Source organism: Dendrobium catenatum, unplaced genomic scaffold (assembly GCF_001605985.2).
Source record: "Dendrobium catenatum unplaced genomic scaffold, ASM160598v2 fragScaff_scaffold_1117, whole genome shotgun sequence".
Classification (NCBI taxonomy): Eukaryota; Viridiplantae; Streptophyta; class Magnoliopsida; order Asparagales; family Orchidaceae; genus Dendrobium; species Dendrobium catenatum.
The window spans coordinates 695,607-831,516 of record NW_021319579.1 but is presented as its reverse complement, the minus strand read 5'-3'; the positions used below and the strand labels follow the sequence as shown (position 1 = coordinate 831,516).

The following is a 135,910-nucleotide window of genomic DNA, read 5'->3' as shown; positions in this document are numbered from 1 at the left end:
GATATCATGTTTTAGTGCACTCCGATATTGATCGAGGATTCGCCCACTATTACTAAAATCACTTTCAGAGGCAACAATTGATATGAGAATACACAAAATATCACGTGCAATTGCAGAAACCTCAGGAAATCTATATTGGTTGGCTTTCCAAAAATGTAAGATATATAGCTCAATTTTTCTATCTATTTTTTGTTCATCAAGATACATCTCCAATTCGGATTTTTTTGGCATTTTTACCTCCTCCTCAAAAGAATCAAAATCCTGTTTTGGAAAGTAAGAATTGAGCATTGGTACAAATAAGTTAAGCCTCAAAGGAATTACACATTGTTAATTAAAAAAAGTTATATCTACAGAAATTGAGAGTTTTTATCGGGCAAGTCATGCATATTATGCAAGCAGTAAATAAATCATGAAATTCAGCATTGTCAAACTTTTGATCAATCATAGAAATAGATGCACTAGAACCAGTTTGCAATATGAGCTGTCCTATATCACGTAAATCTCTTTTCTTACAATTTTGCAAGTATCTCCTTAAGTTACCAGTGCCATTTTTACTATCACATAAGTATTGAGCACCACATCTTTTACATTTACACCTTTGTTTACCATCTGTAGGATTAGGTAACATCTCAAAATGACCCCAAACCTTAAAAGTCATCATTCTACACTTCTTAATTACGACTGAACCATCATCACGTGCATCATCAGATGCATCTAAACCCTCTACCACATTGTCTTCAATGCGAACTTCATCATTTTCTTGAATATAATTTTTAGGAAGAGTGTTTGAATCCTCCATCTATTGCAAAAATAATATCTAATTATACAAATGAAAAATGATAATTTACCTTAAAAAAATATCCAACACACAAATACAAAATCAGTAAAATTTAGAATGGGTTGTAATAGCATATAACACTTCCAACAGTCAACAGGCAACAACCAACAGGAAACAAAGAATTCCAAATTTCCAATAGTCAATACTCAATACACTGAGTCACTGATATACTAATAAAGTAAATAAGTAATAAGTGAAAACAGCCACAACTCACAAGGCCGATAACAGCCACAAGGCAGACAACCCACAGGCAGTAGCCAACTGCTAACAAAAAAGTCAAGCCAATTGCTAATAGATATTGCCAATTTCAAAAACCCACAGGCAGCATGCCATTTTTAAAAACCTAAGCCGAATTTCAACAAAAATCTGTTTGTCTTTATGATTTCACAATAAAGTAATAAACTAATTGAACTAAACAGTTAAAACTTAAAAGCACAAAATGTGAAGCCCTAATCGGTATTTCAAAGCCACAGGCCCACAACAACTTCAAATTGGAAAGAAGAATCGAAGAAGCAAATAACTAAAAAAAAATCACTATAGTCTCTTCTCTAGCAGTGGTAGTACCTCCGTAACAAAAAATCAAAAATAAATTGCAACACTCATGAGAAGATAAGTATATAACCGAAAGAAAGAAGAAAGTTAACCAAAAAATCAAACCAATGAGTCGATGAGTGATGAGTCGATGACGATTGACGAAGAATCAAAGAGCCGCAAAGGCGCAGAGGAGGAAATCTCAGCAAAATCGACCAGCTCACCAGCCCTAGCTTAGGGTTTTCTCGCTCGAAGAGAGGGTAACTCTAATTACCAATCATACAAGAAAGCTAAATCTTACACATCTCTCAAAATTAATTAATAATTCTCATGTTATTCCCTCCCATAAACAACTCAAATTAACTCTTGTTATATGATTTACAATAATGAGGATATTGTATGTCATATTAAGAGAACTCTAAATTTATCTTCATATCATCTGACAATCTCCCATTTGGAGAGATTAGTTTTTCATGAACTTGATTACTTGTCAATGGCTAAATATATATCCATGCGGCACCCCAAAAATATTGTTATAATAACGGGCAAGCATTATTCAATTTCAACTAGTTTGAATTGTATCTCATCTAAAAGCTATGAAAGACCTCCTCCGAACACTTATTGTACACCAAAATGGTCCATCAATAACAAATGTGCACCTGCTACCAAATTTCATACCTATATTAAAAAATTTCATACATCAAAAGTTATTGTCTATTCTCTCTAATTGATTCACTTGTATGATTTGGCACCAGGGTTGACTGCGCAATAACTAGCATTATTCACTTGATCATCGTCAAAGTATCTTTTCTTAACCTGTGCCTCCTTTTATTCTAAAAATCTATAATCTAGAAGGTAACTCTCCTATGCTGCCATTATTTGAGCCCTTTAATGAAGTTCCCCTCCAGCACAGTCTCCGACAGCCGATTTAGTTGAGTTGCTAGGTACTCAAATCTCTTGCGATATTTTGCCACCGAGCCTTCTTGGGTCAGGGCAAAGAACTGCTCATAGAAGTCCCCTACCTTGCTGGTTTGAAAATGTTCCTCTTAGCACTCCTTGAACTGCCTCCAACTCCGTACAGGCCATCTCATGTCTTTCCATTGGTGCCACGCCAATGAATTCTCTTTCAAACTTAGGCCAATTATCGTCAATCTCTCATCCTCCGTCAACCCATCGACGGTAAAATATCTCTTTACCTTGCAAATCTACTTTTGTGCATCCTCCCACTCAAAGATTGAGATCTTCACCTTCTTTAACTTCTGATCTCCTTCATTTTTCCTAATTCCTCTGTAATTTTCCATTCCCCTAGTGGGTGTGTAATAACCTATATGTTGACTCTGTTAAATTTTTTTTCTAGAGTCAATATAAGTCTAAATCACAAACCGTCTTCGCCATAACATTGTTATTGTAATATTTTACTTGCAATAATTTTTTCATAATTTGGCTACGATAAAAATCCTTAAGAAATTGTTACCTTTCGGTACAAGTGAGGATTTTGTATCCATTTTACAAATTGATTTCACCAATATTTTTTAAATAGAATGATTTATTTTATGAATATTTTTCTATAATTTTTAAAGCCTAAAATGATTTATATGAATTTCATATTGAAATATTGATTAAATTAATTATATAATATTAAATTATTATTTTATTCAAAATATCTCAATGTATTATCTTTTTAAATCATTAAATACTTTTTTTTCTCTTCTTACATTCGGCAATATAGAATGAATAAGAGAATATGAGAAATAAGTGAGGAGAGAGAAAATAGAAGTCCGGATTTGGAGGTTGCAAAATGATTTTCGTTAGTCGACTTAGTTGGGAGAATCACTTGTCTCCCTGTAAGGAATCTTTACTCTATTTCTGATTTAAAAAATTTTATGTTTTTAATATTTTTTTTCGATCAAATTTGTGTTTTGTTAAAAAAAATGAGAATAATTTCGTATTAGTAAAATTTTTACCGCGTAATTTTTATATTTTATATAGATTGAAATTAAGAACGTTTTGAGTATTTATTTTAGATTTTTTACCCGGTGATTTTAAAACTACAATGATTTTTGTTTACTCATAAATTTATTTTGATGTTTAAAAATAGTGATTTAGTTCAACTAAAAATTTAGAATATTATTTTATACAATATTTAATAATTTGGTTAAATTCTAAAAATGTAAATTTTTGCTCAGTATGATTTTTGTTGTCTATCGTTAGGACATTTTTGACATTTTTTGAATTATGCTTAATTATGTATTATTTTGCTGCAATATATTAGAAATGAATGTGGATATGTGATTAAGATTACTGTTATAACTGTGATTATAATGTGTGTGTAAAAGACAAGTAAATACTGGTTGATCCGTTGGTTGGAACTAATTGACATGTACATGATGATCTTTATACCCTTTTTTTATTCTATTCTTTTAAAATATTTCTTTGCCTTTATAATCTTTTGTACCTTTAAACTCCACAAACATTTCTCTTTATTTATGTACATATTATTGTAAACTTTCTAAAATTTTAATGAAAATCTTATTAAGACATAAAATCATTTTATTTTACATAAAATTTGGTTTAATTTTATTTTGTTCTATTCATCTCTCTTAAGAATCTATCTTGAAAGATTTGTAATTTTTCATCTTTCATGTTTCATCATCTATCTCAGTTTATTGTTTTCTTTTTAACTTAATATACATCTACAACTATTAATCTGAAGTATGTGATTTAATTATCTTTTGGAATCACCTCATGTTCATAGCTCAAAATTTCCTTGATGTTGGTAAAAAGGACTTCAATGTAGCAAGCAAGAATATCATATTCATAAAATTAGCAAACTATGACAGTTAGCTTGTTTTGCATCTGAAGAAAATACAAATGAGAAGATGAACTATACCTCAGGGATAAAAAATTTTCCTGTTAGAAGACAGAAGGCAGGCAAAATGCAGTAAGTAATCAAGGGAAGAGCAGTCCAAGCATGTATAGTCAAACTTATGTAGGATAATCGCTGCAGACACTTCATACCACCTCCATAGCTATACCAAATAGGACAATGCTTGCTGAGAAAAATCTCAACTGATCCCTGCGCCTGCTGAAGAACTAGATGAAGATAATCTGAAAGATCTGTTGGAATAGAACTCTTAAATGCTGTTCTTCTTGGCATGCAGTAAACAGATCGCCAACCATGGCAATGCATCTTGAAGACAGTGACCACATCCTCGGCTGCTGATCCATAAATCCAGCCCACCTGCACAAAAAAAAAAAGGTATAACTAGTAAAAGAAGCAAGAAATTGATTTTAATCATTTATCTAACTCATTTTAGAAATTGACGATTTTTTTCCTCGATCATCTTCTATGTGAAAATGAAATCATTATATTTGAAGGTTTTATGTAGTTTAAGGCTTTGATTGGTATAGTTGTGCTGACAATATGCTTTTGTTTTGTTTTATGTAATAAAATTATTATATTCGCACGTAGATATACAAGTTGTTTTATAAGTTCATATGCTTATGACCATAGAAAAAGTGTACATGCAATTCAATGCATACTGTTTGCAACAACAACATCATCAAGTTTTTATCCCACCATGTGATGTGGGCTACATGAATCCTTTTTCTCTATTGTGTTCTATTAAGAGTCAAATTCTCATTTAAATCTAATAAATAAAGATCATAATAAAGTTCTTTTAGGTCTACCTCAAACCTCTCTTAACATAGGCCGGATCTAAAATATCTACTCTCCTAATTGGGTCATCGGAAGGTTGACGCTTTAAAACTTTTTTCACAAAATTTAGTGGGAGGACACTGGACCAAATTAAGCATAAAACCATCCATGTTGATTTGTGAAGTATATCTTACTAAATGTTGGATTATAAAAAATTCCGTCATTTTCTAATTAGAATTTTCTATCTACAAAGAATCAAATGGGCCACAAGTTGAAAAATTAGCTCAACATACCTCCTTTCCCCATGCGGTCTTGTCCTCATAACCACAACTTACAACTTGCAATGCCTCCTCCAAAGCTGAAGCATAACTATTGAACATTGAAATCCTAGCATTTTCTGTAAGTGTGGAAGCTACAAATGCAGGTGAACGGCCAAATTTCTTCTCAAGCCTGTCTAAAGGCACTAAGGAAGACATCTCTAGATCTTCACCTGCAAGTAAATTAAACTTAGTATAATACTTTTCAAACTAATTAAAACAAGCTTTAAGTAATAGTCAGCAATCAAGCCTTCAACATCCTCTAGGATCAAGCCTTCAACATCCTCTAGGATGGTCTCAAGTGAATGAACTTGCGCAGATATCTCCCTATTCTGCTTCAGAAATTTCTTATTTTCCTTATTTTTATGTCTTCTTTTACCTGTTATTTTAGCTGGATTGCAAAGAAAGCACCATTTTGGCCAACAATTACATGAATTTCTCGGGTGCTTTTCTTTCATTGGAGCTTCAATTCCATAAATAGCTTGCCTTCTGAAAACACATCCAGTGCCTAAATAGATTGGTCCTTGGATCCCATCAAGACCTTTCATGTTAATCTGTTCGTGAATGGAAGTGCAACATAGTAAAGTATCAGCATATATATGATACTGAACTATCTAAAATCGTTTGCAAATATTTAATAACTTAGTGTCATACATTGAAGAAAACTACACGATCCGAATAGTTGTCATTTTGATTATTCCCATCAAATTTGTATGGAAACTGCACGAAGCAAACCTTTCTTCCTGATGTGGGATCCATCATAAAGCACATGGCTTCTCTTAATGCTTTACTGTTGTTTATATAATGTGTGCAATCCAGGTTCAAAATGAAAGGAGCATTTGATAATACTCCTGAAACACGTATCTGGAATTGGATTTATCAAAAAATAATCAGAAAGACTAACTCAGTCGCTGTAAAATTTTCTTGCAGAAACCTTAAAGAGACGGGGGACTTGGAAAATACATCACCAGAGCATTCATGGCACCAGCCTTTTTATGGTGATTAAATCCTGGTCTTTTTTCACGAGATACATAAACTAAACGTGGTAGCTTATCTCCATTTGCATCCAATGAATCGCCATGACCCAGAAATACCTGCTCAAGCATATGCATTACGAACATAAAAAAAACAACTTTTGAAGGTAAGATTCAAATATGGTATTTATTAAAGTTATTTCATGGGAGAAAGTCTAATTTATTACTACCCCTCCAAGAACATGACATTAATGTTGTTAGTTTAGTGTGGAATATGATTGTGTCGATCAATTGTGTTGTACTGCTGTTTTGGGCCTCAATTCTATCGGTTGAGCTCGCTGGGTCCTCCCCTTGTTTGAGTTTGGGTGCTTGGACCAAAGAATTTTTTCCCTGTACAACCGTACAACACTATGGCGTTGTGTACCTGAGTGTTGTGGCGATGTATAGTTTGCTTTTTAGACAGATAGAGAGATGAGCACTATGGTGCTCCAAATGTTGGCGCTGCGGCGTTATCAGGCAAACTGGAGAAGGAGAGTTGAGCGCTGTAGCGCTCCAAACGTGGAGCCGTGGCTCTGGGAGACGGGCTGATAGTTTTCTTTCTCGATTTTATTAAGGATTGCATCCCTTGGTGGTTTTTATATGTTTATCTTTGTTTGTTTGTAAAAGAATGGTACAGGGGTAAAGAGAAATATGGAGAGATCTATTCTATTTCTCCTAAATTTTCATAGTGAATTTTTGGGTGTAGTGTGACGCTATGATTTTTTTTCCGGTTTTAGGTTTTTCCACGTTAAATCTTGGTATACTTTCTTTTCGTTGCATTTTCTCTTTCTTGTTTGTGTTCATTGCGTGGTTTACTTCCCAAACAAAAGTTAGTAACCACGGATACTATTACATGCATTATACTTTTGGACTTTATTTATTTATCACATTTATATAAAATATCTAATAACATTACGACTTAGATGCTTCCGTTTATGTAATAAATGTAATGTTGTTGGATGTTTTATATAGATATTCAAATAATGTACAATATCATATGTTAAAGAAGATAAATGTTATGTTTATTTATCTGACATTTTACAATACTGATAAGGGGTATTGTTGGGTGTTACAATAAATATATTGCGCACTAGCCACATTAGATTATCGAAAGAACAGGATTCTGTTACGCCGGCCCATCCTGGGCCAGCTGGACCGGTCCACCCTGGACCGGTCTTGGCTTACAGCCGGCGAAAGAAGCCCAGCCAGAGGGGGGCAGAAACATCAAGGGGGGCCCACTTGATGTAACTTTGCCTCTATCTTGGACTGATCTGCAGCAACTCCCTCCTGGGATATCACATGCCCCAGGTACTCCACCCGTGGCCTAAATAGATTGGTCCTTGGATCCCATCAAGACCTTTCATGTTAATCTGTTCGTGAATGGAAGTGCAACATAGTAAAGTATCAGCATATATATGATACTGAACTATCTAAAATCGTTTGCAAATATTTAATAACTTAGTGTCATACATTGAAGAAAACTACACGATCCGAATAGTTGTCATTTTGATTATTCCCATCAAATTTGTATGGAAACTGCACGAAGCAAACCTTTCTTCCTGATGTGGGATCCATCATAAAGCACATGGCTTCTCTTAAAGCTTTACTGTTGTTTATATAATGTGTGCAATCCAGGTTCAAAATGAAAGGAGCATTTGATAATACTCCTGAAACACGTATCTGGAATTGGATTTATCGAAAAATAATCAGAAAGACTAACTCAGTCGCTGTAAAATTTTCTTGCAGAAACCTTAAAGAGACGGGGGACTTGGAAAATACATCACCAGAGCATTCATGGCACCAGCCTTTTTATGGTGATTAAATCCTGGTCTTTTTTCTCGAGATACATAAACTAAACGTGGTAGCTTATCTCCATTTGCATCCAATGAATCGCCATGACCCAGAAATACCTGCTCAAGCATATGCATTACGAACATAAAAAAACAACTTTTGAAGGTAAGATTCAAATATGGTATTTATTAAAGTTATTTCATGGGAGAGTCTAATTTATCACTACCCCTTCGAGAGCATGACATTAATGTTGTTAGTTTAGTGTGGAATCTGACTGTATCGATCAATCGTGTTGTACTGCTATTTTGGGCCTCAATTCTATCAGTTGAGCTCGTTGGGTCCTCCCCTTTCTTGAGTTTGGGTGCTTGGACCAAAGAATTTTTTTCCCGTACAACCGTACAACGCTATGGCGTTGTGTACCTGAGTGTTGTGGCACTGTATAGTTTGCTTTTTAGACATACAGAGAGAGGAACACTATGGTGCTCCAAATGTTGGCGCTGCGGCGTTATCAGGCAGACTGGAGAAGGAGAGTTGAGCGCTGTAGCGCTCCAAACGTGGCTCCGGGAGACGGGCTGATGGTTTTCTTTCTCCTTTTTATTAAGGATTGCATACCTTGGTGGTTTTTATATGTTTATCTTTGTTTGTTTGTAAAAGAATGGTACAGGGGTAAAGAGAAATAAGGAGAGATCTATACTATTTCTCCTAAATTTTCATAGTGAATTTTTGGGTGTAGTGTGGCGCTATGTTTTTTTTTTTCCGGTTTCAGGTGTTTCCACGTTAAATCTTGGTATACTTTCTTTTCGTTGCATTTTCTCTTTCTTGTTTGTGTTCATTGCGTGGTTTACTTCCCCAACAAAAGTTTGTAACCATGGATACTATTACATGCATTATACTTTTGGACTTTATTTATTTATCACATTTAGATAAAATTTGCTAATCTTTCACTTGATATTTCTTAATTAGAAGCTATGATATTTATTGAAGATGATATAGAATTTTAAAGACAAACCACTGAAGAAGCTAATCATATCATTCCTTCAATTGAATTGTTGAAACTTCATGTGTTAGACAATATATGTTTATGCTTTTGTTGTTGTACTAGACATTTAATGCTTACTTTTATTTTGATATTATAAGCTACAAGGCTACAAATGATGTTACTTTTTTTTTTTTTGTAATTTCAAATATTATGCGTTGATTGCTTTCTTAATTTTTATGTCAGATTTATAAATGATAATGCAGTGTCAGCGCTGTACCCGTATCCTATATTTTTAAGAATTGACATGTCCCGTATTCGTATCATGTCGTATCAATGTCGCCGTATCCGTATCGGTGCAACATAGCTTACAAAAAATATCATCGAGTATATCTATACTTTGGGCAACACAGCTACCAGTCGTATAACATAATAAGATAGTCATGCTATTAACTATGGTAGTGAAATATATATGTGCATTGATTTCCGTAAGGAGATTTTCTAGCTAAATGTTTTTTTACGAAAAATTAAACTAATCTTAAGAAGGCATAACTCCTTTTTGTGAGAGACAAAATGTTATTCAATTGACAAAGAACACAGCTTCTAGTCTTGAACATAGCACATATAACCCATGCACCACTTTTTATGCAAATTGCTTGAAATTAATGTCTTACAACTCATCAAAATTAAAAGAGTTGAAATCCTGATGATATTCTCATAGAAGTGGTACCTGCTAGAAATCGGAGGCTTTATAACATCTCAATTGTTCTCTAAGAATGATGATATATAGGTTTTACATGGAAAATCATTCATAAACGACCACTAAGTTGCTACATCATAAATTTAAACTCAAAGTAGGAGATTTCTAAGTTTGGAGCTTAAACTCTTCATCCATTCTGGATAAGATTTTGTTTTGATTTTCAAGATTGATGACTACAAAGTTCAAGATTTATTTATACTCGATTTTTTAAGATTGATGGCTACCAACTCAAGATTTATTATCACTTGATTTCAAGTTAGTGACTACCTAAATAAGTTTCATTCATATATAATCCTTTACACCTACCACTCATGTTGCAGCTGTAAAAGAAAATAAATCAATGGTTATATGCATCCTACAAGAATAGAGAAAAAATAAAAGAAAATGGAAAAGTGTGAAGCTTTTGACTATAGTAGAGAGAAGCAAAGAGAGGGAGATGCTTTCAACATTCAATCCTCATTTTTGTAGTATGCTCCCTCTCAATCATTTACCCAGACAAATTAAGAGTGAAAAAAAAAGAAAAAAAAAAGAAGGGGTGAAGCTTTCTGCCATAGGAGAGAGAAGTTCTCGCAATAGAGAAGTGAAGAGAGGAGAAGCTTTCGCACTAGAGAAGAGATTAGAGAAAATAGATGTAACATCAATATCTTATTCTTCATGTTCAACCTCACCTTTGTAGCATGTTCCCTCTCAATTATCAATACAAATAAAATGACATCTTTTTCATTTTGCATTTGAAGTGTAATTTTTTCATATATATGTTTTGAAGCTTAATGAAATATTTAATCTACTTGTGACTTTGGATATAGGAGAATCTCACCAAATCTTGTGAATTTGCTTGTCTTGTATTTAAGATCTTTGGTGTGTTTGTTCTAGTTTTTATTTGATTTTGCCTGAAATTTAATCATTCCTAACAACTTTTTGACATTCAATTAGCTTTTCAATACTGAAGTACTAAAGCGCACTTGGTAGTTACCCATTGTTGAACCATAGGTCAATTGTTTTAAAGGCTGTGAGTACAAATCACTTGAAATTAGGAATTCAACCCTTATTTTACTTATGATGTGCCCACATTGAAATACATCTAAATAACGGTAACATTGTCATATTTTTTGTTTTATGAAGAATTTAAGCATCTGGTGATTTGTTGGACACGTATAAAATAGCTTTCTTCCCCCTCTTTGTGTTTTGGACAAAAAACTATAAAAACACTTGATTTACAATCACCTGAACCATTCCTGGATGATCCTGGGCATCATTTCCCGGCCAAGGAACTCCGTGTTGCATTGTCCAACCTCCTTCAGGAACTTTTTGCGACATGGAAATTAATCCATTAATCCGAATCTTGAACTCCTCATATTCTCTCTGCATTTGCAATAACAGAGTCAAATTTAACATAGGAGCATTCTTTTGTGTATATTTGCCCATCCAGCACTATAATTTAAAAATTATTTCTGACCTAATTCAAAAGGTTGAAGGTTCAGAAAAATTACAATAAATATAAGGGGATTTACATACATACCATTTTATTTCCTGCTATTTACATATCCAACACCCAAAATATTAATATTACAAACTTACCACCCATATACAATTTTAATATCAAATATATCACTCATATATTTCATTCCTACTACTCATACAACTCTACAAACTTTAATATTTCATTTAATGCACTCATATTTGTTCTATGGATGATAGGCATGTAATATTAATATTTTGAATGTCAAATATGTGAATAGCATGAACTAAAGTGGTATGTATGTATGTAAATCTCCCTAAATTCAATTTACGTGACTTGAAATTGAATGTAACGAGACCTTCATTGCGCGGCGCTCCCCAACAAATGCTGGATCAATTTTGCTTTTTAGGTAATTTATTTTCTGATTGAAATAGGATTCTGGAGCGCGAGGTTCAATGTTAAATTTTTTGCAGAATGGAACCCATTTTTTGGCAAATAGTGATGTTTCAGAGAGTGCCTCAAATGTGAGCATTGCAGCTCCATCATCAGATACATAGCATGAAACTTTATGAGCCGGATAATCAACAGCTAGTATAGACAAAACTGCATTGGCAGTTATTAGAGGATGTTCTTTCTTAGGATCTTCTGTGTTGATAAAAACATCAATATCTGCTAACTGAGATTGTTCTTCTTCTTTCTCGTACCTTAATGAAAGGCGATCTAAGAAAGTTTCTCGCTCTATTGGGTACCATTTTGGGAACTGATCCAATAGCCATGATACTGTAAAGCATACTTCACATATGACTGATATTAGCCATAATGCATAGGCATTTTCCACTGGATTTAGAAGTCTGTAATGGAGAAAGAAGCCAATAATGATGAGCCGAAGAATTATTACGATTCTGTATGGGTTGATCTTCTTTGATGCTATTGGTAATTTTCTTGACAGTGGTTTTCTTGCTTCATCCATTCTGCAAAAGCAATAAGATTATTGTTAAAGCATGAAGATTATTAGATTTTTTTTCCAGATCCGCTGTTTGGAAAAAATGTTGATATAGATATATTGATAGATACAGCTTTTTGGCTTAAATTTCCTTTCCGATTAAAAATGCCGGTCATTTTCGGGTTAGCATGTTGACTCGGACATGATCCGAATTTTCAAACGGGTTTGTAATTAGAACCCAAATTCGACCCGTTTGTTAAACGGGTCTACTTGAAACCAAATTTTTCGTGTATCGCGCATTGCTGTCTCATACTCTCAAGTCTCATCAACCCACCTCCTTGCCACTTCTTCCTCGCAGCCTCTCTTCCTCATGGATTAGTTCAAACGCTGCTTCTCTCACATTAAAGCACGCTCACTCCCTCATCGGCTAGCTTAATCACTAACTCTCACAAACTAGTTTACCTTCTTAATTAATCTCCCTCATTAATTTCGCACCCTTGCTGACTCAATGGGATTGCTTTGTCTCTATAGACTCGCCAACCTGTTCTTTTCATCTTGATCACAAGTACACTCGATGATGCCACTGTAATATCTCTTTCATTGACGAAGCCTAAAGTCCTGACTCTTCGCCGATACATTTGTGGACCTCTAAGGGTTAAATCCATGAGATATTTAGCAATTATTTTGATATTTCTAGGTTAGATGACTTAGTCTTTGTGTTTAAGAGATCCTTGGAATTTGGATGAAGTGTGATTTTTGAGAAAAAAATAAAAAATGATTCCGTGACTTTTTATGAATGTTTAAATGATCTCTAATCAGTGGCGGAGCCAGAAATTTTTATTAATGGGAGCATAAATTAATAATTTGTAAAATACACTTAATTTTTTAGGTTGACTTCTATTGTCTTTTATTTTAATAGTTTATAGTGAAATAATATTTTTAACTTTAAAAAATATCAATATTTATTTTTAAAAAACTATTAATTCCATATTCTATTAGTTGTATTTAGGGGTGTAAGTGAGCCGAGCCGGCTCGTGAGCCGGCTCGAACTTGACTCGTTAACGAGCTCGCGAGTCGAGCTTATCGAGCTTCGAGCTCGAGCTCGAGCCTATAATCGAGCTCGAGTTCGAGCTTGAGCCGGTTTGGCTCGTGGGCCGGCTCCCCGGGCGTAAAAATTCCCTCCCCCGGCTCGCGAGCCGGCTCGAGCTTGTTAACAGTGACACGAGCTCGAGTTCGAGCTCGCTTTCTATCTAACGAGCCGAACTCGATAAGGGCTAAAACTCGACTCGACTCGACTCGTTTACACCACTAGTTGTATTACATAAAATTCTATTATTTCCATTTTTTTACTTTAAATATTTAAGAATTTAAATGGTAGTTTTAAATTCGAACTTTCTATAAATATAATTTCAAGATTGCGAACTTTCTATGAAAAAAATTATTCAGACTTATTAATAAATATATTATTATGCACTAAAAGGAGTTATTAAATAACTATTTTATTTATTATAAAATTGTTATCAAATACAATTAAGTTGGACTATTTTAAAATTACTACTCATAATGAATTAACTTAGTATTTGTATATAAAAATAGATAATAATAATTAGTCTCTATCCAAAAAGTTTGTAAAAACAATTTAAAATTATATTTTAAGAAAAAAGTTTATAGCAAAAGGCGTAAAAAATATCTCAAGGAAAAATTTATGTAAAAACAGAAATAATTTGAGAAGATAAATATGTGATAAAAATATTATTTTTAATTTATCAAAGTAACAAGAAAATAAGAGCATTTATTTTATGTAACTAAATCCCAAATTTTTTTAGAGAACTATTTCAAAGAAAAAAAATTATTTTAATGAAAATTCTTCAAATCAGTTGAGGGGATTTTTTTTTTCTTCTAATGGCTGAATGTGCCATCCCCACTCAACCACTCCACAGCCATCTTAATTATGAAAGCTGGAGAGAGAGAGAGAGAGAGAGTATTTACTATTTACGGTGCCTGATTGATGCCTAGACGCTAGGGGCCTGCGGTCAGGAGGGATAAACTTATAAAAGTGACTCCCGCCTGCAGTTCTTCCTCATCGATGGCTCCATAGTTGCTCCACTTTTCCTCTCCATGCAATCCTTCTTCATCACCACCAACCGCATCTACAGCAAAATATTTAGTCACTGTGGCCCCAGCGCCCCCATTGTGACTCCGCCACTGTCTCAAAATAATTTTATGATGGGATTATTTTTATTTCTCTTTAAGGAGTTGAGAGATCAAAATTATCATTTAATTTATTTGGAGACTATTTTGATTTTTCATATAAAGAGTCAAATGATCAATTTGATACTTTTCTCAATGATTTATATATAAAGATTTTGAATTTTTGTTTAAGTAGTATGATTTTTATATATAGTTTTCTGTATCTTTTAATTTTGTTTAACTGGCCCACTCAATTGAAAACTTGGTTGTTACATTTCTCATCATTATTTTATGCATGCATTATTAGATTTTTTGAACTAAAATATGAATGAACTGAATATGAAATTTAAATTTTAAAATTTATCAAAAAATTCTAAATTTTAATTTTATTTTTATTCATATTTTTATTTATAAAACATTTAATATACAAAATTTATAACACTTAGACCTCACCCCACAACAATTAAAATGCTCCATTTTATGCCTACATACATAATTTAGAACATTGCTAGCAACTTGTACGATAGTTAAAATTTGGTTGTGCTTGAGTGGTAAAAAACATGGCTGCTGTGATCCATGGCGTGCATATTGGTGGTTGAGTAATTTGAACAACTATATAATTCACAATCAATATACTGATGAAACACAACTTATTTTGATCTGTTGGTTCAGAGTTTTGATTATCAACTAAGAAGTTTTGGATTCGAGTCAGCAGTACCATACAGTAATTAGAATGCAAAGTGTTTATCTACCCAAATAAGAACTCATGGATTGGAAACTCACATTAGTGTATCAGAATCACCTTCTTCATAATCCATATAATCTTCTTGGAAAGCACAGCCACCTGCTCCAGTCTTTTGCTGCATATGAAGCTGCTTTCTCTTCCAATTTTCTACTGTATTCTTCCCTGCAATACTTCCATAACCATATAATGACATGTCTCTACTTTTGTTCATTGGTCTTGGCTGAACTGAAGCAAATAAATAAATAACAGTGTATGAAACTACCCTTGAAATATATATTTATATATACATATATGGACAACTTCATAAACTTACGAGCTGTGCTTGATTCTGCTTGACAGAGCACCTGATCCAGAGAGTCCCGGGAGTTTACAGATGAAGGAACTATTAGAGCTTGAGGATCATGACCATCAACCTAAATACAGACAAAAACATGAGTGATTGAAGAAATTACTTAGCATTGTTGCTTATAAGAGGTTTTAGTTAAGTTTTGTACCTCTCCATAAGTAATACAAGGGAAACCAGTATTATTCTTTGAATTAGAATGATAGATATCAGAGGTGCCAGCCCCAATGTTACTGTGAGAGCTCCACCAATCCGATTTGTTTTGGATGTCAAACTTTGAACCAGAGCTGATCCAATTAGCATTGCATAAACTAAATTCATGATCCAAGTCATCAGCTTCGTCTTCTTCCTCATCGCCGTCTACCCGTCGACTACCTGTTAGACATAATACCATCCTTACATATATGAAGTTTTAGGCTTCATTTGTGACGGCTTTCTTACTGCTTCTTAAAGCAGATTTTTAGGAAAGCCGTCCTATAAGAAAGACGTCCCAAACGAAGCCTTAGTTTTATGTTTACATGCATGGAAATAGTTTTTCTATGTTCTGTAGATATTAGACGTTACAATAAGAAATTTCACCCCATAAGAGAACCTTTTTGCCGCTTATATCGAGTCTTGCATTGAGGACAGACTTGATCACCCTCTCTTCTCTCATACTCATAGCAGGGTCTACATACAGGAAACGCACATTCATTGCAAGCAACAAAGAACTCTTTGATATTGTTGAATTCCAATATCTCAATATGTTCTCCACAAATCTGGCAAACCCCGCTTCCTAATACTTGTAAAGGTTTCTCCTGATCAGAAGCCAAGAACTTGCATAAGCAACTTCACAGTAAGGGAGAGAAGCTATAAGAAAAAGAGGCAACGGAAGAATATGCAAAATACAGTAACAGAAGTTCAAGAGCTGGCTTCAATGGCGCACTCACCCTCCAAGAATCCTCGGCATTGATGACCACAAACTCTTTCCCTGAACCAGCAACGAGGCCTCTTCCTGCTCCCATCTCCTCCTCCTTCTTCTCCTCCTTCTTCTTCTTCTTCTTCTTCTTCTTCGTCTTCTTCTTCTTCTCTCTCTCTCAGAAAGATAAACAGAGAGCTGTAAGGAGGAAGGAAAGAACCGGAAACTTTCCTTGCGGTGCTAAAAGAAAAAGGAATCCTTTTGCGAGCGCTGATACCTTGTGAAACGGAGAACAGGGCAAACAGAGGAGATGGAGGGAAAAAAAGCAGGGCGCTTTGGGGAGGATCCGTGCCTCCGTGGGAATAGAGAAGAATAGCAGAGTTTTTTTTTAAAAAGTTGCAGACGAGCGAGGGAAGACAAGAAGGTTAAGGAGCTTTTTAAGTAAGCTCTAATGACGAGTTACCATGTTTTTTTTTTTATAAATTATAAATTCACTGAATCTGATTATTACTAATTGTTAAAATAATTTTGATTTTCTGATCATTATTATTTTGAATTTAGTTTCAAAAAGTCTAAAATACTGAATTTAGTGATTCAAATAACCGTTGTTTATCTTCAAATTAAAATAATTAGTTCTATTATTTTAATAATTAAAATCAACTATTACTTTAATAATAATATTTGATAGATTTTTTTTTTTTTTGGAACGGGGGATCTATAATATTTGATAGATTAAAAAATATTTAATTGGCAGATATCTTGATAAACTATTTATGTACGAAATTTTGTATTTAAATTAGAATCATTTAAACTTCTATTTAAAAAAATTTACAGTCAAATTAAACTCTTTCATATCTACGATACTAAAAAATTATCTTATTTGAGTTTAGATGGGCCCAAATTATACTAGAGAAGGTCAAACTATAATACTAATTGCAATTATAAATGTCATAGCATGTAAGCTATCATTCACTTTGGTCTAATCTTTCATATACCAAGTTAAATTAAACCACATGATTTTATCTTTTTTTTTTTTTTAATTTAATTTCCCTCAAAATCACCTATTCCATAAATTTGCTATCACAAAAAGCTTAACTATGAAATTCAAAATAAAACCAACCATTATATAGGTGTGTCATTATTTGACACGACCTGAAAATCCGACTCGAATCTGATCAGAAAATTTTGGGTTAGGTTTATCCCGTTTGTGAAAAAGGTCGTGTTCAGGATCAACAAACCGACTTGTTTCAAAAATCGGGTAGGATTCGAGTTGACTCGAAAACCCGAAAATGATCCAAAAAATCGGCATGTTCACGTCTGCTTCCCACCCAGCCTGTGTTGCCCAACGCGTTGAGTCGCGTCACTTCGGACTTCACGTGCACGTCACCATCGCGTCTTTTTGCGAGAGTCAAGATGTTGTTGTTACGCCGCGCCACCATGCCATTGCCGAAACAGGTAGTAACGACAGGAGGCGGGAGCTCGCTATCTTCCTCATGAATCGGAGGTCGGGACAGTTCGCCTCCTTCGACGACGTTCCTTCCTGCCGAATCGATGGTCGAGACAGTTCACCGGAACTAGAAGTAGCGATAAGAGTTTGTTATCTTCCTCACTTTCGTGTGTTTCTTCAACCAAATCCTATAAATCCATGTTGGGTTGGGTCAACCCAAAAACCAGACGGGTCTAGTACGGGTTGAACAAACTGACCCGTTTGTAAAAAATTGGGTGTGGTTATGATCAACCTAAATAAGATCGGGTCAGTTTCAGGTTCCACCCGAATCCGACCCTTAACCCGAAATTGACATCACAAAGTGTATTTCATATTATACAATAATCATGTAATATACATTTCAATGGATTTTTTCCTCTTTCAATGTGTGTTATTTTGTTCATTTATAAAGATGCAATTCACCAAGTTCAAACAAATATTATTATACTAAAAGCTAAATAAATAAGTTCATATAAAATAAATAATACAATAAATATAATTTAAATCATTATATTAAAGTTCTCACTTTTTTTCAAACTCAACAACAGCCATTTAATTCCAAACACTAATGTCTAAACAAAGAACTTTTATTTGGTCCGGTGAACGTACGTAGAAGAACGTCCGGTCGGCACTAAAATCCCACAAAAAAACTCAGTATTTGCTCGGTATTGCTAGGTATTATTTGGTAATAACGAGGAATACCATCACATGAAGACCAATACCGAGTTATACCGAGCTATACCGAGCAATACCGAGTTATACAAAAAAATACCGATTTTTCTAGGAAAAACTCGGTATTGCTCGGTATAGCTCGGTATAACTCGGTATTGAGTCTTCACATGATGATATTCCTCGTTATTGTTTGGTATTGCTCGGTATTTCTCGTTTTTTGACGCGATCGGATGACATAATAAAGTATGAGCTTTTTGCCGACCTAAACCGTCGCATATAATACTTAGGTCAAACAGCCAAATATCTATATCTTAAAACTTTGTAACTCCTAAAGTAGGCCGAAGAACATAATCTATTACCGAAGCCATCCTCTTCTAGTCTTCTTATTACTTTTATTATGCATTTATTCATTTATAACTATATATATAAAAAAAAAGATATATTTGCACACACTGAGTGATATACAAGACTTGAATATATTATAATTTTATCTAACTTTTGTAGATTATGAGTTCTTTGATGAAATTCTTATTCAAAATAAAATGTATGGAAAGATTCTTTAATGATTATTATATGATTTTTTTTAAGATTGAAATCACAAAATGATGATTAGACTTTTAATAGAACGTACAACAACAACGACGACAACAACAACATCAAGCCTTTGTCCTACTAAGTGGGGTCGGCTACATGAATTATTTTTTTCCATTGCGTCATGTTAAAAATCAAATTCTCATTTAAATCTAATAAAGAAAGACAATTTTTAATATTTCATAACCATGTTTTTTAGGCCTACCTCTATCTTTTTTAATATAAGTCAAATCTAATACATCTACTTTTCTAACTAGGTCATCAGAAGTCTGTCGTTTTATGTGATCAAACCATCTAAGGCGAGTCTCTCTAATCTTATCTTCCACTGGAGCTATTCCAACCTTTTCACTTATATGCTCATTTCGTATCATGTCTCTAAGGGAAAATCCACTCATCGGCCTGAGCATCCTCATATATGCAACACTTTACTTAATATTATACTTCTAAATCCACCCTAAACATTATGCACCATAAAACATTGTTGATCTCACCACCATCTTATAGAATTTTCCCTTAAGTTTGAGGACTTTTCTATCACATAAAAAGTCCGATGCATTCCTCCAGTTCAACCATCTAATTTGAATTCTACTGATAAGATGAGTCTCACCATCATCTTAACACTACCATTGCCATGTCTCAAATCCTAGATGAGAAAAATGGAAGATTGCGTTAGGTAGTCGACAGTCAGCGTAAAATTTATCGAATAATTATGATATAAATTCTTTAATACTTTTAATATAACATAATAGAGAAAAAAAATTATGAAGCCAACTCCACATAGTTGGATCAAGACGTGATGTTATTTTTATTATTGTTTTTTTTAATATATCTCAAAACAAATCTAACACCTTTCAAGCTGATTATATATATATATATATATATATATATATAATCTAAAAACCTCTACAACTTACAAAAGAATGAGGTTTTGAAAATATTAACTCCAAGTAATCATGACATAATAACAAAATTAATTTAAATGGCCAAATAATTTGATCTCGATCAATAATTTATATATTTCTATAATTTGAATTGACCTTAGACTTGTTTATCCACATTTGTCCAATCTAATTAATTTTCAAAATAAAAAAAATCCAAAAATTTAACTTTATTTTTCTTAGTGGGGTCCTAAATCTGAAGGATTAGCGTCTAAGCCATCTTGAAAGGCTCAATCAAAAGAATAAAAGAAATAAATAATGTTGAAAATTTTATAGTGATAAATCATAAACAAATTTTTTGGCTTATTACATGTCTTTGATGAATAGAATAGGCCAAAACATTATTAATAGAGCCGTCCATAGCATTCTTAAGCTATCATTTTTATTGAGATAATATATATTTTATTTTTCAAGTATTTATGCTATGAGTCCTTTTGGTAGTTTGTAGATAGAAACTAAAATTTGGAAGTTTGGTAATAATATAATTTCTCTTAATTTTATGCTTGAAAATAAAAAAATCATATTAGCATGAGAAAGTTTGAGGATGAGAAAGCCAGAGGAGAAAATCAATTGGATTCGAGTAGACCTACAAACTCATTTTTATAAAAAAAACTACCCATTTAATATATATATATTCAGTAGTGAGGTATAATCTTCTTATTTTTGATAAAAAATATTATATTTTATAGTTTATAAGTTATACAAAATTCTTTAACAAAAATGAATTTACGGGTCAGGTTCAAGCCATTCGGATTTCTAACGGTTTGAATTAAGGTTGATGTTTTTGACCCATTTATTAAACGGGTTAGCTTCGCATTGACAATATTCGAGTCAAGCCAATTTCAGATGAAAATCAAACCTGATCCGTCAACCCGTTTTGAAACCCTTATTAGAACATCATAATGTGACGGGAAACTTTACTGTTGTAGTAAATATTCTCACTCATCTTCTTATCATTACTGCATAAATTTTCAAAGATTACCAAATCACAAAGAAAATTAAACAACTCAACATAGAAACTGAGCATAATAACAAGCATGATGCCAAAGTAGCCGAAATAAAATGGAAATTTATCTGTTCCGCATAAAAAAATTTCTCTTTTGTAAGACAACTATTGCTCACCAGCAAAGCACCAAATTCAGGCTGAAATGGATTTGGGCTAAGCTTTCCAAATGCGGATAGTGCCATCTACAGAGGATGTAATCATGCAACAATCCTTCGGGTGGTAGTTCACGCTCGTCACCTGACCAAGAAACAATCAGAGTTCTTTTAAGAGAAAAATAATAGATATAAGAGAGACAAGATTTATAGTAAAGAAATGGCTCAATTATTGGGCCTAAAATAGAAAGAATTCTAAGAGATCAAAACAGTCCCCATAAAGAGGGAAAAACCTGAACACATAACTGACATTAATCAAATCAACTGTCCTCAAGTATACAATTAATTCAATATTTATAGGACATAAAATAGACCAATTAGTGGGCCTAAAATAAAACGAAAAATAAGAGAAGAAAACAGGCCAAAACTGGCCCCATAAAGAGGAAACAAAATATAAATAAAATTAACCTAATCTATCATGAATTCACTATTAATCGATTGACTTGTTTAGCACACCAAATCATGCTTCCTTAAGGAGTTGAAGGCAGGAGGGCCGTAGCAAGAGAGAGATTATTACGTGCGGACTCTGGATCAAAGTTGCGTCCGGATTTTGTGACGCAGTGTGTATAATAATTGCACAGTAAAAATGCAGTGTGAACATGGAAGGAGCTAACATAGGAGTAGAATCAACAGTTGAATGACTGTCCAGCATGTTCGTGTAAATAGATAAACTAATCTAGTAATATAGAAAAATAAAAAAAAAATCTAGTAATATAAACTTACAACAGAGGAATGTGCCCGGAAACTTGAAACCACGGATGCATCAACTAAATCCCAGAAATAAATAAAACCGTCTTCAGATCCACCAGTTACGTGGGCATCAGTATTTGTAAGGCAGCAATCCATTTTGTAAGACTACAAACCAATAGAAAAAATTCTCATAAACAACAAAAAACTTGTAAAGAACTCCTCATATTCTACTTTGGAATTACCTACAGAAAGGGTCAAAAGAAGAACCTATAGAGCTTTAATACCTTACAGATGTGACCCTTATATTGTTGTAGGAGTTCTCCTGTGGTCCTGCCATTACGAATAAATTATTTGGTAACAAACATTAGAGTTAATATGAATGAATTACTATTTACTATTAGACTTTTTTTATTACCTGTCTAGAAGGCGCAGGGTAGAATCTAAGCAATTAGCAAGAGTACAGTTAGTATCATTTGACAAGGAGATACAATTGACCGGTTGCTTCAAGTCATCGACAAGCTCTCTAATTCGTGACAATGCAAGGAAATGTTAAAGAGCTTATAAAAGTTTGAATCTAGTAAGGAGCAAGAAATTGAAAGTATAATTCAATATAATGTGAATTTACTGATATAATTCCATGCAAACCACTCACCTACCAATTCGAATGTCAAATGTGCGAACAGTTGCATCAACACTTCCAGCTATAATTTCAGTTTTTGTCAAACAAATCGACATTACACTATCCATAAATGTATCAATAATCTGAAATAAAACAAAAGCAATTTATCATATGTGAACTACAACTTATTACTATCAAATAATCAGAATTATGGATTTCTTATCTAATAACTCAGGTTTCTAAATTGCAAACCTGAATTGGCTCCGTACTATGAGATCTGCAATCCCATGCCCTCACAGAACGATCATAACCAGCTGATACGACCACAGATCCATACTCATTGAACTTGACTGCATTCACCTGAAGAAACAGGGTATACATGACGTTAATTGCAAGGTAATCCAAGAGAGAGGACTTAAATAGATACTTCCTTGTGCATTAAATGGTGTTCCATTGAAGTTCAAAGACCAAACAATTTCAAGGATCACATAGAAGGATGGCAACGTTGAAAGTATAATAAAAAGAAATCAACTCGAGGGAGTGCTCCCTTGCAGGTCCGTAAAATCCCCAAAAAAGCTTAAAGATGAATCTTTCATCAAATATTTGTTCAAATCTTAAAAATTTTCAAAACTTGAGGGAGTCCTCCTTTGCAAGTCAATGAAAGGACATGGAACCTCATCTTGAACTTGGTGAACCCACAGCTCAGTTAAATCAGTAGATGTCAAATATTTATAAAATGATATACAAAGGTTTGAACATTAAAAAATCCGAGTCCTGGAATCCTTCTGTGCTAACCAACAACTAGGCCCAATCAAATCAGTTTAATGTGCAAATTTTAAAATCTCTCAGCCAAGTCGAACATCCAAATCAAAGGAAATAAATTCATATGGGCTTCCCTAAAATTATTAATTATTTGACTTCCCTAAATTCCAAGGGTTGTGAGCTCCAATCTTTTGGCCTACTCTACAGTCTCTACTATCAAAGCGTTAAGTCTCAACTGCCTTAAATTAAAAAAGCTCATATCATGCCAAAAACATCAATTCAAAAGTTAAATAAATACATCTGGGCTTTTTTAAAACAAGGGTTGTAAATCCCACAAGGAAATCATCAATTCATGGCCTTCCCTAACAACTCGGGTTATAAGTCCCAGCCCTCAATCAAGTTAAGTTGAGAACAAAATAGACCTAAATCCAAATACAATCAAATCATAGTATCGGTTAGGATTATAAGTCTCAATCTTCGACAATTCATAAATAAAGCTGTAAGATCCATTATCTCAAATCAAGTCTCTATCAAACATCAAATATAAATGAAGGTCTAAAATATCAAAAATTGGGCTTATCTATATGCCTACACACTTCTAGGGCCATAAGTCCTATCAAAAGAAAAAGACAACCACAAAACCATAAGCTTAACAAGTGCATAAGCTCCAACCAAGTCGGCATAAGACTGTAAGCCTCACAAACACAAAAATATGCCAACGCTTCAGACTCAAGTATCCTTCAAATTAAGGTTGTATGCCCTGAGCTTGAAACTCAATAAAATAAGGGTAGTAAGTCCCACATGCCCTACATTCATCAATTTATAAATCCCAAGCTTCTCATGAACATAATCTAAATGAACAAATTCAAATAAAGAAAATTTAAGGCAAACAAGTTCAAGTCAACAAATACAAATCAACAAACATATGGCTGGCACTGCCACACCTTCATTGAAAGGTTGTAAGTCCTATCCTTAGGCATTCTTAGAATGTAAGCCGCAATCACGTAGTTGGTTTAGCATAAACTCACCAAACTATACGTATAACATAAAAACAAAATCTCAAGTCAAGTTGATACAAAATCTCCAAATCTATAAACTCAAACCACATGGAGCATCTCTATCAAATCCAAAGGCATAAGTCCTCAACATCTACACAAATCTATGTCAGACGTGCATAAAGCCATAAAAAACTCTAAAATCAAAACTTTAAACAAAATGTCAAAATCTTTAAGCTGAGCTCATACAAATTACACAAATCTCGACTCAACTTTCCTACTAAATATAAGGATATAAGTCCCGACTTTACCAAATCCTAAATTAATCAATCTGAGTTTGTACCAAATACATAGTTCTTGAGTCTCACATGCCTTCCTTGCTAATACAATGATATAAGTAACTTAATCCCAAATTCTTTAAGCAAAGTTTAAACTAAATACACGAGTCCCAAGTCTCAAGGGCCTTCCTACCTAAAATAGAGATGGAAGCCCTTGCTTTTCTGAATCCCCTGGTCAAATTCATATGAACTATATATGAATTTTAAGTATTAGGCATCTTTGGCCAATATAGAGATGAGAAATTGTTATCAAATAAATTAATTTTCAAACTACACCAAACAACTATAAGCCCTACAAAAATATCCAAAATACATTTGTAAGTCATTTTCAAAGATGTAAGCCTTGACATTTGTAGAATTTAAATTCTCCTTTGTGCGAACAAAAACTCACCAGAGTTAACAAAAAAAAAAAAAAAACCCTCTATACTTGTGGATTTTCTTCAAGTCAACTAAATTCCAATCCAAAACTCAAGCTAACTAAGAGTTACAAACCAGAGGCGCCTAATGGGTATTTCAAAACTCTATACCAAGCATATGCTAACCTTAAATAATAGACCTAGAGGACCGCCTCAAGTTAAATATATGATGTGATACCATAATATAGTGCATTCTGAAAGAATGACTACAACACACTAAATTATAATGGCTTGTATGCTTTAGAGAACTCTTCTTTCAAAAGTGATACCATAACTTGGGTCATGAATGATTGAATTGAAAAAAAAAAAAAAAGAGCATCGAAGCAAACCTCAATATGGAATAATCAAATCCATTGCGTTGAACATCAAGAATCACACAAAAACACCTTTGAACCATTGACACCTACACTAGTATCCTTGGATTTATTTGATTCAGGACTAGAACACTAAATCAAATAAAGAAAGAGTATAGATTCTAATGCATCAGACCAATCTATTCAAGATATCTAATAAGAGTTAACTTATGATTGTTAATTAGACTCTCCAGGTTATACAACATCATACCCCTTTATTGTTGGTAAAATTGTTCACAAGCTTGAATTGAGGTGTTAGAACCATGGAAACTTAAATGCATTGACCACCATTTCCTAATCATATCCTGAATACAAAACCAAATTCAACCATTCGGAATTTAGAGCGCACATGATGTTCTTAATTGATAGTTTTTTTAGTACTGAGATATAAGTAACTATAGGAGTTTACAGCCTTGGAAAACCTCGATCCTTCAAATTTATTATAACTCTACGATAGTGCAACTTCAAACTAGGCTAAATATTTGAGAAAATAAAATATTCTACATTTAAAAACTCTATGTTCCTCGTAATATGGTCCCTAAACTCCAATCAAATTTGAATGGAAGGATTACTCCTCGAGCTTATGAGAGCTTTCAAAGCACTCGATAGGTAAGTGAATAATGGGTTACATAGATAATATTTTGGTGTGTACTACTCTAACATTATGAGCCCTTGATGTACAATATAATTCTTTTAGAGTTACACAGTTTTGGCTTATGAGTCCTTTGGCCATAAGGCCTTATATAATAGATATTATTTTAATCATGTTCGATCCCCTTCCATTTACTTAAATGACTTGCATGATTTTTTTGTTTGATTTTGTGATTTTTTTCATTAAGCTCTAATGCAATACAACACCATCGAGATCATAACTGATAAATATTCTCCCAAAATTGATTGGAAAAAACAAAGGCAATATTGGAGCATTCCAATCGGGTATTTTACAAAGTAAATTCATTGGATTGGTAAGGATGATAGATGACTTTTAACGAGAATACTCTTAGTAAGACCGCAATGAGTCGTACTCCTGACTCAGATCGATTAAGCTATATTCTTTGGAAGTGATAATGTCTACACCATCATATTTTATTCTATCCAATTTGAGAACAAACATAATAATCTCACATACCTTAACAATCTACATTATATGTGAGAGTTCTCTACACCAACCAGTACTTACCTTGAAAGAAAGATTCTTTTAATACAATTAAATTTGTCACATCAATATCTAATTCAACCATATGGAGCCATTGTGTGAGTGATCCATTATTAAATCTTGCACATTCACAATAAAAGCCACCAAAATATCTATGTAAGTCACAAATCACAAATTATATGAATCACTTTATCTCAACCGAGTCTTAAACTCTCATACCACTTAATTAGAGATTTTGTATCAAAGGGGGATTAAAATTGGACTTCATATACATGTGACAAAAACCTAATTTTAAGCCAAAATTTTAAGCTTACGAAAGGGGGAAAGCCAACCACTTGATATTTCCACATTAATATATTTTTGAATATGAGACTAAACCCAACTTTTTCACATGCCTTAAAAACCTCCCCCTTACATGAAAGCTCTCCAAATCACCAATCACTCCTCCTAAAATAAAATCTTTTTAAAACATTAAGTATCATGACCAATATCTCACTAAACCATGTTAAGTCATTGTGGATTTCACGCATTATTCAACATTGCTTAATAGTTTTAAAAGAAAAACAAAACTCCAGGGAACCATAAACCATTAAATCCAAATGGGCCTTTTAGCTCTACTGCAGTTTGTTAGCATGGATCAAAAGAGGGCGAAACTTAGGCATGAGATATCAGTGGCAAAGTTTCTGACCCGAAAGCTTAAGCCAACGGGACAATAAATATAACATTTGGTATTTCAACATCAATATCTTTTTTATCCATTATATATAGGACTAAAATCAATACTTTCATAAGATTTAACAATGTTCCTCTCATATGAAAGATCTTTAAATTGCTCATCATTACCCCTCAAATGATGATCTTTTTAATATCATCGAGTGTACAACCAAATCTCATTAAATCATATGGAGCTGTCATGAGAATCATCTGTCATTAAACATCATTCAACCATAATAAAAGACACAAAAAACCCAATGGAGTCACAAAATGCATGAACCACATGATCCTAGTAGACCTTTAGCTTTGATGTCATTTGTTAAGGAATGCTGATTAAAGGGAAGCTAAAGTTGGGCCTGATACACTTGTCAATTTTTTTAAAGCTTAAGTGTATGAGATAGGAGAGTTAATCACTTTGTATCCTCTACACCAAAATATTTTCTCATGCTATAGTACTTACCCAAATACGTTTACGTTCCTTAACCATAACAACAAAAATCTAAGCTCATGCGTACTCGTATTTCAACTCTCAATCAAGAGAAGAAAGAATCATTTTCTTTTCTCTATTACAACTCGCAATCATGAAAAATGGGGGATTTGCATACATACCACTATATACTACTCTATTTACATATCTAACACCTAAAATTTTAATATTACATTCATACCACCCATAGTTCACTTTCATATCAAATATGGGTGGTAGGAATCAAATATATGGGTGGTGGGAATGAAATATGGGTGAAATATTTGATATTAAAATAATATAAGGTGATATATATGTAATATTAAAGTTTTAGGTGTTAAATATATAAATAGAGTATTATAAAGTGGTATGTAGGTAAATCCCCCATAATTTATCTCCTCTCCTCAGAGCCGTTCCTTTCTTCCCTCAGCTCCCAATCATTGTGTTAGTTCATTACATTTTGTACTTATGTAAGATGGCAGGCATCAATTGACACACATTAAATTCTAATGATAAAAGAAAACCACACCAGCGAGAACTAACCTCGCTATCATGCCCGCGGAATTTCCGTATCACACGCCCGGTTGCAACATCCCAGTAAAAAACCTGCCGATCCCCACCGCATGAACAAATCTTGGCATTGTCCCTTTCAGTACAACAATTGATGAATGCAACGAAGTTTAGCCGTCACAGTACAAAGATGGGAGATAATTATACGAGATGAAACGCATCGAAAGCGGTAGTTCTAGGGGCTCGTACGAGGTAACATGAACGTCACGAACCTCGCGGCCATGGGATTTGTAGGTTTTGATATGGATACCACGGTGAGGGTTCCAAAGGCGGAGGGTTCGGTCCTTGCCACAGCTCAGGCAGTAGTTTCCGTCGCCGTTGAATCGAGCAGCCAAAACTGCCCCCTCGTGCCCTCGAAGGACGCCCGCCTCCTTTCTTGGGAGCTCCGATGAACTCCCACTGCTCGTCATGCCCTTTCCCCACTTCCGCTGCCGTCGGCCACCCTGGCTTGTCCTTCTGAGCGATCGGTCGGTCGATCTTCCCTAATTGTGCCCAGTTCAACTGGTAAAGTCGCCCTCTGATCCACACCTGCAATGCCGCATAGGGTGACTGAATCGACAAAATCAGGCTCAACCCTAGTCAATTTATAGTTGGGTTTACTCAGTTTTCAAATGAATTGATTTCAAATAGATTTTTTAGATTGGCTGAAATCTCTAAAGCTCAAATTAGCTTTGAAAAGTGAAAGCCATAAATAAAAAAATAATTGACCACCTGAGATAAAGAAATACTACACAACCTGAAGTGGTTGTTTGGTGGTAAAGATTTGAGAATGATTTAAGTTAAGATTCTATTTGAGATGGTTGTAATTTTTTATAAAATTAATTATAAAGTTATTGTGAAGAAAAAAATAACTTAACAACTTTGTTTGTTAAAAAAGCTTTTCACTATATAATTTTTTTGAAAAACAGTGAGAAAACAGTTTTCAAAAGAAATTATGATTGCTATTTAAAAAACAAAACAATGAAAAAGCCATCCTAAATATACCCTAAATCTTGTTAAACTCTTAAATCTTAAATATCAAATTTATAAAATATTGGCATTAGGAGTTTTAACTTAAATTCACATATCTCACAAATTTCTCTTCTTTTTCATATGTTGTAATCTTATTAATGCCCTCATCAACAAACTATCCTTGAGACTTCCCCGCCTTTTTGCCATCGAGGGTTATGAATAGGAGTGGAAGGGGGAGATAGACTAATGTTTCAGAATTAGGGGGCTATTTGGTTCAAAAATCAAGGAGTTTTGAAAATATTGACATTTAGTTTGACTTACAACAACTATAGTGTAAAGTTTTGATGTATTTTGAATTACATTATATAGTTCATTTTTTATATATGGAATTCCTTTGATTTGGGCAAGTTCTAAATACATTGGAAACTCATTGCAATTGTTGTCAACTATTGTCAACCACTGCCTGCCATTGCTAGCCATCCCTGGCCATGACTGACCACAATTTGCCACAGTTGACCAATGTCGATGACCGCTGGTCGTTGTTGCCCACCGCCGCTGATTACCCACCGCCAATATCAGCCACTGAGCACTATCTTTTTGCACTTCATATTGCATTCATTTTACTTTTAACAAAAAAAAAATTCTTACATTCTTTTTATAATCATCCAAACAACTTCAAAATATTCCTTTTACAATACATTCATTTTACATTATATTCCTTTAGCAATAACCAAACAACCCTTAGGTGTATTATGATAAGTTTATAATGCATTAGTATTGATATATCATCATAAAATTATCTTGATCATGCACGAATCTCGAGGCAAAATCAAGATGGAAACTTCAAAAATTAAATCCAGGTTCACCTGAACTATGATTTCAGCAAACTTATAGTGGAATTGATCGTCTCGGAAATACAAACCCAACGACACCAAATTCAACTCAATCTGAGCCCAAATGTGTCTGAATCAAGGACCCGAAGCTCTGTTGTAAAGTTCAAACCATAATTTGAGTTACCAAACAGTTTCCAAATATAAAATGCTTATAGTCAAATTGAGCGGCTCGACGAGACAAATCCAACGAGCCCAAGATCGCCAAATTCTGACATCATTAAAACCTTCAAATGTCTGATGAACAGTCCACGATCAAAGGATTCAATATCGGTCGTCCATCCAACCACTCTCCATTTACCCCTGATCTCTCAATTATTTACAGGCCATGCCACTCCATAATATCTATAAATAGCTCCTCATTTCTTTTAAGGAGGGGCCCAAGCCATGACCCAAGCAAGATGCAAGAGAAGAAGGAGAAGAGAAGAGAAGAGAAGAAGGATAGGAGGGAAAAAACTCCTCCTCGACCATCGCTGCCAGAATTCTACCCAAGTGACGCCAGAATTCGGACCGACTTCTACGAGATGCCGAAATTCTTCCCAAGTGACATCGAAATTCTTCCTGACTTTCAAGTGACGCCGGAATTCCACCCGACCTTCAAGTGACGCCGAATTTTCGCCTGACCTCCAAGTAAGGCCGGAGTTTCACCCAAACTTCAAGTAACGCCAGAGTTCTGCCCAAATATCATCTAATGCCAGAGTTCTCCTCAGCCGCTAATATATGTTGGACTTATACCCGACGTCGGATCTCCCCTCGTCGCCAAGTTTATACCCGACGCTGGACTTCTGCCAGTTGTCGGAGTTTCGTCGGACATCTATCCGATGTTGGATTTCTATCCATTGATGTACTTCTACCTGACTCCATCCTTCTTACCTTCATCGTCAGACTACATGCCTTTCAATCTCCATCACCAGGCGACTACGATCCTTCTGACTTACGTCTCTCATTCACTATAGTCCTTCCAACCTCCGTTGCCCACCGACTACGGTTCTTCCGACTTACGTCGTCCATCGACTACAATACTTCAGACAAAACAAACACATCAACTAGGATTCTTTGTATTCTCATCATGTAATATAATATATAAGATGTACATCAAGTTAAGGTCTTCCCCAAGGAAGGGTTTTATTTGTAATCAATTGCAATACTAGTGGATTCATTCAAACTGGATTAGGCCCCGTAGTTTTTTTCCCCTTTTCAGGATTTTTCCACATAAAAATATTGGTGTCTCATAAATGCTAGACCTTCTCTCTTTTTATTTGTGTGTGTTGGATCTTCGCACAATGCTAAGATATTAAACTTTATATTTCTCTACCGCCACGAATACTCCAGGACGCAGCAGTTTGGCGCCGTCTGTGGGAATGTGGTTCCCGACTAGGGGCACTTTTGGCTCCAACCTCAAAAGGTTATTTAACCGCTATTTATGCATCAATTTTATGGAAACCAAAGTCGTAATTGGGGGAAACATTGACTACAATTTTAGTCAAGAAGATCCCTCCAAGACTTTCAAAACCAAGATGATATATAAGGAAACTTCTAACAAATGTAAGGATGCTTCCGAAAGCCACATATAGTGTCTTACTGGACTTTCACTCCTTGGGTAAGGTCTTAATCTCGATCTAAAATGATAGTAACGGTCTAAAGATAGACCATTATCTACCTTTTATTCGAGATACAAGCGGCGTTTGCCCCCTCCCAATCAAGGAAAAATCAATCACAGGGGGATTCGATTTGACCTCATCCACACAGGTTAACGTCATCGAGTAGGGCTCTGACATATAACCTCGGATAGGTCTCACATCATTGGTGGATTCTCTCGACCTCTTCTATATAGGTTAATGTCGTCGAGCAAAGGCTCCGACATATAACCTCGGATAGGTCTTACATCTTTGGTGGATTCTTTCGACATCTTTCACACATGTTAATATCATCAAGTAGTGCTCTGACATACAACTTCGGATAGGTCTCATATCCTTGGTGGATTCTCTTGAACTCTTCCATATAGGTTAATGTCATCTAGCAAAGGCTCCGACATACAACCTCAGATAGGTCTTACATCCTTGGTGGATTCTTTTGACATCTTCCATATAAGTTAACATCGTCGAGTAGGGCTCTGACATACAACCTCCGGATAGGTCACACATCCTTGGTGGATTCTCTCGACCTCTTCCATACAGGTTAATGTCGTCGAGCAAAGGCTATGACATACAACCTATGATAGGTCTTATATCCTTGGTGGATTTTCTCGACCTCTTCCACACAGGTTAACATCATCGAGCAAAGGCTCCGATGTACAACCTCGGATAGGTCTCACATCCTTGGTGGATTCTATCAACCTCTTCCATACAGGTTACGTCACCGAGCAAAGTGCTCTGACATACAACCTTGGATTGGTCTCACATCATTGATGGAATTTTTTGACCTTTTTCATATAGGTTAACGTCATTGAGTAGGGCTTTGACATACAACCTTTGATTGGTCTCACATCATTGCTGGATTCTTTTGACCACTTCCACATAGTTTAATGCCATCGAGCAGTGCTCTGACATACAACCTCAAATATGTCATACATCATTAATGGATTCTCTCGACCTATTTCATATAGTTTAATGTTATCGAGCAGTGCTCTAACATACAACCTCAGATAGGTCATACATCCTCAGTGGATTCTCTCGACATCTTCCATACAGATTAACGTCATCTAGCAAGAGAAGAAGGAGAAGAGAAGAGAAGAGAAGAAGGAGAAGAGAAGAGGAAAAAAACTCCTCGACCACCACTGCCAGAATTCTGCCCAAGTGATGCCAGAATTCGGCCCGACTTCTACGAGATGCCAGAATTCTGCCCAAGTGACGCTGGAATTCTGCCTGAATTCTAAATGACGTCGAAATTCCACCCGACCTCTAAGTGATGCCGGAATTCCTCCTGACCTCCAAGTAAGGCTGGAGTTTCACTTGAACTTCAAGTAACACCGGAGTTCTGCCTGAATATCATCTAATGCCGGAGTTATCCTCAGTCGCCAATAAATATTGGACTTCAACCCGATGTCGGGTCTCCACTCGTCGCCAAGTTTCTACCCGACGCTGGACTTCTGCCCGTTGTCGGAGTTTCACCGGACATCTATCCGATGTTGGATTTCTATCCATTGATGGACTTCTACCTGACGCCATCCTTTTTACCTTCATCATCAGACTACAGTCCTTTCAACCTCCATTGCCAGCCGACTACAATCCTTCTGACTTGCGTCTCTCATTGACTACAGTCTTTCCGACATCCGTTGCCTATCGACTACAGTCCTTCCGACTTACGTCGTCTATCGACTACAGTCCTTCAGACCAAACAAACACATCAACTAGGATTCTTTATATTCTCATCATGTAATGTACTCTATAATATGTACATCAAGTTAAGGTCTTCCCCCAATGAAGGGTTTCATTTGTAATCAATTGCAATACTAGTGGATTCATTCAGGAGTTTTTCACGTAAAAATATTGGTGTCTCATAAATGCTAGACCCTTTCTCTTTTTATCTGTGTGTGCGTTGGATCTTTGCACAATGCTAAGATATTAAACTTTATATTTTTCTACCGCCGCGAATACTCCAGGACACAGTAGTTTGGCGCCGTCTGTACGTGGGAATGTGGTTCCCGACTGGGGGGCACTTTTGGCTCCAATCTCAAAAGGTTATTTAACCGCTATTTATACATCAATTTCATGGAAATCAAATTCGGACTGACTACAATTTTAGTCAAGAAGATCCCTCAAAGACTTTCAAAACCAAGATGATATATAAGGAAACTCCCTACAAATGTAAGGATGCTTCCCGAAAGCCACATATAGTGTCTTACTGGACTTCTACTCCTTGAGCAAGGTCTTAATCTCGACCTCAAAATAGCAGTAACGGTCTAAAGATAGACCATTATCTACCTTTGATTCGAGATACAAGCGGGGATCGCCCCCTCCCAATCAAGGCAAAATCAATCCCAGGGGGATTCGATTCGATCTCATCCATATAGGTTAACATCATCGAGTAGGGATCTGACATATAAGCTCGGATAGGTCTCAGTTCCTTGGTGGATTCTCTCGACCTCTTCTATATAGGTTAACATCGTCGAGCAAATGCTCAGACATATAACCTCTGATAGGTCTTACATTATTGGTGGATTCTTTCGACTTCTTCCACATAGGTTAATGTCCTTCAAACTAAACAAACACATAAACAATGATGCTTTGTATTCTCACTATGTAATGTACTCTATAATATGTACATCAAGCTAAGGCCTTCCCTTGAGGAAGAACTTCCTTTGTAATCAACTACAATACAGTCTTTCTGACCTTCGTCGCATGCCGACTACGATCTTCCTAATTTATGTCACCCACCAACTATCGTACTATAGTCTTTCTGACTTTCGTCGCTAGCCGACTACGGTCCTCCTGACCTACGTTGCCCGCCGACTACAATTCTTCTGGCCTCCATCGCCCACCGACTACAGTCCTTTAGATTTACGTCTCCCGCCAACTACGGTCCTTCCGACCTCCGTCGCCTGCCGACCATACTCCTTCCGACTTACGTCGCACACCGACTACAGTCCTTCAGAGCAAACAAACACATAAACAATGATGCTTTGTATTCTCATCATGTAATGTACTCTATAAGATGTACATCAAGCTAAGGCCTTGCCTTGAGGAAGGACCTCCTTTGTAATCAACTACAATACTAGTTGATTCGTTCATACTGGGCCAGGCTCCGTGGTTTTTCCCCCTTTTTCAGGGGTTTTCCACGTAAAAATTTTGGTGTCTCCTTTAATCCTGCACCCTCTCTCTTTATCTGTGTGCGTGCTGGATCTTCGTACAACGTTGAGACGTTAAACTTTATATTTCTCTTCCGCCGCGAATACTCCTAGACGCATTAATAATATAATTCATTAAAAACGTCATGCAAGTGTGGCATTAAAAAATAATTTTTAATACCTACTCTAGTAATTATTTATTTATACTACTTTTATAAAAGCAATTATTTTAATTATATTGTATTAATTACCATGGTTATAAATATTGACTATTTATTTCTATAAATTAAAATAAAATTCAGGTTTATATTAACCTAATTGGCTATCCTAAAATTTTGGTTAATTATTATATTTAATTGGTATTTATAACTATATTTGTTATTTAATTAATGCCAATTTTTTGTATTAATTTGTGACAGGTATACAAATATATATCTCTCCAATGAGCTTATAACATCATTCACTTTAGTGGTAACATTTTTTTAAAATTTATTTACATTAGTAGTAATGTTAAGTTTAGGTTAAGTGCAGTAATTAGGTTAAAAATTTTATTAATTCGATATTTTTTATGCTCACATCTAAGGCTCGATTTTTTTTTTTTAATTTTACTTTTACATTTATAGGAGACTCTTCCTACTTATCTACAATTAATATAAAATTTAATAACAATTATAGAGCATGTCATAATTATTTTTAAATTTTAATTATTTATTTCTTATTTTTTTTTTTAAATTTTATTCACGTGCATCATGGGCACGTGCATTTATACTAGTTATTAAAGTTTGTACACACATATACGTTTAGATCAAGTTAATCATCCCATTATTAGAACCTCTGTTGGTTTAAGAAGTTGTTGATTGAGAAATGATTAAGGTTTTATTTGGGATGTCTTTCTTACTACTTCTTAAAGCTGTTTTTAGTAAAAAAATAAAATTTTTTACTACAAAGTTGCTTTAAGAAGCAATAAGAAAGCCATTTCAAACCAAATCTATTTTTTTTTAAAAAAATATATATATATAATTGATCAAGATGTTTGATGCCTTAATAGGTTACCCCATACCGTAACCCATGAAACCTGGCCTACTGCTTGTTTCGAATAGTCCAACATAATGGATCAATCAATGATACATTAAATTTCCACAAATTAGCTTACACAGCTGATCTTCAATTTGCCAAAACGTTGGAGACAAATATATTACTCAGCGAGCTAAGCACCCGGCCAGTCCAACCACTAATTAATTAGGCCACCATGCAAGCCAATGAAAATTATAATTAATTAGTATTTTTAATAATCACAACCAGCTATATATATAGTTGTTAACATGCATTCCATACTAATTAAATTGTCTTAACTGCAAACGAGAACAATATAAATACATCAAACAATTCATACGTGATAAATAATATAAATACTTAATGATTCACTACTGTTCTTTAACAATAATAATAATAATTTCCAGCTTACCATGTAAATTAAAATGCCACATCACATGAATCAGGATAGCTTTGCTTTCTTATATAAACCCCTCACTTTCCATCTTTTTTCTCCAAGTAGTTGGAAACAAAAAGAGTTCCCAGCTATGGCGCCCTCTCCTGTTTGGCATTTCCTCTTGACATTTCTAATTTTGTTGAGCTTATTATTGAATGAATCTCTTCTTCTCTGCAACGCTGATCCCACTGATGGCTTTACCCGTCTCCCCTTAACTGACGCAAATTTTGAACTGCAGAAGCCATACAACATACCTTTAGCAAAACGCTATAGCTACGTTAATGGCGTACACCGTATGTTTGTATACTCCACCGACAAGCCATTCAAAGCTGGAAGCCCCACAGATCCACGAACTGAGATTCGTATCAAAGTATATATATGCCAGCATAATTTTTAATATATTTTGTAGATTTTACATTCATGAATTTACTTTCTTAATCTGTTTGAAAATTTGTTGCAGGGCTATGATTATTCTAGCGGAATATGGCAGTTTGAGGGATATGTTTATGTGCCAAATGGGACAAGTGGCACGTCCATCATGCAAATCCATCGATCAGACGGTAAGAAACCTGCTACAAATTTGATGCTAATGGTTTTCAAAGGAGATTTGAGGTACTACGCAGGAACGGTAGTGGAACCTAACATCTACAATAGATGGGTGAGAGTGAATGTGATACATGATGTTGATGCTAATAAGGTGACGACCTTTATTAATGGCGTGCAAAAGCTTAAGGTGGGTGGAAAAGGACCGAGCCATTTTTATTTCAAATGTGGTGTTTATGCACAAAATGGTGAAAGTCATTATATGGAAGCACGATGGAGAGATATCAAAATTTATAGGAAACACAAATGAGATATTGAGGAATGTGTGATCTGATGAGATATCGAGTCAACGGTTCTATATTTAAGATGGTAAAGAAATATAAATGTTATCGTATGTCCTAGATTTGAACGTATCTATTTCAAAATAATATGTTGCTTATACTAAATTATGTATTTTCTGTTATGAATTACTATATGAAATAAAGGTTTAATATTTTGTCGTGCATATATTTAAATGTTAAGTATTGTCATATTGTCATATATATACCGCATATACCTTCTCTTAAATCCCTAATATCTAGTAGCAAGCACATAGTTTCAACTCCTCTATCCAAAGACAACTATCATATATGGCGTTCCGAGATCCTCAAGCTTTTCGTGCAAATGGCTGAGAGCTAAGAGTACTAGATTTCAAGGAAGAAGATAAAGTAGAGAAGAAGCATTCCTTTACATGAAGGCTATTTCATTGTATTTCAACCTTGTATTACATTTATTTTTTTTTTTTTTTTGGGTGGGGGTGGGGGGGAAATAAGGGCAAAGCCCAAACTTTCGTTTGTATGAAAAATAGTTACATGTGTGAGACTATAAAAACAATCTAAAAAAAATTGTGGAGCCAAAAAACCGCTGATTACATTAATGATCAAATACTCATAAAAAAGTGTACATAAGTTATGCATGGCAGAATAGAACTAAAAGAGAGCAGAACTAAAAAAAGAAATAGCATAATTCACGATTAGGCTCAGAAAGTAGCGAATTGCATCCACAAGGTCATAACATCCCCAAATTGCGAAAAATGCCATCAAGTTGTAAAAATGTTGCATAGAGCTACCATCCAGGGGAAGAGAGAATGCAATTCATTCATCCCTCCCCCACTAACCAATCCCATGGCCAATTGCCAAAAACCAAGAATGGACAAAGACAAAAAAAAAAGTCAAACGAGAAGGAAATGGAGAGAGAAATCCCACAAGGATAGTCGCATCATATAACAAATTTGATAAAACATGGGCCAATGATAAAATACACCATTATAACACATCTTGAAAAAGGCATTAGGGAGAGCTCAGTAAAGACATAGCAGACCGCAACAAAGAAACAAAATACCACGAAATTATAGCAAATATTTCAATTCGTCTCCATTTTTTCATCTCATGAGCTTAAGGGATACAACTTTTTTGATATTCTCTTGAATTGTGATATTGATTTTAGAACAACTTGCAAATTTTTTAGTATTTCTCTCCCTCCATATATAATAGACAACAAACCAAAGTAAAAGCATATTAAAACTCAACCTCCAAGAACCAAAATTGCCTCCTCCAGAAATAAAACACACTGTTTAACTAAGATTAGGTCATAGAAGGAACTTTTTAAGACTTGGGAGAAGTTCCGAGATGATAGAAAAAGTGAAGTCACACACAAAAAAGGTGTGAAACACTCTCAGATTTTAAATTACAAAAACAACAAGTATCAACCCTAATGTTCCTCTTAATTAGAACATCAGCCATTTTGAGCCCCCCAACAAAATGAAGCTAACCAAAAATTGAAAATCTCCTTATAGAAATCCTATTGTGGGCTCCGAAAATTCACGCCCCGGCCTCCTTGTTTCTTTTCGAGGAGTTTTAACCGATTAAGTTCTGGGGTAAATTTTGGGAAGGTAGATGGGTTTCTAGATAAGACATTACCCAGAGATTTCGCCCCTCAGTTTACAAGGACTTTATGATCTGGGTTCTAGTTTCCTATAGGTGCAATCCCCTATAGTTAATTACCCCTCCCAATAATGAGATAGAACTTTTGATTAAGACTAATAGTCGATTAGATACATAAAAATACATGTAATATGACATATAGTAGCTGCATGGGCATTAAGAATTTGAAAATTTGATATTTAAAATTAAAAATTTTATCATCTTGCACTTAAAGTAGATGGGTGAAGAATGGATGATGGACCCGATCAATATCCCATGGTTCCGTCATCCCAGGTCATCATGGTCCCAGGTCTACTTAGTCAGAGAAGGAAGTTGACCTAGCTTATTAGAAGGATCCTTGTCGGCAGTCATGGGTTGCTTCGTCGAATGATACCTTGTAGACATGAGGTCAGTATTTTCTTAAGGGAAAAAAATTTAAATCCACCTTAGCTAACAGAAGTCTTTATGCCCTATTGATTATATCCCATGATTCATATCTCAAGTATTTAGTACCATTGGGGGGAGCATACGGGCTCTGGCCATGATCAATATTTATTGGTGTCATTTGGCGACAAATCATTTGGTTCATAGGGCCCCGATCATAACCGTTTACATGCGGTGTCATTTTATAGTAAAACTGCTAGTTAGAGGACACATGTCACATCCAGCTTGTTGGCAAGAGACCGCTTGAAAATGAATCCTAGTGATATTATCAACCAAATATTAGCTCTTTGTAAGTTGAAGTGCATTTTCAAAGTTGTTCATCTCGGCAAATTGTTGTGGATGGCGGATGGATTTTGCTTTAAGCATTTTATGGGTTTATTTCAATCTTAAACATTTTTGGGTTTTTGGCATTTTTGGATATTTGAGTTTTTAAGGGTATTTGGGTGGAATTTGTATGTTCGGAATTAATCCCTCCTATTGAGATTTGCATTGAACACGATCAATATTGGGGTGTTCATGGGCATTTGCTTTTGTGGATTGAACCTTGCTGAGAAGAAGGGGGAGTCGCTGAGGTATGAGAAAGAGGAGGAAAATCTTGAGGGTGGAGAGGTGAGCCCTTTGAAAAGGGTTTCCCTCCGGACTAGCCGAAGAAGGCGAATGAGGTGAAAAGAGAAACACCAAGGCGGCGGCTAGGGCAAGCTTTTAATTGATTGTTTAATCAGTAACAAAGTTTTTATTGTATTATATTTATTGTTGCATGTGTATATATGAGAAAAGCAGCCTACATGTATATGCTAGTAGAAAGTAATTTAAAGTGGTGTTTTACACGTGTAAGGTATAGATGAGTTGTTCTGTTTTAGGCTAACAGTTGTTGTTTTAGTTCTTTAGAAGGTTGTTGCTCCACTTCTTCTCAACTTGCAAATGCTATTATTAGCCATGTATTGTGTGTGTCGTATTATCGTATTTTTTGCTGATAAAATAATATATCAATTACGTATACTTTAATGTGCATTTAATATATTTTCACCTTTAATATTATTTTTCTATTTTTTTCAATATTTATGCTACAAAAATATATACACCTACTGATAATTAATTATTTAGCTTTATTTAAAAAATATTATTATATTTTTTTTCTAGCAAATGAATATATAGTGGAACTTTGGTAAAAAAAATGTGGCTAAATAGAAGACCAAATTGAAGTTATTAGTAGAATCTTTAATAAGCATACAAGATCTTTAATAGAAAAAAATATGAGAACTTTTGCTGTGAAGCTAGTTATAGATGAATTTATACACAACAAAATTGTTTCTGACATAATAAATAAAATAAAATTTGAGATTCTTTATGGTTATAATTAATCTTGAAAGGGTTCTTGATCTAGTTGATCTTCTCCATAATTAAAAATTATAGGGGTGTCAATATTTGACAATTAATATCCAAAAATCTGACTCGAACATGACCCGAAAGTTCTGGGTTAGGGTCAACCCAGACCCAAAACGGGTTGGGTTCAAGTTCAACAATTCGACTCGTTTCAAAAATAGGGTCGGGCCAAATGCACACATTTTGACATGAAAACCCGCTTTTGACCCGAAAATCCAAGATTGACCCATTTTCGACCCGTTTTGACCTGAAAAATGGAAATTGACCCATTTTTTAACCCAAAACTAGCAATTTTTCATGGTCCCGGGTCATTCAGGTCGTGCCGGGTTTACCCAAACCCAAAGCGGGTAGGGTTCAAGTTAAAAAATTGACTCGTTTGCAAAAATGGGTTGGGTTTGGGTTGACCCGAATAGTGCCAGGTCAATTTCAAGTTTGACCCGAAATCGACTCGTGACTCGAAATTGACATCCCTACATAATTCATTTTTTTATTTTGTATTTGCATGTGCATATATTTTTGACAATCTTTATGCACACATGTAGTGATACAAAATAGACTCTAGCAATGAGTTTTGGTCCAATTTTAGGTTTTATTTTTTCTTAGGTTTATTTAATTTTTCCAAGTAGTTTCTCTTCCTATAAATAGAGGTTGTATTAGCTATTGATGAGTCCAATTTAAATAAGTAATATATAATTCATGTGCAACTTCTCTCCTTGTCTCCTCCCTTCCCCGTCACTCTCGTCCAAGAAGCTCAAGAAGATGCTTCTTCTTCCTCCAAGAATCCTAACAATGATCACATTTTAATTCACATTCATCATGCATTTTTTAAAAAATACTAAGTTGAACAAGCAGAGTTCTTAAGATTGTGTGGCCCATTCAAAAATTTAAGAAACTTCAACAATATGCTTATTTTTTTTAACAAAATAAAAATGACATTAAAGAAAAAAGGTTACACCACAAGACCCCTACCAGGTCACATCAGTAGAGTTACAATCAGCGGCAAACCAAATTAAAAAAGGATCCACACGGACTCAGACTGACACCCAGTTGCAAGGGAGGGCCATCCAGTGAGGATCCAAAAAAGCAAGGTCACCACTGTTGCCCAGCCCTAGCCAACACAGGTGCATGCAGAATACCCGCTTCCTCATTGTCTAGATCCAAACCAACAAAGGTAGCCGAAATCGTAAAAAAACTAAACAATAAGGCCCAGTAAATCATTTCTTTTTCGACTTCCATTTACGATTTCTAATAACAGTATCCAGTGAACTAGTTTCCAAACCATCATCAAAATTTTTCTCCCCTTAAGATAGTCAATCATCGTGTAAACAAGCACATTGCAACCGGACACTATTCCTAGCTAGGTGGGTTTGTAAGTTAGCATTAGAAATGATCAAAATAGGTATGCCAACCAGCGAAGCAACACCATCCCCAGGACAATGAACCACCTCAACCCCACCTGAATTAACACCACCACCATTAGTTGAAGAAACTGAGATAGCCTCTGAAGACTCCACACCACCATTAAACAAAGGAGAAGCTACATAGTTCACACCGAAAAGAGGAACTATTAAACTTGCACAGTCAGGGTTCACAGACAAAGGGTCCCCTCTCACAACAACTTCACAGGCCTTAGAACCACCCAAGCAGTTCACAACAATAAAAATAGGGGCAGCAGAGGAAAAGACTGGACAAACCGGACTGGAAACTGCAACAACAACATCATTAACCAAAGCCAAATCACCCATCGAATTAACATGCAAAAAAACAAGCAAAACCGAATCAGAAAAAAAGACTTCCTCCTCATCAATAATAAGGTGAGGAGTAGTGGAGGGAGGGCTCATAGCACCCTCAACATTTGAATTCATGCCCGCATTATCTAATATGCTTATTTTGTTGAATAATCTCCTCATATATTTATTAGTCATATTTTCAACATATTTTCAATGTAACAAAGATTTTGTAAAATTGTGAAATTATAAATCTTAGTACTTGTGCATTTCACTTGCAGAAGACAATCCTAATACCAGCTTGCAGCCTCCTACCCTGCCACAAATCATGCCCTCTTCAACAGCATTTATCGTTGGCAACTACCACGTAGCCATTTTTGCCATTTTGTGGGCCTTTTTTAAAGTTATAAACTATATTGTTACATTTTTAAATCCTAGGGAGCATCGAGATAATTTTAGGTAGCATTGAAAAAAATTTAACAAAATTTTCTAAGAAATTTTAGCATAAAAGAATGTGTTGATAATGTTGAAAATTTATACACTCAAGCATAAATTTCATAATACTAAATAAAAATACTAAAAAATTGTGGTCATAAATTTTAAAAATTATTTTAGAAGCCATTTGAACTCTAATTACAACAAATTAATAATCAAAATAATGTACTAAAATAAGATAAATCTGATAATGCTTGTGCATTTAAATTCTAAACTACCTAAATTAAGTCGGATGAAACTAGTCCTAGTTGATCTAAAGGAACTACCTAGTCTCTGCTTTCTCTTTTATGTGTGCTCCATTTACATGCCGCACATGGAAGGATGGTAACGGTCTCCAAATTATCGGCTAACTACTTGGTCATTGGATTGATCGGATCACAAATATTAGCCAACTCACTGGACCACAATATGCATTTAGCTAGGAGGCATCCAAATTGTAAACATGAAAGAATTAAAAGTGTACATTTACTTCTTACAAATTAACAACTTGAAGTTACATGTGTTGTACATAAAGTCTACTCTAATTTCCAAACTAGCTTGTTGGACCATTAACTTCTTGTAGAACCAACTTGTGATTGAATTCAAATTATTTTTGTTCAAAACATCTCATGGAAAATCACTTCAAGGGATGAATTCGAACATTACAATTGACTTAAGAGCATAGCCTTTCCTTTTTTTTTTTCTCATGTTCACTCATTCCTTTCTTATTTTATGTATAACTCATGTAATTGATTAAAGAGCTTAGCCTTTCCTTTTTAGCTATGGTCACTCTTTTCTTGCTTATTTTATGTATAACACATGTATTGTATGCTTTTAACAAAAATTAAAAATTTCCTTGATCCAAGTAAAACCTAAGTGCATGGATTCCTTAGTTATCTTTTATGTGAACTCTTGAGCCTTTTCTCTTTTCAATTTATTGGTTGTATTCAAATCCTAACTTTAGTTGCCATCTCCTCTCCCTTTCACAACCCAAGCGATCCTAACACGTTACCCAATTGAATGACCCTTCTCCAAAATCAAAATTTTTAAAAAGTAACTATCTGGTTTCACCGCTCAAACAAATCTTATCTTCATTATGATGGATTAACCACCTAGGTTCCTTAATCCTAATACCACATTGCATTCTAGCATCATACAATCATAAAATCATCACAAAATTGGACTAGACGACCAAAATTTTTGCTCCACAAACCCTCCCCTCCCTATAACTTCGCCAAAATTCCCAATTAATACTACCTTGCATCCTCTTTATTAATCACAAACTCAAACCCACAATTATGTTCAAGCTCACAAAAATATTTCCTCTTCAAGAACAATATTCAACTCCACTTGCAACCCCCTCAAACCCTTACCAATTAATATTTAATGTTTTTCCCAAACATATATTTATCACAACAAGCAATTATGCCTTCTATCTCAGAGTTTGTCTATGTAATAGCTTGTATTTTAGTCATGTTAATATATTTTTTCAAGAGTCTTTATAAGTCCACATCAAATATATATATATATATATATATATATCATGCAAAGGCTTTAGATGTTTCTTTTTGTGGCATGATTTTAATTGTTCCACCTTGTACTTTAACTCCAAATCAACAGATGATTGATGAATTAATTTTTTATTCTAGCACTTCATGATATAATCAAAATATTCTATGTACTCTACATTGAGCACAAAAATCAAAATCATTTTTTTTAAAGCTTATAATAAAGATGGATAGAGTTAAATACTCTAGCCAAATATTTCTACTTAACAAATTCGCTCAGTCTAGTTGAAATACTTTCAATTCTATGAGTCCTATATTACAAAAACTTTAATATTTTATGATTAAAAAAGATATTAAAACAATGCAGTATGCATGAATTATGAAAGATAACCTACGAGGTTGAAGTAGGCCAAAGTTATCAATAAGAGGTAATAGTGGTATGTTCAATGATTTTGCTTATAAGAGGAGAGATTTTGTTGCTAAGAAGATAGGTATTTGCCTTATTAGTGAATTTGAATGCAAATGTTGGTGTCAATGGTAGGATTTATTATTATGTGCGGAGTCCGGATGTCGTCTGAAGATCAATAAAAATGTGTCACGTCATTCAAAAAATGTATCGCGCTCGATACCAAACGTAACCAGATGGTTCTCCCGTCTGATGTCCGCACAGAATAATCCCTCCAACTGTGGGCATTATGTTTATGACATCAACTGGAGTCCTTTTATGGTGTTAATGAGTGCCAACATTTCTGTCAATGATGAGCATCAATAATTGTTGCAACATTCACCTTGATGGTTATGGGAGCATCAAATTTAGTGCCAATGATGGGCGTTAGCTCTATTGGCATTGGTGGGCGATGGCTATGTCGTTTTGGTGTTAAAGATGGGGATCGTGATCGTGATTATGTTGGTGTTAGCTTTGATGGCAGTGCTAAATGCTGACCATGGTGGTGATGATGAGGGTTTGTGTTGCTTGCAATGGAATGTATTAGATTTGAAGCATAATTAAGAAGCTCATTTTGATTATAAATTTGTTAAAAGTAAAATTTAAAAACGCATAAAGGCGATTTCAAAAAAAAAAGTAAATTTTTAGCTTGAATATTCGTGCATTCTTAAGGTCTAAAACTTTGTGTCAAAGTTGGTATTTGATGGAATGAATTTTCTAATCATTCATCATGCCATTAATTATGATAGACATTTTTGAAATCAACTATGACCATATTTTTTTTGAGAACGTAAGAGTTCGGATGCGAAGCAGATTTAAAAATTCAAGCATTATACAATGAAATTTCTATCATAATTATAAACCTAAAAAAACACAAGTGGTAAAGAATATAAATCGCATGGTGACATAACACAAACAACTTGAACTATTAAAAGTTTAAAACGGCCACATAGCATAATCAAGCTAATTCGTTAAGAACACGGCATTCTGGAATTTGCTAATCAATTAAACCTTATATTGTAATATGAAAGAAGCAGAAATTGACCCAGGTCCAATTTAGTTGATTTGAATTTTGACTCATTTTTGTAAACGGATCAAAAATTCATGATACATGGACCCAATCCGCTAGATTATTGAGTTGACCCAACCAGATCTATGAGCGACCAATATGAGCGGGTGCGAGACTGCTGGTGAGGTCGGAGAGCTCTAGCATCAAGTGGTATTGAGAGCGAGGGTGGACCACGTGAACACGTGCGTGACTACGACATGCGGGCGAGGGCCAACCGTGCAAGCGTCGAGCACGGATAGCGTGTGAGAGCGTTGAGCTCTACTGTCAAGGACAAGGACGCATTGCCGCGAGTGCAAGAGTGCGTCGTTCATGGGTGCGTGCCACGTGAGCGACTAGCAAGGGTGAGTCGCCTTGCGAGGTCGGGGACGTGTCAAATTCGGGTTAGCGGATTGATTCGGACCTAATTCTCTATTTTTCAATCTGGCCGGCTATCATATTCTAGAGATGATAAAATATAGTTATGCTTCAAGGTTTGCCTAGAATGATTAAATGAGTGTATTTTCTTCATGTTAACTTCATTAGTGGCAACAAGTCGATCAGAAACTTTACCACCAATTGTCGCTATCGCATAACCTTCAAAGTTCAAACAATCAATCTCATCCGCCTAGCCCAACTATGGTCCAGGCGAGTCATTCCGGAAGAGCTTTTTTATTATTTTGCTTTCCAGACACTATAATTTCACAATCAATTTCATAAAAAAAAACAGCGACCATCCCAACAGATTTTTATCTCATTAACAAACACAAATTGTTCGTAGTATTGCTTTAGCGTTTTAGACTTGGCACTTTGGGGCTTTTTGGTAGTAGGATTTAGTCGGATTTGAGCGAAATCCAGCCAAACGGCCTAACATACAAGTCCAAATCTCACGGCAAATGAAAGCTGCCGTACACGAAAAAATTATGTCTTTTCGTGCTAAATCCTGAATTTTCGAAATCCTGTTTTTTGCTGGGTTTACGAAATCCATTGGCTTGAGAGGAAGAGTCTGCTTGTTAAATTCGCTCTTGTTGCGGGCTAGAAAATACGCGGCGATAGAGGTTTAATTCTGCGTTTTAGCGTTGAACAGGTAACTAGCTCACAACTAGCTTTTGTCTCAAGATTCGTGCCCGATCAAGCTAATTTTTTGACAACGTATCTGCTCTATAGCCAAACAACCACACGAGATTTAATAGGATTTATCATGAATGTTACCAAACAATTTTCAGGATTTACCGATTTAGGTCCTTTAGGATTTTCGAAATCTGGATTTAGGGGATTTACGAAATCCTAGTTAAAACAAATTCTGGGTGCTACCAAACAACCCCTATGATTTTAGTTAAATCAATTAAGAGCAATAATCACGCATCCATATCGTAACCTATGAAAGCCTGCTGGTTTCAAATAGCAAATTCATACGTCTTAATTCTCCTCCAGCATAGTGGATCAGTCTATGACATATAAAATTTCCACACAGCTGCTTACGGAGCTGAACTTAAATTTACCTAATCAGCGTGCTAAGCACGGTTTGATTTTTCATCTAATTAGTCCACAGAGATGAATGATTACCTTAACTAATTAGTTTTATTAATTAATCTAACCATTAATTAGTGCCTCGATGATTAATTAACTGTCCCAAACAATTCGTCTACGTCCCAAATTATATATATATATGACTATGAGTAAACATAAAACTATGACAAATAACATATATAAATAAAGCTTGACGAAATAAAAAATTAAAAAAGAAATAAGAAATCCAACCTACCACTTCAGTTTGCCGTATCACTCAAGTCGGAGGATATATATTTCAGTCCTATATAAAGCCCCATTTTCCATCTTTTTTTCTCCAAGTACTTGGAAACAAAAAGAGTTCCCAGCTATGGCCTCTCCTGTTTGGCATTTCCTTTTAACATTTCTAATTCCGTTGAGCTTATTGAATGAATCTCTTCTTCTCTGCAACGCTGATCCCACTGATGGCTTTACTCTTCTCCCCTTAACTGACGCAAATTTTGAACTGCAGAAGCCATACAACATACCTTTAGCAGAACGCTATAGCTATGTTAATGGCGTTCACCGTATGTGGGTATACTCCACTGACAAGCCATTCAAAGCTGGAAGCCCCACAGATCCACGAACTGAGATTCGTATCAAAGTATATATATGCCAGCTTAATTTTTAATATATTTTGTAGATTTTTCATTCATGAATTTACTTTCTTAATCTGTTTGAAAATGTGTTGTAGGGCTATGATTATTCTAGCGGAATATGGCAGTTTGAGGGATCTGTTTTTGTGCCAAATGGGACAAGTGGCACGTCCATCATGCAAGTTCATCGATCAGACGGTGAGAAACCAGCTACAGATCTGATGCTAATGATTTTCGATGGAGATTTGAAGTTCTACTCAGGAGTGGTGGTGGAATCTAGTTTCTATAATAGATGGGTGAGAGTGAACGTGATACATGACGTTGATGCTAATAAGTTGACGGCTTTTATTGATGGGGTGCAGAAGCTTGAGGTGGATGGAAAAGGACCGAGTGATTTTTATTTCAAATGTGGCGTTTATGCACAACATGATGATAGTTATTATATGGAATCACAATGGAGAGATATCAAAATTTATAAGAAGGATGGATAAGACATGAAAAATATTTCATCAGTGATTTTATAATTAAAGTTTCATTTGGGACAGCTTTTTTATTATTTTTTAATACAAAAATCTATTAGTAGTAGAAAGAAAAAATAGTGATCTAAAGCTGTTCCAAACGAAACCTAAGAGGTCGAGAGATATATATGAATATGTTGTGAAAGTAGCTATCTAAAAATGTTTGTGTTGTGTATGTTTTATTATGAATTTACCATTAATTACGGTTTCAAGTACTATATTCTTTTTTTTTGGCATTTAAATGATGAGTATTAGTTAAATATCTTTAAGAAAATAAATTGCTACCAAAAATATTTTAGTAATATTTATTTCACCTTTGGTATTATATTTTAGTCATGTTCAAAATATGTGTGATTTTTAAACTTTTGTATTTAAAAATAAAATCTAATTTGATGAGTTAATTCTGACCTAATTTAAGTAAAAATCTTTAACCGGTAGATGTTCAGATGTTAACAGCTAGCGGTTGAAATCAATGATGGAACTCATTCGAAGTCCTCATAAGATATATAAGCCTAAGGTTTAAAGAAAATAAGCCAAATGATTCTGTTGTAGAAAACAATTTTGCACCGCTATTCAACCAAATAAAGGCTTCGTTTGGGACGGCTTTTTTATTGTTTTATAAAATGGGGTTTTAGTTCAAAAATAAAAAAAATTTGTACTAAAATTCTGTTTTAGAAAGCAATAAAAAAGTCGTCCCAAACGAAGCCAAAATGTTAGAAGTTGCCACCGGACTTTGCAATAGAAAAGCGCGCACTTTGTAAGAAATCTTAGGTCCACAATTGAACATATTTAGAATATTTTGAAGGTCATGGTCTGATGGCATTCACTAATATGACCTCATATCTTACACAGGAGAGAGGAATTTGAAGTGAAGCTAGTTCTAGAAGCAAGCAACTACCACAAAATTAAGGCTTCGTTTCGGGACGGTGTTTTAACTGCTTCTTAAAGTAATTTTTTAGTAAAAAAATTAATTTTGTATTAAAATGTTACTTTATAAAGCAATAAAAAGTCATGCAAACGAAGCCTAAATCTATCTATTATAAAATCAAAACGGAGCTAAGGTCTAACTCTAATTCTATTTCGTTGATTTTTTCTAATAATTATATCATAAAAAGCTCTTTCAACTTATATTGCATACATTGATTTTGAAACAAATCCCAATTTTTTTATTTATCTTGATAAATTTTGATTAGAATATCCAAACCTAATTTCTTTCAATATAAAAAATTAGAGCAATAAGGGGATGAAGAAATGGATAAAAAAATCAATTATAATTCTATATTAATAATAAATAAATATTAATAATAAATAATAAAAATTATAAATCTATTTTTTTTAAAGGCAATGGATTGCCTGTGCCCCCACAGGCCCCCCAACTCTGCCCATGGTTCTTACATTAGTTTAGATTTTATTTGAGATGGCTTTTTTACTGCTTCTCAAAATAATTTTTAATACAAAAATTTTAATTTATGTACTAAAAAATTGCTTTAAAAAGCAGCAAGAAAGCCCTCTCAAACAAAAACCTCAATTCTTTTTGGCATTTAACACTGATTTCGTTATTTTGTTCAAGTTCAATTGTGTAATTTCAAGCACAACAGTAACAACATCATCAAAAAACTCTAAAATTTATTGCAAAAAACTACAGATACAAGTCAACTCCAGGTATACATACGGACAAACAAGTCAAATCCAGGCACATCCAATAGCTAAAATCACTAATTCACCTTACGAAGCTAATCAAACCTCAGGCAGTTTTCCACAGTCATATCGCGCAATCCGTATAATCCATGGAAATACAAACCTGTAGAAGAACAAATCCCTGAACAATTTAACGGCGGCACTTGTCCACCGCCCGTCGGAACCCTGCTGCACGAACCCAGAAATATAAGAAGCTATTATGAGCCAGGTGGCTCGCCACCGCCGCTCGGCCGCGTACCGTGCCATCCCTTGTTCCATATCCTTGGGTGAATTCGCGTGGGCTAAGCACCTCGCGAGCACGACCGTATCCTCGAGTGCGACGCAGGCGCCTTGTCCAAGATCGGGCGTCGTCGGATGAAAGGCATCGCCTGCGACTGTCACGCACCCGCGCTGCAGTTGGCCGAAGAGCACGTCCCACGGCAGGCGATACAGGAACTGGTTCCAGGATAGGCTTGATGGCTCGGATTGCTGCGCGAATACTTTGAATTCCGCTGGTAAGTCGACGATTAGATGTTCTAATGTTGCGCGACGGATTAATTCTGGATCTCTGCCCATCTCGCTCACTGAAAATTATGTGAAAGGGTTAATTTGGCCGTCTCTTTTAGTTTTTTAGAGATCTGCGGAACGGTTTTATTCGAGTTTTGTTTATTAAATAGGTTGCATATTTTGATTTGGCTAAGTTCTTTACGTTTTTTTCTGAAATATATATCTTTACTTTTAGACTTTAGAGACAAATAAGATAAATTCACATAGATATGACATATATAAGCTTCTAAAGACTCTTAATTATTCTGTAGACGCCGAACGTCATTTGGAGATCAATTAGAATGAGCCACATTGGTACCGCACTCGATTTTGCTGATGTGGTTCATTTTGATTAGTCTTTGAATATAGAGTTGTGTTCGATGTCCATATAGAATAATTTCTGCTAAAGCAAAATCTTTTAATTGATAGTCACAAATCAAAATAAACGGCATTTCTTAAATTTTATAGTGAAAAGTATTTCACTATTTCTCATAATCAAATTTAATAATATGTAAAGTTTTATCTGATTTTTTAAAAATATAATATTAAAATGAAATTTTCTTCTCATAAAATGAATAAAAAATTTGTATATATATACCTTTAGGTGTGGTGGGATGGGTAACAAACCAGTAGACATCCTTATCATTGATGGGAACGAACCCTGCCCTCACCTCATTGAGAAGAAACTGCTGGAGTCCTGGTCTGAAGTTATGTCCTTCTGGGTATACGGCCAGGCCACGAACCGCCGACCGGCCGGAATCCCTCGGGCTGGCGAGGCCAAGCCACTGCGCCACCACCGAGTGCACGCCGTCACAGCCGATCACCGCCTGCAAGTAATTAATCCATTACAGTCTTAATCTTTCTCCTGTTAACAAATATATAATTGCCAACGCGACGATGAAGCTAATCATGTCAGTCAAGTTAATTCGTATAGGTACCTTAGCTTTTATGATGGCTCCATCGTCCAAATGCAGAACCATGATAGTTGATGAATCTGGAAGCGCTTCAGTTCTGATTGAGACGAGCTTCGAGCAGAACCGAATGGAATCAGGAGGCAGTTCCTCTGCCATTGCTTCCAACAACGCGGTTCTGTGAACTGATCTTGATCCCATCTCCTCCCTTCAATGGCAATATGCATCAAGGCGAAAGTTAATCGACTATCAAATTTCATTGGAATTTCTTGTAACTGTATTAATTTGGGTGCAGAAGAGTTTAGTAAAAGTTCTAGTCAACATTGTTTTAACTCTTTAGTTAGATTAATTAATTGATTTTGAACTTAATTCTATGAACTAGAATATTCAGATTTCAAAGTTAGCTCGTTTATTATGAATAACAACAACAACATCAAATCTTTGTCCTATTATATGGGGTCGGCTACATGAATCGTTGTTAAAAGTCAAATTCTCTTTTAAATCTAATAAAGAAATACCATTTTAATATTTTTTAACCAAGTCTTTTTAGGCCTATATCAACCTTTATTAACATAAGTCAAATCTAATATCTTTACTTTCCTAACTGGGTAATCAGAAGGCCACTCTTTTATGTGATCAAACCATCTAAGGCGACTCTCTCAAATCTTATCTTCCACCGGAACTACTCCAATCGTTTCACATATATGCTCATTTCATATCTAATCTCTAAGGGTAAAGCCACTCATCTGCCTAAGCATCCTCATCTCTACACCACTTAACCTATAATTATTACATATAAAAGAATTTTGATTTAAATAGATACTATAATAAAATGATAAAAAAATATAGAAGAAATAATAAAGAATATATAAAATAATGAGATCTAATTTTTAGATGTTTTAAACTTTTTAATTAAAACCCTAAATTATAATTTATTGTTAGAGCACTTTTTACCAATATTTTTAGAGAATCAATTGGATCTAAAGAGTCTGATTCAAGACTAGCATAAATTTGAATCATTAAAATATTTAGCTCAATGAACATGCTATTCATCCAGTTGAATTTGCATCGACTTATATATTTCCTTCTACAAAGCTGCTTTAGAAGCAGCAAGAAAGCCGTCCCAAACGGAGCCTAAAAACGAGAAAGAAGCTCAAGAAATGAACGTTACCTGCCGTCATCGTCCTCGTTGGGAAAAGACTGGGTCTGTGTAGCTCCGGTCGCAAGGTTAGTTACAGTCCCACTGCCATCCACACAATTTCGAACAAGAGATTAGTTAGATTATAGAAATATATTAGATTATTTGTGAGAGAAAAAGAGGGAACTGAGAGAGCATGGGGAGTTACGTTCGAAGCAAACGGTAGTGGGGCTTGAGCTTGTGGCCTACGCCGAGAGCGTCGAGGGCACACCATGCGTTGTGGGAAAGCGTAAGAGCAGAGCCGGTCTCCCGAAGCTCGCGCCACCGCTCGAGAACTAAGCTTTTCTTTCCGACCCGGCGAAGAGCAAGCGCTGTCGCCACTCCGGCGATCCCGCCTCCTACGATCACAATCTCCTCCACCGCCATTCGTCCTTTGGTTAAAACCAACAACAACAAAAGATTATGGAAAACTTAATATTGAATCTGGCTAAATCGAGTTGTGGCTTGATCGTATTCAATCCTTGTGCCTTGTAGGTGATTTATACTGAGAATTGAAGGGTTATGATCCATGGAATTAAAAAAATTTATTCCGTGCACGACAAGCAAGCTGCGCCATTGAACGCTGCTCTTCCGCGCAACACAGATGCCAAAATTGACTGCATTTGATCTTGTTACTCGCGGCCAACAATAAATCACAAGAAGAAAGATAGGATGAGGATTAACCGATTAAAATTTGATTAAAATGATGTTCGGTCTGTTACTAAAAATTGTTTTGATTGGGAAAGAATTTTGAGACATTAAATTAAAAATTTTTAAAAATTAAATTTACAGTCAAATAAAATGTCTTGATGAGACAAATCAAACAACATTGAAAATTGGTCCAATTTGAACCCCCCAATGAGTCCAAATCAATGGTTTGAAATGTAATTAGAAATCTCAGGATATTAATTGGATGATCAGATGATCTCGAAATTTGGCATGCTTATAGTTGAATCAAGCATATCAATAAGGTGAATCCAACAAGCTCAACATGAGTCACTCAACTCTGAAAAACATTATGGACCTAAAATGTTGAATGACTGCTTTATGATCAAGATAATAAATACATGCTATTCGATGGAATGTTTCGGATTATCTCCACATTTATCAGGTATGTCATTTCCAAAAATCTATAAACAGAGCCACTATCTACATGGAAGAGGATATTGGAGCCGGAGCTTGAACTTTGGCTTTAGATTTAAGTGAGCTTGGTTGTTCCACCTTCACCGCCTGCCGAGTATAGTCTTTTGACCTTCGTTGCTCACCAACTATAGTTCTTCGACATCCATCGCCTATGGTCTTTCAGATTATCATCTCACAACTATATTCTTTTCAACCATTGTCGCCTGACTGTGGACTTTCGACCACAATTGTCTGATTATGGTCATTCTGACCTCTATCATCCATCGATTAGAGTCATCCGACGACTATTGTCTGACTACAGTCCTTCGGCATCCTTGTTATAGACCTCCAACCACAATTGCTCGACTTTGAATCTTTGGACCTCCATCATTGGTTGACTACATTCATCCAACCACCATTTGCTGACTATATTCTTCGACCTCCTCCCCTGACTAAGCTGCTCAGACCATCTTGCTCGATTACCACCCTTCAACCTCAATCTATTGATGACATTCCTCAAACTTTTGTTGCCCAATTATGGCACTTAAACCTCCACCGCCCTATTGTGGACTCTCCATAATGATCCTCAAATCACTGTCAACTAATTATGGTTCTTCCGACATCCATCGCCCACCAAATGAATTCCTTCGACTTTTGTTGCCCACTATTTATATAGTCCTTTGGACTATCGCTGCCCACACATTACTATCCTTTGCACTACCTCGTCTAACTACATTCTTTGAATCACTGTTGCTTGACTACGGTTCTTGGACCACTGTCTTCAAACTACTATCATTTGCCCTTTGTCACCCAACTATAATTCTCGGGCCATCGTCACCTAGGGTTGTCAAAATTGGGTCACGGGTCGGGTTTGGGTCTTAACCCGAACCTAACCCATTTTTAAAAATGGGTCAGGTTTTCGGACCCAAACCCGACCTGCTTTGGGTTTGGGTCAACCTGACACGACCCGAAGCGGGATGCAGGGCACGGGACAACGGGATGCCTGACGCCGGACACTTGCGATTCGCGAAGCGGGATAGCTGGACACGGGCATATGGGCAGGCGGGGCAGGTGCACCTCGAGCGTTTGCATAGGCAAACTCGTGGCAAGCACGGTCAGATGGGTCATTCTTGGGTTTCTGGGTCAACCCAAACCCGACCCAGTTAGGGTTCAGGTCAACCCGAACCAAAATTTTTGTGTCAGGTTCGGGCCAGATTTTCGGGTCATCGAAATATTAACACCCCTATCGTCACCCAATTACGATCCTTCAACCATTGTAGCTTTATTATTTTTCTTCCAACCATTATCACTCGAATGCAGTCCTATGATCTCTATCGTCTAATTATGATTATATTAGGCTCACCTCCGGTTATTGGAAGGTTGGAAATATGTTCTATGGATCGAAAGAGTCACCGCATTAGTTAAAATATAGAGGAAAGGTGGTCAAGAGTGTGGACTAGTGGGGAACACGAGTCTCTGTTGACGCGTACGTACCTGTGGAAAAGTCGCGAGAGGGTCTTGCATTTGCATCCAGCTGCGTATCGGATCTGCCTTCGTGGATAACTATTTTATAAGGAATGTATTATAACTATTTTATGTGAAAGGGCTCAAAAAAAAAAAAAAAAGACCTGATTGATGTTTATTTTTTATTTTTCTTTTACCCGAAAATTGATATTTCGATGCATTGTTGGATTGAAAATTTATAAATTTAAGTTCAGAACCATCGAAAATTTTCTTTTCAAAAAATTATAATCAAATTTAACATCTCAATGATATGAACCCAAATTAGTAAAACATAATCCTATCTATGTCCGATTAAGCTCTGATCAAGCATAATGGTCTCTAAATCTCAAATGCTTATAATCAAATTGAGTATCTCGATGAGATGAATTTAAAAGTTCAAACTAGTCTAATTCTAGCATCATTGAGACACCTAAATGCTTAAAAAGTCTATGATTAAGGAAATTAATATTCACCGTTTAAAGAAGTAATCTAAATTTTGAGTATTTCACTTTGAAAAATTTATAATTATGCACCAACACTCTCAATGGGATAGGAGAGGAGGGGAACTATGGTCTTTTAATTAACTTCACCAACTATGATCATGTGATCACTATATAGTCTATGGACCTCTATCAACTAGCTACAGTTCTGTGACTATCATCGCTTGATCACGACCAATACAACTTCCAATTACTAATATATGAAGATTTCTAGATGCTTACTCGATACAACTTCCAATTACTTCATATCCTCTAGCATATAGATTGAATATCTAAAGATTTCTACAATAAGCCACGTAGAAGATTTTCAAGATGCTCATGATGATACCTAGTTAGTTTTTGTGTGTTTTCATATTGTCATATACTATATGAATATCCTTAGAACAAGATGCCCTTGCTCCGATTCACTAAGTTGTTATTCCTTAAGGCTCCCATATACCGAATAGATATATAATTCATCATTGAGGGGTGTCAATTGTTGACCTGACCTGAGCCTGGATCATAGGGGCTAATTCGGGTTCTATTTATGACCCATTTGAAATTAAGTCGGGTCAGGGTCAACCAACTAACTTGAATTTAATCCGATTGGACCCGAGTACTGTTCGACCACACCCCTCGCCCTAGCCACAACTTGTGCACCCGCTCCAATGCAGGTGATCATGGTCGCAATCGCGCTACTCTCTCATGCCTCGGCATCTACCTTGCATGCAGTCGTGCTTGTGCACTCGCCTCACCCTCACTCACCGACGATGAAACTAGCAATCGTGAGCTCACGTGCAAGCCTGCCTCACCCAAGTCATGCTTGAATTTGAGCTAACAAGCTGAGTTGGGTCGAGCTCAAACTCGAATTCGTATATCATAAAAGCTATGATATAAACTCAAACTCAAATTTAAGATCATGACAAGATATGCTCGACTACGAACTCATTAATAAATCACATAAGAGTCAACTTCAAAGACAGCTCGGCTCAACGCAACGAAGAAATGTTCAATACATCTAATAATAATGTTAGATAGCTGGATTTAAAGAATGTCTGCCACCTCGAGCTTCAACTTTAATGCTCTAGCTTTGCTATCTGCCCTGAAGCATTAGCACTACTGTTGAGAAGACCAAGAGGTCAACGGCCTTGTTGCCTTCTTAGACTAGTAGCCCAGACGTCTTTGTCGAAAAAACTTCAAAGTTTCTCTCATTAATAAATCACATAAGATATGGCCCAAATGGGCTTCCGATTTCCTACTATAAAATTACTTTTATATATTTCACCTTATTAAGAGATACGCGCTAAATCCAAGCGATTAGTATTAGTGCTCTATTTTTAAAGGTGATAACAAACAGCTTTTTATAATTGTTTGATATTTTTAAAGGTGATCATTTAAGTTTCATTTAGGACTGTTTTCTTATTATTTTTTGAAGTAGCTTTTTAGTCTAAAAGTTTTTTGAAATAAAAATTTTTGTACTTAAAAAGCTGATTTAGAAAGCAGCAAGAAAGTTATCACAAATGAAGCCTTATGCTTCGTTTGGGACGGCTTTCTTACTGCTTCTTAAAGCTGATTTCAACTAAAAAAGTTAAAGCAGTATGGAAGCTGTCCCAGCAAAGCCTTAATTTTAGGGGTGTCAATATTTGACACGTCATGAAAACCTAACTTGAATCCGACCCAACACGGTTTTGAAACGGGTCCTATTTGGGTTCCCAGTTTTGATCCGTTTGAAAAAATGGGTTTGGTTCTGGTTGACCTGCAGGGTTTTCGGGTCAACTCGATAACCCTTTTGAAAAAACGACTCGCTGTCCGAACCAGCCTAAGGCTACCCGAGCCTGTTAGCACCAGCACACGTTATGCCCGAAGCTGCCCGTGGCTGACCTCGCTAACCACACCTGCCAGTAGCCGCCCCTGTTGCACTTGAGGCTGCCCGCGCACACACACTAGCATCTGCGCCCGCCAACCGCCATCCCGCCGTCGCTGTCCGGGTCAATCATGTTGGGTCAGGTCAACCCGCCTAAACGACGGGTTGGGTCTGGGTCCGAATTCCCGACCCGTACATAACCAGGTCGGGTTATGGTCGATCGTTTAAACCTTGGTTAGTTCCGAGTTCGACTCGAACCCGACTCGAAACTTGGTTTTGACACCCCTACTTAATGTAATATTTTATTTTTTCAACTCCAGGATTTGGGACCTCATAAAAATGGTATTTTTAAAGGTGGTAAATAATGAAATTAAATTAAATAATCATAGTTATATTATGATTATTATTATAAATATATATTTGCTGTAAAATAATATCATTACAAGTATTGAATGATATGGAATTATGTTAAGTTGGGTTTTTAATAGCATGACAAGTTTTGTCCATTTAATTAAAATTTAAATCATTTATTAATCAAGATAATAAACTATATCTTAGATTACAAAATATCCATAAGTGCATGCTACAATTAGTAAAATGCACGTACAATATCACAAACTAAATATAATTATAAAGGTTATCTTCATCAGAATTTGGTTATGATGAAGTTTAAATTCTTAGATTTATTTTGAGAGCATTGCACGCATCTCAAAGCTAATCTAAAATTTTTTAAATATGTTTCGAACAATTTTTGGTCTATTATATTTTAACCCAATTGTATTCTTATAATTACATTATTTTGATTTGAGTTTTTTTAGTTTCAATTAAATAAAAATCCTTTAAAAAATAAACCATTTATGGTTGATGCAATAATAAATTTAAAAGTTCAATTTAAATATTTATTAAATTTTTAATGATTAAAATGCACTAATTTTGTTATAAAATATAATAACAAGCTAAGTCTTCACTTGATTTTTATCCTAACGCTATCACAAACATGCATAAGAATAAAAAAAGAAAGTAATAAAAATATTATAATAAAGAAGCATGTTTTTAATAGTGGGGATAAATCTCATTCATAAATACTATATATATCTCTATTAAATATTAGATATATATGATAATATTAATATGACAATATAATAATTCTCATAATTAATAATTTTGCACTTATAGTATGACAAATATAGTAAAGATATTATGAGATGAATATATTTTCTAAATTTTATGTAATTAGCACTTTTTTATAAAGAAAATTATTTATATCATTGAGAAAAGATAATTTCTTTATTTAAATCATTCAATTAAATGAATTTTAGGCACAAATCAAACATCCTTTTGAGTACTTTAGCCGGTGGTATTTAGAAGCTTAGGAAATAAAAATTATTATATTAGGAAGAATTTTAAAAACGATTTATGGAGCTTTAGTTATTATCTTTTTTATTAATTTAAATCAACTAAATGATGGTCATACTGATTTCTATTATCTTTTTGACATTTTATTAATTTTAAAAAGGATTTATGGAGCATAACTAAACTGATAGATTTTAAATTAATTTCATTTTACATTTTTCAATTTAAATAGTATACTTATTTAATAAAAAAATTATAAACAAACATAGCCAAAAAAGACAATAAGCACGACAAAAGGGTTCAAGGTAGTGAGTGACTATATTATGTAATCATTTTTGGTTAGATTGAAGAATCCAGCTAATTGCAGTTGTTTAATGCTTGTGAGTTGATGCTACACAGGCTAAATCTGACCTAAATTTGGTTATAAATAGGCTCAATTTAATACCAATTCAAACAAAAGTTAGGCTTTGTTTGTAACAACTTTCTTATTGCTTTCAAAAGCAAATTTCTAATACAATAAAATTTTTTGTATTAAAAATCTATTTTAGAAAGCAATAAAAAAGCTATCACAAACGAAATCTTATGCTACTTTTGGGACCGCTTTCTTACCGCTTCTTAAAAATATTCTTACTGCTTCCCCACGCATTCTTCACAATCTGGGTTCTATTTTTTGTTGCCCTTTGAAAACCGATAATGCCACTACCGTTGGTTCTTGACCATCTGTTGCTAGGATGTCTCCAAAAATTATCGTGAGGCTATTTGGAAAGGGCCATATACTTTAGGTAATGTTCAAGTGATTGTTATGGAGGAATTTCCTCCCTTCTGTGATCATTACAAGTCTTTGGGGCATACTAAATCTAATTGTCAATTTCTTCACCCCCCATTTAGATAGGATTTCTCAGAAAGTTAATTTAGGAAGGAATGATATTGTTGCTTAACCTCTTATTGCTGGAACTACAGCTAATACCTCTTTGCTCCCTCCTATCTTTGATGCTGGATTAACTGTGGATAATTTGGATTCTGGGCCTTTGCATTCTATTAGGCATGTTGTTTTGGCCATCCTTAACTCTTCTCCTAGTATGCATGTTGGTGATTCTAATGCTGTGAATATTGATCGTAGCAGTGATGAGATGGTTGGCAATGATGTGCTAGTTCCGATGGTTATCTTGACCCACTCTCATTGTGGGTCTCCTCTGGGGAAAGGGGATTGTTCTGGTTTGGGTGGTAGCCTGGTTTTATCTCTTGATTGTGATCACCAACTTGTTGTTCTCCCAAATGAAGTTGTGAATGATTTTAAAGATAATGCTCCTTGTGTAGATAATTTAGATGTTGGCAATGTGGTTTTGTGTGATATTAATAGAGTTGATTTAAATGTTTCCTCTAATGATTTGGTAATATTTTCTGGTGACTCTTCCATGGATGCCATAGGGGTGATGCCTATCACTAATGTGGTTAATTACGAGGATGTTATTGATGTGCTTATCTATATTATCTCGAAGGATGATATGAATGCTCGTTTAGCTTTAAAATTGAAGGAATATGGTGTGGATCATTAAGAATGGCGGGATGATTGTTCTTCTTTGGCTAGCCGAGGTAATGGGGATGACAAGATTGTGCCAACGGATGATTTGAAGGTGATTCGTGTCGATGATGATGCTTTCAGGCTTGGTGGTAGGAAGCATAGTACGGGAAAAACAAAAATAAAGCTAAAAAGAAGTAATTCTTTGGTTCGGTTGTGTCCTTTGTTGGGCTCTGCTATATTTCCTGCACTCGAGTGGCTTGTCCCTATCATGGTTTGGTTGTCCGGGCTATGGGGTTTTCTTTCTTGCTATGTTGGGTTGCTCCAGTTTGGTATCTTGTTGAGGTTGTTTGTTGTGGTGTTGGTGGTTTTGAGTTTTTGGTTTTAATATTTTCTTTTCTTCGCTGTCGTGGGTTTGTTCCTTTTCTCCTACAAGTTATTGTTGGCTGGTTATGATGCTGTTGATCGGGTTGCTGTTTAGCCTCGAGTTGGGCCATGGTTTGATTCCTCTGCCTTTTCTGCTCAATGTTTCTTTGCAGGTTGCTCGTGCCTGACCTTCTGTTGGACTTAGTTGTTTTTTTGGGACCTCTACTGATTGAAGGTTATTTGGCAGGTTTTAAATTTATTTTTGTATAATTTTTATAATTATGTTGATTCCGAGTCTCTTAGATTTTGATACAAATATTATATTTTAGCAAGCTTTTGAGTCATTAAAGATTTATAATTTTGCTTTATACGCATAGACATTTTCCATGGGATTTTAATACATATATTAAAAAATAAAAATAAAAAACACAGCATACATGCATATATACACGCATAGCTAGCAGGCTTGACCTAATTCAAATCCCGTCAATTCAAATTCAATCCAAGCCCACTTTTGTTTTTTGGTTCTATTCTGTGTAATTCTCAATATTCGAGTCAAATTAAAAGCCCTCCAAAGAATTCTAAGAATCATTCTGAGGGGAACATTTTATATTATGATATACTGACAAAAATGAAATAAATTTTAAATATATTTTAATATAAATAATTAAATATAATATATAAATAAATTATATCATACTCATCTCAAAATAATTTTTTAAAAATACTGTCCTCGTCAAAAATTTAATTAAGATATCTATCCTTTTTCTGGTATTAGATCCGACTACTCATCAAAACAGCAAAACATGGCAAATTCCCATTGGTCCACCTTTCGCCTATCACAGCAATCAGAAATTCACAAATGCATTAGATAATATCAACTAGCAACTAAGGATAATTACTATATAGCATAAAATCGAAAAAAAAATATTCCAACAACAACAACAAAAAAATTACAGTCTCAAAATCCATTTTTGGATCAGAGATATAAAAATGAAGACTACCCGGTGGCGCTACTCAGGCTTCACCTCAGTTCATCAGTGCTTCGCCTGGAACCCGCCCCTGTTCCGCGCAAAGAAGGCATTTTTGGGTTTGGGGATTTCATGAATATCCATAACCTGAATCGTCCTTTGCTTTCTCGCTTCAAACCAAACAAAAAAGAAGAAGAAAAGCAGGTTAATATAACAAAAAAAAGTATTACTTCATAAAAAACCAACAAAAAAATACCATTTTTAACTTCTTCGTAGTTTTCATGAAGCCTCTTCCTCGCTGAAGCCAACCTATCCGGGTCTAGAAAGTTATCATTCTCCTTCGCTTTCTGTTAATCAAATATCAAAAACAATTTTTTATTTTTGGTGGTTAAACTTTGATTGACCAAAATTACAACCAACAAATGTAGAATGATTCTACATTATTCGCCAACAATGAACTTGATTTCAAGCAATTTGAATGGAGAATCATGTAAAAATTTATTCTTTTTAGGAAAAAAAAAAAAGAGAATCTTTACAGCTATTGCAGCAGAAGGGGGAGTTGAGTTGATAGGCTTCGGTGGAGCTTCTCTGCGTGGAGGAGGCCTTGCCTTGGCTTCTACTGATTCCATGTTATTTCTCTCTGGTTGCCAGCTGCCATCTGAAAAACAGTAACAGTTGCTAAGTAAAAGAATCGCTTTCAAAATTTCCACAAGTTTACCGGCACTTACTTTGAGCGTGCGGATTGGGTGAGTAGGTCGAATCCGGAGTCTGAATTAGACAATTCGCTGTTAATAAATGAAAATTGAAATACTCTTAGCATTAATTGCAGGAGGATGAGATAACCTGATTGCCGTTCTGGTTGTTCTTGGCTGGCATTTGCTGGGGAGAGTCTCCATCAGCTGCAGTGGATTTAAACGAAAATTTTCATTTTTAGAAAACGAAATGAGAAGAAAAAGAGAAGTTAGCATTAATTTGAATGAGTTCGACAACGCACTTATGATTGCAGGGGACGAGTTATCGTTTGCCGAATTCAATTTCACCCACTCGTCCACAGTCTCCTTCCACTTTCTGCATAGAATTATAAGTTAGTTCCGATCAGAATTTCAATTTCGGAGAAAGAATGGAGGTCAATTTGACACCCTAACCTGACGAGCTGCTTTACAAGTCTTTTTACTTCAGATGATGGATGCTTCCGCAGACCGTTCACATGCCTGCCGATATCGGTTTCCTGATTCGAAACAGGCAAAAAAAAAAAAAAAATCTCAAAAGAGGCAAAAAGGAAAGTGATTAAACTATTTCTTTGATTTATACAACAGCAACCTTGAGAGCTTTGAAGGTGATATCCATGTCGGCGAGATTTTGCAGCAGGCTAACCAGAGAATCATCAGACTGTTCGACGAAATTCCTCAATAAACGAATGGAACTCATAAAACAGATATGAGCTATAACAAGAAATGTTCTATTAACCAAACCTGATCGTGATCATCGAGGAAATCCTTGATGGCGAGAATCTTGGTCTGTTCATCATCCATAGAGCGATAATTCCTCCCTTCGTCCTCATCCTCTTCCTCATGCTCATCTACCTCTTCTTCTTTCCCCTTCAACGGCCAGCGTTTCCCCACGGGGCTACTGCTCCCCTTCAATCCCGACACCTCCATCTTCCCATCACAGTTCTGGCAACGTCCATCCGCCAGAGAATAGAGCCTCTCGACGATCCCGTCTCTACGCTCCTTCAGCTCCCTCCCGTGCTCCGCGGCGGCAACAGCGATCGCCGTCTCGATCAGTGTCCATAGATCCACGCCTGTGGTTCTCAGCACTGACCTAAGATCCTCTGGATCCATCGACGCTTCCTCCTATCCCTCTTCCGTAACCTTAGATCCAAAGAATCCGCCGATACGCCTCTATCGATTTCATCAGAACAACAACCAAATCCGCCGTAACCAAAGAAGAGGGCCAATTACCCCCACCCACCTGGAGCTTGCCGGATAGCGAAAACCTTCAGAAAATTCTCTGCAAAGAAGGCGAAGTCCGGATCAAAGCGAAGCACGCCGTTTCACTTTCTAGGTATTTTTGGTGTTCTATGTTCTCAGTATCTTCTGCTCAGAAGGCGGAGAATAGAGCTGAAGAGAATAGGGAAGGTGGGATACAGCGGGTTGCGTATATAATTTTAATATTTTTTTTTAAGGCTTTCCTTATTGCGGTTTCTGGGGTGCGTTTTTTCGGTTTGATCCCTCCCTTTTAGTTTTATTATATTATAACAGAACCTTCTGCGGACTTTTCGTCGTTGCGCGTTTCACCCTCAAAACGTGGGCAAGGGTGGCGTCTCTCTCCGTTCTATCTTCGAATAGCCGTAAAAGACATCTGATTGGCTCAAATTTGGATCGGAATAAGTTTTATAATATTTAATTTATATTTATTAATTATACATATATTGAAAAAAAAAATCTTTCATGTGTGAAATTATAGCATGTTTCTAACATTTGATTATTTTCATTAAAATCCAAATAGTTCTCCCCCAACTTTTCAATAATCATTTGAGCACCTTAGAAGTTCTCATTTAAATTCTTAGATCTAAGAATTGTGTCAAGATCAATGCTTGGTCATCTGAATTTATGGGAGATATATAAATTTTCCCCTAATTTCTTTATATTAATATTTATTTATTGAAAATGAATTGGAGTTTAAAGATATCACAATTTTGAGAAAATTATGAGGTGTAACTACTTTCTGGATGTCAATATGAACCTCCTCTTAGTTATAAACTAAGGCTTTATTTGGGGGGCTTTCTTATTGCTTTTTAAAACAACTTTTTAGTATAAAAATTTTTTGAATTTGAAATTTTGTACTAGAAAGCCGTTTTAAAATGCAGCATGAATGCTGTCCCAAATGATGCCTAAATAATTATCTTTCGACCATAATTTCGTGCAAGAGAAAATAACATCTATTTCATTACCTTAATAAGATACATAATAAAGTTGAGTTGAGTTATGTTACATTAGATAAACTAGTTATTACACTTGAATCAACCTCTAATAACTAGCTCATCTAATGTAGCATAACTTAACTCAATTATGCTTCACAGGAAAAAAAAAATTTTCAACTGTGCTTTGAAGTTTGTAAGGCCCCAAAATAAAATTTTCTCTTTAAATAAACTTCAAAGATACAAATAATCAAGCCAAATACCTTATCTTATTGTTGGCATCATAGTATAATAATTAGAACTTGATACGTCACCAAAAATAGTCTCGATCAAGCATGGTTTTTTCCCTTTCCGGGTTTTCCACATAAAAAATATTGTGTTCTTTGTGTGCGAGCTGGATATCCGTGCAATGCTAAGACGTAGAATTATAACTCTATCGCCGCGTATATTCTAGCCCGCAACAGAACTCTTTAGCAACTCCAACTTGTAAGGGACCATGCAATCGGGAAGTAAGAAGTTCAAGATTACATAATAGAAAACTATCACATGAAGGTCCTCCTTATAATACTCTGAATTTATATTCTATTATGATTTAGCTAAAAAGCAAAAGAGTTAAATTTATATTATTTTCCTTTCATATTTAAATTTTTAAAAAAAGTTTGACAGTAATTTATTAATGAAATAAATTCATAAATTTTATTTTATTTGTGAAATTTGAGAAGAGTTAATGTAAATGATAATTAGTTAAAAATAATTTTTATTTGAAAATTAAGATTTTATCATATTTTCTACTCAATTTAAAGTTTGTACAATATATGAAATAATAATTTGTGAGTCTAAAAAGGGAGTAAAATGAATTATAGGTTTTAATAAGTTCTCATTCAAATTAATGCATAATTTAATTATTTAAATAAAAATTAAATTAATTTTTTTATAGAACTAATATTGCATGCATACCTAAGATAAATTTTAGTAATCAAGAACCTTAAAAAAAAAGCAAAAATATATTAGTTTCATGTGCATTTGTATGTAAAATTATTGTATAAAATTTAAGATTAATTTACTATTATTAATTAATATAAATTTATCCGTTTGTTAACAAGATAAAAATAGAGCAAGAAATTAAAATAAAACTAGCTGGCTTAAAATTTTTGCATGAATTATGTAAGACTTTTATTTTCATTTTTTTTGGTTTAATTTTAATATAATTTTTGAACATATCAATATTTTTTTCTACACTCGGTCCTAGCTAAGGGATCTATCCAAGTCACTAATATTCAAAGAATTATATAACATGGTCATAGAGTCATAAATGAAGAGACTTTAGCCTTATTGGGAATTTGGTCAACATGAAATTATATTTAGGTAGGCTTTGTCTGGGATGGCTTTTTTAATGTTGTATGAATCAACTTTTAGTACAAAATTTCATAGTTTAAAAATTTTTATACTAAAAAATTGCTTTATAAAGCAATAAAAAAGTCATCCCAAATAAAGCCTTAGTCTAAAATGTTTGAGCTCGGTCTATTTTATATTTGATATCAACATGAATATCATCGGGGAGAAGAGCTGGTTATCAACTTGACTACTTGAGTTTTTATACGAACTTAAATTAAGGAACAAAATTACAAGGCACATAAATAGGCATGTGATATGTAAGGTCAAGGTTGAAGGTCAATTGCCACATCGAAAGGTTTTCTTTCGTAGGGAGTTAAAAGTCAAAATGAAGCTTAACAAATATGCAATATTTTGGTGGACCAATCGGCAAGGTGCCTCAGTCTCCATCATAATTGGATTAACAATATTATTACATGAAAGATAAATGAGAAATACCACCAGCGAAAATCTATATCTACTGAGATGAAATATAATTACCCAACTGGGGCGATATCTTAAAGATGAATAGTGATCGATATCATCTCTAGCCTAGTTGCCAAATTCGTAAGGTGACATAGTGCAATAGAAATGTGCACTATTGAAGTAGGGTATTATAAAAACACAAGGAAGACTCAAAAGATAGAGAGAACCCCTCCCTTGTGAATTTGACATATTAGTTTAGGTTTGAATTTTTTTCTATTTGATATGGGAGGTGAGTAGAGAAATTGGGTTGTTGTTGGATCAATATGATAACATTAATAAATTCTTATAGACATATAGTTTTAGATTAATACACTTTATAAAGTGATGATGCTAGTGTTGGGTAAGTCAGACATTTGGTTATAGTAACTATTCTCATATTTCATTTGAAATTTTTAGGGATTTAAAGTTTTTAAAATATTATTCTTAAATTAACTACATCTTGGGTGGTACCCAAAAAAACTAATAATTAGAGAACCTTACTTGTGTTTCATTTGCATTTATTACAATGTGATTGATCTCTTATTAAAAAAGTCATTAGACTTAACATAAAAAATAAGTTAGAGTGAATGAGCATTAAGGCATAATCAAATAAGCTGCAAGCACAATCATATGATTAGGATGAAAAAAATCTAAGGAAGGAAACTTCAATGATAATGAGACTTATATTCCAAAATATTAAACAAATTTATACATCAAGAAAGCCCAAAATTGTAATTTATAAAAGTTATTAGGGAATGGGAGCTCTATAACCCGAAAGGCTACCAAAAAGAGTAGGATAATGAAAAATGACCGTAGATGATAATAGTGAAAGGAAGGGTGATTAAACCAAAGAAAATAAGAGAAATTAATTCTAAAGAAGGTAGTCAAATCTAGAAAAGCAAAGACTGATTCTAGGGAGAGAAATCTAGCTTAAGGAATATGATGACTAAAACAGGGAATGACTTGCTAAATTTAAATAAGGAGACATCTAAACCTATGAATTGGATGACTAACCTTAGGAAAAGGTTGAATGTCCTCAAAATAAATTTAACAAAAAACTTAAAAATTAATTAAATTAAAATAAAAAATATTTAATTTTAAAATAATTAACTTAAAATTGTTACCGGCAGAAATAAAAAATATTAACTTAATTAATTCAATAATTAACTTAAATTTAAAAATAAAAATAAAAAATTAAAAAAATTAAAATTAAAAAATTCAATAACTTAATTGATACCGGCAGAAATAAAAAAAAATAAAAATTAATTAACTTAATTAATTCAATAATTTAAGCTATATTTTAAAATAAAAATAATTAATTTTTATTCCGTCGGAAATCCACCGGAAAATCCGCCGGAAATGACTTTGAAAAAAATCCGTCGGAAAATCAATCAAAAATTATGTCGGAAATTCGGTGAAAAAAATCCGTCGGAATGCCGCCGGAATTTGCGACGAATTTATTTCCGCCGGAAAATCTGTCGGAAATGAGCTGTTTTCCTGTAGTGATAAAAATATGAAAGAAAGAATGTCAAACCTAAGTAAGAGAAACTATCCAAAGAAGAATTCTAACTTAAGGGAAAGGCTCTGACATAAGGGAAAGGGAGGACTAATCTAAGAAGGAGGAAGGAAACTAAGGTTAAAATTCTATAGTTGTTCATCATTTTGTGTCATCATAACACGTAGTCTCCTTAGTTAGAAAAGATATGATAAGAATTATCTAACTATAAGGTTTGGTCATTTCCAAAGTGGCTCATTGATATTTATGGTGGTGAATGAGAAGCTATTTTTTCTTTTAATGAAAGCAAAAATTTCAAACCTAAAAGGAATAGAAGGCTTGCCTTGGCTTATGGAAACCTTGTAAGTTAGATTAAACTAGCCTAAGAGTTCTAAAATAAGCCTAAGAAATTTTAAATGGTATGGTCCTAAATGATGGAAAGATCTTATTTTTGATTGACTAAAGAAGTATAAGCCTCAACAATGATTAGCCCCTTGTTTGATTCTTCTTCTATGAGCTAAAATAGCTTGTGTATAAAATATTATAGTTAGATGTTCAAGTGTATGCTTGGAATTATTTTTTTTATCAATTTTCCTCTCTCTCTCTCTCTATCTCTCTCTCTCTCTTAACTTAGTAATTAGATAGAGGTGCCTAGAGATGTGTTCCATAGTCTTAGATGGTTGGATGGAGCTATTATTATATGTCCTTATCGAAATAATAGTTTAATTAGTTCAATTTGACTTTGGGATTGAAATAAACTCATCTTTAGCTTTTTTAAGTGTAGGGTTTTAGTAAGATCTTAATAATTTAGCTAGGTGGGTAGTGAGTCTAGAAGGTTCTTGAGGCTCTAAGACTTCTAAGGATTGTAATTGGATAGCCTAAGTTACCTTAAGTAAAATTTAATCACCCCATTTAACCTAGTTGTAACCTTTTTTGTTTATTATACTATGGTTTACTAGGTTGACCTAAGTGGGCTAAGTGGGTCCTAAGAAGTGAGATTAGCTTATCTAAGCTCTAGGAATCATCCTACATTGATTCAAAGATTTAGCTAATTAAGCTAGTTTTGACTTGACTTGAGCTTTAGGACAGAGTTAACTAGGGATTAATTTTATTAACCTATGTTACCCTAAAGCTAACTTCACTTAGTACCTTAGCTTTAGGATAACTTCACATAGAGCTAAATAAGTTAAACAAAGCTAAAGTTATCCTTTGAGATGTGCAAATCAAAGGATATTGATTTGTGGCTTTAATGCAAATCAAATGACTTAGACTTTAGCTTTGTTTGGGATTTTTTTTTTGCTTTCTAAAGCAATTTTTAATACAAATTTCTTTTTACTAAAAAAATGTTTTAGCAAGCCGCAAGAAAGTTGACCCAAATAATTTTATTTGGGATATTTTTTTTTTGTTGCTTTCTAAATCAGTTTTCTAATAAATTTTTTTTTTTTTAAAATAGAAAAAAAAAAGAGGCAAAAATATTCCATACAAAGCCTTAGTCAGCATTCATTAAAAAAAAAATGAAGCCTTATCCATCTGTAATCACATTTAAAATAAAATGTGACAATTGCTTAATTAACTTGTAAGATATAAAACGAAGCACCCACCAAAGTTGACCCAAGCATTGCTTCATTGTGGAATCTGTCTATTATAAGCCTATTGGATATGCACGTACGGTCCAAACAAAGCTGTATTATTTTAGATTTCTGACTTGGTTTGGGACGGCTTTCTTACTGCTTTTTAAAATAACTTTTTAATAATTTTTGTACTAAAAATCTACTTTAAGAAGCAGAAAGAAAGCTGTCCCAAACGAAGCCGAACATTTGAGATAGTTTATTTATTGCTTTCCAATTTAACTTTTTTAGAAAAAAAAATTTGTGCTAAAAAGTATTCAAAAAAAAAAAAAAAATCCCAGACGCCAGACGGAGCCTTAGCTAGGGCGAATTATTACGTCCGGTTACCGGACTTCCGGACATCCAATACGGACGTGCCACGTCATCCAAATACACTAGGACCCAGTGTATTTTGGTGATGTGGCGCGTCTGGATTGATGTCCGGACGAATCCGGACGCCGGACGTAATAATTTGCCCTTAGCTAGGCTGCATTTTACGGAATGGCTTTCTTACTCAAAGTAACTTTCTAGTAGAAAATTAGAATTATTGTACTAAAAAGCTATTTTAAAAAATAATAAGAAAGTCATTCCAGACGAAGCCTAATCTCTCTAATTTTTTAAATTTTGCAAAATTTCAATTTCACAACCCTTGTCGAGTAACCGTTGCACCAAAGGCTCCATGGAAAACAATACTATCATTTTCTAAGAGAGGGAGAGAGAATATGGCATTATATTATATCAGGTTTTTGTTCTAATAAAAAAATCCATTTTCTTTTCAAAACTATGTGGGGATGACTCCGAAAGGGGGAATAAATAAATAAATAAATAAATAAAAGGAGGTGATGAAAGTATATTTACAATATGAAATATTCTGGAAACTAGTTGTAATTTTCAATTACTTTAAATCGCATTCATCACTACTGTCCATTGGAGGTTGCTGAAGGAACTTCGATTCTTCCCTTATTCCTCATTGGAATCATCCCTTTCCACTCTTAGACAATAATTATTCACAAATTTATCAAATATTTATTTAAATTTGAATGAATAAATATGGTAGTTTTTTTTTTACTTATTTATTTGTCATTTCTATCTTTTATCTCACTATTTTTTTATTAGTCTTCTTTTTATTATTTGGAGTTGATTATATATATATATATATATTTCTTATATATTTTTGTTTCACTTTTCCAATTTAAAAAAATGTCATCCAGGAATAGAAATTATGATTAGAGCAAAAAAAACCCTAATAATTATGCAAAACATGTAATTAGTAATATTGTTATTTTTGTGTGGAGTTTGATTGTATTGATAAATCGGATTGTATTGCTATCTCGAACTTTAATACCGTAAGTCTAGCTTGTCTAGGTGTTGCAAATGTAGTGTTGCGGTATTGCAATATCTGATTGGAGACAGAGAGCATACCGTTGCAGCACTATAAGCTGCAACACCGCGACGCTACAAGGTGGACTTAAAAAACAGAGAATACACCACCGTGGTGTTACGCGTCAAGATGGGCAGTGTTTTTTCTCTGTTTTTATGCTTCACTTAAGGGTTTACATCCTTTAGTGCATTGAAAGCATGAGTCTCTTTGCCTATTTTGAGGGTAAAAAGAAATATGCAGTGAAAAGAGACAAAATAGAGAGGGTGAGAAGATTGGAGACAGAGAGCATATCGTTGCAGCATTATAAGTTGCAACACCACGACGCTACAAGGTGGACTTAAAAAACAGAGAGTACAACACTGCAACACTAGGAGTCCAAACGGGCAAATTTTTTTTTTCCTTGATTTTTATGTTTCACTTAAGGGTTTATATCCTTTAGTGCGTTGAAAGCATGCATATATCTCTTTGTCCATTTTGAGGGTATAATGAAGTATGAAGTAAAAACATACGAAATAGAGAGGGTGAGGAGAGAGATTTGCACAATTTATCTCAACTTTTATTGTGAATTTCATGGTGTGTGTGGCTCTGTCATTTTTTTTCCCGATTTCATATTTTTTCACATTAAATCCAACTGGCGTCTATTTTCACTCTTTTCTTTTCTTGTTTGTTTCATTGAGTGTTTTTCCTTTCTACATTAATATTATGCTTAATGCTTACGCAATAATCTCTCTCTTCTATCAAATAATTATAACATTCTCTATTTCTCACCTACTAGCTTGAAATAATTTATTGAGATTCACATAATAAGTGGGAATATTCCCTCATAAAATTTTTAATAAATAAATAAACATATGATGTTGATATCCTTAAATTATTTGATGAACTAAGACAGGGATTTAAACCAATCATGTCTGATGTTTACTTCTCAGTTTATGATTATTTCTCGTATGCATATAAAAATTTTGCAAAAGAAAATAGGAGAGGATTCCATTGCAAAAGAAAATTTTCAAAACATAAAATAATTTTGAATATTTTTGCAGATTGTTAGTGGGAAGGGGGAGAAATGAAATAAATATATTAATATGAACAATTCAATCAAAGAAACGTTTATTACATAGAGGGAATTGCAATAGCATGCCTACACATGGAGATCAAAGACAAACAAAAGTATGACGACATGCATTGTCAGAATGACCACATTGTGCAATATTATAAACAGTAGTACTATGAACTTGGTAAAATAATTGATTGGTGTGAATAAGTTGCAAGTGTTTGTAACAGATATAGCTTCAATGGTATCCCAAAATATCAAAGGAAGCAGCTCATATTGATCTGCTGGCCATAAGTTCGGATTATTAACTAAGATTTTATTTGGGATAATTTTCTTACTGTTTCTTTAATTTGTATATTTGAAATATGCTTTAAGAAACGGAAAGAAAATCGTCCCAAACAAAGTCTTAGCCTAAGGCTTTGTTTGAGACGGTTTTTTAATGTTTTTTAAAATAGCTTTCTAGTATAAAAATTATACATGAAATCTGCTTTAAGAAACAGAAAGAAAGTCGTCCCAAACGAAGTCTTAGCCTAAGGATTTGTTTGAGACGGCTTTTTAATTGCTTTTTAAAATAGTTTTCTATTATAAAAATTTTATTTGTTGCACTAAAAAGTTGATTTAAGAAGCAGTAAGAAAGCTGTCCCATATGAAGCCTAAGGCTTATTTTGGGATAGTTTCCTTACTATTTTATGAATCATTTTTTAGTACAAAACTGTTCTGAATTTAAAATTTTTTACTAGAAAACTGTTTCATAAAACAGTAAGAAAGCTATCCCTAATAAAGCCTAAGAGATTTTGAGTTTAAAGTTTGCAGATGTGATTCGTATATGAGTTTGACTTAATTCACTCAAAAGCCCCAAAAAAATGAGGAATCATTATTGCTAAATGTTGAAAATATTACATGAAAATAAAGTAAGGAAATGAAATAATTTTGTGATGTTAATGATAATAAAAATATATATTTTTATAAATGAAAATTTAACTTTGGAAATCAAAGCATGTATTCTATGTTGTACTTATGACTAAAATAGATTCATTTCATTTGTCGATACTTACGGATATCACGACCGTTTATCTCTCAGGATACGATGATGATCGAGAAAGATCTATTTGTGCATCATAAGGATTACTCTAGCTAAGTTTAAATTAGATTTCAAGTATAATGATTCCAAATCAATTGAATATAAATATATTCATATGCAATGGCAATTCATGAATTTTATTGATATAAATGTATATAAATATGATTGGAACCATAAACTCCAATGAAGTCAGTGATATCATAAATGTATTGTGTGTTTGGAAATCATCTAACAACAACAACAACATCAAGCCTCTATCCCATTACATAGGATCGGCTACATGAATCCTTTTTCTCCGTTGTGATCTATTAAAAGTCAAATTCTCATTTAAATCTAATAAAGAAAGGTCATTCCTAATATTTTCTAACCAAGTCTTTTTAGGTCTACCCCTACCTTTCTTAACATAAGTCAAATCTAATACTTATACTCTACTAACCAGGTCATCGGAAGGCCGCCGTTTTATGTGACCAAACCATCTAAGATGACTCTCTCTAATCTTATCTTCTACTGGAGCTACTCCAACCTTTTCACATATATGCTCATTTCGTATCCTATCTCTAAGGGTAAAGCCACTCATCCACCTGAGCATCCTCATCTCTGCCACACTTAACTTAGTATTATGCTTCTCTTTTAATGTCCAACATTCGGCACCATAAAGCATTGCAGGTCTCACCACCATCTTATAGAATTTTCCCTTAAAGAAATCTATCTCTTTCTCTCAAAGTGATCTGAATGCATCAAATGATTTGGTTTATTCAGAACTCGCCAAATCATTTGTCGCATTCTAAATGTGTCAAACTATTCATCTCATTTGCTCCTTAAATTTTTGAAATTCAATGCTCATTCTAATTAATAATTCCACTTATTAACTTGCTTCTTTATAAAATTTTGTCAAATTTTACAATATATTTATTTTACTTCAAATTAAATATCAATATTTTTAAAAACTTTATATTTAAAATATTTTGCACTCATGTAACCCCATAATGTTTAGGCATTGCATTACTATTTTTCTTATTATAAAATTCGAAAACAAGGGTGAGCGGAAGATGTGTTTATTAATTCTAAAACATGATTGATTTGACCGTAAAATCTGTCCTATAATCGTTCTAATCATTCAAGAATATTCCCATAATTTATTTTTATTATAATTTTCTTTGTTGCTTCTAAATCATTTGGCTGAATAATATTCAAGATATTTTTAAGTAAGAAAACTGTCTCATATGAGACTTTAATCTTATGCGATCTTGATGTGCTGATTCATTCAGAAAATATTAATATATAATATCTTGAAAAGGACTTTAAGTTAAATATTTTATTAAAAATATCAACAAATTTTTTCTTCCTTTTTTTCATTTAGATGTATCATTATAAAGGTGAGAATTTTTCTGATGTTAATATCCTGTTTTTAGTTATAATATATATTTTATTATTTGTTATATTGATATTATGCAAATCAAATATTATTCATTCCTTCACTAATGCCAATTATTTAGTATCATATGATTGTTCAAAACATCAATTGATTCTATATAAAGGTGTCAAAACGGGTCAAAGGGTTAGATTCGGGTCTGACCTGGAGCTTATCAATCCGAACTAACCTGTTTATAAACAAGTCAAAAAGGTGAACCCGAACTCGACCCACTAGAAACTTGAACCCTACGCGATAACCTCCAAAAACATATTTTTATAACTTATTAACTATAGATTTTATGATACTTGATAAAAAATAACAACACTGTACAAAAAAAAAAAAATTAAGAAAAAATATTAAACAAATCATTTTTCAGATCAAGATCGGGTTTGCGAGCCCAACAGAAATCAAACTTGACTCGTTTAATAAACATGTTAGAATGCGCAATCAGAAGCCAATCCATTTATTAAAATGGTCAACCCAAAACTGAAATTTTCGGGTTAATTTCAAACTGGGTTGGTAGATTGACTCATTTATTAACATTCATAATCTTATATTTAAGAGAACAACTAAAAACATTGCTATTAATTCTAGTTATATGCTATACTTCTAAGTATGTAATTCATTCCTTAATACTTTTCATATGTTTTTTTTCAAAATTCTCATCTCCTCTCTTAATATAAGGTTCTGTTATTGTCATTTATGACATACATGGATATGCATGTGTCCTTATTGAAAAATAGGTTGCCCACCTTAATTAATGTGCTTCACCAACTCAAAATATCATGATTATCTATATGTGATATTAACACAATATTATATGAACATTTGAAAATATTATATTTAATATTTATATTTTCTTAGTATACCTTGAAAACTTTTCAAGTAGATTCTAGAATTCCTTAGCAAGGAGGCCTATTAAATCCTTATAGAGATACAATGTATCATTTCATTGGTGTTTCTCAAATACAATGAACAAGAGTTTGTCAGGATTGGTGTATTATATCATTTTGAGGCAAGTTGCATGGAACAATTACTACGTTCTCTGACCGGACGTGGTGCTAAATTCGGCCATCAATAACATGTCGCCACGTGCTCTTACTCTTTACCGGGCGGCCCGACGACTTGACCCGGACCGGAACCCGGGAATGCTATGTTCGCGTATTGCGAGGTTTTACTCGGTATTTGCTCGATATTGCTCGGTATTGCTAGGTATTGCTTGGCAATAACGAGAAATACAGCTCTGTGAAGACCAATACCGAGTAATACCGAGCAATACCGAGTTGTACCGAATTTTTCCTAGGAAAAACTCGGTATTTGCTCGGTATTGGTTATTGCCGAGCAAAATTGACCAAAACCTAACGATACCGATCAATACATAGCAAAATCGAGAAATACCCGGCCATCCTGGGTCTGTTCCGGGTCGGATTGTCGGGGCACGCGGTAAATAGTGAGAATGCATGGCGCGATTATACTGGCGGCCAAACGTAGAGCTACGTCCTGTGACCCGACCAAATAAAAGTTCAGTTGGATGATCCTTATCAGATTTTTCTACTTTGAAAAGGAATATGTTGGGATTTTTTTTTTATCAGCTGAATTTTTGGGTCTTAATTTAATGTAAATTTTATGATATTTTTTTATTTTGTGAGTATTTTTTTTTTTGTTATACAGAACTTATAAAATGTTGTAATTAAATAAGTAAAAATAACTACTTGGGTGTGAATAGTAGCTTAACCACAAATCTTTCAAGCATATCAACAACTTTTTATGACAAAATTTCAGACAACTTTTTACTTACTTTTAAAGAAACAGTTGTACCAAACAAGCTGCAACAGTAGCAAGCACCAACACTAGGGCCTACAAAGCTTATTAGAGCATCTAATCTAGTGCTGTGGATAAGTTGAGCCGAGTTGAAGTAGGATCTAACTTAGACCATTCGCAATCGAACGACATACATTCAATTGCCGTCCGTCAAAGAATCCAACCGCACACATTTTCGACCGCTATTCTTTTCTGTGTGTTCGGGATTGGTCAAAAAAAGCTTGTGACAGAGGAGAGATGGTTATCTTTGACAACAAGATGAAGAAGCGGACAAAATGAGTTTTTATTAGAGATGAATTACTACATTTTAAAGTTTTATTATATTTTGGAGTGAAAAGTGAATTTTACAGTTGAAGATGCCCTTACACTTTATTTGGGATGACTTTCTTATTGTTTCTTAAAATATCTTTTTAGTTAAAAAAATTCAAATTTTTATAAAAAAAATATTTTAAAAGAGTAAGAAAGTCTCCCCAAATGAAATCTTAAATTTGAGATTGAGTTTGATTAATTAATCAAATTAGAGCTTAAGCACAAGCTCAATTCTATGAAAGAGAAAAATATCATTTTGATTCGATTATTTATTGCAATAAAATGATAAAACATATATGAAAATATATGTGCGATATTAAAAAAATCACTTAATATAAAAAGAGATGCTTTTAAAATATTTTTGATAATTTTATACTTAACCACTTAAATTTTAATTAATATTAACATTTTTTAAATAAGTTGGCCCACAAGTTAATAAGACGAGTCTTAAACAAAAATTTAGCTAATTAGGTCATCAATCTAAGTTCAAAAGCCATTTATCGCATTAAGTCCGAGCTAACTTGACTATGTTACACCCTCATCTAGGCATCAAACATATTTTGATGCCGAGGCCGACAAAATTCTAAGAAATTTAAGGTAAACTAAGGCCAAGATGTGTTGTACAAAGCTAGGGCTGCAAGCGAACCAAACGTTCGACGAGCTACTCGTTGTTCCATTCGATTAAAGCTCGTTTGCGATCGTTTAATTAACTAAACAAACAAACTTGAACAATATTTTAAATACTCGATTCTTAAATAAACAAACTTGAACACTAATGCGTTCGGCTCATTTATGTTCGCAAACAACATCATTTGAAGTTCGTGAACAAGCTCGACATTAAGCTCGATAAAAGCTCGATTCGTGTTCAATTTTGAACTCGTGAATAAGCTCAATAAAAATAATTAATATTTGACTATAGAATTAATAAATATAAATAACCATTATCTTTGTTACATAGACATTGTTCATAGTTATGTTCATGAACGTGTTTGTTTGATGGTTAAAAAAAATCATTACATATGTTCGCAAACAAGCTCGATAAACACTAAACGAACGAACATGAACTGAACATGAACCGAACATGAACACTCCTTAATTTAAATGAACCAAACATGAACACAAATGCTAAAGCTCGAACAAACATGAACAAGCTGATATTAAATGAACACTCACATACTCGGCTCAGCTCGGTTCGTTTGCAGCCCTATACAAAGCTTATTCAGACAGGTTTTATATGATTCCTAATCTTCAGCAGCCGATTATTCTTCATGTACATATATTAGATAAGGAGAATAAAAAAAAATCAGAAAAATATAAATGAAAAGGTTGCATCGAAAAAAAAAAAAAAAAAAATCTAAGTATAAAAAGAAGAACAAGGAGCTGCAAATGCCTCAGAGTAGGCCCGCAAAGTTTTCTGTAAAAAAGAAAAATTCCAATCAACGGCTGCCAGTAGAGGAAAGCTAAGAAAGAGAGGAATATTTCTTATCATTGTCCAGTAGCGAAATAATAGCGATGCTTCATAAAGAAGATAAAAAAATGGGTTATTAAAAAAAAATTACAAAAGAGATAGCCAAAAATTCACCCAACCTAGCCAAAAAGCCAAAAAATAGAACTCCATTAATAACTTAAAACTGGAGAAGTAGAACAAGATTAGAAAACAAATTGACAAAATCAAGGAATAAGACGTTGAATTTCCCTATGATTCTTACAGACAAAGGTCCTGTGTTTCATCGCACACGAGCCATCAAATTTCCTCTTGTTTTTTTTGGGAACGTGATATCCATATGTTGTCACCCTCGAAAGGGTTTTTGACGACATGACTAATCTTTGGCTGACTTAGAAGAGGCACCCACCCCAAAAACCTTCTAACCCGCACTTGATTAAGCCCCACTTAAGAAGCGCTGTCGCTCAAGAAGAATCAAACACAAGTTGATCATTGATAGGCGAGAGGGTACCGAACCGTACTCGTCCATCAACCAAGCTAAATAACGGTGAGTAAAGTGCGGGCCAGGAGGCAGAACTCCATCAATATCAGAAACGAAAATCAACATTTGTTAAGAGTTTTGGCTTCAGTAAGGAGGAAGAAGAAGCTATAAGCGTACTGATAGCCAGGCCTTTTAAATTTTATCTCCAGTTTTTATTACAAAAAATACAATTGGAATGCACATAAATATTACGTACTAAAAAAAATCATCATTGCAAGACAATCTAATGAAGAAAATGTGAAACGAAGTTTTCGTTATTACAAAGGAACATTGTGCAGAGTACTATAGAAAGACCCAATTTTCTACCCAATAAAAAAGATTTTAATGAAGGATCCTTTGTCCCATCCATGAAAATAAGAGTTCGAGTCCCAATAAATCATGTTACCAGGCGCAATGCTTCCATCAAGTGCCATGCTAGCAATAGATTCCAAGTCCCAGTCATTATCATTGATGATATTTTTTAAGAGAGAAGAGGAGGGCCTAGGAATGGAAAGATTATTCTATGCGGATCATCCATAGACAAATCATATGCATCCATGTCATCCAGTGCCGAGTAGTACTGAGCTCGGTACCGACCAGTACCGAGGTCAATATCGAGCTAAAAAAATTACTTATCTGAATTGTTCAAGCTCTTCTGCCCATACTTCATTTACTTATCTGACCATGAAGCAATAATTAAGAGGTCGTTTGACTGCAGGAGTGTAACATATATACATATAGATATTCAATTTTTTGTGTTAGTTTCAAGTAATTTAAATACAAAATATGTGTAAGGAATTTGTTGGGTAAGCTAAACTCCTTATATTTAAAAATGAAATAAAAGAACGCAACAAATAATATTTATTTACCCTTATAACATCTAATTCCTCCTTTTCCACTCACTGGGCATCTCTCCTACCCTGAATTGGAAGTAAAGTATCCATTCTTGTTAATAGTCAAATGCCCAACTCTTAAAAAATTAGTAACAGCAATCAGAAGCACTGGGCATGGAGCTGGAAGTAAGAGTCAGAATAACAAGAGATACAGGAGATCTCACCTTCGCTTCTACTGAAACTGAAGCTGTCTTCATCCTCGCTGCTCACCTACCAGGTCACCAGAACATTTTCCATCTGAATCTTATACTTCTCTCTTGTTCATTCCATTTTCTATCTGATTTTTGAAAGCATTGGAGCCAAGTGCAGGTTTCACGAAAGATGAGATCGAGGTAGCCATGAACGAGGGGGATAGCCAGATTATTATCAGAGGAGGAGGTCACATTGCTTTCCGAGAGGCTGTGATCACGAGCAGAGTAGCCATAACTCGGGAGGTCTCAATTGAATGTTTTGATGAGTCATTTCCTGTTCCTGATAGTGTGGATTTGGATGGTATTGACGCTTGGTTTGATGAAGAAGAGAAGATTCTCATCATTTCAATTCCGAAATTGTTAACGAATGAGTGCTCCAGGATAGGAGAAGAAGAAACTGTAGAGCGTCCAATTCAAGAGGAACGACAAGTCTGTAAAGAGTTGGTTCGAGGACAAACACTAGAACCGACAGAAGAAAAGAATGGAGAGTCTGAGCTGCAAGGTCTGACGAGGCCACTTAAAGTAAAGCAACAACAGGCACCTGCAGATATACCGCATTTGCCTCCCATGCCAGGAGAATTGATACGACACTCACCTGCAGAAGAACAGCAACAAACAGGAGCAGCAGATGCGGAGAACAAAATTGCTGCTCTTCCTCAGCATCCTGAATCCGAGTACTCGCAAATAATGCAAGTGGCAGAACAAAGGTTGGATCAAGAAGAAGAAGATGAAGCAGCTCGAGAACATATAACACCCAAGGTGAAGAGGCCAATGCAAAATGAAGTCAAAATGACAGCCATGGAAGATGATATTAATGCTTCAGAGAAAGTTTGTTTTGCGCCTACCGGATTTAAGAAGCCAACGGAAAGGACAGAAGCTGAGGCACCAAGAATTGCAGAATATAGCGGATCAGAAGAACAAAACATAGAGTTCAATCCATCCAAAAAACAAGCGCAAGAACACAAGATCCCTAGGATAGACAAGCCGCATGAGACACCTGAACAATGTCCTGAGAAAAAACAGGAGCAAATAATACATGAAGAACAGAAAATACCTACAATGAAATCAATGGATGTGGAGCATGCAGCAATGGAATTACCAAAACCAAGAGAACCCAGTCATTTTGTCGAAGTTCAGCAGAAATGTAAGACACTTGATGTAACAGAACCGGAGAACAGCGAACCGCCAAAGGTGAAGGGAACAGCTCAACAGTTCCATCCAGAAAAAGAAGAAGAAGAGCAAAACCAAAAGAAGTCACGAGTCAAGGAACCTGATCAGGTGCAGGAAACTAAACAGCAGACTGAATCAAAAAAGGAATACGAAGATGTACATACTGAAAAATACAGAGAGATAAAACGTGAGAAACCAGAAGTGAAGACAGCCGATGAAGTGCTAGAAGCAGCAGAACTGTTTGAAACAAAAAAAGAAGAGAGAGAATTACAAAAGGAGCAAGACGAAGAAAAGCTAAATGGAGGTCCAGCATATGAGAAGCCAACATCTGCAGAGTGGTCAGAAACAAGAAAAACAGAAATAGAACTTCAAGGAACCAAGGAAGATGAAAAGCACATATTAACGGGCACTGACATAGAAAAAAGGCCGTCACTTGAAACAAAGGAAGGGTCTCAAGATGACTATCAGAAAGAGGAAAAAATTAAACAATGCCTTGAGAAGCCTACAGAGAAACCATCTCAACAAGTTAAGGAAGAGGCAAAACAACAAAAATCAAAAGAAAAAGCAGAGAAAGAAATGCATCAAACAGAAGAGGAATGGTTACAGGAAAAAAATAATCATACAGAAGAGCTGCCACATGATAAACCTAAGACTGAAAAATTGCCAGAGCCAAGAGAACTTCATCAACAGGATGGAAAACCTCAATTTGAGATATCTGATCAAGTAATGGAAACCAAACATCCAACTAAATCACAAGAAACAGAAGATGATATACAAAAACAGGAGCAGAAACACGAAAAGGCTGCAACAGTGCAAACAGACAAGAAATCAAAAGATGTTGGGCTGCCAGACAAAGAATTAAGAAGTCTTCATGGATGCAAGGATGATGAAGCTGGCCAATTAAAGGGTCCAGATATTGAGGCATTCAGAGCAAGAGAACAACTGAAGCCAAAAGAATTGTCACTGGATCTTCATAAACAAAAAACAGAGAAGCCACCTTTGAAAGTACCTAAAGAAACGAGGGTAGCTGCAGAACCAACAAAAACAGAAAAAGAAGAAAAAGTAGAACCAGAGCAACGGCAACCAGAAGAACAAGAGGCACAAGAACAAATGATGCCAATAGGTCCAAAAGAACTTGGGCAAAAGCATAAGCAGGATCGAGCCAGTGCACCCGAACAAGTGCTGGAAGCTGCACAAGATATTCGATCAGAAACTGAAGAAGAGTTCAAGCAATATGAGCATGAAGGGCAGGAAGATAAGGAGCCTACAGTGGTACCAGCATTTGAAAAGCCTAAGGCTGGTGAACTACCAAAAGCGAAAGAACCAAAACCATGGGTTTATGAATTATATGAAGATGAAGATCACCAATGGATAGGTCCTGACAGAGAGCCATCCAAAACAAGAATGTCAATAGAATCAGAGGAAAAATATAAAAATCTTCAGCAAGAAGAGGAAATAATAAAACAAAAGGCTGAGAAGCCAACTGAGAAAGCACAAAAACAACTATTTCAAGTTGCAGAATCAACAAGATCGAACGCAGAAAAAGAAACAAAAAAGGAGGCAGAGCAAATAGAAGAGCAAGAGGCACACGAATACAAAAAGCCTGTCATACAACCACCACACGAGGAAGTAAGTGCTAAGAAACTTTCAGAACCCATCAAAACAGTGCAGGCGCATGAGAAGGTTAGAGTCAAAGAACTTGACCAAATACATGAGGATGAAGTGCAGGAGCATGAGAAGTTTATAGTAGTGCCAACATATGAGAAGCCTAAAGCTAGTGGGTTGATAAAGAAGGAAGAACTAAAACCGGCGCTCCGTGTACTCAATGAGGATGAAGAAGACCGTTGGAAGATAGCAGGCATAAGCACACAAAAAATCAAAGAATCTCAATACCTCCATCAAGAACAGGTAAAAAATAAACAAAACACAGAAAAGCCTTCAGTTAAAGCTCCTAGACAAATCCTGACAGTTGAAGAACCGACAAAACAAGAAGAAAAAGAGGCAAAACAACAGATGGAAAAACCAGAAGAGCAAGAGACTTCAGAACACAGAAACTCTACACTCCAGCCACCACATGAGAAGCACGACAGTAAACAATCAGAAGAAACAAAAAAGACGGATAAAAAACATAAGCCTAAAGTCAGAGAACTGGTTCAAGTGCTCGAAGCTGTAGAAGCTCAACCAGAAGAACAAGAGGGGTTAAAACAACATGAGCAAGAAGTTCAGGGACATGAGAAGGCTATAGTAGTGCCAGCATGTGAGAAGCCTCAAATCAAAGATGAAGAACATTTTCAATCAGAACAAATCGAGAAAGTATATCAACAGGATGATCAAGAATTGCAGAAACAAGAGATACCTACAGTAATGCCAACAAGTAAGAAGCCCAAAGCTTCTGAGTGTGCAAAAAAGGAAGCACCAAAACCACAGATTTATGAACTCCAGGAATGTAAAAATAACCAATGGATGGGTCCAGATATAGAGAAATCCCCAAACAAAAAGTCGTTCAAACCAGGGGAAGAATCACAACTTCCCCAGCAAGAACAGGAAATCATGAAACAAAAAGCTGAGAAGCCAACAAGCAAACGCCTTGAAGTAGCTATAGAACCAACACAACCAGAAGAGGAAAAAGGAGCAGAAAGTGGGCTAGAGCAATCCAAAGAAAAAGAGGTTGAAAGGGGAAATATACGCAGAATGACAACTTATGAAGAAAAAATAGAGCAAGAATTTCAGATCTCTGTCGAAGGTCATGACCATGAGATTATTGCGGAGTCACAGGAGCCAGAAAAACAAGAAGAACCAATACTAAATGAATCGACCACTTTAGAGAAAGATTCTAAACCAATGCTAGAAATAGCATTTGGGTCACCCTATGAAACTCCTGATATAATAGACTTTAGACCACTAGAAGAACTAGCGCTTCCAACTCCTAAGGCACCAAAAACCAAAGGGGCTCCAAAAAGACAAGAAAGTTCACGGAAAAAAGAACCAGAAGAATTTGAGAAATCCACTGCAGGGCCAGCATTTAAGGCACCAAAAATAAAAGAGTTCACATCACCAGAAGAACAAAAGCATGATTTACCAGAACTGAAACAATGGATTCATGGATTTAAGGAAGATGAAGATCGCCAATTGAAGGATACAAATAGAGAGGCATTCGAAACAAGAGAGTCAATGAAGCCAAAGGAATTGTCACTAAATCTTCAGAAACTAAAAACGGAGAAGCCAACATTGAAGGCACCTCAAGATATGTCGAAAGCTGCAGATCTAATAAAAACTAGAAAAGAAGAAAAAGTAGAAACAAAGTTACATCAGCTAGAAGAATACGAGAAAGAAAATGAACAGCATGAGCAAGATTTGAAGAAACAAGAGAAGGCTGCAGTAGTGCCAACATGTGAAAAGCCCAAAGCTGCTGAATATGCAGGAAAGGAAGAACCGAAACAACAGATTTGTGAACTTCAGGAAGATAAAAAACAACTTCTCCAGCAAGAACAAGTAATAATGAAACAAAAAGCACAGAAGCCAACAAAAAAAGTACAGAAACGATTTGAAGAAGCTACAGAACCAGCACAATCAGAAGATGAAGAAGAAGAAGCAAAACAAGAGCCAGACCAACCCAATGAACAAGAAGCACAAGGGAGACAGATACGAGGAATGCCAACTTACGAAGTAGAACAAGAGCAAGAATTTCAAATCTCTGCAGAAGAAGGTCATGACCATGAGATTATTACAGAGTCACTAGAACCAGAAAAACAAGAGGAACCAATACCCAAGGAGCCCACCACTTTAGAGAAAGAATCTAAACCAATGCTAGAACATATAGAATCCAAAGAACATCAGAAACCTGCAATGGAGACACCCCATCAAACTCCTGACATTATAGACTTCAAAACACCAGATGAACTAGCGCTCACGACTCCTATAGCACCAAAAATCAAAGAAGTTTCAAGAAGACAAGAAACATTTGAGAAGCCTGCAACAAAGCCATCGTTTAAAACTCCAAAAATAAATGAGTATAGATCATTAGAAGAAAAAGAGCAGAAATTCCAAGCGCAAAAGAAAGTAGATGAAAACAAGAGCCCTGAGCGACCTCAAAGAAAAGATAAAGTAGAATGGCCAAGAGAAATACAAAGTGAAATGCCAACTTACAATGAAGAAATGGAAAAACAAATTCAACAATTAGCTGATGAAGAAAGTTTTGAACATGAGATCATCTTGAAGTCACCAAAAAAATTTCCAAAGCTAACAAAACCTGCGAACGAAGTTCAAAAACTTACGTTAGTGAAAGAGTTGGAGGAATCAGAGATACCAAAGCGAAAACTCTTACAAGCGGAGGAAAAAGCAGCGCCAGCAGCTCAAGGGTTTTCTACTTTGAAGGAACCAGAAACCGAAGCAGCGTTAGAAACACAAGAACCAGAACGCAATCAACAATCAAAATACCAGAAATTTGCAAAGGAGCCGTCCTACCAAGCATCAGAAATTACAAATTTCAAAGGACCAGAAAAGCAAGAATTACAAGAGAGAGAAGCATCGGTGCACAAGATACTTGAGCCAGGGATTACAAAGAAGAAAGAAGAACAACAAAGAGAGCAGCTCGACAGAAAGCCAAAGAAATGGGACAAAACCACATTGTTTGAGTCAGAAACAGAGAGATACAAGATTCCAATAGCAGATTCACTGGAAATCAAAGGGATACCACAATCACACGAACCTTATGAGAAGCCTGGAGAGTCTCTACATGTAGAAGCAGAAATGCCATTCAAACCTCCTGGGGAAACGAAAGCACAGGAGACAGCATGTTCTGCTGTGGGGGCTCAGCTACCTGGTAAGCCGACAGTAGGTCCTTCCGAACAAGAATCACAAACTAAACAAGCTACTGATTCTTCAATACCACGTATACAGCAGACAGAAAGTAAGCAGACAAAAAAACACGAAGGACCGCTACGACAATTCATGGAGGATGAATCAAAAGACCAACCGGAACAACAATTCAAACAAACCGATGAGGAAGAAGCGCAGAAAAGAGCAAGTCCTCCTGAGCAGGAACTAGCATGCAATGGGGCGACACTAGAGCCACCGGATCTAGCAGCACGTACGAACGCTGTGGTGGAAACTGTAATGGAACAAAAGCTCTATCGAGTTGAAGAAGGGGAACTTCAACAAGACATAAAATCGCCAAAATCACAGAAACCTCCGCCTATTCCTAGTGAGCTCGAGGGTGGACAAGTACCAGAACATGATGAGACTACATTGGAGCCACCTAAACCGCTGCCCAGAGTAAGGGAGACAATGGAGACAGGATCACCGCCACTACCAACCATGGAGAAAGAAGCAACGGAGCCAACTATAACTCCGTCAAGGATAAGAGGAGAAATGGAGCCAGAAGAATCACCGCTGCTACCATCATCCGATGAAGAAACGATGGAACGTGAGTTTCCTACCTTGATTCAAAAGGAATTGCATCCCGGCAGTGATCTTCAAAATGCCGAGGAACAAAAAACGGCATCGCGCCAAATGCCAGAATGCGAAGAATCCGCAAAAGAGCAAGAAGGAAAAACCAAAGAACCACCACCGCCACATAGAGCGCAAGAAGAAATACAACGGCCTACCGAAGATGACCTGCACAAGATCTTCGAAGTTCCACAGCCGATGAAAACATGCGAACGGAAATTCAAAATCCATGCACCCAAAGAACTGGAAGAGGAACAGGAATCGAACCCTCCCTTGCCGCTTGATCACGACAAAAAAACCCTAAAAGAAGAAATTTCCAGCGATGAATTAGAAGCCTCATGTGTGGAAATGGACAAAAGCACAAAGGTGACAAAGCTGAGCAGTCCGCGCCGTTTTCATTGCCGGTGCCGCAGCCGACGCCCAGCTTACCCCATTCCTCCTTCCAGCCTCCTGTCGGGCTCCGCCTTCGTCGTTTCTATTATGGTACTCGTCTTCCATTTTATTAAGCGGGAAAAACCCAACTAGAATTGGGATTCGGATATATTAGCCCTTAACGCGAACCCGGTTTAGTAGTCGGTTACCAATGCTTCGCCTCTCCTTGGTCTGCATTGTAAAGTGGGGTAAACCGGCAGCGGGCGCTGGTAGCTTCACATTGCCGTTGCCGGTCAGGCGAGGATTCCGGTCGCCGGCTGCACTGGAGGCTCTCGAAGCTCACATCGGTGAAGAGGAGAGAGGACAGAAGAAGCCACAGCTCGTGCTATACAACTATCCCTCTTTCGGTGGAGCCTTTGCCGCACTTTTCGCCCATCTGTACCACGCCGCCCTGAATCTCCCATGTCTCGTCCTCCCCTTTTCCTCTGTTGACCCTCTCAGGTGTTCCACACTGGCTTTTCTCTCTCTCTGTCTCTATTGGAATCTACTTATCGAAAGAGATCTTTTTTCCTTGCTAGGGTAGCGGATTTAAGGTTTGGAGATATTCAGACTTGTTATATGCTCGATTTCGTTGGGCCTAAAAATTTTGCAGTAGAGCTCGCAAAGATTATTCCCAGGTATTGAACGGCTGCTAATCTCTGCCTTTTTTTTCAAGAATTTTTTTCTTTATCATTGGCCCGAAATAAATGGAAAAGTAAATTGATTATTTTAGGGTGATAGCTTTTGATCATCGACTGTGTACATTATCAAGGATTTCTAATATGGGGAAGTGCCCCAGTAACTTGGAGTTGCGTATTGATACCAGAAAGAGCAGTTCCAGGGATTCTTTGGATTATTTTTCAGAAAAATTAACTGAAGAGAAATCATCGAAAAAGGTTTGTATTGATTTCTTTCTCTGGAATTTGATGAATATTTGTGATTTAGCTTTTGGACATCCAATATCTTAATCATCTATGAGGAAGATATATTGATTATTTCTATCTTGGAAATTACGTTGTTGTTGAATTGTGGTTGATTTATAGCTTTGATTAGGATATTTGTTATTTGAAGTCTTTTCGGTATGCATTGTATTTAAATGACTTGATTGATTTCTTCTTTTATAAAGTGCCTATTAAATTCCACATGCTTATTTCTATTATAATGGATTGAATTTCTGACAATATTATGTCACACCCGCCACCGAGCCTGGAAGAAAATCACAAGAACCCAATGGTAGGGTGCGAGCTGAACAAAAAATAATAAAATAATTTCAAAGCAATGAAAATATAAGACTTAAATAATTTGTATCCACCAATAAATCATCAGAGCATTTAATTCCAAACATATACTAAATGTCCACCAAACATAAATGAAATTTTCATTACACAATTGAATCAATTAAATAACTCTAACCTTAATTCCCTCTCATAGATAAACTTGATTCTGAACCTAGAAGTTCCACCAGAAGTAACCCAAACTAGCAAACCTAAAACCATGAAATAATGTGTGAGCTTGCAGGAAACAAACTCAATAGGTGAATCCCACTAAGTAAAACATAAATAACAAGGCATTGACATAAATATGAGCAAAGAAGAGAACATAAGTAGAAACAATGCATATGAAATGAGATTTTTAAATATGCATACTTCATTTATGGAAGCTAGCAGAACTCACAAAGAATTATTTGTCAACTAGTAACCATTGCATTCAATTGCAAATTCATTCACTTACAAACATGTGATATCTATACATCCATCAATGATACATTAGTCATTTATTTTCTCAGTATATCCATATGTAAGCATTTATAGTCAGTTTACTATAATACCCTTCCGGGAAAGGTTAGCACCAATCTTAAGGAAATCCAATGATGTCCTATAACCAATAGGTTTTAATGCTGATATTTACAAGCATCAAACACACAAGCTTGTATTATGTACATATTGTATTTTAGTAATAGTGCTTAACAAAGGTTATAACATATTTAAGCTTAGTTATATGTATTACAAAATTTATGATTTGCATTAACACTAGTAATTCAAAACAATCAAGATAAAGTATGTGAACTCTTCAAAAAATTATGCAACAATAAACATGACAACGCTAACTATCATATCATGTCAAAATAGTGATGCAATGATGTGAATGAATTATCACATCTTGCCATACACATTATTCACATACAATGAGTAGCAAGGGCTAGACCCCTAACAAGAAAAGATACGCTTATCACTTACTCAGTAAAGAGTCATCTACCATAATGAAGTCATAAGTAGCTAACTATTTCGATCTCGACCCCAATCTTTCTTGTTTCAACATGTGGTGCTCCATAAATCCTAATTCAAAATAATCTCAATTAATTATGCACTCAAAATACAGTGCAACAAACATTAGACATCAAAATAATTTTGTTAAATAAATGATTCAAATATTTCTCTAAGTTATTCTTCATAGATAATCTCAAATATCAACTAGTTAATTAGCACTCTAAAATTAATTAATATTAATCATTTCTTCATGGTCTTCTAATATATTTTAAGATTTAATTCTCATAAAATCTCTTTAAGTATTCATTATAGAATAGATGTATATGTGTATATAATAAAAATATTTATATAAGCAATTCACTCAATATATAAAATATTTCTTCTAAAATCAAAATAGATTCCTCTAACATAAACTACTATAAATTACAGTTATAGGATTAATTTAAAAATACATATGCACAAGTATTCTTATATGAAAAGCTCTTTATAAGTTGCAAATTTGAAAGTCATGCTTCAAAATTTAACCTTAAGCCTATATGATTAAGTGAAATAAACAAAAGACAATATAAAATCAAAAACCTCAAATATAAAAATTTAATTGCTAAAATCACAAAACATCAAAAGATTTATTTGATCCATGATTCTCCTCAAAGGCCTCCCAAAATTTATGTTTGATTTAAAAATTCATCTCAAAAACCATAAAAGTATAGAGAAAATTTGACCTTAGGTTTTAACTAAATCAAAATTTAATGAAGAAGATCTGATTTGCAAAGAGAAAAGAATGAGATACTCTTGCTTCTTCCCCTAGTTCATCTACTCAGCACCCTCCCCTTACGATGCTAGACGTCGAGAACGAACAAGGGGTTGCCATCGTCGGAGGAGCTATCGATCTCACCTCCTCCCTCTACGGCTTGCTAGGTAGTCAAAGCCTCCAATCAACTTCCTAGATTTCCCACTCATTGGCTGGATCGCAACCTCTCCTCTTTCACTTTCTCGCCGCAACCCTCTCTCTCGCTTTCAATGCCCCAAGTCCCAATTCAGAACTTAAAGGTACGATGTTGCATTTAACGGGAACGGACCGGCACGGTTCAAAGAAAAAAAAAGGTTTATTACATGTTAATTGTAGCTTAGTTATCAAATATCATAAAATTTGATCTGGATGTTTAGCTTTTATTACAACCTTTTAAGCTATATTTCAAATTCTATTAGCCATGGCCCTGAATTATATTTCACAGCTACTTCTAACAACTATTGTGTACTTTTTACTTCTCATAGTGCCAAGGTTTTCCCATACGAATGAACAATGGCCATAGTTAGATTTTTGATCTGTTATGGACCCAACCAAGTAAGCATTACTAAAAAAAAAAAAACCTGGTAAGCATTACTAAAGATGTTTTTACTCCAACTTTTTTTTTTTAAATAAATCTTTTACAATGGTTGTTTTTAGGTACATTATCAGCCTATGGAGTGCATTAAGATATTTCTTAAAGGAGTATCCATAAATTGACTAACTACACGAACAATGTAATAGATTTTAAGACAAATATAAAAGAGATAAATAAGTTTTTCAACTAGATGTTGGAACCTTTCTTTATCAACTTGAAGAGTATCACCATTTAATCCTATTTTGCTGATAGGATCCATAGATGTATTTGTGGGTTTGCATCCATCTTCTTAGTTTCTTTTAAGAGATCTAGTATTTATTCTCATTGAGAAATAGATATACCTTTTTTCTATCTTTTACTTTTCATTTTTAGAAAATATTTTATGGTTCCAAAGTCTTTAATTTCAAATTCATTAGCTAAGATTCCTTATAATCACTTAATTTATCTCTCATTATTATCAACGTAGATGATTTTGATAACGGTTTGACCACTTGGTGATTCATTAACAAATAATATGTGGTCAGACTGCCTTAGAGTGCACCAATGTTTTTAAATGTAATAGTAAATCTGTTGAGAACTAGAGTGCATTCATTAACAACTATTACGTGTTTTTTGTGTTTTTACTTGTTTCAATATAGAGATGATTTTTTTATTAATGTGACAAGTTTCATAATTGTCTTTTATTAAGAACTGAAATAAAAGATTGGGGATGTTTGGTTGGCGGTGGGTGGCAGCTGCAGTGGTTGCAGTTGCTGGTGGTGGCGTTGGCAGTGGGTGGCGGTAGTGGTGGCCAACGATGGGTAGCGCCATCGGCCAACAATGGGTGATGGTGGCCTGTGGGTGGTGATGGTGGTTAAGTGAGCTTGCTTGTGCTGTAACTGATTCTCATTCAAAATTGGGCGAGTTTATTTAATCTTAAAAATGAACTAAATGATTTATATTACATTTACTTTACTTTGCATTCATTTTTCATCCAATCAAACATCAATATTTTCAAAACCCCTACATTTGAAATACTTTACACCTTCTTTACTTCCAACCAAGAAACCCCTATGTATAAAAGATCTGAACCCACCACAACTCAAGAGAAGGCCTCCAAATGTCACTATAAATGATAGAATGATTGAGAGATTTTATAGAGATTGTTAGGATAAGTGTTCCTAGTGTGTTAGATAAGTAATCAATTTTACGCTAAAATAATACTGAATCTTTATTATTGAAAGAAGATGAGAATTTTTTCTTAGATAAATAAAGTTTAGGTGAAACAGACAAAAGTGCCACAATATGATTGCACTCGTTTTAAGATAAGATATATATTAAGCATGTTTTATTTGTAACACAGGATTTCCTTCAACATCAAGGATGTAGAGTCCAACATTTTTCTTAGCATTCTCAATCATCCTCTCCAAGGCCGCATCATGGGATTCGCATTGAGTAGAGAAAAAATTAGCAGCACAATTTATATCCTTTATAAATTTGTTTATTGATAAGAGATTATAGGAATGTTTAGGAAAATTGAGTTTAGGGATATGAAATTTAAGATGTTGATTCTCCCTAAGTCTGTTTGGAGATAAAGATCCATTAGCAATCCTTAGAAAGTACTTCTTAGAAAAATAATATATTTTTTGAGTTAGAGATATATTTCTAGTCATGTAATTTGATGTTGATGTTAGATTTGGCTGCATGATCTGAATTAGAATCTTCATTTTGAGGGGAAATAGCTTCAATCATGAGATAATCAGTGGCCAATTGCCCACCCTGAAAATAAATATTAAGTTAAAAGTATAAGTTGTTTTATAACTTTGCCCCCTCTCAAAAGCATCCTTTTGCCCCTAAATCATAAAATAAACCGTTGTCTGCCCAATGCCACCTTTGCTTCTTTCTCCCAAGCTCGCAAGGTCAGAGGCCGCTGCTCCGCTCACAACTACCAAGCCCTCTTCCACACTCTTTTCTTTCCCTCTCTCCTTCTCTTCTCTTCATTTTATTTGATGTTTAAGGTAAAGTCCGTGGGGTCTTTGAGGATTCTGGCACCCAATTCATATCCTTTAGCTCTCAAACTTTTATAAAGGTCTCTAGCATTTGATCTGATTGACAGGCCAACGGCTGAAGAGGTATGAATCTGGTTATATTTGAGGATTTTAAGTGGTTTCTCTATTGATTAATGCAATTATGACTTTTGAGCTTTCATGGGGAAATAAATAAATTTATATAGAACTTGTTGGGAGATGACTTTGTTGTTGATATCATGTGGTTTTAGGCATTGGCGGATCCTTATGTAAATGGAACCGAGAGAACAATTTCCTTTATCCAAGTTAATAGCAAAATAATTTTATAATGAAGATTTCGACAAAAAATTCAATTTTCTCAGCAAACATGAAATAAAAAAAATATTTATTAAATAAAATAAAATAAAACTTGTATTCTTTTTTATTTTTTTTTAAATTTATCAATTAGAATGAAATTTAAGAATTCATTTTAAATTTTGTCTTACATATATACATTTTTATTTTTTTATATTTAATTATTCTTAAAATAATTTTGCCCACCCTAAAATTTAAAGCTGGATCCGCCCCTGGAGATAATAGTCATTTTTATTTTGTATTTATGATCATCATAACTAATTCGGACTCTTGGAGATAGTTTTGCCTATTCAGTTTTGCATGGTGAGTTGTAGATTAGAGGATAAGTTTTCATGACTACCGATGTAATGGTGAATAATAGATTTATTATTCGAGGTGATGTTGATGGTGAAGCTTCGAAAGTTATTCTATGTTTAATCATAGTTATGGCTAAGAGAGAATAATACAAACAGGTAACAGTGAAGGTGATGGGCGAGTCGAACTCAAGACAAGCTTGGCGTGTTGGAGAATGAGGTCCAAATCACGCATGTGCAAGTTATCTAAATCACAATCCACAAGTTCTCGAAGTTGAAGTGAGGATGGGAGATGAAGTTGAAGAAGCAACAAGGGAAGAAGAAGGTTAATATAAGCAACCTCTTGCGATGAGTAGAACAAACTTACACAAAAGATTGATTTTGGTGAGGTGGAGGATTTGAGTGAAAGTGTTTAAGCCGATGACAGTCAAGCCCTCTCTATTCTCATGTCTAAAGCAAAGCAGCTGAGCCTTCACACTCAACAATAGGAGAATGTCGTTAATGTGCAGGTGAAGCTCGAATCCACCTTGTTCTCTGTTTGACATACTCGATATCGAGAGAATATCATCAATGGGCAGCCAAACCTTTTTGAATGCCCCTCATCTGTGAGCTGCACTCTGCAACAGGTTAATGTTGTTGATAAGCAGTCGAAGCTCAATTCCCCTCTGTGCATTGCACTTGGCAATAGCAGGGTGATGCCAGTGAGCAACAGAGGGTCAAATTCTTGAAGAGGAAGGGAAAATATTTTTAGTTGAACAATTTTAGAAATCTTCACAATCAATTGAATAATAATTGCTTTGATACCTTAATAAAATTGAAGACAAAAAATATGATAAGAATTTTATTCACTTGATTATAACAATAAGATATTTGAATATTTATTACTTATGGTAAAGTTAAGGAATAATTAATATAGAATTAATGCAGAATTAATGGGAGACAAATAATGAATATGAGAATTGATGAATTGTTAAGATAGAATCAACTTGCAGTTGATTTAATCAGTGCATACAGATTGTTTGATAAGGACAATGGTGTTTTATTAGAATTTCCACACAGATGTATGAAAAGATGTATTTCTTTTTTTTATATGTTGATGTAAGTAATATTTCTATTGTAATTTAAATATTATTGTGTTTTTTTAGAAAATATAAGGATTTAGATGTTAGGTAAGTAAATACCTAAGAATTTTGAGTGTAAATCCTCATAAGTTTATCATGAGTTTTTTTTTTATTATTATTATTTCATGTTGCAGTAGAACCCAGAAGCATTATTGGACCTTCAAGACTATGCTCGTGTTGAAAAAATGATTAGATATATCGAGGATGCTGATCTTCGTCGTTGGGAACTAGTAGGCATCAAAGAATTTCAGATTGGAATCAGAGAAGCTCGTGCAAAGTTAAACACCCTGACTAACCCTCACATATTTGAGCAGGTTTTCTGATTCCTCATTTGTTTAACAAAGAAACTTTGTTTTTTCTTCATTATTTGCCTTGAAAGTGTTTGTTAAGAACGATGTGGTGCACAACAGCTTCTGGAACTTGATGCTGATGACTTGATATCAAAGGGAAATTCCTACGTTGCTTCGCGCCTCGATGCAGCAAATAAGTTGTCGGCCAAGCCATTTAAGATTAGACTTGGAAGAGGATTGTATGGAGAGTGCCTGGTATTTTCTTTATAAACTTCTATTATCTAGTGATTCTAGTTTAAGTAGTCTGCATTTTCTTCTTTTTATATTTTGGATTAAACTGACTTTGGCTAACAATTATTATAATATTTGGTCTGCTTTGTGCTACTATCTTGTTACATGTTAATTTCAAATGCCAAACTTGTATCTTTGGTTGCTTTCCCTGTGGTACTTATTATAGAAAATCTGTTTGTGGTGGGTTGGTGGAATTTAGAGAACAAGGAATGATTATGGCGGCACCAAAAAGATTGTTGCTTGTAGGGCTGCAAGCGAACCAAATGTTTAGCGAGCTACTCGTTGTTCGGTTCGATTAAAGCTCGTTTGCGATCGTTTAATTAACTAAACAAACAAACTTGAACAATATTTTAAATACTCGATTCTTAAATAAACAAACTTGAACACTAATGCGTTCGGCTCATTTATGTTCGCAAACAACATCATTTGAAGTTCGTGAACAAGCTCGACATTAAGCTCGATAAAAAGCTCAATAAAATCTCGATTCATGTTCGATTTTGAACTCGTGAATAAGCTCGATAAAAATAATTAATATTTGACTATAGAATTAATAAATATAAATAATCATTACCTTTGTTACATAGACAATTGCTTTTATAATAAATGTGTTTGTTCATAGATATGTTCATGAACATGTTTGTTTGATAGTTAAAAAAATTCGTTAAATATGTTCGTGAAAAGCTCGATAAACACTAAACGAACGTACATGAACTGAACATGAATCGAACATGAACACTCCTTAATTTAAATGAACCAAACATGAACACAAACGTTAAAGCTCGAACAAACATGAACCAAACTTGAACAAGCTGATATTAAATGAACACAAACATGAACACTCACATACTCGGCTCAGCTCGGTTCGTTTGCAGCCCTGGTTGCTTGAACTGATATTTAGGCTTTGGAACCATATCTTTCGTGCTATAGTTTTACTGGAAATCAATTCACAACCAGTAGCAGTCACTTTCCTTTTCTGCTTGACTGCATTGTTTGACCTTGCTATTTGAGAATTGATGCTTTTTTGTTTCTCTTGATTACATTATTTTGATAGGCAATCAGGGCTGATGGAAATGCAGAGTTCAGCCATGAAATTGCTTTGGAATTGAGTAGCAGGAGTGCTGCAGCTGGTTTAAGGCATGACAATTAAGCTGAATTTTCTTTTTTAATACAAATTTTTCATTTATGAAATATTTATGTTTTTGATCTGATGGAAATATATCTCATGCGTGAAATCCAGTGGAATTCCGCATATTTACTTAAAAATTAGAAATTGCATTTAGGCCTTCTGATCTTTTGGCTTTCTATTCTCCTAGTTTTTATAAATTATTGCGCAGGAGTGTATATTATTATTTTTTTCATTCACTTATGTCCTCGTATTTTCCAGTAAATTGGCATCCATTGGACGAAGAAGCAAAGGGTCCTAAGGAGAAAATGTAATAAAAATGAAGGACTCATTTAAAGTATAAAATTTAAGGACCTAGCTAAAATGTAGGTTCTATGAAAAAGGAACTAAATTAATATACTGCTTAATCATGATTATAAAAGGTCCAAGTAATGTTTTTCACCATAAGAAGCTAGGATTGGGCCAGGATATAGGGTGCTAAATTTTATTTACCCTAAGAATTTAATGCAAGTTCATTTAGGTGTGCAATGTATTATGAGTTATGAAATGCTAAGATGACTTACATCAAAGAAACCTTGAATGAGGATTTGATCTCCTAACTGAGATTTTCATGTGCAGACCTATTGGAGCAGTTATATTCATGCAACGTGGGAATCTAAAGATGTGTTTAAGGACTACTGACTGTGCCACTGATACCTCAGATATTGCCAAGGTTTGTTCAATCTGCTGTTTCCCTCATTTGAATAGACTTCTAATCATGAATGATTTTGTCGGCAAAATTGGAAGGCATTTGGCGGTGGAGGAAAACCAAGCTCAAGCTCCTTTATTATAAGAATGGATGAATACAACGAGTGGACAGCAATAAATTCACCGTAATATACCACTGTAAGTTTATTTGGTTTCTTAGAAGCCCTAAGAAAGTTTAAAGTTTATAATTGAAAGTTTTTTTTTCCTATTTCATATTCTTAATTACCTCTTGAACTTATACAAATCCATGGTCATGGCATGAACTAGAGCTAGGGCCGTTAAAGCAATTGAGGCTCAAAATTACTTCGTAAATTGACTTAATCTGAAATCAACTATGGCAGTTCCTGACTCCACTCCAATCTCAAAAATTATTTTTTGGGATGGCTTATGTTTTTCTATTTATGTTGTTAAAAGCTAATTTTGTAATTGCAATCTCTATCATATTTTCCGAAAAGCAGTTCTTATAATGCAAATTTTGAATGAAAAAGTTTCCATTCAAATGGACACAATATTTTTTTTTTTTCATTTTTCCTGCCCGAAAACCAGTGCGAAGGTTGTCTCAAATAAAGCATTTACAACCTTAATTGTAATAAAATTAAAACTTTGGAATTTTATACCCAGAAAAACTCAATTAATTCAGCATCCTTTAATATGTTGTCAAATATTAGAAGTTTGAATTTATCATCATCAGATTCCATGAAGACCCATCTTCCAACCCTATTTAACAAAAATAGGAACTCTTAGTTTCAGGAAATGAGGAAACAACAGAATCACAAGAAACCATTAGAACTCTTAATTTGTATCTTTATTCTATTAAGATTTTATAACTTTTTGGACGCCTTCACTATTGCCACTTTGTTCTCGGGTGGCAATCCTATGAACATCAATCCATGGACATCCACAACTGGGCATCAAGCTTGGGTGCCAGCACTTTGGGTTGCCGACCTTAGGGCGTTGAGTCCGGGCAACATCGGACTTGGGAACCAATAGGTGGATGCTGAACCATTCAGGCGATGGTTCTAGCCCGTTGGTCCTACACTACGCTTCAACAGATGAGCTTCTAGCTCGTCAAACTAGAGTAGTTAGGAGGCCTGTCGACCAAGTGGACTGATTCATTACCATTAATGTTTTTTTCCACCACCAAAAAGCATCCCATATTATCAATTTGCTCAATTTTACCAAGACTCAATCATAGCATTCTTCTTCAATATTTTTGGTTGCACGACCTCTAGTTTATATCGGTTTTAGCCTTATGAAGGTTTTCGATGTTCCTATTCTGCACAGCTGGGGAGAGAAAATGGTATGAGCTAATTAGTTAGTGTGCTTGTTTTTATCCCCATCTCTATTTATTCTTGATTGATGGATGAAAGTTTGACGATAATTGGAGACTTTAGAGATTCGCCATCGGTTGTTGAGAAGCCAAGATCTTGCTTCCCGGTTTTCCAATCAATAGGTTTATTGTGCAATTTCCAGCAAGTTTCTTTTGTGTGTTCGAATTTTTGGAAATGATCACATTTAAGAACTTTTTCTTTCTCGAGGAACTTCATTGAATTTATCCATACCTTAAGAGGCGAGTGCAAAGCTATCCAAGGTGATTGGAGTGCCTCAATCTCCCATCATGATCTTTTTACAATTTTGCTTTCTGTAATTTAAAAAATGCTTCTCAAATGGACATGTGGGATTTTGTTCTAAATATCCTTCCTCAGACTTCATGAAGATTTTTATATAAACCAAGAGGAAATTTAGCTATCCTCTATCTCAATTCTTTTTAGATACTTGGTTGTATTCCGTAAACACTCACAATCTAGTTTTTCAAATATATCCAGTTGATGCAAACACCTATTAAGAGTATTGTAATATTGAATAACCGAAATATTACATTGACCAAGATCATGGAGGGCACTTTTGATTTTGAGTAGCTCGACGATATTTTCATTATCCAAGTAATTTGTTTTAGTGCAAGCGATATCTCTTTTAACGTGTCATAAAACAAGAAAATTTTGTCACTTTTATTTTTCATGATTTTGATGAGCCAATGCATATAACCATGCTATTTTCACATCGCCATGTTATGAATTGTAAATATTCTTTTTTAGGAGAAATGATACTTTAATGAGAAAATCATCCTTGCCTTTTTCTCTTATGAGCATCATAATTGATTAGATCCATTAAAGGTAGTTCTATCAGTTTAGTTTGTGCCCTATGAGAGAGAGAGAGATGTTATAATTTATCATGACCATTGATGTGTTCATGAAGGATTGGTTCATTATTAGACTTAGGCTTCGTTTGGGACGGCTTTTTTATTGCTTTCTAAAACGGAGTTTTAGTACAAAAATAAAAATTTTTTTACTAAAACTCCGTTTTAGAAAGCAATAAAAAAGCCGTCCCAAACGAACCCTTAGTGTTAAAGGAGAAGCTTTTAATAGAAGTCATTCCATGTTTAATAATAATTATGGTTAAGAGAGAAGAATCAAATCAAGTTCGAGATGGCTAGCGAGAACTAGACTCACAAGTTTGAGTTTGAGGCGAGGTGAGCTCTTGGTGAGTTTGGGTTAGCAGACTCACAAGATGTCTTCTCCAAAATCGAAGCGAGCTCGAGGCGAGGGCTCGATGACTTGCATGTTTAAGGCAAGCTCTGGTGGAATCGGTTGAACAAGTTTGCATGAAGGGACTACAAACTCATACAAGAAAAGCAAGCCTTCAGACTGCTGAGAGAACTTGTTTGAAGAATTGCGAGTTCCAGCAAGTTCAAGCAAAGTATACTCACATGAAGGATCTTTGGGCGAGCAGAGAAAAATAGCAAAATAGTAGTTGCCCGTCAAGAAATCATTATAGCTAGCAAGTTACAAAATACAAAATGTTTTTTAAAAGCATGTTAAAATAAGAGACGAGACATATAAAATAAGAACTTGAATCTTATTTCTTGTTTCATAATGAAAACCAGATACATATTTATAGGAATTAATTCTTTCTTAATTCTTCATGAGGAGTCATATAAGGCAGAATGAATATCGTTGGATTGCTGAGTTGAATTTCCATCCTACTCTTGATTAAATTGGAGCACTCGGATTGCTGAGCAGGAGCAAAAGATGAGGAGGTGAGGGTCATGTAGGGGCTTTTCTTCCGGAATTTCCCCATCTAATTTACCAAATCAAACCAACACTCAATCATAACATTTTCTTGCAAGTATTTTGGGCTTCAAGTCCTCTTTGCCATATAATGTAGCTCATTCAAACGATTCATTTCCATTTGTTAACCTTCTGTAGCTTTCCAATTTTGCAAAGCAATTACCTTTATGTTGGATGGATGACAATGTGAAATTATTATGTCATAGTGTTTGATAACTGAGCTTGAAAAGTTAGAGGAAGACTATTATAAAAGATGATGAGAAAAGCTAGGATAGTTTAGTAACAAGTGTCTTCATGACCTAAGCTACACTGTTTTTCTGCGTACTGATCAAGAAATGATAACAGAATATGTTGTCATTTGGCCTTGTGATAATTTACAAAAAGCATGCTTAGATGCTCCAGCGGTTTTTAGCCAAGTTAGTCAAGCAAATTTGCAATAATTTTTTTTAACTGTTTTCATTGTGCACTTTATCGCAGCCTATATCAAATTGTTCGTACGCGTTATGATGCATGCAATGCTGTTCTATCGGTATTATATGCTACATGTTTGTCATCATCATCATTAGTTTTATCTCAATAATTTAAGGTCAGCTTTATGATTCAGAATGTTGGGGGTAGGGAAATGAAAACAATTCATAATTTTTGTTTTTATAATGACTGGTTCCTTCTTTTCTTATAGTAAGGTTGGGTTAATAATAATCATTGGCTGACCGAGCCAAGTTCTATTTTTTTCTTGTTTCTTTCTATTTCCATTCCCTTTATCAACCTTAATAATGGACAATTTGTTAGAACACTAATAGGAAGTACTTGAAGATTTCAAGTAAATCCTATCAATAGAGGCAAAAACAGCAATTTGCTCTGCAAATCCAATGGAAAAAAAAACAACAAAACAATAATTTTTATTGAAAAAATCAACCTAAAGGAAGAAATAAAGCAAGATACAATTGATCCTCTATTCAATAGGAGGATCTTTCTCTCCCAAATCTCTAGACGCCGCTAGATCCCAAAGAAACTAAAAGATCTCAAATTTCAGTCAAATTCAAGATGTCCTAGCCCTAGGAAAACAAACTATTTAATGCATACAATTCAAAAGGAAATCTCTAAACAGTCCATACATTCAAATTTCCCTCCCAAATCTCTCAATAATCTTACCCAAAAAGCTCCCTTGGATTCTGCGGTCCGATCGACATACGCGAGAGGCAGATACTTCCGCCTGAGCCGGTCCCGTGTGGACCGGCTGGACCAGTCCAATGGACTGGTCTAACAAACACATGCAGCATAATATCTTGAAATATTATAACGAAGTGTTATGGATGCTAAGAAAAGGCTTAAGAATATTTAACTAATCCCACCATCCGGTTTAGTATAATTACCTTTGATGTTTAAAAATAATAATAATAATTATTATTATTATTATTATTATGTTGGTGTTATCATTATCATTTCTCGTTTATTGATTCATGATGAATAATCCTACAGTCTCGGAATACATTCACATTTAAAATGTGAGTTTTTTGTATCTCGTGACAGAATTTGTTGTTGTTATAAAGCCCATTTATTTTTGTTGGTCCGCACAAATTGTATGCATGTGAATCAAGAAAATCCCCTTTATTCTTGTTTCTTTTATTCACTGCCTGACAGATCTGCAACATATAATTGACAAACATTAGAAGAACGCCGCCAGTTTTTTATTAGCACTCAGAATTAGATCACGTTCTTGCATTGGTGATTGAATTACAGCATCAACATGACCCTATTCAACAATAAATCCTTAATAGAACTGTAAAAACTTCTGTAAGGCCTTCTGTAGTTAGGCAGCAGCACTTTGATTGCTATTGAAGGAGATGATACATTAAAATAAATGATACGAAGTATGATGCCTTGAGTTTCTTGCTTATCTGATGGTGTACTTATCTATGCTTATCTTCAAAATTCTGCCCAGTATTTGCCAGCTTACCATTATATGATGACCCAGATTGACAGTGATTTGTAATATGCAAGGCTTGGTTCATGGATTATTTAGTGTTAACTCTTTTTTATTTACAAAAATATCAAAAGATAATTCACCAAATATCTACTCATCAAATAACTCCTTCATGGTTTCATATATTATTTAGATGCATATCAAGTAGAGGTATCAGATTTGACTTATGTTAAGAAAGATAGAGGCAGACCTAAAAGGACTTGGTTGAAAAATATTAGGAATGATCTTTCTCTATTAGATTTAAACGAGAATTTGACTTTTAACAGAACACAATGGAGAAATAGGATTCATGTTGCCAACCCCACGTAGTGGGACAAAGGCTTGACGTTTTTTTTAATATCAAGTAATTACAACTTTCAGCCAACATCATACATTCATACAAGAAGCAGAATTATTGAACTGATACATCTTGCTATTCTATGTTTTCATTTTTTTTATTTTTTAACAATCATATTAACACCAAGGACCGAATTTAAAACACAACTAGCAGTAGTTCATTTGGAGGTTGCTTGAGTGGATGTTTTTAAAATGCATATAGTTTTAAAATAGATAATAATTGGAATGCTTGCATTTTAGAAATACATGAGCTGTTTGATTGGATGCAAATTAAATGCATTAAAATAAAATGCAATGAACAACATCGGGGCATGTCTGCGATCACAGTGGCAATGGCTAGGTGTGGTGATAGTCGACATCAGTTTGGGGCGGGTTGGGGTGGCGGCGGCAAGTGATGTGTAGATTATGGCAGCGGGGGACGAGCAGCTGATGACAGTGGATGTGACGGGCAATGGTTGTGGTTGATAGTAGTGGCAGCTAACTATGTGTGAATTTCAAATTTATTAAAAATGCATTATAGAATATTCCAAATTCCCAAAACAAATGCTTTTGTTTTTGGTTTACTACAAACCAAACAAAGAAAAATCAAAGCATTTGCATTTTTTTACTTTCCACTCCTAATACTTACAACCAAAGAACACCTTGGTTGAGAAGATATGCTTCTTTTAGAAGAGGAAGATGGTACAAGGGATGAGCTTTACAACTTATAGGTATGCCTTCCCAAGAGAAAATTAAAGAGATTGAAGATAGAATAATTATAATTAAGAGACATTGTAGTAGAAGAGAACTATAAAAGGAGGAAATAAAGAGAGAAAGAACCTCAGATCAACTATAAGGATGAGGAAGATTTTCTATATTGAATTGCCCTATGAGTTGGCCTTTAATGTTGATGCCAACCAACCTCTTAAATGAATTGATGATGAGCATTTATGGGGGTTGAATGCCTTGAAATTAGAACAAATCATGATGACAATCTGAAGAGATCAAGGAAATGTTTTCTCACAAACATCGATCATGTGAGAGCATAAGAGATTGATTTTTGGGTGGGTAGGTTGGGATACTCAGTGGAACAAACAAGCTTATGTGTCTTATAATTCGCGGTGGAGAGGTTCGCACGCTTCTATTTAGGGGGGAACCTATTACCAATAGCTCTCCTTTTGAAAAGCAATTTATTCTTGTGTTCACTCTGTAAGGAAGTGATGGCCTTCACGGTGAGTGAGGATTCAAAATTCTATCTTTTTATTGATCATTGGCTAATTAATGGCAACCCCTTACCAGAAGACTATGGCATTGCAAGTTGTTTCTTTATCTTCATGCATAGAAATTCTGCTTGAATGGTCTTAAGACCACTAACAATCTTAAAGATAGAAATCTTCATTGTATCCTACTTGTATTCTTTGCAAAGATAGTTCAGAGGCTCACTCTTATTTATTTTCTGCCTACAGCTCTTCGGGGAACACTTTGCTATGGGGTAATAATTTTATGTTTGAACCAAACATCATTCAGGTGCTTAATTTTAACAATGTAATATGCTTCCTATTGCTTCAAAAAAGATATATTTGCACATATTCAGTTTGTTTGTTTATATTATTTTGGTTGAAATAAATAATAAAATGCATTCTTCTAAGTTCTAACTACTCCTTTATACATTAAATGGCCCTCCATTTAAATGTCAAAGTAAATTCGTTCTAAAGAAGGGAAGACCCATTATGCTTTTTTTTTCATTTGAGTTTGATGTGATCAACTTGAGGAGGGGTATCGCTAGCTGATGTTTCATACAATCTCAGGTTTTTGTTTTTAGTTCGGTTCTATGGCTTTGTAGTTTTCTTTCGTTCTTACAATACCTGTAGTTTTTTGGGTGGTTTCTTTGCTTGGGTCTTTTTCTTTGTTTAAACATACCTCACTTGATAATTACATTTTATGTGCTAACTAAATGGAAATAAAATTTATTAATGAAAGGCAAGCATAGAAACATATTCACTTGATATCTATGCATTTCTATATTTATATATTCAAATTTTTATATTTATTTCCATAACATGCAGATTATAGTATGTAAATGAGTAACGAAGATTACGATTTTATATAAATAATTATAATTATTTAGATGTTATATAAATACAATATTAAGCACGGTATGTGGTTTCACTGACAACGCCATTTGGACATATTTTCCATTAGCTTCGTTTGCTCTAAAGTTTTTTCTTTCAATATAAGCCGGATTCGATTGCTTAATCTGTATTTTTTTGTTAATTTGTTGTTAAAAAAGATACCAAGCTCTTTGTTGAATTGGTTTTTTTTTTATATAATAATTCTGTTGGGAAAATATCTACGCAATAGTTTTTTATCATACGTCTTTTTGAGTCATATTTTCGGAAATATCTATAAATCAAATGTTGATCTTTTCAACGGCTAAAGAGTGGACAGGCAGGTATAAATCCCTTACTAGCAGTTGGGGCCACGGGGAGTCAAGAGGACAACAGCCTTAGATCATCTCCAATTGAACTCCATACCACCCTATGCAGTCGGCCATTCGCTCCATTCGAACTCCAAATATCATGCCAAAGTTCAGCATGTGAATAGTCTGACACCAATATTGGGTTGGACTGTTCACCTACGCCAAAAAATTGGGCTACGGGATTTTCTGAAGAAGCGTGCAAAAGAGGACAAAATGTGTGCGTAAGGGGAAATGGTTACGTTCGTAGGAAGCGCATGAAAGAAAAGAGAAAATGCCGTTCGATTTGAGATGAATTACTGCATTTTAAATTTTTGCTGTATTTTAGAGCGGAAAATGAGTTTTTCGGTTCGAGATGCCCTTAGGAAGCCCTAAACACCCTCTAATTCTCCCTCTGATGTGATCTGGCTTGGGTAGGTCCTGGCCCGAGAGCCCCAGCCCCCAGAGTTCAATCTTCTTTTCACGTATAATGTTTAGAGAGGATTTGACTTTTAAGAATTTAAAGGGGAAACTTAGAAGGAACCAAGAAAATAATTAACTCTACTTGCAAACAAAAATTCTGTTTTAGACTTCTTAAGTATTATAATGAACATAAGAAAAGTACCTGCCAAAAAGTCTTAGCAGTAGATACATTACAGGAGTATGCCACTTCTCTCTTTTATCTCCACTGGCAACCACTTGATTGCAAGGAAGGTGACATTTAACTCTGGCAACATTGCATTTTGCTAAGTGGCACCATTCAATAACCAAAAATTTTAATAAAATCATTGTTGTTTATGTAAGCAGTCAAGGCCCTCTGTCCTACTTCGCACAATCCTATGGAAAACCTCCCTCGCCTGGGACTCCAATGGATCCAATTCTTCCTTCATGGCATCATGGACATTAGATAAAACAAGCACACCCTGTCTTAACTCCATCTCCTTCTCCTCTGTCAATGGAAACTGAACAGAATCCATCAGCTCCAACAAGTTTCTGATACACTTCTCTATCTGATGAATCTCTTTCAAGAGTCCAAGAGAGTTCTTCCTCTCTTTCTTCTTTGACTCCTCCACTATCCTTTCATGGAGCAATAGAACGGAAGCACCCCAAGGGAAGTTCCGAGGGATGGAAAAGTGAGTCTGAAGGCCACGGTCCTGGCAAGGAATTGCAGCAACCAAAGTCCACATCACAAAATGTAGCATTGTATTCATCGTGAAGATCGGATTCACTACTCCATTAGTCGCCACAACATCATTTACACGGGGAGCATTAATGTTGTTTCCAATAGCCTGGAGTTGCTTGACCGCTGACCACGATCGAGAAACGCTCCACGAAAGGGATCTGAAGTGGCCACGATCCTTGCTGGAGCTCGTGCTATTGCGGCCAAATGACCTGTTTCGCTGCGCAAGAACAGAGGCGGAATCCTTCACATCGAGCATAAGAATGGCGAGATCAGTGAGCGCCTTCTTGGCACGACGCAGCTGTCCCCCTCCGATGGGGGTATGGTGTGGATCTAGGGCAATGAGCACGATCTCGATGTGCTTCTGCCACTGCCGAATCTGCTCGATCCCATCCCGGATGGCGTTGCAGATATCGAGGGCTTTCACGCTGCGCTCGTAAAATTCGGAGATGAGGCGATCCAACGGAGCCTGGGAGAGGATCGGGCCGTTGTTGAAGAGAATGATGCGGAATTCCTCCAGGCTAAGGAGGAAAGCTTCTAACAGCTTCCGAATCCAAAGAAGAGAGAGAAGCTCCTCGCAGTCGGAAGAGAGATCCGAGAAAAGATCCGCCACAAGGCGCTGGAAGCATTCAAGTTCCCGCTCCCGGCTCGAGCCTGTTTCAAGCTGGGCATCGACTTGCTCGCGTCGTAGGCTAAGAAGTGATCGGCCAAACGAAGAGCCCTGGTAATTCATTGCTGGCATTATCGATCTCAAACCCCGATCGTCGGATCACTTGTAATCGAAAACCCTAGAATTCGAAGCCGGGAAGAGGCAATCGGAGGGAGCGAAATTGCAGAGGAATCGGAGAAATTCACCCGCACGATAAGGATGAGAGTCCGATGCTTCGTAGGAAACCGCAGAGGGACCAGATTTTATACGGACGCTTCACGTCGTAAAAACCCCTCACGCGGTCGGCACTCGGTCGATTAACAGAAGATTTCGACGTAGAGGGAGTCAAGGAAGAATTTTTTTTTTTTTCATTTATTCAAATAGTTTTATTACGCATTAATGTTTATTAATAACTATTGCACCACATCGTCCCACCCGTCTCCGCCGTGTGCCACGTGTGACGAGTGAGAGTGCATTGTAGAACTGAGTAAATTTGGATCATTCTCGAAATAAATTTCTTTATTTATTAATTTTATTTTTTAAGAAATGTAACGCATGTAGAGTTTGATGCTTACATATAAATAATATGTATATATTTGTGTTTTAATTTATTTAGATCTTTAAAAAATATATTTTAAATTTAATAGAATATTAAAGTTAATCAACAAACTATATATTATATTTTTTAATAAATTTATTGAATAAAAAATTATTTAAATTTAAAATTTTGCTTCTTTTAAAAATATATGATCATATTTTAATATTATGATTTTGAAATAAGATAAAACCAAAAATAAGAAACATGACGTGGCGCTTGCTGAATGGTGATGAAATGGTCCTGACAATAGCTGTAGTGGTTGCTAGCTCCCTATGCATTCACAATGGGAAGAATAATATTAAATTTATATAATTTATTTATTTATTTTTATATAATGAATTATCAAGGCGGTTTGTTATTTACTAGTCATTCACTAATCATATTTATTTATTTAAAGTAATGGCTTGGTCAACAAAAAGAAATGGCAGGCCTGGGCCGCACGTGTGAGCCGCCTCAACGCTGCAGTGATCGGACGATGATGATGATGGAAAGATTATGGATGACAAAATAACTTTTCTAATCATAATATGAAGGAACTAAATTGATGGCCAACTATTTTAGTTTTTTTTTTTTTTTTGGAAATTTAGTTTTGTATAAAGATTTTTTGGGTTCAATGTAATATTGTTTATGATAAATAATAAATTGTATTGTGATGAGAGAGAAAAGATAATAAAGTTGGGAGATAAGATTTTTTTAAAAAGTTTCGAGAAAATTAGGGATAAATATGTTCAATTTTATTCCATAAAAGAACGATTACAAAACAAGAAAACTAGATTTGTAAGAAAAATAATGAAAAACTTATAAAGCTAAACTAACTAAAAAACTCCTAACAATAGGAGAACAAATAACATAAATTACAATCAAAACCAATAATCCTCCCCTAATACAAAATAAGAACAGAGGAAGACCATCCAGAACAAAAAAGCCCAACAGGCAGTAAGCAATAGCTCCAGCATCCAAAATTTAAGAAAAAATTAGAGACTAGCTACTCTTTAAGAGTACTCTATGTCAATTAGAAGTTTACATCAAAAGAATGTGTCAAGAGTGCTTTGCCTTAATTTAAATCACAATCAAAGTACTCTCATTGTGGACAAATATAGTCAAACTAGCACAATAAAGTTATATATATATATATATTCTCGTATGATTCATCAGTTCTAGTTGGGCAAAATTTTAAAAAAGAGTAAATTAATAATTAAAATTAGTAATAGGAGCATAATCAGAAGAAAATTAAATCACGATTTATTGAAACTGAAAAATAATTTTCTGGTTTCCAAAGAAATCCGGAAAATGATTTTTGATTTCTCAAGAATTCAGATTATTAAACATTATTGGACCCAAAAATTTTCATTAAAAAAAATCACTCCCTAGAAAAACACACTATTTAATTAAACACTTTTCATATTAAAAAAAATATTCATCAACTCAAAAAATAATAAATATATAATTGTATTAAACTATTTTGGAATAAATTTATAATTGAATGGCAAAATTTTATTAGATTCATCTACTACCAAATTTTTTATTTTTTATTTTTTATTTTTTTAGAGCCGGCCTCCCATTGTGCTTTGCTTTGGGTGGATAATTACTCCACATAAAAGTCAAAAGACAGCCAATAACGCGAGGAAGCGTTAAGAGTTATTTGGAGATTTTTGTCGTGACGCGGAGTCCGTTTGATTAGGATCGGACGGCTAGATTGAATGCTTAACGGTCAACCATCTTCCCATGCATGTAAGAGACACATTCAGATATGAAACATTAATGAGTCATAGCTCATTAATTAAAAATTTCCCATGATTTCAAGCCTAATTTGATTGTGCTATTAGTGTAAATGAGAAGATTTGACTTGTGAGTCGGCTCAAATTCAACTCGTTATTCAGCTCGTGAGTCAAATTTATCAAGCTACTAGCTTGAGCTTATGTAAATATTATAAATAAAAATAAGTATTATAAAATTAAGATTAAATAATGATAAAAAGTATAATAAAATAAGTAAATATCCTAAATAATAGTTTCTATTATGTTAATGTTTGTGAATAAATTGATGATCCCAATCAAAATAATGCTAAATTCCAAATTTGCAAGCCACAAATGGAGAAGCATTTGCCCAATTCGAAGGATTTTCTTTAATTCACTTATTAAAAAAGAGCAACAACGTAACTCTTAGGGTTCGTTTGGGATGGCTTTCTTGCTGCTTCTCCAAAAAGCTTTCTAGTAAAAAAAATAATAATTTTTGTACTAGAAAGCTACTTTAAGAAGCAATAAGAAAGTCGTCGCAAACGAAGCCTTATTGATCTTTTGGTTGGGAGATTTGCCTAACAACTAAGAGGTCTTGGATTTGAGTCTTACGTATGTGATATGTGAATGAATTTGTCTTAATTGACTTAAATATCCAAAATAAAAGGGCAACATCGAATGTTCAAATTCTGTCAAATGCATTTATAGATAGAGACCAATTAATTCAAATATTAGCCAAAGAAGATGACCGTTACCAATATATTAGAAACTCTATTATGATCACTTCGAATGTTAGATTATTCGTTAGTTTTTATGCACATTGCTATGGCCATTTTACCGGTTAAAGAAGATAGAATAATTAATTTCAAAATTAAAATTAATTATGACTTTTTCAGTAATTGATATTTCCTAGCTATTAATCAAATTAACAAATCTTCAGAGCATTAATTTTAAACAATTGGAAAATTAAAATTTAATTTTCAAAATCTTTTATTAATCGTCTGAATTTGTTCTTTCTGAATGAATTATCAAATGATGTAGGAAATTCAAATCCAATCAATTATAACATTATTTGAGTTTCATTAAGAATGTCATTCAAATATACAATCTTTCAAACATGAATTTTAATGGATGTGAATATTTTTGTTGGAAAGTTTAGAAGAGTTTTTTTTTTTTAACAAAATAAACCATTTATTCAAATAGAAGAGAAATACAGTCCATGGCCCCCAGTCATTACAACAACATAAAAAAGGACTCAATACAAATAGCTCGAGGCAATAAACAGAGAGTAAAATAACTCTAACTCGGACTCAAGAATGGAAGCCCCCTACACCATCCACGCGACCAACCACGGACCATCCATAGGTGAGAAGTCCACCAAAACCAAACCACCAAGCAATCCAAGCCCAAGTCCAATTCACTTCGGTTGCCAAGCAGTCAAATCAGCGAGGGGAAGCTGGGGGGTTCCTCATCATTGTCCATAAAGCCGACAAAAACCACCACCGAAAAGCAATTAGAAAAAAGGCAGTGCATGTTTCTTTTTACCTTTATTCTTACGTTTAGTACCAACAATAGAACGACTAGGGTCAGCAAGCTTAACAGGCGCAACCTCCTCACATTCGTCAAAATCCTCATCCTCCTCCCCATCAAACGAAGAGGAATCACTCAGAATAAGCCAATCATTTTGCACCAAAAGAGTATTTGGGATCATTTGAATTCTGATTTTGACAAACTTATAGTCAAGTTGTCAAAAGATCAAATGATCTCTAAATCATGTAAGTTTATATTAAAATCAAGTATCTTGATGATACAAATCCGACGAGCATAAAATCTATTAATTTCAACTTCATCAAACTCCCCAAATACTAAAAGAATGGTCTATGATAAATGGAATTAATATGGGTCATCTAATTGAGCGTTTTTTTTTAATTCAGTTATATTTATGAAAAGTCTTGCTCTCAAAATTTATAAATAGACCCTTCTCTCTATATGATGGGGGACTAGGGACAGGAGATTGGAGATAGCTCAGTAGTTTAAAAAATCCCAGAGCCCCAATCAACTATTACCATTAAAAAATCACTCGATCACCACCAATAGAAAACCTCTCAATCTCCACCATTGAACAAGTGTCTAACAACCATCGTTGGAGCACTACCCAATTGCTTTAGTTAAACCACTACCAAACCATCACCACCATACAACCACTGACCTTTTATCATCTAACCACTACCTTCAGACCACAACTCAACCGCTACAATCGGAACAAGGCCCAGTAGTTGTTATTGGAACACCCCTTGATTACCACCATCAAAACACACTCATTCAACACCATCTAACTAACGCCTAGCTGCCTCTGTCAAAACACAACCCGAACACCACTTTCAGACTATCAGTCGACCGCCATTATTAGACCACCACCCTACTGGCGAACATCAACATTGAGCTACCACCTTTCAATCATAAGTAGACCATGAATTTTCCGTGACCGTTAGATGTCTGTTTTGCAAACTGATTTCACTTAATTATTTTGGATCTACATAGCTAATTTATGAATAATTTTTCATAATTTTTAGATTTTTCAGATTTGAAGATATAAAATTATTTATGTAAATGTTTTGCTAAAAACTGAACAAATTACATAATTACAATTATACATTTATAATGTTTTTATTATAAAATATGTTTGATTAAAAACCATTATCCCATTTCGTTTAATAGAGAGTTTGGGGAAAAGAGAAGAAAAGAGACTAGAGAGAAAAAGAAAGCTAAAATTTTAAGGTCGTAGAATTGTATTTGTCCATCATCCAAGTTTAATTTGATATCTAAAAATAGTATTTTAGTTCAATTAAAGCTTCATAATTATGATTTACATAATCTCTGATAATTTGATGATGTTTTGAAACAATTGTTGGAGCCAATGGGCTACTAAGGTGAGATTTTGTTACCAAAGTATTACTATGCTAGAGCCAGTGATCTATCGAGATAGGATTATGTTAAGAAGTGTTTTTTTTATAACTCAATTAATTTCAATAATTTTTTAAATGCATTCAATTTTAGTGTATGCTTTAGTTTCAACTTCCACTGTTCCACATAGTACTTCAATTTATTTTTACAACATAGTATTTTTAGTTCTTTTGGTTAAGTTATTGAATATTGTTTTAGACTACAATAGCATATTTAGTCGGTTTAGCTCACTCTTACTTTTACTTTCGTTTTAAGGCTAAAGAAAGGGTGACGAGCGAGCTTAGTAATTTTGGATAGCAGGCTTTGATCTGTGCTATATGAATGTTTTTGTTAATTTTGATTTTTGCATACTTAGCTTTTATTTAGTTATTTTATCTATTGCCAAGCGCTGATGTAGATAACTTAGATTGTATATGTATTTTTTGGATGATATATAGAAAATTATTTTTTAGATTCAGTATTCTTCTGCTTTATATTACATTTAATAGTGGCTATGTTAATATATAAATTAAAATTTTTATTTCAGCACTTCTTCAACTGAATCTTTGGTTCAATCTTGCCAAAATCGAATACGCTATGACATGAATGATGTTGTGACGCTATAACTGTGGACGTTGCGGCGCTGGTTCAACACTTATGTGAACTTTTACCTTTTCCTAAAATTTTCTACACAAATTCAATTAAAATAATACATTTTTATTAAATTGAAATACAATAAATAATACAAAATTTACACTTAACAGTGTCTGAAAGCACATCACCATATCACTCCAATTCAGAAATTTTAAAATTTTCAAATAAATCTATTTTAAGAACTTTGGATTACTACATATACTACTACAATAATTATGGTCCCTCACCCACCATCACCTTATTATAATCCTCCAACCATTGTTCCATGACTATGATCCTTCAACCATCATCGCTTGACTGTGATCCTTCAACCACCATCGCATGACTTTAATTCACTGACCACTATTGCCCGACTATAATCATCTAACCTTCACTATTCAATTGTGATCCTCCAACTCTATCCCTCTAAACATTTTAATTTGACCACGATCTTCTAACCTAAAATCCTATGACCACTGTTGTTTGCCACACCGATGATCACTTAGTCACCTATAATTACTAACAATACCAATGCATATCATTGCTAATCATTAATTTTGACTCTCAATGTCAACATCAAAATTTAAGTTGAACTTCTTTGCCTCTTGTCTCCTCTCCTTAAAGGAGTTCGTTCAAACAAATAAGCAAACAATTTCTTAAAGACTGCTCATAGGCCACATACCTCATCCATTTTTCATCACATAATACGCTCAACACATTATTTATTTGCTTCATTATATCAACATCTTCTATCGAGAAAGGGCACCATTTATAACCGATAACAAATACAAATGAAATCAATTGAATTAGGTCAAGCCCCGTACTTTTTTTTCTATGTTTTCCATATAAAAACCAGTGTCTCATGCTACTCGTTTTTGTCAGTGTATATAGAGCTTCATATAACACTAAAGTTTAAAACGTTAAATATTTTCTCTATATGGCCTGCAATATTCTGGCACAGAACAAGTATATAAAAAAAGATTAATTGCCTTTGACAGTATTTGATAGATGATTAAATAAAATATGCATCTTCATCCATCTCTATTTTAAAGACTCCAACATTGGATAATATTATTCTAAAAATATATATTGACCAAGTGTGAATAAATATGATAAAGAATTATATTATCTCGCAATTCTAGTGACCGCCATCCCATGGCTCTATAACTAGGGATGTCAATTTGGGTCAGCGGGTCAGGTTCGGGTCGAACCCAAATTGGCCAGGATCTAAACGGGTCAACCCGACCCCGACCCATTTTTATAAAAGAGCAGGCTTTTCAACCCGGACCTGATCCGCGCGGGTTGCCGGGTTGACACGGCCCGACCTAGATTTAAAAAAAAAAAAACTCAAACGCCTGGGTTCAGAACGTGGTAGGGCCTGTTCGGGAGTCTTCGGGACGCGCACGACGCATAGGCTACAGCGGCTAAGCGGCAGGGCCGGTTCGGGATGCGGCGGGCCTGCTCGCCAGGTTCAGGACGCGCACAATGGCTGGGCAGGCACACACGTGGCAGCGGCCTGGCAGGCACGCACGCGCAATACTCGACTGTTTGGGATGCGATAGTCTCGACGCTTCGGGACACGCAGGCGTCAATGCGACTTGACAGCTCACAGATGACGCGTCAGGCAGGGCGCTGGATGCTTCGGGCAGCAGACCCCCAAACCCGGATTTTCGGGTCATTTTTTGGGTTGCCGGGTCAACCCGAACCCCACCCGCTTTTTGAAACGGGTTAATTTATTGAACCCGAACCCGACCCGTTTCACAAATGGGTTGACCAGAATCAAGATTTTTCCGGGTCGGATTTCGGGCCATGTCAAAAATTGACACCCCTATCTATAGCTACATAAAGCACCGCCAAAGTAAGCTGGTTGCTGATATAAAGTATATTAAAAAGACTACATCTTTGTTTTACTATATTTATGATAAAATAATATATATTTTCGATAATAAATATATATTATAATAATTATTATTATAAATATTTAATAGATTTGATGATATAAATATGATATAATTATTTTAGCATCGAGGATTAGAATATAAACATGTAATCATCAACTCTCCTCACACAGGACGTTTGGACCAAATCAATGAGAAACTTTTAGGTTTTTTTTTTTTTTTTTTTTAATTCTTTGTTTCGGGTTTTCTTTTTTCCAAATAAAAAGATAAATTTATAAACTAATAATTCATTTCCTACAAACACCATTTTATAAAATACTAAAATTATTAATTCGTCAGCTATAAAATATAAATCATAAGACTAGGGTTTCATTTGGGAGAGTTTTTTTATTGCTTTTTTAAATAATTTTTTGGTACAAGAATTTTTAGTTTAAGAAATTTAACAAAATAATTTTGTACCAAAATATTGTTTTAGAAAGCAGTAAATTAATATTCTTTTTCGCTCCTTAGGTTATGCATCTCCTAATACTATTTTTGCTCACACTCAAAAGAGGGTTGATTCCAACCCTAAAAGCAAGCAATAAAAACTCGTAAGGCCAGGGCTTTTCATGCATTTATAGACCTTGATGTTGATGTTTCTATCAATCGTAGAAGTCTTAAGTGTTTTGTTGATTCAACAATTCATATCATATACGCTTGAATAGATTCTTTGGACCAATTTCTTTTCCTCTTGGCTTCACAAAAGGATAAAAAGAATTGGGGATTTTGTGAGCACTCATATTCATCTATGTTAACTTGAACAAATATTACAAGAAACAAAAAATAGTTTAATAAATTATTGATCTTGAATTGATTCAAATCACCCGAAATCCTTGCTCCTCTACAATTGGAGAATTTATTATGTCTGGAATCTAGGCAGGAGACCTGTAAGGATTCTGTAAAGGTACACAACAAATACTATAAAACATCTTAAGTTAAAGAAGCTACACTCTTAAACATTGATATGTCTTTTGATGTAATGGCTGAAATTTTCATAAGAAACTCCACAGTTGACCGTGCTCATCCCGGAGCAATTCTAAGAGAGGTGACCTACTGGGAAGTTACACCAACAGAACAAAATTGTGAGGCTCTTAGGCAAAAGCGGACAATATCTCAAAAGTTCAGAATTTAGACCGTTACAAATACACAATAAAAATTTACTCGTTCAAAGTATATATTTGCCAACTAAGGCTTCTCATCAAGAAGAGAATGCATCAAGTGTAGATGCCCATAATATGAATCTCAATCAAAGTTCTCATCTTAATTGACTAATAAACTCTCACTATATTATTTTGCTCGAGCCGGCCTCCATTATGACGGCTCTCCTCAAATTTAGGACGTTTATTTTGCTCGAGCCGGCTCTCCAAATTTTAGTTATTTATTCTTTGTTTCCTTTTTTTTTTTTTTTTTTTTTTTTAAAAAAAGACAGCGACCATTTTTTTTTTTTAAGTTAATAATTCATATCTAAAAATATCATTTCATCGTACTATAAAATTGAATAATTCGCCAGCTAATAATACTTGAAGCATATGGTAAGGTCTTTGTGGGCTGATGTTAACATTGCACCAAAGTGGTGGGCCAGAAAAGCTAAACCCTAAACTGCCATTTTAATGAGCATTAATATTAATATGCCTCAAATCATTTCAATAAAATTTTTTTTAAAAAAATTTTACTGAAGATAAAAATAATCTGATTCAAGGCTCTATTTAAATATTTAGCTAATGTTGGCAATTAAGAAGAATTTGAGTCAATTTTCAGGATCCCTCGTTCTTTTAGTCTGTGCTTTCTGTTGTTTGTTTCCTATTTTTTTTTTTTTTTTTTAATCGCAAAGACAGCGACCAATTTTTTTGTAAGTTAATAATTCATTTCTACAAATATCATTTCATCATAGATTAAAAATGAATAATTCGCCAGCTAATAATACTTGAAGCAAATGGTAAGGTCTTTCTGGGCTGATGTTAACATTGCACCAAAGTGGTGGGCCACAAAAGATCAATTGCAAACTGCCATTTTGATGAGCATTAATATTAATATGTCTCAAACCATTTCGATAAAACTTTTTTTTTTAATTTTACTGAAGATAAAAATAATCTGATTCAAGGCTCTATTGAAATATTTAGCTAATGTTGGCAATTAAGAAGAATTTGAGTCAAATTTACATAGTAAATTTTAATTATAAATTCATAATTTAAATGAATTTTTCAGCCTTGCAAAGTTCAAATTCGTGAAACCGGTTCATCGTTAACGTTTTATTCTTCGTTGCGAAAGATTCTTTGAAATCGACGAGGACTACGACATTTATCTTATCCCCATCTTAATTAGCAAAAGAAATCGATTTGCAGAAGGCCAAAAAGGTTGGGTATATATATTAACATTTTTTTATATATATAAATTAGAGCTTAGAAAACAATAAAGATAGCCAATATATAATGTTCAGATATATAATAAATTAAATTTTTGGATGCTAAATATGCATTTTAACACATCAAATTTGTTAAGAAATTGGGAGGACGAATTGAGCTCTTCTTGAGGTTCTTGCAAGAGAGACCGAGAGAGAGAGAGAGAGAGGAACCGAGAGAGAGAGAGAGAGAGAGAGAGGAAGGAGAGGGAGAGATAACAAATTTTAAGAGGAAAATCTTCCTAAAGGTTTATTCCATTTTCCCCATATTATATATCAATCTATAATGTTCAGAGGATCCTATGGTTCCTCAAAGATACTTTCATACATTCTGTTCGATATCAAGGAAAAGCGATTCTGGCTTCAAAAGGAACTCTTATTCTGATGAATAAATGAAATTTCATCTTGTGAATTTTTGGCAATCTTTTTTTCACTTTTGGTTTCAACCTTATAGGATCCATATAAAGCAATTACCCAACTATTCCTTCTCTTTTCTGGGGTTCTTTTCAAGTGTACTGAAAAATCCTTTCTAAGAAAAATCAAATGCTAGAGAATTCATTTCTAAGAAATACTCTAACTAAGAAATTAAGAATTCATCTCTTTTCTGGGGTTCTTTGCGCAAATTAAAAGGAAACTTTCCAATTTTAAATCTACCTTATTTGATCTTCAATTTCAACCACCTTATAATCAAATTGATTAAATCTACAAGACAAACACTACAACACCAAAAAAATGATCCAATGATTCCTAATAAACTAAAATAAACCACTTAAAAGTATAGTTACAAATGTTGAACTTTGATTATGTGATCAAATGAACTTTAAATTTGGCTTATTTATAATTAAATAGAGCACATTGACAAGGCGAATGCAAGCGCAAAATTACTTAATCCAAACATTATTAAGAGAGAAATACTAAAAAATGATCTATAATTAAATAAATAGGTACAAGTCAATCTAATATTGTGCTTTCATTCTTCTTTATGTTTATGAGGTATTTCATGATAAAAATCACTAATAAACATCCACTTTATATGAGACAATTGGTCTAAGTTTAAGGAGAGCTCAAAAGATTCCATCTTCATCAAACCGCCACCGCTACCCAACATCACCAAACCACCTTCAATTGACTACAATCATTAAAATGCTTCTTATCCCTTTCTAACTCCCCAAATTTTTATAATCAAGTTGAGCAAAGCCCAATGATTTTTCACATTCTCAAAACTTTCACATAAACACTCTAGCATCTATTAGACTCTTTTTATAAATCAATTTGTATGTTTAATCTTCATGTAAAATTGAAACTAAAAAAACTCACTGTACTGCAGCAAATTTTTTAACAAATAATACCTATAAAAATCTAGTTGACAAATAGAATTGACAATTATTCAAAGATTACAAGAAAATACGCCAAACAAACCGTTAATCAATAGGAAAAGACACTCATTTCGACCGTCAACAAAATCTTCCAATAAAACTACTTTCAATTCATTTACTTTCATATTTTCTTTAGAAAAACTAGATTTACTAAATCCTGCTTTAAGTTAAATCGCATTTGAGGCCAAATAGGCCCTTAAGAAGGGGTTTTGTTGACTGAAACCCTAAAAAATCAACAAAACCAACATATTTTTAGCACAGAAAAGCCAAAGTAATGATCAAATGAAAACCGGTATAGTGTTAAAATCCATAAAGGCCCTCAGATCTCATAGCTTTAAATATTCACCGCAGCTACCATGTTGCCTTCTCAATTCGAGCACTATCACATGCTTTAAAAAAGATGGGAGGAAGAAAAAAAAAGTAGAAGATGAGGAAGAATAAGAAAGGAGGGGATGGCAAAGAAAAGATCAGCAAACGCATCAAATGCTCGAAAAGAGAAACCAACTGCTACTCCTTCACAAATAAGTTTTCCATCATTGGGCTTCCAGATTATCTAATTAAACTAATGGATTTCTCAAAATAACAATCAAATCTTCTATGTAAAAAATGATTTCAAAAAAAAGAAAAATAATTGAAATCACAAAGAAGAAATTGACAAAAGAAAGCTCATACTAACTTGCTGAAATTTTTAAGGAAATCCATTACTAGAAACAATCGATTAAGGAAACAATAAGAGACCAAAAAAATGCCAAATGGAAAGAAGACTACCGAGCCGAATACTGAAGAGCAAACCCTAAAGCAGCGAATGGCAGGTTATGGGGCTGTTTGGTTGTCTGAATTAGGAGTGTAAATTAAAACAATTACACATATTTATTAAATTTGATTGTTTGGTCAATTTTGAGCTGAATAAAAGGAAATTCTCTGAAGCATTAGTTAGGTGTATATTAGAGGGCCTGTTTCGTGCGAATTAAAAACCTGCTCATATTCAGCGAGTTATAAATTCTCTCGATGAAGAAATCCTTCGCATCATCGTTGTTGTTTGGCTTCATTGCTTAGCAAGAGGTGTAAGATTGCAGGAGTGGCTTCTTCGGCTCCTTCGTTCTTGTTTGACTTCGCTCCTTCGACAACGTTCCCTTTGCCTGTCGGATCGGAAGTTTCTAAATTTTCATTGGAAGTAAGGACGGGAGCTCACAAGTTCTGAAGATAACTTTCTCCCTTTCGCGCACTTCTTCGGCCAAATCCCGTCAATCTTCGAACGACGGGGTAAAAAATTCATATTTTTTCCTCGGTGAGATATCGCGGAACTTAATCTCAGCACAGTGTTGTAAAGAAAAAAAACATGGAATTTATGGAGCCATAACCAAGAGGTCTGGTATTCTTGCTACTTTCCAACCCTAAGAATATTATTCTACCATCTGCAGCAGGGTTCTACCAGGCTTTTGGAACTGTATTGGTAAAGCCATTTTTTTTATTGGAGCCAGGAAATCGTCTAAAAGATAGATTCTCTACTTTCCCGGATTGTTTTCTTTTACTTAATACTTTGAATCTATCACAATTTGTGTTTTTTTTTTTTTTTCGTTGCTTACTGCGGGAATTTGGAATCCAATTCAATTCCATTCTGGAACAAGAAGTTGAGAAACTGAGTTAAAAATAAGAGATTTCAATCTCTTCTTGAACCAAAAATTGATATTACTGGTTATCTGTTCTCTAATCACTTAATTCATCTTAATATCTTAATCATGAGTAGATATCCACTAATTGCCTTAAATAAACACTTCAGGTCGACATAATTTAAAAAGTTTGGCATCTAATTGAGCAAATTTGAACATCAGTATGTTTGTTCATTTATATTTGTATTTGTTTTTAACAAGTAGCTTGTTAAGAGCTCAATTAAGGCTTGTTATTTTATGGTATATGTCATATACAGTTCAAAAAATTACATCTTTAAGTCATATATCTTGCTCCTCGATTGTCCAGTAATCTCATTTCTTTTGGATTTTTTGTGGATATTAATAATTAGTTGTGATATATCATGCAAAAATTATCTTGATCGGGCATGAATCTCGAGGCAAAATAAAGTCGAAAGCTTAAAAAATTAAATTTGAGATCACCCAAACTCCAAATGACGCCGGAATCCTGCCTGACTTCTACGGAACGCTGAAATTTTTCCCAAGTAACTACAGAGTTCCCCCGTGACGCCGAAACTCCGCCCAAGTGATACCGAAGTTCTCCTCAGCCACCAACAGATGTCGGACTTCTACCCGACGCCAGACCTTCACTCATCGTCAAGTTTCTACACTATACCAGACTTCTACCGGTTATCAGACTTTCGCTGGACATCTACCCGAAGATAGATTTCTTTCCATTATTGGACTTCTACCTGATGTCATCCTTCTGACCTTCGTCATCAGACAACAGTCCTTCCGAGCTCCGTCGCCAGCCAACAACGGTCCTTTTGACTTACGTCGCCTGTCGACTACAGTCATTCCGACCTCCGTTGCCCGTCAACTACGGTCGGCCTCCTGACTTTTGTTGCCCGCCGACTACAGTCTTTCCGACCTTCGTCGCCCGACGACTACGGTCCTTCTGACTTACATCGCCCACCGACTACAGTCCTTCCGACCTCTGTCGCCAGCCGACTACAGCCCTCCTGACTTATGTCGCTCGCAGAGTACAATCCTTCTAACCTCCGTCACCAGACTATGGTCCTCCCGACCAAACGAACACATCAATAGTGACTTTTTGTATTCACATCATGTAATGTACTCTATAAAATGTACATCAAGCTAAGGCCTTCTCCTGAGGAAGGGCCTCATTTGTAATCGACTGCAAATACTAGTAGATTCATTCAAAGTGGGCCAGGCTCCATGGTTTTTCCCCCTTTTTAAAAAATTTTCACATAAAAACTCTGGTGTCTATTATGAATGTTACACCCTCTCACTTATCTGATTGTGTGCTGGATCTTCGTATAATGATAAGACGTTAAACTATATATTTCTCTACCGCCGCGAATACTCCAAGATGCAACAGTTTGGCACCGTCTGTGGGAACATGGTTCCCAACTAAGGGGCAACTATTACTCCAATCTCAAAAGATCACTCTTATCAACCATCAACTTCCTAACATCAGTCATTGCTGCATTAATATCATAAAAATCAGATGCAGACTAGGGGAAACTTTGACTCCAATTGTTGTCAAAAATTTCCTCCAATGCTTTCATCATCAACATGATATTTCAAGAAAATCCCAGCAAATGAAAGGATGCTTCCAATCAATTACAAGCTTTATATAGTCTATTGATGGACTTCTACTCCTTGGGCAAGGTTTTAATCTCGATCTCAAAAAGGCAGTAACAGTATAAAAATAGGTCATTCTTCATCTTTGATTCGAGATACACGGCGTTCTCCCCTCCCAATCAAGGCAAAATTGATCCCATGGGGATTCGATTCGATCTCTTTCATACATGTTAACGTCGTCGAGCAAAGTCTCTGACATACAACCTCGGATAGGTCTTACATCCTTGGTGGATTCTCTCGACCTCTTCAATACAGGTTAACATAGTCGAGCAAAGGCTCCGACATACAACCTCGAATAGGTCTTACTGTCACGACCCAACCCGATCGGGACGGATCCCGTTCGCATTGGGCCGCTACACAGCCAACAAATCCAGGATCTGGCTTTGAAATTTGCTTCAGAACTTTCTTCCAAATATAACACAGACAGAAAAACACAGAGCTACTATAAACATCCAAACACAGCGCAGTTCATCTATCTTTTCTTTCATCAAAATAATCAGATACAAATACAGTGCATGGCTTCAGACAGAAAGAACATAACATAACAGATAATTTCAGAACAGAACTTCCTTCTAGATGTCAGAACTTCCCCTCTTCCCCTTATGGCTCCCTTTTGTGCTTATAGCACCAGAACTTCCCCTTATAGCTCCCTTTTGTACTTATAGCACCAGAACAGAACAGATATACATAATTTCAGATTTCAGAACTTCCCCTTATGTCTCCCTTCCCAAACCCAAACAATAGAATCACATATGATTCCGGCCCCTTATACCTCTCTTCTGATAGCACAAACACATCAAATATTCAAATCATCTTATTTCAGAAAATTCAGCGGCATAACGGCAGTATACGAAATTTACACAAAATTCACAGATTCAAAAATTTACCAAATTATCACAGAACATTCACAACAACATTGTAAGACTTTCATTGTACTGACAAAACATTTTTCAACATCCTGATAATTTGCAGTTCACTCAAAACACCGCAGAATCCAAAATATTCGGTACAAATCTTTCAGAAAATACTCAAAACGTGTATAATTATCATCTCAGAGACATACCAAAAGTTACGCAGTAAAACCTTTGTCAGAAGAAAATAATACCAGAAATTCGCTAACGGAAATAAAATGCGGAACAGAAAATGCGTCAAAACTCTCATTTCTGAAAATTGAGAAAGGCGGAATGTGCCTTACCTCGAGTCGGTCAACTTCTCTAACTACCACAACGGACGAAAATAGACCGTAGTCGCCCAAAAATCCTCTTTTCCTTCGTTTTTCTCTCTCCTGGACGTCCTTTTCGTTCCAAAATATCTAATTTCTATATATATCAAAATTGATCGTCCCAGACGATCGCAACTTCGTCCTAGGACGATTTGGCTCTGGACGAATTTCGTCCAAACGGAATTAATTATCGTCAAGGACGACTTGGGCTCTGGACAAATTTCATCCAGACGAAATTAATTATCGTCCCGTACGATCTGTTCTCGGGACGATTTTCGTCCAGACGATCCGACTTTCGTCCAGACGAACCATGCAACCAAACATGCTTTCCTGCACAACCTGTACCGATCGAACTTCGTCCAGATGAACCTGGGAGCAAAATGATCTTTACACTTACATCCTTGGTGGATTCACTCGATCTCTTCTATATAGGTTAACGTCGTCGAGCAAAGGCTCTGACATACAACATCGGATAGGTCTGACATCATTGGTGGATTCTTTCGATCTCTTTCATACAGGTTAACATCGTCGAGCAAAGGCTCCGACATACAACCTCGGATAGGTCTGACATCCTTTGTGGATTCTCTCGACCTCTTCCATACAGGTTAACGTCATCGAGCAAAGGCTCCGGCATACAACCTCGAATATGTCTTACATCCTTGATGGATTCTCTCGACCCTTTCATACAAGTTAACGTCGTCGAGCAAAGGCTCCGACAAATAATTTCGGATAGGTCTTACATCATTGGTGGATTCTTTCGATCTCTTCTATACAAGTTAATGTCGTCGAGCAAAGACTCCGACATACAATCTCGAATAGGTCTCATATCCTGGGTTGATTCTCTCGACCTCTTTCATACAGGTTAATGTAATCGAGCAAAGCGCTCTGACATAAAACCTCGAAAAGGTCTGGCATCATTGATGGATTCTCTCGATATTTTCTATACATGTTAACGTCATCTAGTAGGACTCTAACATACAATCTCGGAAAGGTCTCACATCCTTGATGGATTCTCTCGACCTCTTTCATACATGTTAACATAATTGAGCAAGGCTCTGACATACAACCTCGAAAAGATCTCACATCCTTAGTGGATTCTCTCGACCTCTTTCATACAGGTTAATATCATTGAGCAGGGCTCTAACATACAACCTCGGAAAGGTCTCGCATCTTTGGTGGATTCTCTCGACCTATTCCATACATGTTAACATCATCGAGTAGGGCTCTGAAATACAATCTCGAAAAGGTCTCGCATCTTTGGTGGATTCTCCCGACCTCTTCCACACAGGTTAACATCGTCGAACAAAGGCTCCGACATACAACCTCGAATAGGTCTAAAATCCTTGGTGGATTCTCTCAACTTCTTCCATACAGGTTAACGTCATCGAGTAAAGGCTCCGACATACAACCTCGGATAGGTCTTACACCCTTGGTGGATTCTCCCAACCTCTTCCACATATGTTAATGTTGTCGAGTAAAGGCTCCGACATACAACATCAGATAGATCTTACATCCTTGGTGGATTCTCTCAACCTCTTCCATAAAGGTTTAAGTCATTGAGTAGTGCTCTGACATATAATCTTGGATAGGTCTTACATCATTGGTGGATTCTCTTGACATATTTCATACAGGTTAACATCATTAAGCAAAGGCTCTGACATACAATCTCGGATAGGTCTTACATCCTTGGTGGATTCTCTCAATCTCTTCCATACAGATTAACGTCGTCGAGTAAATGCTCCGACATACAACCTCGGATTATACTCACATCCTTGGTAGATTCTCTCGACCTATTTCACACATGTTAACGTCATTGAGCAAGGCTCTGACATACAACCTCGAATAGGTCTCACATTCTTGATAAATTCTTTTGACATCTTCTATAAATATTCTTAGCAGACTAAAAAGCCTCAAAAAGTACATTATGTAATATATCAAAGTATGCCTCAAAGATCATAAATAATTCAACTTCTTTTGAATGATAAATCTCAATATCATTGGAATTACATTACAAAAATTATATAACAAGTTCGTTTTTGCAAGAATCTGAAAGAAAAATGTACATTGATATCATCCATACAAGTTACAATCATTAAGCAACAGGAAGCTTTAAAATGGTCAAATATCCTTTGTGGATTCAAGTGACCTCTTATCTATTATGAATTAATGAATTTACTAAAACTTCTTCTTTAAAGAAAGATTACAAGTTGATCTTCATCAGGCCTCAACTTAGTATATACTATAAGTGTGTCGCTAGACTACTAACATGGCACACAGCTTTAGCTCCTTAAATCAGGGATATCTAATGTCGGCAAATTTCTGTATGGATGCTTATTATCTTTGCAAAATGCCATTGTACACCTACCATCATGAGACATTCGTCAGATATTTTCTGGCGGTCCTTCATATTAGCCATCATCAGCTTCTCGCTCGACTGCTACTTACAGCGCGCCCTCAAACTCTATCCTTCAGCTCTACACTCGATCATTGACTGCTAATGAGCTTCAACTCAATCGTCCATCGTCGATAGATTTCTGCTTTAACGACATTGAAATTTATGTGTTAAAAAGCTCAAACGGCCATTATTTGCTATTGATTTGATCATCTCAACACTTATTAGTTTCCTAATCGATTGGTCTTATCGATAATTTCCGTTTGATCATTTTATCTAGGCTTATCAAGCCATTAATGTTAACTTTTTGACACATCAACGCCCACTATTGAGTTATATTAGATCATATCCTATGTGGCCCTAAGTCCCTCACTATGGGATGTCACATGTCATTTGTACATAGCTACCCACTACCAAAAGGTGAAAAAGACATCACATTACTGTCATGAGATTGCAATATCTCCTTGTGCAGATAATTCAAAGCCCACTTTTTTACTATAAAAATCTCTTGGACTATGCAGAGGATTCAATAGATAATTGTTGAGTCTAAACTTATGTAAATTTTAATTATGCTTATCTCCCCTCTATTTTGTCTCCCACACGCTAGTTTTCACCAATGGGTAAGGTGGAATTTTCTTGTATTTTGTATTATTTTTCCTTTTCATAGTTGATGACTCCCCATCACTATACTTTGAGCATAGGCTATAAGGTCAAACCACATAAATCCCTCGCCTTCGTATATCTTCTTCTTTTTCCTCCTCTTCCGTCTCTTCGCTCTAGGGGCATTCATCATCAATTTTCTACCCGATGCGGACTTCTACCGGTTATCAGACTTTCGCTGGACATCTACCCGAAGATGGATTTATTTACATTATTGGACTTCTACTTGACACCGTCCTTCTAACCTTCATCGTCAGACAACAGTCCTTCCGACCTCCGTCACCAGCCAACAACGATCCTTCTGACTTAAGTCGACTACAATCTTTCCAACCTCTATCGCCCGCCGACTATGGTCCTCCTGACTTTCGTCGCCCACCGACTACAATTTTTCTGACCTCCATCGCCCACCTACTACAGTCCTTCCGACCTCCGTCGTCAGCCGACTACAGCCCTCTTAACTTATGTCGCCCGCAAACTACAGTCCTTCTAACATCCGTCACCAGACTATGATCCTCCCGACCAAACGAACACGTTAATAGTGACTCTTTGTATTCACATCATGTAATGTACTCTATAAAATGTACATCAAGCTAAGGCATTCTCCCAAGGAAGGGCCTCATTTGTAATCAACTTTAAATACTAAAGGATTCATTCAAACTGGGTCAGGCCCCTTGATTTTTCCTCCCTTTTCAAGGGTTTCCACATAAAAACTCTGGTGTCTCTTATGAATGCTACAACCTCTCACTTATTTGATTGTGTGATGGATCTTCATACAATGATAAGACGTTAAACTATATATTTCTCTACCGCCGTGAATACTCCAGGACGCAATAAGTTGTTATGATGATTACTAAATATTTGTTATTCTTACATGTTAGGCTAGTTACAAAGATGATTGAGCCATTGGAAGATATCGCTGAACTCCATGAAATTCAAAATTATAATAATGTCCTGAAAGTGATTTGTATTGCAATTAATATATTTTATGTTGCATTGAATATAATTCTTGTGTTGTGAAGTTTTTTTTTTTATCTTCATGGGATCAGTTTTCTTACAGCTCCCAGGGAATAAAACAAATGAAACAAAAAATTCTGATATATGTTTCTTGTGTGTGAAGCTTGTATTCTTGTTTTAATCTTCATGTGATCTATTTTCTTACAGTTTCAAGGGAATTCTTCATGGGATCTATTTTGAGGTAAAATTTGTAAATTAAATCAAGAATTCTAATATATGCTGAAGATTAAGGAATCCTTGATATCAAATACTTAGCCCGGGAATAATGTGGTTTTTTATTACCTTTGTATTTTTGTATATTATTTTAATCTCACATGAAACTAGTTATTTACATGGTACATTTTTATACTAGTTGATGTCCCTTATCTTTTAATATCTGTGCACCCTATTACGTTTAATTATAAGCATTTTTTCCTTCATTTTCTGTTCCAATTTGTCTTTGATTTTTATGAGGCTTCTATCAAATTTTAATACTTAAGTTTCGATTTTAGATCTATGACATCTTCCAGTTACTTCCGTCAAAAGTTCAAGTTGGTGTTTTCTCAGCCACAATGCCCCTTGAGGATTTGGAGATTATCCGCAAATTCATGAACAAGCCTGTAAGGATCCTTGTCAAGCGAGTTGAACTTACCTTGGAAGGAATAAAACAGCCTATGTGAATATTGATAAGGAATAATGGAAGCTTCAGACCCTTTGTGATCTTTATGAAACATTGGCCATTACTCAGAGTGTTATTTTTGTGAACCCGAGGCGCAAAGTGGATTGGCTCACCGATAAGATGAGGAGCAGTGATCATACAATATCGGCCAACCACGACGACGTGGATCAAAACACTAGAGATATTATTATGCGGGAGTTTAGATCTAATTCTTCTCGTGCTATCATCACCACTTACCTGCTTGCCCGCGGTATTGATGTTCAACGAGTCTCACTTATTATCAATTATGACTTGCCAACTCAACCTGAAAAGTATCTCCATCGTATTGGTCATAGTAGACGGTTCGGAAGAAAGGGTGTGGCTATCAACTTCGTCACCAATGATGATGAGAGAATGCTAGCAGACATCCAAAGATTCTACAATGTTATCATTGAAGAACTGCCATCCAATGTTGCTGACCTCCTTTGAGGTTTTTGCTTTTTGAAACTAGTTAGGCCTTTTCAAAATCTTAAGAATCTCTTTAAATTTCTGTATTCAACTGTATGTTTTGGGATTTATTGTTGTTGTTGTTAATAACTTAAAGGAGTGTTCATCTTATATGACAAATTTGTAGGTTATGTATGGATGACCTTACAAGGAGGCATCCTTGATGTTTTTTTTTTTCATTATGTTTGAATGTGATGTATTATGTATTTGATGCTTTACATTTTGAACTAGTTTATATGCTCTTTTTAATGTATATATATGATGCAGGCAGCACCCACCTATAGAGATCCGGCGGACATTCTTTTACTAAATACAGGCTCCGCAACTTCTTATTCTCTGCTATAGTTGCCTTTCTTTTATTTTAGTACTGTACCTTTTATTTCTTGCTTTTCTTAAATTAGCAAACTCTATTCTATATTACCAACGACTGTATGGAGGAGGGTTTTCAAACTTCAATATACAAAAACTCCCCCTGGTTATTACTGTTTCATTGAGCTTGGCTCTTAGCTTGGCTTCTTCTTCTTAGCTGCTGCATCAAAACTAGTATCAGAGATAGGCTATTCGTGTGAATGGCGGAAGGCAGCAGCCACCCCCGACCCGACGGCGATCGGAGTCTTGACGCCCTTTGGGAAACCCACCGATAAATGTCGAAGCAGCTTGAGGAGCTGATAACCACCTTCGACCGATTCGCAGAGAAGATGTGGAATGAGCTTCGTCAAATAAGAGTAGCTATAAACCCTATAGCTAGGTCGTTTGCCCTGGCAACCATACCGGAGCTAAGGCCGCCTGTTAGAAAAGGTCCAATGCAAAGAAGAGCCCCTGTTATGATTCATGAGTTCTCTGATTTGGAGGAGGAAGACCTTCCCAGACAAGAGCATTCCGATTCAGAGGGGGAAGTTTTCTTTTCACATCCGGCCAGAGGTAGGCAATACTGCCTCCAGCGAAATGAACTTGAGGGGTTCTATATAAAGCTTGATATTCCTTTCTTTGATGGGAGGCTCCACGCCAAAGATTATCTAAATTGGGAAGGAGCTGTGGAGAATTTTTTTGATTACATGGAAGTCAATCCCGAGAAGCAAGTCAAGTATGTGGCTTGCTGACTCAAGTGAGGAGCTAGCGCGTGGTTGTCGCAGCTCCTTCAAAATAGACAATGAGAAGGTAAAGGTCCAATCCGCAGTTGGAACCACATGAAGCAACTCATGAGGCGGCATTTCTTACCTATAGATTTCGAGCAACTTTTGTACCTCCAATATCAACATTGTCTGCAAGGCTAGAGACCGGTTAATGAATATACTTAGGAATTTTATAGGTTGAGCGCCCGAAACAATTTGATGGAGTTTGGAAATTAACTGGTGGCACGCTACATCGGAGGATTGAAGGAGAGTCTTCAAGACAAGCTGGAGCTCAACTCTGTTTGTTCCCTCTCCCAGGAGGTGAATTTCGCTCTTAAGGCGGAAGCCCAATTACAACATCATTACCAGTCCAATGCTCCTCACAGATCAATCACGGACGGAAATGATGGATCGTCCCGAATAGTGACACCGCCGACCAAACCCCAACCCACGACACTATCTGCTCTGGCCAATGTGACACCTGAAGTTAAGAGGACAACTAGGCCAAGAACTCCTATGTGGGACAACCCATATGCCAAGGTTAACTGTCATAAATTGCTTCACATGTCTACAACCCGGACATAAGTCGAATGAATGTCCATCTCGCCACCAATTGCAATTAGCTAAAGGAGATGATGAAGCCGATTAGTCTGGTCTACAAGATGACACCGAATAATGGGTAGAAGAGGTTGTGGCTTACGAAGGGGAGCCAGACCTAGGAGTTATGGGGAAGATGCTCTTGGCACTGCGAAAACCTGTCGAGACACAACGACACAATTTTTTCCGCACTAAATGTACCATTAATGATAAGGTCTGTGATTTGGTGATTGATAGTGGGTATACATAAAACATTATCTTGAAGGCCACAATCCAAGCGCTACAAATCAAGACAACCAGAAACCCAAACCCCTTCAAAATCGGTTGGGTTAAAAAGGGGGTCGACTTTCTCGTCTCCGATCTGTACAAAGTCACTTTCTCCATTGGCAAAAAGTACATATGACAAACCACTTATAATGTCCTCGAGATGGATGTATGCCACCTCATCCTAGGGAGGCCTTAGCAGTACGACGCATGTGTTATTCATGATGGTCGGGCCAATACATACACTGTTGAAGTTAAGGGGAAGAAGTTGAAGCTGATGCCAGCTAGCCCGACTCAAGGTGCCGTCCCAGCCAATCTCACGTCCGCTTGTATAATAGCAGGCCATGAACTTCTTCATCTTAAAGGTGTGGGTTGCCCCATATTTGCACTAGTTGCCTCAGATGTGTCGGAACGAGCAGCTACATCCCCACACCCAGACATTCAGCAATTAATTGATTCATTTCGGGACATTACCTCCATGGAATTGCCTCCTAGACTTCCACCCCTCCGAGAGATTCAGCATCAATTGAGTTACTTCCAGGTGTTGTCCTACCTAATTTGTCGCATTATTGCGTGAGTCCCCGAGAGCATGCCATATTATAAAAAATTGTGTAAGAATTACTTGATAAATAATTTATATAGCCGAGCATGAGCCCGTGTGCGGTTCCTGCTGTGATCGTTCCAAAGAAGGATGGGCAATGGCGTATATGTATTGATAGTCAAGCTATAAATCGCATTACCATTAAGTATTGGTTTCCCATCCTGCGGATTACAGACCTCCTGGACAAACTCTCGGTTCCTCAATCTTCTCCAAATTAGATTTGAGGAACGACTATCATCAAATACGCATAAGGCCTAGAGACGAATGGAAGACCGCGTTCAAGACTGTCGAAGGGTTATTTGAGTGGAAGGTCATGCCCTTCAGACTTTGCAATGCCACGTCCACATTTATGAGACTTATGCATGAGGTCTTGAAAACTTCTCTAGGTTAGTTTTGTCTAGTATATTTCGATGATATTTTAATATTTAGCACATCTCTTGATCAGCATGTTAATCATCTCAAATAAATTTTAGAGACACTACGGGACCATCAACTATTCCTTAACTTGGCCAAGTGCGAATTTGCCGTCGCTAGTGTCCATTTTCTGGGCTTTGTGTTAATTCTAGCTGGTGTTATGATTGCTCCACAAAAAATTTTGGCTATTCGGGATTGGCCGAAACAGACATCACTCACTGCGTGCGTAGCATTCATGGATTGGCCAACTACTACCGCAGGTTAATCAAGGGGTTTATCAGTATAATGGCACCGATCACAAACTGCTTGAAGGCGTCTACCTTCGCCTGGACTTCAGCCCAGCAAAGAAGCTTTGAAAGGATTAAATCCGCCCTCTTTTCGGCACCCGTATTGGCATTCCCTGACTTCGATAAGCCATTTCAGATGGATACAGACGCCTCGGCTATTGGCGTTGGCACTATTTTGTTGTAGGAAGGCAAGCCGGTGGAGTATTTCAGTGAGAAATTAAGTTCTGCTAGACAAAAATGGTCGGGTTACTAGCAAGAGCTATACGTTATGGTCCGGGCACTCAAGCAATGGGAGAATTATTTGTTGCATAAGGACTTCGTCTTATGTAGCGACAATCAAGCCTTGCAATACATTAACAATCAAAAGAATATCAGTTGTATGCACATCCGATGGATTGTATTCTTCCAAAGGTTCAGCTTTGTTATTAAACACAAGACAAGCAGTACCAACCGTGTCGCAGACGCTCTAAGTCGGTGTGCTGCATTGCTTACCCATTTACAAACTGAAGTCACCGGACTGCAAGAATTGAAGGAATTATATGTTGCGGACAAAGATTTTTCTCAATTTTGGAACGATTGTATGCAAGGGAGGCCACAACATGACTTTTCCCTGCAACATGGGTTTTTATTTAAAGGCAACAACTTATGCATTCCCGATTCGTCATGGCGACAACATTTAATCAAAGAATTACATAGCGGCGGGTTAGCAGCTCATGCAGGGTCGGACCAAACTCTAGAGCTCCTTCAATCTCACTTCTTTTGGCCACACCTTCGGCGGGATGTAGCCCGATTTGTAGAACGGTGTTCTGTTTGTCAACATTACAAAGGTACGACTCAAAACACTGGGCTTTATCTATCGTTACCCACTCTCGACTCCATTTGAGAAGACTTAACTCTAGATTTTATCTTGGGTCTACCTCGAACCAAGCTGGGGTTAGATTCGATTATGGTTGTGGTAGATCGATTCTCAAAGATGGCACATTTTGTTACGTGCAAGAAGACTTATGATGCCATCAATATTGCACATCTTTTTTTAAAGAAATTGTCAGGTTACACGATCTTCCCCGAAGTCTCACCTCTGATCGTTACGTCAAGTTCGTCAGCCACTTCTGGCGAGAACTTTGGAGGTGTTTAAAGACCGACATCAAATTGAGCTCCGCATACCACCCGCAAACGGATCGCCAGACCGAAGTCGTCAACCGAACACTTGGCAACATGCTAAGCTGCCTTGTCCAAGACAATCCTAAAAAGTGGGAAGAACTTCTAAGTCACATGAAATTCACTTACAATTCATTGACGAATCACTCCACTAATATCATCCCTTTTTATGTGGTATACACTAAACCCCCTAATCACTTAGTTGATTTGGCCATCTTACCCAAATGCAGCAGATTCGAAGTCACTAAGACCATCTCTCAAGCCACTGAAACCATCTAGACAGTGAAGAACATACTCCAGGAGTCCAATGCTAAATGCAAGCAAGTGGCATATGCTCGCCGGCGCTTCAAGAGTTTTAGTCCGGGCGATCTGGTGATGATATGTATGCGCCGCGAACGGTACCCTCAAGGCAGCTGTTCAAAACTTAGCCCCAGAAAATTGGGTCCATTTCCGATTCACCACAAAATTAATGACAATGCTTATGTCATTGATCTGACACCTGATATTCACACATCCCCTATGTTTAACGTATCTGAATCGCTTTCCACTGGCCATTGCAAGGAGTAAGATCTTAGGGAGGAAGGAAGAAGATTTGAAAATAGTTTAGTGAAGAAAATTGTTATTTCTACCATTTAAATGGAAATCGATCATATTATGCATTTAACACTTGGCAACATGCTAAGCTGCCTTGTCCAAGACAATCCTAAAAAGTGGGAAGAACTTCTAAGTCACGTGAAATTCACTTACAATTCATTGACGAATCACTCCACTAATATCATCCCTTTTTATGTGGTATACACTAAACCCCCTAATCACTTAGTTGATTTGGCCATCTTACCCAAATGCAGCAGATTCGAAGTCACTAAGACCATCTCTCAAGCCACTGAAACCATCTAGACAGTGAAGAACATACTCCAGGAGTCCAATGCTAAATGCAAGCAAGTGGCATATGCTCGCCGGCGCTTCAAGAGTTTTAGTCCGGGCGATCTGGTGATGATATGTATGCGCCGCGAACGGTACCCTCAAGGCAGCTGTTCAAAACTTAGCCCCAGAAAATTGGGTCCATTTCCGATTCACCACAAAATTAATGACAATAAAAACTTTAATTTGATAAATTCAAATAATTGAAAAGTAATATTTTTTCTAAAAATGATAAGAAAGCATAAAAAAAATAATCAAATCAGAAATAAATTTTCTACCCACTTTAATATTTTTGTTAAAATCAAAGATATTAAATACAAAAGTTAAACTAAATAGATTAATAACCAGGAATTATTATTATTATTTTTTACCAAATTAGGATGTTAATTTTCGTGAATCTAAATAATAAAATAAAATTCATTTAAAATTCGTGATCGTAGAACCGGTCCATAAATTCGTCATCCCCACTCATTAATTAGTCACGAAATTTGCATGTTAAAATTCGTAATGGCCATTTATAGATTTTTGACGTTCTGTAATGCCAAAAAATATTAACATTCACATAGAATTGGAAGCTTGAGACCCTTTGTGATTATTGGAGCCGGATTATTTTTAGAAAGAGGTTGATTTTAAAGTAATTAAGAAAAATAAGTATGATTATTAAAAAACCGCTTTTATTTTACTCTTGATCTACCTAATCAAACAGGGGAAATAATTCTCCTGCGTTTATTTTGCAGACAACCAAACAGACTCATAATACGAGCTGGTTTCTAATTCGTACGAAACAGGCCCCCTAATACACGCCTAATACTTCGGAGGGTTTTCTTTTGTTCCACTAAAAATTAACCAAACAACCAAATTTATTAATTACATGTAATTGTTTTACTTTACACTCCTAATTCAAGCAATCAAACAGCCCTTCAAATTATTCGAAATACACTACATTTACTTTGCTTTACGGTGTATTTTCTTTTCAGTCAACAAAACAGCCCCATAATATGTATATATATTCGGCCCAGGCTAACTGTCCGTAGACTTACCTAAAATTACAGAATTACCATCAATACAGTTTATATATGCAAGAATGGGCTATTAACATGGCCCAGCCCACTTAAATGACGGTGTTCGTTATTTGTGCTAGCATCACGCTCTGAAGATTAACAATTAAACACTCAGCAGGCTTTAGCCTGATCGCGCTGCACTTAATTGTCCATTTCATAGAAATTTCACCTTTAAAAATAACCTTTGCAACAAATAATAAATCGCATAATGATTTATAATTATTAATAAATAAAAATAATCAATATGTAAGCAACAATTTTGAGATAATTTATTATCATAATTTCATATACAATTATTACAAAAAATAGAATTATAATGTTCAAATTTATGATAGAAAGAACAATATACTTCTGACCTAGCTCAACATTGAAGGACCAGGCTACCTTGCCACCACCTTATCTGCCACTTGCCATCGATCATTGTGGTGCCTACCCCTCATCACTCGTCATTAGGGTGTAAACGAGTCGAGTCAAGTTTAGGCCCTTATCAAGCTCGGCTTGTTAGATGAAAAGCGAGCTCGAACTCGAGCTCGTCTCACTGTAAACGGGCTCGAGCCTACTTGCCAGCCATGGGTGATAATTTTTAAATTTAAGCAGGATTTTTAAAAATTTTAAAAATTAGGTGGGATTTTTTATACTTAAGCGGGATTTTTAAAACTTAGTTAATTTTTTTTAATAAATATAAAATGTTTAACATTTAAATAAAATTTAGGTAGTTTTTATTTTTTTTATTTAATAAATAAAATAAAATTATTTTAAAATATTAATATTTATTCGAGCCTGTTCGCGAGCTCGATAAGCTCAGCTCGTGAGCCCATAAACTTATCGAGCTCGAGCTGACTCACGAGCCTGCTCGGCTCAGTTACTCCCCTACTCACCATTGGTCATTGTCAACCACCACCGCCGTTGCCGCCCTCTTTCGGCTACCCTCCGCCATCTGCAATCATTGCCCTCGTCTGCCCTGAAGCTCTTGTCCCCATCGCTCATCGCTAGCCACTACCTCCCCCACAGACCACCAACATCATCAGTGTCCTCGGCCAACCACCGCCATTTTGAGCTTTATATTAATTGCATTCACATTATTTCAAAAAAAAAAACTAATCTTACATCATATTTTTATAATATTACACAAACAACTTCAAATATTTCAATTACACTACTTTATTCTTTTAAGCCGCATTCCTTATTCAGCAAACTAAATAACCTTTAAATGTGAATAATCGCTTAGCAACGTGATCATACTTCATGCGTATTAGATTTTTTTCATGCTAAAAAAAATTAATGTCTAATGCACATAACTAATAGAATATTAAGAAATTATAAATATTTTTTACTATTATACTACAACATATGTTACTATGTTAATTAAAAAATTAATTTCCGA

The 135,910-nt window shown here is 35.3% G+C and overlaps 9 protein-coding genes, 1 long non-coding RNA gene and 1 pseudogene across 11 annotated transcripts; 6 read left to right on the top strand and 5 right to left on the bottom strand.

Moving 5' to 3' along the window:
• Positions 1 to 3,389: 3,389 nt before the first annotated feature.
• LOC114580595 lies at positions 3,390 to 7,050 on the top strand. Its single transcript, XR_003702057.1, has 2 exons — positions 3,390 to 4,628; positions 6,275 to 7,050. It is a non-coding gene; the product is annotated as an uncharacterized LOC114580595 (long non-coding RNA).
• A 3,763-nt stretch (positions 7,051 to 10,813) lies between these two features.
• LOC110102765 (cellulose synthase A catalytic subunit 6 [UDP-forming]-like) lies at positions 10,814 to 16,799 on the bottom strand. The gene is made up of 8 exons (XM_028698667.1): positions 16,494 to 16,799; positions 16,157 to 16,361; positions 15,716 to 15,939; positions 15,535 to 15,634; positions 15,260 to 15,446; positions 11,702 to 12,320; positions 11,109 to 11,246; positions 10,814 to 10,891 (listed from the first exon to the last, which is right to left on the bottom strand). The coding sequence occupies exons 1-8, from the start codon at positions 16,566 to 16,568 to the stop codon at positions 10,814 to 10,816; spliced, it is 1,626 nt and encodes a 541-aa protein (XP_028554500.1). The 5' UTR covers positions 16,569 to 16,799.
• Positions 16,800 to 20,895: 4,096 nt separating this feature from the next.
• Positions 20,896 to 28,850, bottom strand: LOC110102750 (WD repeat domain-containing protein 83). Of its 2 annotated transcripts, XM_020831219.2 has the most exons (9): positions 28,576 to 28,850; positions 28,360 to 28,462; positions 22,869 to 22,976; positions 22,650 to 22,759; positions 22,413 to 22,520; positions 22,282 to 22,327; positions 22,031 to 22,162; positions 21,272 to 21,392; positions 20,896 to 21,108 (listed from the first exon to the last, which is right to left on the bottom strand). In XM_020831219.2, the coding sequence occupies exons 1-8, from the start codon at positions 28,794 to 28,796 to the stop codon at positions 21,309 to 21,311; spliced, it is 912 nt and encodes a 303-aa protein (XP_020686878.1). In that variant the 5' UTR covers positions 28,797 to 28,850; the 3' UTR covers positions 20,896 to 21,108; positions 21,272 to 21,308. The 2 variants fall into 2 exon arrangements, with proteins under 2 accessions (XP_020686878.1, XP_020686870.1); XM_020831211.2 differs by having other exon boundaries at positions 21,073 to 21,392.
• A 7,625-nt stretch (positions 28,851 to 36,475) lies between these two features.
• On the top strand, positions 36,476 to 37,355 carry LOC110102963 (citrate-binding protein-like). Its single transcript, XM_020831493.2, has 2 exons — positions 36,476 to 36,872; positions 36,963 to 37,355. Exons 1-2 carry the CDS (start codon positions 36,492 to 36,494, stop codon positions 37,353 to 37,355), a joined length of 774 nt encoding a protein of 257 aa, XP_020687152.1. The 5' UTR covers positions 36,476 to 36,491.
• Positions 37,356 to 47,838: 10,483 nt separating this feature from the next.
• Positions 47,839 to 48,667, top strand: LOC110102883 (citrate-binding protein-like). Its single transcript, XM_020831383.2, has 2 exons — positions 47,839 to 48,184; positions 48,275 to 48,667. The coding sequence occupies exons 1-2, from the start codon at positions 47,912 to 47,914 to the stop codon at positions 48,665 to 48,667; spliced, it is 666 nt and encodes a 221-aa protein (XP_020687042.1). The 5' UTR covers positions 47,839 to 47,911.
• A 1,633-nt stretch (positions 48,668 to 50,300) lies between these two features.
• LOC110102741 (monooxygenase 2) lies at positions 50,301 to 53,607 on the bottom strand. Its single transcript, XM_020831203.2, has 5 exons — positions 53,175 to 53,607; positions 53,000 to 53,071; positions 51,856 to 52,036; positions 51,516 to 51,744; positions 50,301 to 50,955 (listed from the first exon to the last, which is right to left on the bottom strand). The coding sequence occupies exons 1-5, from the start codon at positions 53,390 to 53,392 to the stop codon at positions 50,432 to 50,434; spliced, it is 1,224 nt and encodes a 407-aa protein (XP_020686862.1). The 5' UTR covers positions 53,393 to 53,607; the 3' UTR covers positions 50,301 to 50,431.
• An 8,602-nt stretch (positions 53,608 to 62,209) lies between these two features.
• LOC110102732 (probable mediator of RNA polymerase II transcription subunit 26c) lies at positions 62,210 to 64,355 on the bottom strand. Its single transcript, XM_020831193.2, has 9 exons — positions 63,655 to 64,355; positions 63,503 to 63,571; positions 63,328 to 63,410; positions 63,177 to 63,250; positions 63,026 to 63,081; positions 62,911 to 62,950; positions 62,719 to 62,840; positions 62,439 to 62,529; positions 62,210 to 62,352 (listed from the first exon to the last, which is right to left on the bottom strand). Exons 1-9 carry the CDS (start codon positions 64,021 to 64,023, stop codon positions 62,249 to 62,251), a joined length of 1,008 nt encoding a protein of 335 aa, XP_020686852.1. The 5' UTR covers positions 64,024 to 64,355; the 3' UTR covers positions 62,210 to 62,248.
• Positions 64,356 to 78,582: 14,227 nt separating this feature from the next.
• On the top strand, positions 78,583 to 87,288 carry LOC110102876 (titin-like). The gene has a single exon (XM_028698666.1). It carries the CDS (start codon positions 80,293 to 80,295, stop codon positions 87,286 to 87,288), a length of 6,996 nt encoding a protein of 2,331 aa, XP_028554499.1. The 5' UTR covers positions 78,583 to 80,292.
• Positions 87,289 to 87,311: 23 nt separating this feature from the next.
• LOC110102724 lies at positions 87,312 to 104,585 on the top strand. The gene is made up of 9 exons (XM_020831185.2): positions 87,312 to 87,636; positions 87,714 to 87,812; positions 87,908 to 88,070; positions 94,738 to 94,914; positions 95,011 to 95,145; positions 96,233 to 96,315; positions 96,923 to 97,016; positions 97,091 to 97,189; positions 103,945 to 104,585. Exons 1-8 carry the CDS (start codon positions 87,347 to 87,349, stop codon positions 97,178 to 97,180), a joined length of 1,131 nt encoding a protein of 376 aa, XP_020686844.1. The 5' UTR covers positions 87,312 to 87,346; the 3' UTR covers positions 97,181 to 97,189; positions 103,945 to 104,585.
• Positions 104,586 to 104,805: 220 nt separating this feature from the next.
• LOC110102719 lies at positions 104,806 to 107,234 on the bottom strand. The gene has a single exon (XM_020831172.2). The coding sequence runs from the start codon at positions 106,853 to 106,855 to the stop codon at positions 105,719 to 105,721; it is 1,137 nt and encodes a 378-aa protein (XP_020686831.1). The 5' UTR covers positions 106,856 to 107,234; the 3' UTR covers positions 104,806 to 105,718.
• A 6,885-nt stretch (positions 107,235 to 114,119) lies between these two features.
• On the top strand, positions 114,120 to 128,093 carry LOC110102867 (annotated as a pseudogene).
• The last annotated feature ends 7,817 nt before the right edge of the window (positions 128,094 to 135,910 follow it).

Coding starts and splice junctions, on each gene's coding strand:
- LOC110102765 (XM_028698667.1), bottom strand. CDS start 16,568: ATGGGAGCAGGAAGAGGCCTCGTTGCTGGTTCAGGGAAAGAGTTTGTG. Junction 15,635..15,715: donor CTTGTATTACTTATGGAGAG/GTACAAAACTTA, acceptor GTCTGTATTTAG/GTTGATGGTCATGATCCTCA. Junction 12,321..15,259: donor GGTGATTCTGATACACTAAT/GTGAGTTTCCAA, acceptor ATCTTATTGCTT/TTGCAGAATGGATGAAGCAA.
- LOC110102883 (XM_020831383.2), top strand. CDS start 47,912: ATGGCCTCTCCTGTTTGGCATTTCCTTTTAACATTTCTAATTCCGTTG. Junction 48,185..48,274: donor GAACTGAGATTCGTATCAAA/GTATATATATGC, acceptor AATGTGTTGTAG/GGCTATGATTATTCTAGCGG.
- LOC110102724 (XM_020831185.2), top strand. CDS start 87,347: ATGCTTCGCCTCTCCTTGGTCTGCATTGTAAAGTGGGGTAAACCGGCA. Junction 88,071..94,737: donor AAGAGAAATCATCGAAAAAG/GTTTGTATTGAT, acceptor ATGTTGCAGTAG/AACCCAGAAGCATTATTGGA. Junction 97,017..97,090: donor ATACCTCAGATATTGCCAAG/GTTTGTTCAATC, acceptor CAAAATTGGAAG/GCATTTGGCGGTGGAGGAAA.
- LOC110102732 (XM_020831193.2), bottom strand. CDS start 64,023: ATGGATCCAGAGGATCTTAGGTCAGTGCTGAGAACCACAGGCGTGGAT. Junction 63,082..63,176: donor CTCGTCCCCTGCAATCATAA/GTGCGTTGTCGA, acceptor AATCCACTGCAG/CTGATGGAGACTCTCCCCAG. Junction 62,951..63,025: donor ACAACCAGAACGGCAATCAG/GTTATCTCATCC, acceptor TGTCTAATTCAG/ACTCCGGATTCGACCTACTC.
- LOC110102750 (XM_020831219.2), bottom strand. CDS start 28,796: ATGACGAGCAGTGGGAGTTCATCGGAGCTCCCAAGAAAGGAGGCGGGC. Junction 22,760..22,868: donor ATAGTACGGAGCCAATTCAG/GTTTGCAATTTA, acceptor GTTTTATTTCAG/ATTATTGATACATTTATGGA. Junction 21,393..22,030: donor TCCGGGCACATTCCTCTGTT/GTAAGTTTATAT, acceptor TTTCTTGGTCAG/GTGACGAGCGTGAACTACCA.
- LOC110102876 (XM_028698666.1), top strand. CDS start 80,293: ATGAACGAGGGGGATAGCCAGATTATTATCAGAGGAGGAGGTCACATT.
- LOC110102963 (XM_020831493.2), top strand. CDS start 36,492: ATGCCACATCACATGAATCAGGATAGCTTTGCTTTCTTATATAAACCC. Junction 36,873..36,962: donor GAACTGAGATTCGTATCAAA/GTATATATATGC, acceptor AATTTGTTGCAG/GGCTATGATTATTCTAGCGG.
- LOC110102741 (XM_020831203.2), bottom strand. CDS start 53,392: ATGGCGGTGGAGGAGATTGTGATCGTAGGAGGCGGGATCGCCGGAGTG. Junction 53,072..53,174: donor CACTACCGTTTGCTTCGAAC/GTAACTCCCCAT, acceptor TGTGGATGGCAG/TGGGACTGTAACTAACCTTG. Junction 52,037..52,999: donor AACGAGGACGATGACGGCAG/GTAACGTTCATT, acceptor TTGCCATTGAAG/GGAGGAGATGGGATCAAGAT.
- LOC110102719 (XM_020831172.2), bottom strand. CDS start 106,855: ATGCCAGCAATGAATTACCAGGGCTCTTCGTTTGGCCGATCACTTCTT.